Source organism: Camelus ferus, chromosome 3 (assembly GCF_009834535.1).
Source record: "Camelus ferus isolate YT-003-E chromosome 3, BCGSAC_Cfer_1.0, whole genome shotgun sequence".
Classification (NCBI taxonomy): domain Eukaryota; kingdom Metazoa; phylum Chordata; class Mammalia; order Artiodactyla; family Camelidae; genus Camelus; species Camelus ferus.
In genome coordinates this window covers 106,033,554-106,154,206 of record NC_045698.1, presented here as the reverse complement: position 1 = coordinate 106,154,206, position 120,653 = coordinate 106,033,554, and the positions used below count along the sequence as shown (strand labels likewise).

General features: G+C 52.0%; 3 protein-coding genes and 2 long non-coding RNA genes across 7 annotated transcripts; 4 read left to right on the top strand and 1 right to left on the bottom strand.

Annotated features, from left to right (window-relative positions):
* Positions 1-643: 643 nt before the first annotated feature.
* NDST1 (N-deacetylase and N-sulfotransferase 1) lies at positions 644-65,795 on the bottom strand. The gene is given in 16 exon segments (XM_032477116.1): positions 644-5,683; positions 13,284-13,386; positions 14,962-15,071; positions 15,740-15,910; positions 18,274-18,448; positions 20,392-20,480; positions 20,482-20,516; positions 21,739-21,835; positions 22,830-23,012; positions 23,821-23,949; positions 25,539-25,724; positions 26,396-26,550; positions 27,734-27,821; positions 30,714-31,208; positions 36,922-37,818; positions 65,619-65,795. Coding segments are annotated over 15 exon segments (2,649 nt in total). The 5' UTR covers positions 37,435-37,818; positions 65,619-65,795; the 3' UTR covers positions 644-5,563.
* On the top strand, positions 63,736-74,900 carry LOC106730965. The gene is made up of 3 exons (XR_001367413.2): positions 63,736-64,013; positions 72,856-73,071; positions 73,850-74,900. It is a non-coding gene; the product is annotated as an uncharacterized LOC106730965 (long non-coding RNA).
* Positions 65,990-69,045, top strand: LOC116662777. The gene is made up of 2 exons (XR_004318824.1): positions 65,990-67,441; positions 68,035-69,045. It is a non-coding gene; the product is annotated as an uncharacterized LOC116662777 (long non-coding RNA).
* An 18,545-nt stretch (positions 74,901-93,445) lies between the features above and the next one.
* On the top strand, positions 93,446-97,586 carry RPS14 (ribosomal protein S14). 2 transcript variants are annotated; one of them, XM_006174633.3, is made up of 5 exons: positions 93,446-93,602; positions 94,487-94,637; positions 95,113-95,274; positions 96,464-96,540; positions 97,465-97,586. In XM_006174633.3, exons 2-5 carry the CDS (start codon positions 94,489-94,491, stop codon positions 97,530-97,532), a joined length of 456 nt encoding a protein of 151 aa, XP_006174695.1. In that variant the 5' UTR covers positions 93,446-93,602; positions 94,487-94,488; the 3' UTR covers positions 97,533-97,586. The 2 variants fall into 2 exon arrangements, with proteins under 2 accessions (XP_006174695.1, XP_032333005.1); XM_032477114.1 differs by lacking the exon at positions 93,446-93,602 and adding an exon at positions 93,656-93,803.
* A 13,492-nt stretch (positions 97,587-111,078) lies between these two features.
* Positions 111,079-119,713, top strand: CD74 (CD74 molecule). Of its 2 annotated transcripts, XM_006174648.3 has the most exons (9): positions 111,143-111,412; positions 114,766-114,938; positions 115,151-115,224; positions 115,760-115,822; positions 116,551-116,646; positions 116,925-117,012; positions 118,046-118,237; positions 118,741-118,803; positions 119,077-119,713. In XM_006174648.3, the coding sequence occupies exons 1-9, from the start codon at positions 111,336-111,338 to the stop codon at positions 119,085-119,087; spliced, it is 837 nt and encodes a 278-aa protein (XP_006174710.1). In that variant the 5' UTR covers positions 111,143-111,335; the 3' UTR covers positions 119,088-119,713. The 2 variants fall into 2 exon arrangements, with proteins under 2 accessions (XP_014422896.1, XP_006174710.1); XM_014567410.2 differs by lacking the exon at positions 118,046-118,237 and having other exon boundaries at positions 111,079-111,412; positions 119,077-119,133.
* The last annotated feature ends 940 nt before the right edge of the window (positions 119,714-120,653 follow it).

Genomic DNA, 120,653 nt, shown 5'->3' with positions numbered 1-120,653 from the left:
GAGGGCTAGGAAGGCACTCGTTTCACCCGAAGTGTTCGTTCCTCAGACACTGGGACTCTGAATGAATTAGAAGCCATAGGAACCATCTATCTGAGCCAGGGTTTCCCAGGGTGGGGGTCTCTGTGTGCTGGAGAGGTTGTTAAAAATGCAGGTGCTTGGGCCTCACCCTGCACCTGCTGGACAGAAATCTCAGGCAGGGAGTCTGCAGTTTAAGCAAGTTCTCCAGAGTGGCCGCTGAGCCCAGCTCCTTCCACACCCCCAAGAGGTGAGGGAAACTGAGGCTCAAAAAGGAGGGACTTGTCCCCAGTCATAACACACATTCAGAGCAGGACTAGCTCTAGACTGAGTCTCCTCTCAGTGCTGTGGTCAATCCCTAGCATTTCTCAGCAAGTGGGCATGGCTGAAGGGTTGTCATTCGAGACACCTCACCTGGCTGTCCTGAAACAGGCCTGAGCTATCTGGACAAGCTTCAGTTTACTGTTCATGGGACTGGTCTTTGATTTGACAGTGACTGCGCGCACGTGCATGTGTGTGCAGTGTGTGTGTGTGTGTGTGCGCGCATGTCGATTGGCTGTGCATCCAAACATCCTTCTGTCCACCCTCCCCTGCAGGCCTTGCAAAAAGGTCAGACAGATGTGACCAATGCGTACAAACAGAACCCCACTTTATTAGCAGTTAGTTCGAGATTGTACATTAATGGAGGAAGGTTCCCACTTTTAACACAACCCAAAACGGCTGGTTTGAGAGCCCTGATGAGGTGAGTAGGGGGTGCCCTCTCTCCATTCCTCTCCCACCCCTACAAAGGAAGGAAACGTCTGCCTTCCCCCACACTGAGTGTGCCCCCCACCCTCTCCAGTCAGCCCTCTCCTCTCCCCAGGAAATGACATGAATTTCATGCACAAATTACAAAAGGAGCCCTCTTGCTGATAATAAAAGCTAGCACAGTCATAGAAAACCCTCTCCTCCCTCATTCTCAAGGGCCACAGCGAGGAAGCAGAGAGGGAGAGATGAACTGATTAGGATAAAACAGCCAGAGTATCCTCTAGGCCCTTGACATTGACCCTGCACAGGGCCCACGCCTGTCCCTTGTGGGAGCTTAAAAGAAAAAAGTCTCTGGCCAAAGAGCTGGCGAGGGCAAGCCTCTGGTTGCAGGCAGCCCAGGGTAAGCCACCTGGGAATCCAGCACTGCCTCGCAGGCAGGGGTGAGGGGACTGGGGACCCCCATCCTCACTTCAGCTAGAGCAGACCTGCTTCCTTCCCTGACACCTGAAAATCCGTGCTGTAGCCCCACCTGCTCAGTCTGTAGATGGGGAAAACTGTCACTCAGCTACCAAATGGATTCAGTTGGGACAAACTTTCACATCTCCTCCGTCCACCCCAGGGCTCTTCTCACGTCACAGCTTGGGCGAGGCAGCTCCCCCACTGGGCTCTTCCCTGGTACATCCCAGGGGCTGGCTCTGCTCCAGTGCACACAGACCATGGGCCTCCAGGAAATGGAAACCCAGAGACCACAGAACAGAGCAGTGCTGTTTGGCTTCCTGTGGTCCATCACCAGGATCAAAGAGGGCAGCACCAACCTTCTGAGCCAGAGGCGTCTCCTTCTCAATAGGCCCAACGCTGCATGGCCCGCCCTCCACTCCAAGTGTGTAGCCTCCTCTTTCCTGACTCTCCGTGGCCCTTCCTCCCAGGCCCAGCTGAGATGCTGGCTCCCCCGCCCTCTCCGGGAGCTCCGGCCCGCCCCTCTGCTGCTTTGGCACTCGGTGCAGGTGACAGCAGGGGGGCATCTTAGGCTGGCGTTCTCAAGTCAGTACAAATGGTAGAAAGTCACACAGCCTGAATTACCCTCGCCAGTACAAGGGTCAGAGGAACGTGCTTTATGACACCGTGAAGAAACAGACACATCCAGAAGGTGGGATTTCCACAGGACAGCAGCCCGCTCACCTCAGAAATAATGTCATTTTAAAAATCAAAGTGAGCAGAAGGGAAACTTTTCAGCCTCTCAAGAGATTTTAGAAAACAAAATTACAAGATGCAACGTGTGTACCTCAACTAGCTCCTGATTCCAAAAGCAGGTGTAAGTTTGGGGCGGGGGTGGAATTTAAATGTGGACTGAAGAGCAGATGTTGTGGGGAAATCACTGTTGTCTGGGGTGATAAATGGGCCAATTGTAGGAGAAAGTCCCAAATCTAAGGAGATGCACATTGAAGCATTTGGGGTGAAGTCTCATGGTACTTGCAACTTTTAAACTAGTTCAGAAAAAATGTACGGAGAGAGAAAGATGAAGGCGGCAATACGTTACGGCTAAACAGTGGGTAGTGGAAGTTCATTATAAAGTATCTGGTACAACATTTACTTGTTTTTGCCACTAACCAACCTGTGGGGACCACTTGATGTGGGGACCACCCATCTCTGTGGGTCCATGCAGCAGTTTTTCTGCTACTGGGAACAGACCCCGGGTTCCTCTGCTGGGCCCCGGGGGCACCGGCCACTCCCACTTAGGGGCTCAGAAGAGACGCAGCTTTAAGCCTCAGACTTCTCCTCCGAGGGCAGGACGCCCACGGCGTGGGCAGCTCTAGAGCCCCGAGTGACCGAGGCAGCACAGGAGACACAGCCCCCCTGGGCCTCCCCAGGGCAAAGGTGTGTGGAGGAGATGGCAGAAGGGATGGGAGAGTCATCTACGCTGTTGAAGCTCCTTCTCTCCTATAATTTTTTCTGGACCAGACAGTGACTTGGTGACCACTGACCATGCTGATGCCGCCGCCCCCACTGACCTCTGGCTTTCTCCTCCCGTGAGGGGATCTGTGTGCTCAGCAGCTGAGAGCTCCTAGAAGGACTTGTGTCTCTCTCCCTCCCCAGCACCTACAGGTCCTGGAGGTGGGTCCTCGACAGATTCGACAGCGGGCAGGGAAGAAGTAGCAGTGACAAGACAGACTTAGAATATGTGACAGGTCAAGTCCCCAGCCTCCCAGAAGGGCCTGGACAAAAATCCCCAGTGTTTCCTCTGCTCCCCAGGGGCCTCAAACCTGCATGTTCCTCCTTCAGACCAGAGGCCTAGGGAGGTGGGCCTGCCTGCCGACGTGGCATTCTGAGCCCACAGAGACTGGGGGCAGGTGTCCAGGCCCGGAGCGAAGATTTCAGAAGGTGGGAGGTGTAAGGTTCTTGCAGGTCACGGAGCCCGAGCCCCGCGGTGACAGAAGATTAAGTGAGGCCTGGGATGTGCACCGTGGGCGCTGCTGCCCACGCTGGGAGTCTGGTCCTGGTGCAGGTAAGCCTTGGTGGACGTACATGCAGGCATGGCGCCCTGTCCTCTGACACTGGCTCCTCCTCCCCTGCCGTGTCGGCAGCGCCCAGGGTTCCCGGGCTCTAAGGCCCCAATGAGAAGCACGATGGAGACACTTCTCTGGTGGGACGATGGAACCCTCCCCAGCTTGGCCCTGTGGAGCATCTGACCCACTGCTTCATCCCAGTGCAGAAGCTGGGAACTAAGACTGAGTCAGGCTCCCAGGCTGGGGAAGGACCTTGTGACGAGGGAGAGCGTGACAGGGACACAAACTCAGATCTGGAACTGAGAAGGTTCAAAGGCACCCTGGCGGGGAAGGAGTGGTTTGTCCCCATATCCTGGAATGACCGAGGGTGTGACAGAGGGAGGGACAGGAAACCTGGCACAGAGTAGGGTCCCAAGGATGGACTCTGAGGCAGTGTGGCATTGGCAGAAGAGTACTAGACTCAGAATCGGGAGACTCCAGTTCAATTCTTGGCCCTGCTCCCAATCTCAGCCCAGGACCACCTCCCCTTTCCAGACCTATGTCTATACCCGTTCGTTGAAGGACTCTCCAGCCCCAACACACTAGAGTCTTCTGAATAAGACAAGGCTCTCTAGAAACCACTTCGTGGGTGTCAGTTCCAAGCTGAACTGGAAGTGGGAGGGGTAGGAGCAAGCCTGTCCCCAGCCTCAGTCACTTGACATTGTTAAAAGATGAGGGCGAGGGGTAGGAGCAAGCCCCAACCAGAAAATAGCCTGGAGTTCCCCTTGTCTGCAGGGGGGCCTCGAGACAGTCTCTGGGTCCCAGGGGCCTCCCAGCTCCGAGGGTAGCTCCCAACCTAGCACCATGTCGGGGGGAGGGGAACAGGCTAGCTTTTGGCCCTGGGATCTCCCACTCCAGCCCGGTTATTTCCTTTGGCCAAAAGTCACCCAGGGTCACTGCGCTTCACACAGCCAGCTTTCCTAGAGAGAGTAAGTCTTCCCCTCTGCATCTCACGGGCTCTGTTCGCCTAGGGTAGCCCCGGGACGGCCATGGCACTTGGGAGAGGAACCGAGGAGATGTCTCAGGGCCCTCCCATACTGTCTCCTCGAGGTCCCACCGCATGCGGGCACGCCCTCCCCGCTTCCACCTCAAACTCCAGCACTGAGATAAGATACCCTTTGGGACTGGGGCTTGCCACCATTTTGTATGACTGAATTAAAAACAAACCTAACCAAAAAAAAAATATAATATATATATACACTATATATATGTAACACAGTGTGACCCCAGAACCCAGGGTATAAACTCTGGCACCAAGAAAAAAATATTAAACTTTAGCTTCTTATTACTGGGGAAGTTAAGGGGGTCTCTAGGAACCCTCGGCCACAGACAGCTGGGGCAGGGCAGGGAGGGCGGTCTCACCCACTCTGCCCCGTATCGGCCAGGGCCAAGGCTGGGTGGGCTGCGGGACAGCGGATGAACACTGCGACATGGACACGGCAGACTCCACGACTGCCTCCGTCTTTTACCACAGGAAACACCACACATGTCATATCCCAGGGGGAGGAATGGGGGAAAGAGTTGAGACCTGGGTCTCTGGGTCCAAATGGCATGACAGTGCCCCAGGGCCCTGAAGGAGGCCTGGAGGACTGCTGGATACTGTAGGAACCAGCGATTCTCTCCCCACGGAGGGAAGGGGAGATGCGAAGGTAGGAACCAGAATGTGGGTGGAGGTCCAGAGTTCTCTTGAGGTGACCGCCCTTACATCCAGCCTAGTGACCGACTCGGTGCCCAGCTGATGCTGCGGAAGGGCCTGGCTCAAAATAGTCAGGGAAATGTCCAGTCTCTCCCCTGGCTTGGCAAAAGGCCCTGCTGGGCTGTTTCTCTCTTATCCTCTGGACGACAGGTAAGATATGGCAGCTAATACCCAGGGGACACCCTGCTGGAGCAGGAAGTGATGGGCTGAAGGACTGGGTATGGGTGGTAGAACACAGTGAGGGGAGAAGAGTCTTGAGGGCTCCCTCCTACCAGCGAGTGGCCTTCCACCAGCAGGCAGTGGCCTCCCCATGAAACGCTGGGAGTGGAAGGGACCTCTGGTGGCTGTAGAGGTCCTACCAGCCACAGACCCAGCACTGGGTGCTCTGAGGTGCCTGTGGACTGCCCGGGCTCTCCTCCCGGCCCTTTCCGGGACACAGCAGAGTATTGCTCAGAAGTGCTTGGCCAGCCCAGGCCTGGCTCCCCACTCTGTAGATCAGTCTGGCTCAGCGTGTGGTGGGACATCCCTGCTGTCACATTCAATGTCACTGTGGGGGCTGAGGCTACCTGGTGTTCTGGAGCTCCTCCCGCAGCCAGGTGGGCAGTGTCTGGCCCATCTTGTATAGCAGCTTGGAAAGCTCGATGTTGTGGTCCCGGTAATAGTCTTTCAGGAAGGCACGGGACTGTAACAGAAAAAGGCAGATGTCAGGGGAGGAGAAGGGAGAAGGAGAGGAGAAGGGAGAAGGGAGAAGGGAACGGGAGAAGGGAGAAGGCGAGAAGGAGAGGAAGGGAGAAGGGAGGAAGGGAGAAGGGATAAGAGGAGAGGGAGAAGGGAGAGAAGGAGAAGGGAGAAGGGAGAAGGGAGAAGGGAGAAGGGGAGAAGGGAGAAGGGGAGAAGGGAGAAGGGAGAAGGGAGAAGGGAGAAGGGAGGAGCGGAGAAGGGGAGACGGAGAAGGGAGAAGGGATGAAGGAGAAGGGAGAAGGGAGAGAAGGGAGAGGAGAAGGGAAGAGGGAGAAGGGAGAAGGGAGAAGGGAGAAGGGAGAAGGGAGAAGGGAGAAGAGGAGGGAGAAGGGAGCAAGGGAGCGAGAAGCAGAGGGAGAAGGGAGAAGGGAGAAGGGAGGATGAGAGGGACGAAGGGAAAGGAGGAAGGGAGAGGGGAGAAGGAGAGAAGGGAGAAGGGAGAGAAGGGAGAAGGGGAGAAGGGAGAAGGGAGAAGGGAGAAGGAGAAGAAGGGAGAAGGGAGGAGAAGGGAGAAGGGAGAAGGGAGAGGGGAGACAGGGAGAAGGGGAGAAGGGGAGAAGGGAGAAGGGAGAAGGGAGAAGGGAGAAGGGAGAAGGGAGAAGGGAGAAGGGCAGGAGAAGGGAGAAGAAGGGAGGAAGGGAGAAGCGGAAGAAGGGAGAAGGGAGAAGGGACGAGAGAAGGGAGAAGGGAGAAGGGAGAAGGGAGAAGAAGGGAGAAGGGAGAAGGAGAGAGAAGGGAGCAGAAGGGAGAAGGGAGAGAAGGGAGAAGGGAGGAGAAGGGAGACAAGAAGGGAGAAGGGAGAGGGGAAGGAGAAGGGAGAAGGGAGAAGGGAGAAGGGAGAAGGGAGAAGGGAGAGGGGAGAAGGGAGAAGGGAGAAGGGAGAAGGGAGAGAAGGGAAAGGGAGAAGGGAGAAGGGAGAAGGGAGAAGGGAGAAGGGAGAAGGAGAAGGGAGAATGGGAGAAGGAGAAGGGAGAAGGGAGAAGGGAGGGAAGGGAGAAGGGAGAAGGGAGAAGGGAGAGAGAAGGGAGAAGGGAGAAGGGAGAAGGGAGAGAGGAGAAGGGAGAAGGAGAAGGGAGAGAAGGAGAAGGGAGAAGGGAGAAGGGAGAGAGAAGGGAGAGGGAGAAGGGAAGACGGAGAAGGGAGAATGGGAGACGGGAGAAGGGACGACGGGCGAAGGAGAAGGAGAAGGGAGAAGGAGAAGGGAGAAGGGCGAAGAAGGAGAAGGGAGAAGAAGGGAGAGGAAGGGAGAAGGGAGAAGGGCCGAGAAGGGAGAAGGGAGAAAGGGAGAAGGGCGAAGGGAGAAGGGAGAAGGGAGAAGGGAGAGGGAGAAGAAGGGAGAAGGAGAAGGGAGAAGGGAGAGGGAGAAGGGAGGAGAAGGGAGAAGGGAGAAGGGAGAAGGGCGAAGGGAGAAGGAGAGGAGAGGGAGAAGGGAGAAGGGAGAAGGGAGAAGGGAGAAGGGAGAAGGGAGAAGGGAGAAGGGAGAAGGGAGAAGGGAGAAGGGAGAAGGGAGAAGGGAGAAGGGAGAAGGGAGAAGGGAGAAGGGAGAAGGGAGAAGGGAGAAGGGAGAAGGGAGAAGGGAGAAGGGAAGGAGACGGGAGAAGGGAGAAGGAGAGAGAAGGGAGGACGGAGCAGGGAGAAGGAGAAGGGAGAAGGGAGAAGGGAGAAGGGAGAAGGAGAGAGAAGGAGACTTCCCGTGTAGCGGTCACTCGCTCACTCGCGTTGTGCACGCTGAGAGAGAGAGGAAAAAACCGAAGTCCAGTACAGTCCTCCCCACCCAGCAACCCAGCCAACCCACCCGACCGGTCACTCGCTCACTCGCGTGTGCACGCTGAGAGAGAGAGGAAAAAAAACGAAGTCCAGTACAGTCCTCCCCACCCAGCAACCCAGCCAACCCACCCGGACCGGTCACTCGCTCACTCGCGTGTGCACGCTGAGAGAGAGAGGAAAAAACCGAAGTCCAGTACAGTCCTCCCCACCCAGCAACCCAGCAAACCCACCCGACCGGTCACTCGCTCACTCGCGTGTGCACGCTGAGGAGAGAGGAAAAAACCGAAGTCCCAGTACAGTCCTCCCCACCCCAGCAACCCAGCAACCACCCGACCGGTCACTCGCTCACTCGCGTGTGCACGCTGAAGAGAGAGAGGAAAAAAACCGAAGTCCAGTACAGTCCTCCCCACCCAGCAACCCAGCAACCCACCCGACCGGTCACTCGCTCACTCGCGTGTGCACGCTGAGAGAGAGAGGAAAAAACCGAAGTCCAGTACAGTCCTCCCCACCCAGCAAACCCAGCAACCCACCCGGACCGGTCACTCGCTCACTCGCGTGTGCACGCTGAGAGAGGAGAGGAAAAAACCGAAGTCCAGTACAGTCCTCCCCCACCCAGCAACCCAGCAACCCACCCGACCGGTCACTCGCTCACTCGCGTGTGCACGCTGAGAGAGAGAGGAAAGAAAAACCGAAGTCCAGTTACAGTCCTCCCCACCCAGCAACCCAGCAAACCAACCCGACCGGTCACTCGCTCACTCGCGTGTGCACGCTGAGAGAGAGAGGAGGAAAAAACCGAAGTCCAGTACAGTCCTCCCCACCCAGCAACCCAGCAACCCACCCGACCGGTCACTCGCTCACTCGCGTGTGCACGCTGAGAGAGAGAGGAAAAAAACCGAAGTCCAGTACAGTCCTCCCCCACCCAGCAACCCAGCAACCCCACCCGACCGGTCACTCGCTCACTCGCGTGTGCACGCTGAGAGAGAGAGGAAAAACCGAAGTCCAGTACAGTCCTCCCCACCCAGCAACCCAGCAACCCACCCGACCGGTCACTCGCTCACTCGCGTGTGCACGCTGAGAGAGAGAGGAAAAAACCGAAGTCCAGTACAGTCCTCCCCACCCAGCAACCCAGCAACCCACCCGACCGGTCACTCGCTCACTCGCGTGTGCACGCTGAGAGAGAGAGGAAAAAAACCGAAGTCCAGTACAGTCCTCCCCACCCAGCAACCCAGCAACCCACCCGACCGGTCACTCGCTCACTCGCGTGTGCACGCTGAGAGAGAGAGGAAAAAACCGAAGTCCAGTACAGTCCTCCCCACCCAGCAACCCAGCAACCCACCCGACCGGTCACTCGCTCACTCGCGTGTGCACGCTGAGAGAGAGAGGAAAAAACCGAAGTCCAGTACAGTCCTCCCCACCCAGCAAACCCAGCAACCCACCCGACCGGTCACTCGCTCACTCGCGTGTGCACGCTGAGAGAGAGAGGAAAAAACCGAAGTCCAGTACAGTCCTCCCCACCAGCAACCCAGCAACCCACCCGACCGGTCACTCGCTCACTCGCGTGTGCACGCTGAGAGAGAGAGGAAAAAACCGAAGTCCAGTACAGTCCTCCCCACCCAGCAACCCAGCAACCCACCCGACCGGTCACTCGCTCACTCGCGTGTGCACGCTGAGAGAGAGAGGAAAAAACCGAAGTCCAGTACAGTCCTCCCCACCCAGCAACCCAGCAACCCACCCGACCGGTCACCTCGCTCACTCGCGTGTGCACGCTGAGAGAGAGAGGAAAAAAACCGAAGTCCAGTACAGTCCTCCCCACCCAGCAACCCAGCAACCCACCCGACCGGTCACTCGCTCACTCGCGTGTGCACGCTGAGAGAGAGAGGAAAAAACCGAAGTCCAGTACAGTCCTCCCCACCCAGCAACCCAGCAACCCACCCGACCGGTCACTCGCTCACTCGCGTGTGCACGCTGAGAGAGAGAGGAAAAAACCGAAGTCCAGTACAGTCCTCCCCACCCAGCAACCCAGCAACCCACCCGACCGGTCACTCGCTCACTCGCGTGTGCACGCTGAGAGAGAGAGGAAAAAAACCGAAGTCCAGTACAGTCCTCCCCACCCAGCAACCCAGCAACCCACCCGACCGGTCACTCGCTCACTCGCGTGTGCACGCTGAGAGAGAGAGGAAAAAAACCGAAGTCCAGTACAGTCCTCCCCACCCAGCAACCCAGCAACCCACCCGACCGGTCACTCGCTCACTCGCGTGTGCACGCTGAGAGAGAGAGGAAAAAACCGAAGTCCAGTACAGTCCTCCCCACCCAGCAACCCAGCAACCCACCCGACCGGTCACTCGCTCACTCGCGTGTGCACGCTGAGAGAGAGAGGAAAAAACCGAAGTCCAGTACAGTCCTCCCCACCCAGCAACCCAGCAACCCACCCGACCGGTCACTCGCTCACTCGCGTGTGCACGCTGAGAGAGAGAGGAAAAAACCGAAAGTCCAGTACAGTCCTCCCCACCCAGCAACCCAGCAACCCACCCGACCGGTCACTCGCTCACTCGCGTGTGCACGCTGAGAGAGAGAGGAAAAAAACCGAAGTCCAGTACAGTCCTCCCCACCCAGCAACCCAGCAACCCACCCGGACCGGTCACTCGCTCACTCGCGTGTGCACGCTGAGAGAGAGAGGAAAAAACCGAAGTCCAGTACAGTCCTCCCCACCCAGCAACCCAGCAACCCACCCGACCGGTCACTCGCTCACTCGCGTGTGCACGCTGAGAGAGAGAGGAAAAAAACCGAAGTCCAGTACAGTCCTCCCCACCCAGCAACCCAGCAACCCACCCGACCGGTCACTCGCTCACTCGCGTGTGCACGCTGAGAGAGAGAGGAAAAAACCGAAGTCCAGTACAGTCCTCCCCACCCAGCAACCCAGCAACCCACCCGACCGGTCACTCGCTCACTCGCGTGTGCACGCTGAGAGAGAGAGGAAAAAACCGAAGTCCAGTACAGTCCTCCCCACCCAGCAACCCAGCAACCCACCCGACCGGTCACTCGCTCACTCGCGTGTGCACGCTGAGAGAGAGAGGAAAAAACCGAAGTCCAGTACAGTCCTCCCCACCCAGCAACCAGCAACCCACCCGACCGGTCACTCGCTCACTCGCGTGTGCACGCTGAGAGAGAGAGGAAAAACCGAAAGTCCAGTACAGTCCTCCCCACCCAGCAACCCAGCAACCCACCCGACCGGTCACTCGCTCACTCGCGTGTGCACGCTGAGAGAGAGAGGAAAAACCGAAGTCCAGTACAGTCCTCCCCACCCAGCAACCCAGCAACCCACCCGACCGGTCACTCGCTCACTCGCGTGTGCACGCTGAGATGAGAGAGGAAAAAACCGAAGTCCAGTACAGTCCTCCCCACCCAGCAACCCAGCAACCCACCCGACCGGTCACTCGCTCACTCGCGTGTGCACGCTGAGGAGAGAGAGGAAAAAAACCGAAGTCCAGTACAGTCCTCCCCACCCAGCAACCCAGCAACCCACCCGACCGGTCACTCGCTCACTCGCGTGTGCACGCTGAGAGAGAGAGGAAAAAAACCGAAGTCCAGTACAGTCCTCCCCACCCAGCAACCCAGCAACCCACCCGACCGGTCACTCGCTCACTCGCGTGTGCACGCTGATGAGAGAGAGGAAAAAAACCGAAAGTCCAGTACAGTCCTCCCCACCCAGCAACCCAGCAACCCACCCGACCGGTCACTCGCTCACTCGCGTGTGCACGCTGAGAGAGAGAGGAAAAAACCGAAGTCCAGTACAGTCCTCCCCACCCAGCAACCCAGCAACCCACCCGACCGGTCACTCGCTCACTCGCGTGTGCACGCTGAGAGAGAGAGGAAAAAACCGAAGTCCAGTACAGTCCTCCCCACCCAGCAACCCAGCAACCCACCCGACCGGTCACTCGCTCACTCGCGTGTGCACGCTGAGAGAGAGAGGAAAAAACCGAAGTCCAGTACAGTCCTCCCCACCCAGCAACCCAGCAACCCACCCGACCGGTCACTCGCTCACTCGCGTGTGCACGCTGAGAGAGAGAGGAAAAAACCGAAGTCCAGTACAGTCCTCCCCACCCAGCAACCCAGCAACCCACCCGACCGGTCACTCGCTCACTCGCGTGTGCACGCTGAGAGAGAGAGGAAAAAAACCGAAGTCCAGTACAGTCCTCCCCCACCCAGCAACCCAGCAACCCACCCGACCGGTCACTCGCTCACTCGCGTGTGCACGCTGAGAGAGAGAGGAAAAAACCGAAGTCCAGTACAGTCCTCCCCACCAGCAACCCCAGCAACCCACCCGACCGGTCACTCGCTCACTCGCGTGTGCACGCTGAGAGAGAGAGGAAAAAACCGAAGTCCAGTACAGTCCTCCCCACCCAGCAACCCAGCAACCCACCCGACCGGTCACTCGCTCACTCGCGTGTGCACGCTGAGAGAGAGAGGAAAAAACCGAAGTCCAGTACAGTCCTCCCCACCCAGCAACCCAGCAACCCACCCGACCGGTCACTCGCTCACTCGCGTGTGCACGCTGAGAGAGAGAGGAAAAAAACCGAAGTCCAGTACAGTCCTCCCCACCCAGCAACCCCAGCAACCCACCCGACCGGTCACTCGCTCACTCGCGTGTGCACGCTGAGAGAGAGAGGAAAAAACCGAAGTCCAGTACAGTCCTCCCCACCCAGCAACCCAGCAACCCACCCGACCGGTCACTCGCTCACTCGCGTGTGCACGCTGAGAGAGAGAGGAAAAAACCGAAGTCCAGTACAGTCCTCCCCACCCAGCAACCCAGCAACCCACCCGACCGGTCACTCGCTCACTCGCGTGTGCACGCTGAGAGAGAGAGGAAAAAACCGAAGTCCAGTACAGTCCTCCCCACCCAGCAACCCAGCAACCCACCCGACCGGTCACTCGCTCGTGCACCCGGTCACTCGCTCACTCGCATGTGCACGGAATCTAAAACATACTCCCCATCAACTGCGCATTTACAAAATACAAACAGACACAGAAAACAAATTTACAGTAACCAAAGGGGTGGGTGAAAGAATAAATTACAAACATGGGATTAACAGCTACGTACTTCTATGTACAAAGTAGATAAGCAACAAGAATGGACTGTATAACACAGGGAACAATATTCAGTATCTTATAATAACCTATATTGGAAAATACAGAAACATTTACAGATATATATATATAACTGAATCACTGTGCTGTGTACACCTGAGACTAACACGATTGTAAATCAACTATAAATGAGAAAGGGGTCACGGATAAAAAGGGAAACATAAGCAGAGTCACAGCGTGTGCCCTTACCCTATATCCTTTGTAGGTGCCACTCTCTCCCAGAATGCCGTACCCTTAAGTGCCATAGGTCTTTCCTTCCAGGCCCAACTCCAGAGACCACCCCCCACAGCACTTGTGAAAACCTCTCATACCACACAAAGCACTGCCTGACTCATATTCTGCTTACGAGACCGTGGGACTCATCTCCCTCCTAGACTAGGAGCTCCTTGAAGGCAAAGAACAGGTCTGATTCATCCTCAAAGGCCCATAGCATTCAGCCTTTGTAGAAGGAAATACACTCATTTGACTCTGACCCACATACCCTAGCCCATATTTTCTCCTCTCAAGGACACCGTCCAGGAAATGCCAAGGCCGCCGGGTGCTGGGTGTCAGGTAAAGAGAAGACTCCCTCCAGGACAGGGACCCCTGTCACTGATCCCCCGGCCACAGGCAGCATGTCTGTCACTTACATCCAAGTCCATCTCTGGGTACTTCCGGCCCTTGCTTTTGCCCAGACACTTAGTTTTTCCTCCTTCGAGCAGTTGGCACCAAAATCCTTTCTTTGGATCAAACCTGTGGAAGTGGGGAAAGCCTGTGGGTGGGAGCTGGTCCAGCCCAGCCCCTTCCCACCTTAAGGCAACATTCACAGACCTCAGGAATGGCAGAGCCTAGGACACCAGACTTTTGGCCCAAGTTTTGCCTCTGGGCCCCACTAATCACACCTGCCTCCTCTTTCCCCAGCTATAGGCAGGTTCAGTTCCTGCAGCAAATCCATAACATGAACACTTCCCAGCCTTCCTTATTCTGGGAGTCCTCTTAGCAGTCTCCAACTCAGAGGTAAACAGTGGCTTTTTTCATGTTTGTTTTTGTTTTTAACGTAGGGTGGGAAAGTTTAGTGGGGGCTCTTTTGCTTTTTAATACATTCAGTCTCTATCAAGAAATGCTGTATCTGCAGTTGCATTTAAGCGTGTCCATCACTGAAAAAAATTTTTTTAATAAATTTCAGAAATGACAGACCAAGACTACCTTCAGAATTTGAAGTCACGCTGGAGCTTCACGGGTATTTTTGGGAGAGAAGATCTGATGCTATATCATGGGGTTGGGGGAGAACTACTGGCATCAGAATTCAGTTCCAGACTGGGAACCACTAGGAAATTCTTGGGCACGAGGACAGCAGGAACATAGAACTCACGTTTGGCACGAGAGGGAGACAGGGATTTCTGAAGAGGTCACAGGATAGGGGTAGGTGGTGGTGGTGGAGGAGATGAGGACGACAGCACTGTCATTGACTGAGATCAGTACACCTCAGGCACTGAGCCACGGGCTCCACATGCATGCTCTCATGCAAGTCAGTGACCCTCGGGAGGTAGGAACTATTACCTTTATCCCCAACTTACGGATGAGGAAACTGAGGCTTGCAGGACCTGAGACATGTCCAAGGTCACCCAGCTAAAGAACTAATGGATCTGGGGTCCTAACCCAGGCCTCTCTGCTGCTCCGTTCTACCTCAACGCAAAGGCCTGACTTCCTTTCTCTACCTTCAACCTCCAAAGCAGGGAGAAGGGAACATTCTGGCTGCAAATCTTTTCTAAGAAGGTAGCTGGGAAGCTGACTATTTCTCCTTCTCTTGAGAACCCCTCATCCAGCTGAGTGTGTCACCTGTCTGATGCACACTAAGAGACAGCCCCGAGCCCCTCAACACAGGCGGGCACTTACTCACCTTGGGAGGGCATTCTCAGGGCACTTGAGCTGGGTTTTGAGTGATGAGGATTATAGCCACTAACATCTGTACTGTCTTTTTCATGAAACTTGTATTTAAATCATAATTTAGTGCTAAGAAACCCTTGTTGTTCATTGTTGGTCTAACGTACTTAGACAAAACACTGAAAACACTTAAACTTAACGCTGCCTCCAGGCTGAAAAGAACATCCCAGGGGTAGGAATGACTAGAGTAGAACAAAGCCATCACCTCCCTTTTTCTTGAGACCATACCTTTATTAACAAGACTGAAGGCATATTAACTTTTCTCCTAAACTGCCATCAGGGATGCGTGTACTTTCTTACACTTGCTGACTCTAACCTGTCTCTCTCTCAAAATCAATCAAGTCTTAGGACATCCCCCTGCTCAAAGCCCAAGGGAACACTCACGCCAAGGTTTTATGGTAGTCAATGGTGTTCGTCACCCCAAGGAACTTTTGCACTGTGTCCATCACTTTGGCAGGTTCTGTTCGCAGCAGTTTACCATCCAAGACCAGAATCTGGCAAAAGAGAAAGAGGAGGTGATCTCAACCTGTTTCCACTCCACTGGCAACCAGGCCCCCAGTCTTCTCGGTCAGCAGCCATGGTTACACACTGGGGACCCTGGACTCTGTAGACCCTGCTTCCTTCTCCACCTTTGGACGGGAGGTAGCCCCAGGCCTCAGTCCCGGGCAGTCTAACTCCCTGCTCTCTGCCAGCTTCCTCTGACCAATGCCATTCTCTCCTAGAGTTTAAGCTGTCACCAACACCCTGCCTGCCCCTCATATCCCTATGACACCCCTCTCTGCCTCTCTCCAAGCTTCTGGGCCACAAGTCACTAGTCACTCTCCTGCCTAAATTCTCCAAGGGTTTCCCCTAAAATGCCTCAGTGATTTGGCCCTGCCTACATCTCCACCCAGGCTTTCCCTCCATCACACACGCACGTCTTCCCCCTCCCTTGGGGGCCTATCCCAGGGTCTTCTGGGTCCTCTGAGGAATAGTCTGTTGTGATGAGACAAGGGCTTCGGATAAACAAGACTGAAACCTTTGAAGACCCTAAAGGTCTAACTTGCCAATGACAGCATTTGTGGCTCTGGAACTGGTAAAAGAGATCTTGAGACTCTCTGCTAACTACCCCCAAGCCAGTACTGTGATTGCCCTCCCGAGGGTCGGGGGGACAGGCCACTACCTGGTTGGCGTGAAAGGCGCTGAGCCAGCGCTCCATGTGGGTGGCGTACCAGCCGGGAACCAGACAGCGGTTCTGGAGGGCACGCAGCTTCAAGGATGCATCGGGCCCAGCCGTGATCACCTCATGGAAGGTGTACTTTAGGGCTACTGGATCATCGTGGGCTCGCTGGTGCTGCAGACAAAGCGGGAGAGGGGGTCAGCACGTCATGCGGAGGGCCCAAGGAAGAGGCCTTTGTGGGACAGCAACCAGGAGGCGGCCAGAAGACCCTGGGCTGGACCCAGAAGCCCTGGCTTCAAGTTCTGCCTCTCCTTGTTTGTCCTTTGACCTCAGGGAAGTCACAGCCCCTCGGAGCCCTAGTTTGCCCATCTTTCCAAGACAGGAGCTGGATGAGATCAGAACTTCCAAATGCTGGTCATTAGCACACCACCTCTACGATTTCTGCCGTAGCCACAAACCACAGGCATGTGCCACGTCAGCATAATTTCCCTTACGTTGACTCATCTTTCTGACATACATGTATCTCAAAAGTAAACTCAACACTGCCTCCATCGATGGAAAACTAGAGCCAGCTATCACATATAAGAGGTAATCCTTTATAGATACAATACAAATGAGCCGATGTTCTCAGACACCAGGCAGCTAGGACTGTCTGCTACAGGCCCTGGTGAGATCAGGAGGGCGGGGCGCTCGTGATGGAGCTGGTACCCTTGTGAGAAGGGACACCGGAGAGTTAGCTCTCTCTGCCATGTGAGGACACAGTGAGCAGGTGGTCGTCTAAAAGCCAGGGAGAGAGCTCTCACCAGGAACCAAACTGACTGGCACCTTGATCTTGGACTTAGAATTCTAGGCTCCAGAACTATGAGAAATAAATTTCTGTGGTTTAAGCCACCCAATCCATAACAGTTATGGCTGCTCAAGCAGACTGAGCTGGAAGGACTGGGAAACGACTGGAAAGGGGAAAACACCAGGTTTGAACCACCTAAAACAACGCCACAGGCAGTCGGCAGCAGCCGAATTCCCAAGTCCAGAGATCGGGCATCTGTTCACCAGTCAGTGACCCCCACGGGTCCCCCCACCCTCACTGAGGATCACACAGCCCAGGCATGGGGTGAAGGGCATGACAATGACGCATCACAGCAGCCTCCTCTCTGAGGCAGGCCCCGGCCCCACTCCTCCAGCATCTTCCTGGATCCTCCTGGTGGGAATTCATCCCCCTTCTCCTTATCCCGCCTCGACCATGGACAAAGAAAGAAGAGGGTCTTAGACCTGGAGGAGCTGGGTTCAAAATGCCAGCACATGAACTTGAGCTGGTCTCCTGGCTTGCTGAAGCTTGGTTTCCTCACCTGTGACAAGGGGACACACAAAGCCCTCTACCCTCTCAGAACCTGCAGTGATGCGCCAGTGAGGTGGGAGTGATGCGCCAGTGAGGTGGGAGATGCGGCACAGGCCTGTTAGTGCAGACCACGGGACGGACTCCACCTAGGGCCGCATTCCCTCCATCACCCTCTCCCTCCTCCTTCCTGCCTCCTACAAAAGCAGACAACCAGTCTCTGCTCATCGCCAGGAGGTGGGGGGCACTCAGCAGAGCGGAACAGAGAAGTGGCTTTGTTCCCCCAAAGACAAAGCCCAGAAGAAAGGAGAATATCCGGGTATAGACAGAAAGACCCCGAAAAGCAGGAGGAAGAGGGGGACTGCCCACCAGATGAGGAGGGGCTCCTGGCTCAGGGAGTGAGAGGAGGGGGAACAGGAGGGTCTGCACCCTGCCTCCTGCTGGCGCTGTGGGCACGAGGCCCCGGAGAGGAGGCGGCCACTGGGAGAACGCAGGGAAGCAGGCTCAGAGCCGGGCCAGCCCTACAGGGGCCTTTCCTGGCCCTGCTCTAGACCAGGAAGCCCCCAGCCCTGGCCCTGTGGCATAATCCCAGGAAGACTGGCAGGCAGGGGAAGAAACCTCCAAAAGGCCCAAAGCCTGTAAGCACAGTGGAATGGTGCTCAGAAGGAATTAACTCAGGTCATCAAGATTAAAGAAAATTCTAGCTCTTAGCCAAGTAGGAGGTAGACGGCACACTCTCTAGCATGAACCACACCCTAGGTAACGCCTTACCTGATCAGGCGTTTACATCCTCCACTAAAATGGCAGGTCCTGTGTCTCGTCCTTCTCTGCATTCCCACCCCAACCCCACCTAGTGCCCAGCGAAGAGGCCACTGTTAGTATGATCCCAGATCACTGTTGACCAAATCCAGGCTTCGTCAAAGTGGAGACAGCCTCCACCTCTTGCTGGTGTCAGAATCAGAGGCAAGACCCCAGATGAAGCTAGGCTGGGGCAGGTAACTTGGCTGGGATTCAGCATGGACTTCTGCCAGGCTACAAGCACAGTGGGGGTGGGACCCTGTTGTTACCTACCACCGCCTCCCAGGAGCCTAGTTGAGGGCGGGCACGCAGTAGGTGCACAATATATATTTGCTGAATGAATGAGTGGCTGAGTGGTAGATAGAGCCCGTGCCCAACTCAGGGCCCCGCCGCTGCCCCAGCTCACCTGGTACCAGGAATAGGCTCGGTCTGCCGGGTTGATGAGGATGGTCAGGACCTTGGCCTTGGGTAACAGAGCAGCTGCTCGCCGGGGGGCCACTTCCGAATCAAAGTAGTTGGCGCTTTTCTCAAAGTAGAAGTCGGAGGTGGTGTTGGAAGGAATAGGGAAGAACTCCATGTACCTGCAGGAATCCCAGAGAGGGGGGCTCGTAGGCAAGACTCATGAGGAAGGCACCTGGGGGTGGAACTTCAGAAAGCAAGCAGGCACACCGTCCCAGCCAAACAAGGACCCCCTTCTGGCAGGGGTCCTAGATGGAACGGCCACTTGGCAGTCTCCCTTTTCTAAATTCGCTCCTTTCTGGGGGAGCCCTCATGGTCAGGAGGCTCTGAAGACTTGTGAGTGCGGTGTGGGCTGCAGGGCGTGGGAAGGGGGTTGTGTCTTTCCACCCTAAATGGGATGCTCCCAGAGTGAAACTGACAGGGCCCTAACTCTCGCTGCCACTAGGCGGCGAGTGGGGATCCCTCTGACGCTGGAACACCAGCCAGCACTGAGGGAAGGGACGCCCTCCGCTGCCTCCAGAGGGCAGGGTTTCTTTCCTGATCTGTGATCGCACTTTTCTAAAAGCTGTCCCTGTGGACCAGGAGACGAGTGGGGAGGGAGTTCACCTCCTGCCACCCATCCCCTCTTCCCAGCTTCATATGGGCGAAGCTGACAGCTTTCCAGATGCACTTCCCACATCCCACCCAGAGTGACTGCTCTCACTTGTCCTTTGGGACCACCTCTAGGTTGCGGGCCTCTCATAAAACTAAATCAACACTCTAGATCCTCCTAAGGGCACCTACTCATGCAAAACCAAGGTATAACTCTGGGGATTCATGGGAACCAAACCCACAAGGCTCATCCTAGTTAAAGGTGTAGGATCCCCACTCTGTCCCGTGAGACAGGGTTTCTCCAGGGTGGTCTCAGGGAGCCCTTATCAGAGTCATGTAGGGGCTTGTGAGAGTTTCAAACCCCGACCTACAAAATCAAAATCTTGGGAATGGAGCCGAGGAATTGCTGGCTCTTTCACTCTTCCAAATTCCCTTCACAGACTAGCACCTGGATGTCCACAATTCATTGTGTGACACCTGAACTGAGAAAGCAGCGTTTCCCCTTAGTTTGCAGCAAAGTCATCAGGCAGCAAAACTTGACTCATGAATCTTACCTGGCATAAATATACACATACTTTGCTACAGACATACTAATGTATCTGCTAATGGGTGATGCCCCAGACCTTGCTGAAGGTGCTGCTAAATGTACTGTGACTCACCATATTACCTCCCTAAATCCAGAAAGAGGTGACTCCCAATAATGCATCTGGCTACAGTGCGTTTGACATAAGAGACTGTGGTGATACCAGGGAGAGAAACAGACAAGTAGGTGGGCAGGTGGACAAATGATTGATAGAAGAAAGAGACTGACAGAAATACACACAGAAAAATACCTATGATGTCCCCACTCAGTAAACCAATGACATAAAAATAAACAAAAGGAATACAAGTATAAGGTTAGAATTCTAAGACAAACAGTAGAGAGAGATCCAAATTGAAAAATCAGAGTGTAAAACCACAATGCCCTGCAGCGCCCACACCCTGTGGTAATAACCTCTAGTGATAGGTTCTGGTGGGAAGCTACAGTTCCCACCACCCCAGGAGACGCCCTGAAGGCTAGCGAGCCACCTCTGAAGGGCTCACAAGACCACCTCCAGCTTCACATGCAGCCTTCAGATCAGAACACTTGGATTTTCCCCGGCTCTGTCCCCAGCTCCCAGGGCATTGGGCGTGTCCCTCTCCTTCTCTGGGACTCGGGATGTTTCTGTGCACACAAGGGAGGGGCCGGACTCCGACTTCTAGCAGTGTCTGAATCCAGGCAATAATGTAAAGGGGCCAAAGGCTTCCTCGTCAAGTGTCCCATCTGAGACAAGGCTCCAATAGCATGACTCAAGGGTCACTGAGCTTTGTCCATGTTTACAGGAACTTTAGCTGCATGTGAACAAGCGCGAGCTGCTTCCTGCTGTGGCCACAAGCAGACCTCCTCCTGGGCAGACTCCATGCCGTCCCGCTGTGGACAGAAAGGCCAACTTACCAGTCGATGCCTTTGTGATAGTTGTGGCCATTAAAAAACTGGATCTCCTCAAAGGTCTCTGAGCTGGGGTAGTTGCTACTGAGGTCAGGGGTGCATGCCCAGGAACAGGTAGAGGGCCGTGGTGCCTGCAGGGAGGGAAGACAGCTGAGACCCGGGCTCAGCCCCTAACACAGAGATGGAGTCTGAAACCTTGGGTTCTGGTGCTCACACTCCATTACTCACTAGGAGATACTGGAAAAGTCCCTTCCCTTCTCTAGGTTTAGTCTCCTCATCTCTACCGTGAAGGAATTATAACTTGGGATGGGCCAATACACGGCTTGCATTTGGGTACCCCCGACTCCTGCATCCACTGCAGACATCACTAGTCCATCACAGCATTCTTTACCGCTAAACAAGGACTTGGTTTCAGAATCCTTCTCACCACTACTCCAGCAGCCATGTCCAGCTGATTACTGTCTCCTCATAATCCCAGAACTACATGGTTTCTGCTGGTCCCTTCTGGCTCTGGCCCTCTGTCCTCTCTGGTGCTTGGGAAGAACTCAAGGAAAAGGGAGTTCCAGACTCTCCAGTCTGCTGATGTAAATTCTTGAAGAGCTAAGAAATCTGGCTCAGATGCCTCCTCTCTTGGTGCCCTTCCTTCACTCGTACTCCTTCCCCTGTTTGAAAGTACAGGACCTACCCTCTCCTTTAGAGAGTTCCTTCCTTTCCTATGTGTGAGTCTACAGTTAATATACTACAGTCATAGGTTCCAGAAGAGAAGGAGACTAGAGAGTTTGGTGATTAAGAGTGCAAGTCTTGGGGCCACAGAGACCAGGGTTCAACACCTGGACCTGCCATTTCCTAACTAAATGTGTTAGGGAAAGTCACTTAACTTCTCTGAGCCTTGAGTGTCTTGTCTGTAAAGTGGGAGCACCCATCCATGCCGTATAGTGTGCCTGACAAATACTTAGCAACCACATCACCACCTCCCGCTCCTGTCCCTCTGGCAGACATGACTAACTGATCACAGTGCTCTTTGCCCTGACCCAGTTTTGCCTGGCACTGCGCAAGCCTGCAGAGCAGCTGATCTGGGCTTCTCTGCTTTGATTCAGAGAAGCCCACGAGGACACAGGGAGAGCTCCCTGAGGCTGTGGTTCAGGACAGATAGGAGAATTCTTTGCCCAACCTCTACCCACTTCCCACCTCCACACTGATGGACAATGCATGTTCACTCCACCTTTACTCCCACTTCCTGGAAAAGAGGGGGCAGATTCCTGGGGTGTGGGACCAGGGCAAGGTGGTCCCCAGAATTCTGTGGCTGAGAGAGCCATCAGACTGGGGAGGCTGGTCAAGAGTAGAGAGACCTGCCTGTTTTCTGGGGGCCAATGATGAGGAGCTTTGGGAAGCGGTCACACGTCTTCTCCTTGGACCAGATGTCTTTATGGCGTTTGTCTTCGCAGGGATCCTAAAACAACAGTGGAAGGGATGTCAGGCGGGCCCAAGAACTCAGTGGATGGACTCTGGACTCTCACTGCACATGGACTTGTGGCTCTTACAGCCCTGAATCACAGGCCTAACTACACATGTCCTTATCACAGCCCCACCTTTGGGCACTGAGCTGCTGGTAGGCAGGGACCATTTCTGGTCAGTCTCATGCTCCCAGACAGCCTAGCAAAATGCTCGGCCAAGTGCCTGGCATGTAATAGGAGCTCATAAGCTCCTACTATTGAATTTAAAAGTTCAGCAAAGGGACAGCAAACTTTTCTATAAAGTTTAGAAAATCTTCTGAAATGTTTAGTAAATATTTTAGGCTTGAGGACCATCCAGTCTGTCACAAGCCACTCAACTCTACTGTTGCAGCTTGAAAGCACTCACAGACAGTATATACAAGAATAAGCCTGGCTGTGTTCCAATAAAACTTTATTTACAAAAACAGACCACAGGCCAGACTGGCTCACAAGTGGACCAGTGGACCCCTGGTCTGAATTATGAGAACATCAATTACAGCTTCTGCTTCTAGTTTCTGACAGCCCCAGGGGCAAACTTCCCCAAGAACTGTCCTCCAAACTCTCCAATCAGTCCCCTTTTCCCACGACTCAGAGCCTGGTGGAGTGAGAAGGGGACCTAAGAGCCTGAGTCTAACCAGGCCGGGCAGGTGCCTCCCACACTTCATTTACACCATGTTCACCTCCAGTTTTGTAATGCTGGTTTTTCAGAGGCTGCGTGTGTGTGCATGCACACAGGTCTGTGAGGGAGGTGTATACACACACGTGCATGAGAACAGGCAAGTGTGCCCACTGTGCCCACACTGGTGAGCAAGTGTGCACCTGAGTTTACACTCAAGAGAGAGCAAGAGGGCATGAGGGCCGAGACCTCGGTCCCGTGCCTGGAGCACATGCCTCTGAGTGGTGGGCCTTCCATCCCTGCAATGAGGCACCCAGGCCACCCGCCCCACCCACCTGCCAGAGCGGGTCCTTCTCCTCGGAGAAGATCTGGAAGTACTTCTGGGCCAGCTGCACCGGGGGCAGCGTCTGCAGCCGGAGGTTGGTCCAGGAGCGCAGGAAGCGCACCAGGTGCTTGAAGGTGTACAGGCCCAGACGGTCGTTCCCGTAGTTGGACAGGTGCGTCATGAAGATGCTGATCTGCTCCAGGGGAGGGGAGGGGTGAGGTGGGGCCGGCCAGCCTCTGAGCCCCCTTCATACCTTCATCCCCACTTCTGACCCTCTCTGGTCTTGCTTCAGCTTGCGGGGCTGCGCGAGAGCCGGTCCTAGGTTCGCTGGGGCGGTCAATAAAACTGCCGTGTGCCCTGGGCTAGGTGAATCCAGTGGGACTGACGCTGACTATGGCAGCCTTCTAGAGGGAAGCTGACCTGCACAGTCACGTGGGTGCTCTTTGGCCCTTTTTCTGGCAGGAAGGTGAGGGGGTGGCTCGGAAGGTAAGCAGTACTTTGGTTATTCCATAAAGCTGAATACCGCCACCACTTGAGATCTGTCTAATACCATTATAGCATGGATGATTATTCCCACTTCACAGATAAGGAAAGAGAGGCCCAGAAAGCTCAGCTGGGTAGTTTAAAATACATAATACATGTGTTATATATATATGTTATATAGTTTAATGTATTCATAGTTTACTACATATATTAATATATAATATTTACATGCACACACAAAGACTGGAAAGAGAACACAGACAAAAATGTCAACAAAACTGTACTGAAGTGCAAGATTATAGAAAGGAGAAAAAAGACCGCTCAGATTCCCCACCAAGGTCAAGCAGCAGAGCGTGGACAGAGCCAGGGCTGGAGTGAGGGTTTCCCAACTCCCGGCGGCACACCTGCTCCGGCCCCTCCTCCCAGGTCTGGGTCCCAGAAGGCTGGCCTCAGCCACAGACCGGCTGCCTGCCAGGCAGCCTCTCCCTCGCCGCAGCCAAGGGCTACGGAGCACTCACGGGATTGAGAAGCACGGTGAGGAAGAGCTCGCCCCCGTTGATGATCTTGTCCAGCTCGCTGGAGCCACCAGGGTACTCGTTGTAGAAGATGGTGTGTGTGAAGAGGCCACAGGTTTGCCTCGGGAGGACCTGGGGGTGGGCAGGAGAGAGGAGCTCTGGCTTCTTCAGGCCTGGACGGTGGCAGGAGGGCCCTTCCTCAGGAGAATAGCCAGAGTGTCTCCTCAGAAGAGCAGCCTCTCTTCCCCAAAGACCTGCAGCCTCTGACATTCTCCCAAGTGAGCCCACGGGCCCTTGCCATTTCAAATGCGGAAATACTTCACATATTTCTCTACATGCTTTACACATGTAAAAACTTCACATATTACTCTGTATAAAATGAGTAGACTCCAAAGTAACAGAGACAGGCGAGCGAGAATGTTTCTGGAAACCTGGACTGTTTGCCTAGCGAGGGGTCCCCGCCCCTCTCCAGAGCGACTCCCCCAGGCACACTCTGTAACTCCTCCCGTGGCTTCAGAACCAGCCTTGCAGCACCCTTGGTCGTGCACTGGTTTAGCTGTTCGTTATGGGCTCCAGGAAGGCAGCGCACTCACCTGTCTCATCACCACCTCCTCCCCACGGTCAGTATGGACACCTGGTATCAAGGAGGTCAGTGGACAGACGGACAGACCATGAATCTGGCCTTCCCACGGCTGCCCATCTGGACCAATGACAACTCATTTTTCCAGTGGCTCAGGGCAAACACCTGAGTCATCCTTGACTTACCTCTCTCTCCCATGCTCAGTATTCAATTCATCAGCCTCTAACTTCTAAGTCCAGAATCTGATCACATCCCAGCATTGCTCCCGGGTCCAAGCCACCATCCCTCATCTAGAAGACGGCAGCAACCTCCTAACTGGCCTTCCTGCTCCCCAATTTGTCACCTACAGGCTCTGCAACTCACAGCAGCCAGAATGATGGAAATCCTTTTAAAATATGACTCAGATCATTACAGCACTCCACTCACAACCTTCCCATCACAGAATAAAACCTAAAGTCCACCCAGTGGCCTTATGTGGCCGTACACAATCTGGTCCATCAATCACTCCTCCGTCTCAAGTCCTACCACCTCCTCCCATCTCACTCCCCTCCGTGCAGCCATACTGGCCTCTTAGCTGGTCCTCAAACGCATTCAGCACAAGCCTGCCTCAGGGCCTTTGTACCTGTTTTCTCCTCCACGAATGCTCGTCCTCATACAGCAGCATGGCTCATTCCCAGGAAGGTGCTCCAGAACCATCTTGTGTAAGCGTCTCCTCTCCCCTACACTCCCTTTCTCCATTCCCTGCTTGGTTTTTCTCCATAGCACTTATCACCATCTGACTATTACATACTTTACACATTTATGAACGCACTGTCTCCTGCCACTAGAACATCGAGTCTACAATGGCAGGGACTTTTGTTGCTTTTGTGCATTTCAGTATTCCCAGTGCCCTGAAAAGGGACAGACACATCTTCTACACCAGCAAACCAATAAATGAGACAGAGGTCTATCTCAGGGCCTCAGCAGAAGCCCCTTTAAAGCAGCTCACCTATCACAAAAGCATAGTTCGCGAAAGGGGCCAACTGGCAGCCCTCCTTCCCTGGGATTGAGAGGCTCAGATGCCAGAGCAGGCAGCAGAAACTTGCCTGAACCCCTGAACCAGCTCCCCAGAGTCATGCTTCCCACTCCGGGCCGCACTCACCATGATGCCGTTGTGGATGAAGCCGCGGCGGTAGCGGGCGGGCTTCAGGTGGGGGTACTCCTCCGTGCTGGTCACGCGGATGCTCCACACCTGCTTCCAGGCCTCGTACAGCTGCACGTGCACAGGGTACACGCCCGAGTGGTGGGGTGCCACCGCGTACCCCATGTCTGTGGGAATGCCGTGCTCCTGGGGAGAGGAGGGCCAGGGCAGGGTGAGCACGGGGCTCCCTTCCCTCTGGGCCTTATTTCCCCTTTGTACAACAGGAGAGAGAAATCAGAGGCTAGAACGGCAGGGCAGTGGGGCTAAGTCCATGTGGGGACTGATGGGGAAGCTGAGGCTCGGGCAGGAAAGGGACACGTCCAGAGAGAGGGACTGGGCCGGGCCGGGACTCCACCTCTCTCTCAGCCCTGTGCTCACTTCCTCCAGCCCAGGAGTGAGCAACAAGGGCGGCGCCATTCCTGCCTCTCTGGGCCTCTAATTGGCTGGTGGGCCCAGGTTGAGCCAGCTCCCAGGCCTCATTCCCTCCTTGCTGGGCACCTCCTCCAGCTTTCCAGGGGCCCCCACTCCAGCCTGAGGATGAGAGCTTGGGCTCAGGAAACAAACAGGCCTGGGTTTAAGTCCCAGTCGGACCTCTTAGTAGCTGGTGTGGCCTCCCTGAGCTTCAGTTTCTTTTCTAAAATGAGGCTATCGAGACACCGGCCTCTTGGGGTCTCTGTGAGGCTTCAGTGACACAGTGGCTATAAAGATGTTAATAAAAAGCTGTCAGAGGGAAGTGCTAAAGCAGCAGGAGGCCAACAGTCCTGACCCCAGCCCAACCCCGAGCCCCCCAGTTCTGCCCTGTAGGGAATCTTACTCACGACAGCGAACTTCTTGTTCAGGGCCATCTGCTCGGCCAGCACGGACTGGTTGTGGAAGAGGTGGGGCTGCATGTGGCTCCACATGTGGGGGAACCACCAGAACTCCTTCACGTACGACAGCAGCAGGTCGTCCCCTGCGTCCTCAGCGTCGGTACCTGCAGCCCGAGCACAGGCAGCTCAGCCCAGCCCACCCGCCACACGGTCTGGGGATGGCGTGCACAGCCGCAGCCCACCCAAGAGCTGCTCAGAGCGGTTCCCTGAGCTACAGTGCAGAGCAGAGCCCCAGTCCACAGCTCTGGACTCCAGTCTCGAGTGTGACCTTGACTCAGCCGGTGATTTTGGCCAAGTCCTCCCAGGCCCTGGGCCCTCGGGGCCTGTCTGTGCAATGCACGGTTCGGAGGCAAAGATCCCAAGGCTTTCTTCCAACTCTGACTTGCCTACTCTGATCCTACTCCTGTTTTTCTACTGGGTCATTTGCCTTTTACTTAGTCACTTACAGAGCTCTTTGTATAGATACAAGATGTTTAACCCTTTTCTGTGTGTTTCACTACAACTACCTCTGACATGCTAAGGGTTAAGAATATTTAAAAAACACAGAGACAACCCAGTATCACTCTTATATGGCTTTAGGGCTATGCTGCAGACTTTCCCCCCCAAAATTGCAGACTAGTAGGGTTTTGCCTAGAATTCAAGAGAGGCTATCCACCCTGTGGCCCATGCAGAAGGCAGCTGGAGGGAACGCTCACCGCAGATGATGGCTCAGGGGTTGTTCCCTCCTGCCTAGTCCCAAAGGGCAGCATGTGAGGAACTTGGGAAAGCCCGCAAGAGGAAGGAAGGCATGAACCAGGCAACCCTCAGCCTTCAACCTAAACCCTTAAGACTAGAAAATAAACTCATGACAGTGCTCATCACCGGAGCGGCTACAATTATAGGGCATTTTCACTTTCTCTGCTGTATATTTCTACAGTGTTCTTAAAAGTCAACAAATTCCTTTTTAAAGCAGAAATAGTATAAATCATATTAAAAAGGGGAGGTGAGAGGCAGACAAGAGGGAGATGTCCACACCCACGACAGCAGAGCCTGAAGGCTGGGCACAGACGAACGGGAGCCATGGCCGTGTCATCGCTGTCCCCAAAGACTCTCTGTCCCAAACGCCCTCTGCCTGGGGCTATGACTGCTCTGAGGGCTGTTTGGCTCAGGGGGACCACAAGGGTCAAATGTGGCCCTAACGGGGCCCATCAGCCCACCTGCTGATGACCCCTTGGAACAACGCTCCAAGGGTCTGCGTGTTCAGGGCTCCTGGAAGTTGCTAGTTAGGGCAGATCCAGGCCCACTTACCTGTGTGGAAGAATTTCCCTGAGTAGCCCAGGTTGAAAGTGAAGTTTGGGATGTGTGTGCGTAGTTCATTCTGCGTATCAAACAGGGCCTAGGATGAGCAGAGGGAAGAGAGAGGGGTGAAGGGAAGCCAGGAGCCCCCGACGCCTTCCACTGAGGGCCCAGAAGGGTCCTGCTACTGCAGAACCAGCTACAAAGTTCGCAGGGCCCAGCAAAAAACGAAAATGCGGCACCCTTGCTCAAAAACTGTCAAAAGTGCCAAGAAGGCAATAGCAGAGCATTAAACCTTGTACAGCCCCTTTCCACACGTGGGGCCCTGTGTGACTGTACAGGTCCCAGACCCACGAAGCCAGCCCTGTGCCGCCACCTCCACCAGGTCTCTGGCAAGACAAGACTTAGACTCTAGCCTGGTTCTGCCATGTCCTTGAGAAAGCTCTGCAATGTCTCCAGGCCTCAGTTTCCCCAGGTGTGAAATGGAGATAATAAGAGCTCCCTCATGGGGCTCTTGGGAGGATTACATGAGATACCGCATGTAAAACAGCCTGGTATCTTGGTTAAGTGATGAAAAAATGGTTTCTGTGGTCACTGCCCCTGTGAGCCTCATGCCTTCATCTGTCCGACGTGGGAGACTTCTCCTCACTGGTGACTCCAAGGCTGATGTCAAAGGACATGACTTTTCCAAAGACGTACTGTGTGCCCAGCAATGCAATGCAGTGTTCCCGTGCAGGGCACACCCAGCGCTTTGCTAGTCAATGAAGGGATGTTGACACTTGTGAAACAAATGTACAGTTGTACTCTGGAGTCAGGACTGAAAAAAAATCCCTACCCAGCATGATGCACCAGACTGCTAGGAATCCTGCAAGCAGAGCTCGCTCTCAGAACACTCTGCAAACGAAAAGTCCTGGCCCTCCTGGGACCACCAGCGGCATCTTATCAAGGCCATGCACTACCTGATAGATATCGATGCTGGAGCTGTGTGACCTTGGGCAAGGTACTTCACCTCTCTGAGCTGTAGTGCCCTCCTCTGTAAAGTGGGACTTAAAACAATACCCACCTCACAGAGCTGCTGTGAGGATCAGATGAGGCCACACACAGAGGGGCTGAACACTCGCCAAGCCCTGAATAAGCACTGCTGTTGATATTATGTAAATGGCACCGTATGGCCTGTACTGTACAAGTTCGGGAGGCGACATTCATGTCTCTGAAAGAAAGGCTCCGCTGTAGCCAGTGCCTGGGATTAAAGAAGAAAAAAACAAAGAAAAAAACCCCAACTCTGCCCTGACTCACAAGGATGCTTAAGGCAAATGGGACCTGGCTGGCAAAACACTTTGCAGTCTGCACTGAGCTGAGCGCACGGAGGAGGATGTTTCTGTTGGTATTCTCCCACAGAAATGGCTCAAAACTCCCCTCGTTCTAAAAGTGGGGGAAATGAGGACCAAGAAGGGCTAACTCTGGGTTCACAGGAGACACAGTGGACCTGGCAGCCTGATTCCCTCATGGGGTCAACCCTGGACCAGTCTCAAGGACTCACCCTGGTCAGGCAGCAAGGACCTAGGTTACAGCAGGAGAGAGTAAGATTGGGCCACCAGAAGAAAGTCCTAAGTAGAAAACAGAGGACTCTCCTTTGCTAGAAGTAGGTCATGGCATCACAGGAAGCCTCAGAGCTAGAAAGCTCAACAGGAGTCATCTCAAAACTTTTTTTCAACAGGGGAGCCCTTGAGGAAGTGAAATCTCAGGAGCAATCACACGGGGTAACGCAGGTCAGAGCAGCACTGTCCCGACTCAGAGGCAGAGCCCGGGGGCGGGGGCGCAGAGCCTGGCGTCTGCACATGCCCCTCACCCTAGCCATCCAGGCCCCTCCCATTCACCCCATCTTGTCATTTCACTGCTGAGGCTCAGACAGGGGAAGCAACTTGCCCAAGTCACCCGGTCAGTTAGGGTCAGACTGGGACTTGAGCCCAGGTCTTGACTCCCAGCACAGCGCCTGCTCCCCAACAGCATCTGCTCTGCTCCTCTCCTCTGGAGGTGTCAAGGGAAGCAGAGACTTCTCTCCTGACTGAGGCAGGAGGACAGCCCCCAGCCCCGAGACCAGGGCTTCCTTCCAGGCCCCACGGCCAATCCCAACAGCGATCTCAGGGCGGCAGAGCACACAGCACCCACAACCTGAGTCACTCGAGGGCCAAGCATTCCTCTCACAAGCCTATTTTTCAGTCCTCCTCCTAACATCAAAAAGAAGTCTTGGTTTGATGCTGATGTGTTTCTAACTCTTGCTAATCTCGTGGAAGAGAGGATAGGCGGTCAGCAGGCAGCGGTGCCCCTCTAGACTTTAATCCCCTGTTTTGTTTTCACTGGGTCTACTGTTATGGTTGCCCTCTGTTTATGGCAACTGATACCGATTTCCCCATTTACAGGAGTGATGTCGTTTCCTTTGCAAAATAACTTGGAGTAAAAGAGTGAGTAGATGAAAATCGTATTTTAAAGACTGCTTAATGGTCTTAATTTGCAGCCTTCTTTTTAATAGGGATAGATGTATAAAATTCTGTGGTTTGCAAAATGCTTTTAATACAGTTTAGTGTGGTAAACATTTTTTGAATTAAACACATGTTCCACTATCTACACAGACCTCAGTTAAACTGTGCCTTGTGTATGATTCAAGCTCCAATTCTTGTCTTACGAGTTTTGCAGGAGCTCTGGTACTGACATAGACATTTTTGAGAGTTAAAAATCCCAGCTAGATTAAAAGGCAGGTAAATGACTCTGCCCAGCTCCTATCTCTCCATAGTTATGCACTCCAGATGCAAAATTCCTCTATATTCAATATAATTTTAAGTGGCACTTGTTTCTAACAAGACAGTAAAACCAAGCAGCCAACGGAGGGGGACTAGCAGCACAGGGGAGGTGCGGACAGCAACGTCACGACAGGAACAGCGAGGTTTGAAGGCGGCGAGGCCCACCCGACTTGGCCTGGTGCCCCCGGCCATACCTTCACGTCCTCCACCTTCATGCGTGTGCCCTCCTTGCCCACAAAGATGTCATCGATGTCCACCAGGATGTAGCGGTCCAAAGGCAGCGAGAGGCGCTTGCCCGTGAGGAAGGCCACGGCGTCGACGAAGACGAGCTTGTGCAGCCAGAAGTTGAGGTTGTTGCCAAACAGCACGCGCTGGATGCCGTCGTGGAGGCCCAGGTCCTGGACCACGGTGGCGTGCAGCGCGGCGTGCAGGCCGGCGTCCGCACCCAGGTGCGGGATGGACTCGGACGTCCGCGTCTTGGCCAGCAGCACTGGCTCGTAGGTGGAATGGTTCGACTGGAACACGGTCCAGTCCTCGCCGGGCAGCACTCCCTTCTCCACCTCACTGGGCCGGGTCACGTAGAGCAGCGGGGACTTGGGGTTGATGCTGCAGTCCTTCAGGCCCAGGTTCGAGTGCAGGAACAAGGGGAAACCTTTGAGCTGCGCACTCAGCAGGCTGTTCTCATTGGCCTGCAGCCGGGTCGGGTGGGGCGGGGCAGGGAGGGGGAAGAGAGCCATGAGGTCTAGAACCCCAAGGGACCATGGGATCGTCTACAGTTCTAACATACTCACGGAGGGCTCATCACACTCCTGGCCCTGTGCTCACCCAGATCCGCCCGTCATGATGCTACACCAGCTAACACATCTGACGTGCTTACCAAAACCAGGAACCAGCTTGTGCACTTTACCTGTAGGAGTGTGGTAATCCTCACGGTGGCCCCGTGATGAAGGTGTGTGTCACTGCCATTCCCATTTTACAGATGAGGAGATTAGGCCCAGAAAGGCTAGGTAACTTGTCCAAAATCATACAGAGGAAGGTCTAGCAGTGGAGAACATGGACTCTGCCACCAGACTGCCTGGCTTTGGGCAAGTTTTGTAACTGCCCTGTGCCTCAGCTTCCCCAGCTAGAAAACGTGGCTAAGAGTGGTAAATCCCTCAAGGGGTGGTGGAGGAGGATGAGCGTTAACGGTGGCAAAGTGCTTAGCACAGGGCCAGCGGCATCAGCCTCGGGAGGCGGGTTCCTCTGTCATCCCACTTCACAGGCGAGGAAACCGAGGCTCGGAAGGCAGTGCTCCCCTCAGGCGCACAGTGGTCAGGAGGAGCCACACCTCACGGCCAGACAATCTGACCCCGGAGCCCACACACCTGACCATCAGGCTTTCCCATCTGGGGTTTCCAAGCTGCCTTTGCCACGCAGTCCTTTCCGCTGGAGAAATCTTAGGCAGATGCTCATGGAGAAGAGATCAAAGAGGAAGGGTCTACTAGGGGTGCAGGAGCAGACACTCCACCCCACAGCACTCCCAACCTCCCATATGCCCGTAGCACTCCCCACAGGAGTCCAGCTCCCCGCACATCCCTCTGCTCCCAGGGCCCTCCACTGCCAGCTCCCTGGGGATCTGCAGATAGTACCAAGAACCTCCCTTTCGCCTCTTCCCTAGACTCACAGCCCCTGCTCCTTCATGCCGTCCCTCAGCCTCCCAGCCACCTGCCTCAGAATATGGTATAATTTGGCCTTTTCCCTATGCCAGCTCCTTTCAGTCTTCCAAGCCTGACAAACGCCTGCTCATCCTTCAAAACCCAATGCATATAACCTCGTCTCTTCACTGGTCTCCCTGGGATCAAATTAAAGCCTCAGCTGCAGCACTTCCCATTTTGGCTGCTGCACTATCTGTTTAGGGTCTCCCCACCCACCAAGCTGTGCCCTCTTAAGGGCAGGGGCTACATCATTTCCACCTTGGATCCGTGGTGCCAGCACAGGCTTGACACCCAGTGGGAGCAAACACATATCTGATGAGTAACTAGATTTTTTAAAAGAAAGAGGAATAGACAGATCCCTAGTTCCTGGCAAGTGACAGTTGTTCATTGTGGGTTTTATTTGTTCATTCCACAACTACTCACTGTGCCAGGCACTGTGTTAAGTTTCCAGTGAGGAAAAGAGACATGGCTCCTGCCTTTATGAACCTTAAAGGTGAGCAGGGAAGAGAGAGAGCAATCAAAACTGCAGAAATACACAAAAAACTTCAATGCGGCACATGCTACATGGAAGAGGTTCATAGTTCTAGAAGAGTAGATAAGTGGGCACAGTCAGTTGGCTCACGAGAGGCTTCCTGGAGAAAGGGACTTTTGAACAAAGATGTGAGCAATGAGTAAGCATCAACTGTGGGAGAGGTGGGAGCCAAGCTGCAAGGTAGGAGCAAGTGCAAAGGCCCCGAGGTTGGAAAGGGCTCAGTACAGTCAAGGAATAGCAAGAGGCCAGCAGAGTGATCAAGAGGAAGAAGAGGGGATGAGACAGAAAGGTCAGCTGGGGGCAGACCTGCAGGACCCAAGAGGCTTGAAGTGGTAGTGGGAAGCCATCAAAGACTCCATCAAAAGGTTCTGAACAGAGGGATGACAGGTTCCAATCTGCATTTTAAAAAGATCCATCTGGCTGCTGTGTGGAGAATGAGCGGAGTGGGACAAAGCAAGAGCAGACAAAAGGCATGGAAAGAGGTTGGAGACTGAGGCAGGCTGGTGCACAGGGCCACCCTAGGGAGCTGGCCAGGTGAGCGCTGAACAAGGACACTCCACTGAGGGCTGAGCTCTGTGCCCCAAGTGGAGATGCATCTGCTCAAAGGGTGCCTTTTACTAGTAACCTCCACCCAGAAGTGCTTTTTTCTAATTCCCACGAAGGCCCTGCAGGGCCCTGGCCTTGTAAACCGAGATAAGGGGCCTACATTTGACTCTCCACACACCAGGAATAACTGCCAACTCCCCACCCTCTCCTGAGTCAGCCTCTGGCATTGAGAGCCCCATCCTGAGAGGCCTCCTCCCCCAGCTCCAGGCTCCCCATGACCCCTAAGCCAGCCCTGGGGACAAAGGCAGTGAGGGCCAGTGACATTTCAGGCCCTGTCCGTCACCTGCTGTGGCCTGGGAGGCCACACTGGACCACAGGCACCGGGGGATCCCATTTCAAAGCCCCGATCCTGAGCTGACTGCCAGGCACTGGCAGCTCTGCCAGCTGCCCAGCTGGGAGATGTCAAGGAGGGGAGAAAGCCAAGTTGCTGACTGTCCACCCCAGTCTGCAGTGAAAGGAACCAGCTGGGGAAGAGAATGGAGAGGAAGCCCGAGCATCGCAGAGACTGACCTCTGCTGCAGGCCTCGCCCCACGGGAGGGGAATCTCTTAGCACTGGGGACCCACTGAGGAGACACCGAATCTTCCAGTGGGGTCATCAGGCAGAGGAAGGAGGGGTCCTGGCCTGGGAATGGGGAGCCTAGTACAGATTTAGGTAGTAACTAGCTGGACGATCTTGAAAACCTTGGGGCTCCCAAGGTGTTTCGTCTCTGGACCTCAGGTCCCCCATCCATCACTTTGCTCTGACATGCTCACTTGCGGTTGGGTTCGAAGGGATGACCGTGGTTGCTGAATCTTGGCTCTGACTGTGTCAAGTCTACACAGTCATGTACTTTTTGAGCATCAATTCCTTACCTGAAATTAAAATGCTCACTTCACAGAGGAGCTAGCTGTGAGAATTACATACGATAGAGTCTGCAAAGCAATGAGTTCAGGGTCTGGAATGTAGTGAGTGTTGCCCTCTCCCAGGGTGTGCTCAGCCCCAGGGTACCTGGAGCTGCAAGGCTGAGCCAGGAAACAGGGCTGCCAATGAAGACCCGATCCCACCCTCAAGGACCTCAGGGGCACGTGCTGGCCAGAGCCACAAGACAGATAAAGTGCTACCATCAGCTGAGTTTGCTAAAGCAAGATGACAAGGCATGCCGGCTGCCGATTATTGGGTGGCTCTGGGTACCGGGCACTGTACTAGTGCTTCCCACCCACTGTTCTGTTTTATCTTCAACACAGCCTGGTAGGGCAGCTGCAGTGACTGGACCCACTTTACAGATGGGCTGAACAACCCTGCCCAAGGCCACTCTGTCTATAACTGACAGAAAGAGTTGAACCAGGTTCTGGACTTTTCAGTCCCTGCTCTTGCACTGACCTGGGAATCCAGTGCCAATGGGCACTGGAAAGTAAATCTCCAGATCCCTGGAGTCCCAGGCCCGAGGCACAGCAATGAAGCAGGCTGTGCAGAAGAGCTGAAAGATGCAGCTTGACCACCAGAGGGCTCCCGTTAGAGAAGAAAGTCAGAGGCCCCAGATGGAACCAAGGAGGGGTCTTGTCTTACACACTAGGGCAGGAAAAGCATGAAGACCTGGAGTTGCCACGGACCCCACAGTGAGACTCTGAGCACATCCCTGCCCCCAGGGTTAGGAATAAAGCCTCTGGAGCCAAACTGCCTGGGTTCAAATCCTAGATCTGTGCTCATCAGAGGTGTGAGTGTGGGCACATTTCTTCACCCCTCTTTGCCTCAGTTTCCTTCTCTCTTAAATCAGGACGACATGTACCTGGCTTGGAGGATGGTTTGTGAGTGTTAAATGTGTTAATTCACATAAAGTATGTAGGAGTGCACGGCGCTGGGTGACCACTCAGTGAGTGTCAGCCATTGTGATGTTCTTCAGGCCTGGGACTCTGGATCACACCTAATGAAGTTCACGGCAGGAAAGGGAACAGAGTCCAGAAGCAAAGGCAAAACAGACAATGAAGCTGTCTGACACTGTCACTGCTCAGCCATAAACCAGGCCAGCGCTTCCCAGACGGTGAGCCGTGAAATAAAGGGTTGTGTCATCAAGCCAGCTGGGGAACAAATCTCACCAGGTTGCTCTACTGCAGGACTTCTAAGGGCCTTCAATTTCTTGGCCCACAAAACCTTTATTAATGGCAGAGCATCCTGCTCCATTAGTGTATGAAAGAACACGCTGTGAGAAACCCTCCACTAGACCAGGCTCCTCCCAGCACAGAGCACAGTGCCAGGGAGCAGCAGTGCCAACAATGCCTGGGGCTGAACGGGCAGCTGTCAGTGGACATGGGCCACTTCTGATCCATCTCCTGCTCCTCTCCACTCAGGCCAAGCAAGAGCCAGCCTCAGGACCTGTGCATTTACTGTCCCCTCTGCCTGGAAGGCCCTTCACACAGAGCCACAGGCTACTCTAACTTCCTTCCGGTCACTTTATCAAAGATGACTTTCCAGGCCATTTTATCAAAACCAGCACCAGCTGCCCATACCTATCACCCATGTGCCCTTCCCAGCTTTTTTTTTTGTACTAATCACCACCTGCCACATGGTATGTTTATTTGTTCACTGTCTAGTCCCCCACCCCACCCACTGCGTTGAAAGGTCAGCTGCGTGACAGCAGGGACTTGGCACACTTTGATCACCACTGTGTCCCCAGTGCCTAGCAGAGGACCTGGAACACAGTAAGCGCTCGGTAAATATTTGCTGAATGAAGAAACAAACACCCCTGAGCATCCAACTAGAGTCCCAACCACCCACCTTGCAGGTCAGAGTTCTCTAGCCAGACCCTCGGGATCCCCCATCCAGCTGTTCCCAACCTCCTCCCCAAGGACAGCTTCTCCATGACACTTTCAGCAAGGACTATGTGCCCGCAGTCGCTCTGGGTGCCCCACGGAGCCCAGAGCAGCTCACCTGCCCACTGGGATTTCTTTCTCCTCTTTCTTCCACTGCAAAATGGCTCTGGTTTGAGAGGTGCATAAACTCCACACACCCCTCCACAGCCAAGAGGAAAGAGCGTAGGAGACAGAGCCCCAGATGCCTAAGTCTGGGCTCAGATCCTGGCTCTCCTGCTTAACAGGCTGCACAGCCTCAGATACATCACTTCATCTTCCTGAGCCTTGGTTTACCCATCTGCAAAATGGGGACACATCCCATCCCTTGGGAGGACTGCCATGACAGGCTTCGAGGCACCCAGCAGAGCACAGGCTCTCCTCCTTTGCACCCATCCCAGGGGCCTCTCTTAGGCACGTGCCTGCTGTGTGCCAGGTCCGATGCACAGCAAGCAATGCCTGTCTTGTGCTCCTCATAAAAGCTAATACTTAAAAAGCACCTACTACTTGAAACAAAAATTTAATTTAAAAAATAAAATTAAAAGCACCTACTAGGCACTGTGTGCTCCAAGTGCCTTCTCTCTACTCACACCTGCACTCCCTCACCCTTCAGACACCCTAGGAGGAGGTGCCACTATTGTACCCATTTTACAGGGGAGAGAAGTCAAGCACTCAGCTAGCCACTGTGAGCATGGGATTCAGACTCAGCTGGGGCTCTCAGCTGCTGGGAGACCCCTCCCCGTTACCTTGAAGAAGCCGATGATGCCCACGCCGTAGGCCACGCAGTACTTGTCCAGCAGCTCCCGGTTCCAGGCGTCCAGGTTGACGTACTTGAGGACGTTCTCATAGATGATGAGGGCGAAGCGGCCGCGGCCTTTGTCAGTGAGCGTCGGCATGTCGCCCTTGCCGGGTGCGATCTCTGTGCGGTACTTGAAGCGGCTGGACTCTAGGATGGCCACCACATCCTGGCCCAGCTGGGAGTACAGGCTCTCCACGAACACCAGCACCAATGGGTCCGTGCGTGAGGGGGTGGCCGCCTGTATGGGCTTGAGCGGCAGCAGGCGGCTGGGGGCCACAGGCGGCGGGTCCCCGCAGTCAGGCTCGGGGGCATCTGCCGAGGGCTCCAGGCCCCGCTTCCAGCCATATAGGTAGTAGGCCGAGACAAAAACGCTGAACAGGCAGAAGATGAACAGCAGGAAAAGGACAGCCTGCGGGGACACGTGCCGACACAGCCTGCGGAGGCGTGCCAGGGCGGGCATCCTGGCCCCGGAGACCTCGGCCACCAGAGGCCCTGCCTGCCCTGGCCACCCCAGGGCCCCACGCAGGAGGAGACACCCGAGTCGTCCACTGACCAACAAATTCACAGAGACTCAGCAAGCAAGGTCCGCAGTGGGCAGCGGGAGAGGAGGATCCGGGCCCGGCCCTTCCTTCCAGCCAGGGGCGCAGTCCGCGGCTGGTTGCGCTCCTTCCTTCCTCCGCGCCCCTTTATGTCACCATGGCAAACCCCCACGTGGTCCTGTGCACAGCAGAAGTGCCCCAGGGCGTCAGGGCCTCCTGGGGGGGCTGGGTAGTGGGCCGAAGGACACTGGGCAGGCCCGGGGGTGCCGCATGCCGCTCGCTCGGTGGGGCCCCTGGGGCCCAGGCTGCAGAGAGAAGAGGAAAGTCAGAAGGAAGTCAGTGTGGGCTCCGGGGGTCGGGTGACTGTGGACACACAGGGCCTGGCTGAGGTGGGCCCAAGTTCAACTACTGCTGCCCAACCTGGGTACACGATCGGGGGCAAGCTCCTTAATCTCTCTGAGCCCCAGTCTCCCCATTTGTTGACAACAGTACCCACCTCACAGGAGGCCAGAGGATTAAGTCCAGTGATGTGTGTAAATCACGCAGGGCAGTACCTAGCATGGGGTGCCAACAGCGGTAGTTGCTCTTAATTATCAGTCTCAGACGAAACCAAGAAAACTCCAGAAACAGGAAAGACAAAGTGAGACAAGAAACGCTTGCAAGGCTTGGGAGCTAGAAGCAGAATTCTAAATCATGACTGAACACCACGTCCTCACCGTCTTCCCCTCACTTACTGCAGTGCTTCCTCACCCGTCTCTCTCTCTGAACGGGCCCAGCAGCCCCATCTGACTGATGAAAAGAGAGAGGCCCTGCGAGTATTCGACTCTGGGCTGGGAGGCATCAGCGGCGTGGCTGTGCTGGAAGGCCCCTCTCAAGCATCAGGGATCTCACCTGTGAAATCACCACCCCCGCAGCACAGGGCGAGAGATACCTGAGTAAACCTGTCCCAGGAGCTTGGTACAAGCAACACTTAAGAAATGGCAGCTGTCTCTAATTGCCCCGAATGCAACACGCATCTCTCAGCCTCAGCACATGCCCACAGCTGCACACGCCAGCCCGGACAGCAGGTGACTGAACCCCCTGCCTTGAGGATCCCGAACTTGCCGAGGGACCTGAGGTGAGGGGAAGCACCACCCTGAGTGAGCCTCTGCCCACCCAGGCAACCAAAACTCGGCATTCCCGCCTCCCCTTGGGCGGATTCCCCAGCCCAGGGCACTCCACCTGTACCGGTCTCACTTAAACACGAGTGGAAGCAGCTGCTGAAAGCTGGCAGGCGCACTCCCCGTGGAGGATGGGTGTTGGGGACAAGGTCAGAAGGTGTGAGGGCCCGGGCTGGCACAGCCAGGGATGGACTGTGAGCCTCAGACCCAGGTTGGGGGTAAAGATCTTCAAAATCCCTCCCAGACCCAACACTGTACAGTGTGCTCAGCATGGGCACAGTATAGAGACCCAACAACCATACTTCTAGGAACTTATCCTAGAGGTAATAATTGCAGAAGTGTGTAAAGATTTCCCCACAAGAATACGAATCCCAGTGCTGTTTATAGTAGCAAAGGATGTTGTTTATAATAGCAAATGCCCAACAATAGGGGACTGTCTTTAGCAATTATAATGCAAGCATGTGATGGAATCCCAGGCAGCCATTTACAATATGCTGAAGGAGGACATTGACTGACATAGAAGTATAATTACCACATATATTGTTAAAGTGGAAAACATTTATAAAACAGTACGCATGGTCCTATTTTTGTTAAAAATGTTCTGCATAAGGCAGAAACCGGTACTAAATCCAAAAAACAAACAAACAAACAAAAAAAGTTAACAATTATCTCTGAGTGATTTTTATTTTCCTCTTTTTGTCTCCTAAGTTTTCTACAATAATCATTATTTTTGTGAATATAAGAAAACAAATGTTTTTTAAAGAAGTGCTCAGAAACAAAAGGCATGGGTGTGAACTGAGGACACATCTTAGACATCAGGTCTGCTCCCACTTTTGCCATGACATGCCATGTGACCCGGGATATGCCTGCTGCTTTCTGGGCTTCCTGCCTGTGAGAGAGGGGCCTCATGATGATGTCTGGTGGCTGTACAACCTCTGACATGCTGTAACATTCCACAAAAGTCCCTACTATGTGCCAGCACCACGGGAAACCCGAGGCAGCCAAGAAAACTGGCATCTACAATGCAGTGTGACAGTGGGGGAAGGGAGGGTATTTGAGAGAAGTGGGGCACTTAACCCCCTTGGAAGAAGAAGGGGGAGGACCAAGGAAGGCTTCCTGGAGGAAGTGGAACCTGAACTTACCAGAAGGCGAAGTAAGGGTTGAGTAGGGGTAGGAAGAGAAAGGGGCACATACCACAGCTTGGAGATAAGGGACAGGGCAGAGCTTTCCAGGGAGTCCCTGTAATTCCAGCTGAGAGCAGGGCAAGAAGAGGCAAGCTTCCTGGGCGGAGCCAGGAGAGCTGGGGTGACTGGTTCTGTTTATTCCCAGGGTGCACCCAGTGTCCCCTTTCCCACTGATAAGGACAGCCCTCTGCCCTGCAGGCACAGTGAGCCCCACCCCTTGGCCCGGGAGCCAGGACAGGAGCACAGTGGGCGGGAAGGCAGAGCTGCCCTGAAGGTGCCCTGCCTGCTGTCAATGCATGGGGTGGCACCTGCCCACTCGGGCCACCCAATCCCACTTCCTCTGCAGGCCTGGGCTCTGTGGTCACTGGCCTTCAGTCTATTGCATTAATGGCCTTTCAGCTTGTGTGCTAATGATGCAACCAGCAGAGTCTCAGGCACCTACGGGTCACAGACGCCTGTGGGAATCTGACAACATTTTCCCGTTAAAAATATGCACATATGCTGCAAAATGCTGTGCCCTCAACCCCATCTGTGGCCCTAAAGCCCTAGGCTAATACAGCCTAACAGTTACCTGTGCAGACTAGAGCCAGGCAGCTTCATTCAAACCCAAGCTCCACCACTCAGTAACTGGGTAATCTTGAGCAAGTTATCTAACTTCTCAGGGCCCCGAGTTTCCTAATCTGCAAAACAGGAAAATCTGACATACTTCCCATAAATGAGTGGATACTTCGGAAGTACTCAGAAGCACGCTGGGCATGCAGTGCTGAGTAAGGATCAACCGCTGCTGTCATCCATTCCAGTTGCTTATTTAATGTACTTACAATGTGGGTAACAACTGAGCCCACAAAGCACAGCCAAGCTCTGTGCGCTCTCTCTCAAGTCTCTAACAGCCGTTGGAATCCAAATCCCCATTTTCAGAAGCCATGTCTTGCCTGGGAGCTGGATGGATGGGCAGGGTCCAGACAGAGGCCAGGAGACTAGAAGAGGCCATGCAGAGCCCAGGTCCAAGAGAGGGTGAAGTAGGAGAGAGGGCCGCAGTCCCCAGAGAAGGCCGAATACCTGGCAAAATGCTGGCCACCGGCGGGCTGGCAACAGGGGCCTCCAGCACTGCCCTACTGCAACCCCTCAAAGGCCTGGCACTAGCCATTCAAGACCCTCGACGCCCTTCCTGCACCTCTGTGTTTCAAGGGATGGCAAACTGGGGGGCTTCTAACCCCCTTGGAGCCCCACCCAGGCCTCAAGGACAGCTGGGGGCTGAGGCCTCAATACCTCTCTACCGCCCTGGGCCTTACCAACATCACCAGATGTTTTCGTAAACCCCAGCCTCGCCCAACGAGTCACCAATCTTGGTCATGCATCTAGGCCTTTGCTAATGAAGTTCCCATTGCTTGGAATGCCTCCCCCTACCCCATGGGACACTTACTCATCCTTCAAGACCCCAGTTCCAATGTCATCACCTCTCTGAAGTCATCTCCACCCACCACCCTCTACACTGCTTGCATGTCCCATTCTTCAGGCTCCCGCCTCATCCCCACTCCACAGCATGGAAGCTGAAAACCAGGACCCTCAAGCCAAAATAGGACACAGATGTGGGTTCTTTGACAGCATTCTAAAAAATCTGAAATCAATTGCAACATTTTAAAATCAGGAGATATCAAAACTGAAAGTCAGAACTTCCAACTTCCTTAAAAAGAGCACATTCTAGTAACACTAGGCACGCATCCCGACTGGCCACCACCAGCTGAGGCACTTACGGCACCAGCCTCTGACAGGCTAATACGGCGTCACAGCCAACCTCCCTTTCCCATTTGGCATCCTGCCCAGCAGCCCCTGGACACACCCGAGTAATCCATGCAGCGCAGACTTGGAGTTTCTCCACACAGCTCCGTACTCTGGAGCCTGCAGATTGCAGGGCAGGACTTACTGACCTGTGCATACGCAGGATCTGCCTGGTACATGACACCTGGCACACACAGGCCCTCTACATGTACAATTTCCTTTCTTCCCCTTCCCCACATGCCTGGGTGCCCCAAAGGGCAGGGACAAGTCTAAGTCATCATGGAAGCTCCCACAACTTTCCCCAGCATAGGGCCTTACTGAGAACTCAGGATATGAATGAATGAGCTGTTATTATTCCCAATTCACAGATAAGGAGACTGAGGCTGCAAAGTGAAGTGACTTTCATTCCTCCATGAGTTTCTATAATAAAAATAACAATACTATTATAATTATTATCATTGTTATTTTTACTGCACTTACCACGAACCTGGCACCGTGTTAAGCACTTTTTCATACTTTATCTCAATTAATTCTTACAACTAATACTGTTTTATTCACATTTACAGTTGAGGAAAATGAGGGGAGGTGGTGTAGAACTCAGTGGGTTCAATCCCCAGTGCCTCCACTAAGGAGGAAAAAAAAACAGAATATAGTTGAGAAAAATGAGGCTCAGAAAGGTTAAGTCACTTGCCTAAAATCACACAGCTAGTCAATGGCAGAGCTGAAATTTGAACCCAGACCCCATGAGATGGCAATGGCTCTAGAGCCTACAGGGGAATCTTGACAGGGATGGAGGAGAGCACCAGGGAGCCTCAGCTATCATGGCCTCCATCCCTCAGCCAGGTTCCCACTATGCTCTCCCAGCCCTAGGCCTAGCTTTCCCTGCCACGGTGCTGGGGATAATGAATGAGATGCTCTGGTCGTCATGGAGATACCATGGCAACGCTGCACTTCCGGGAAATACCACGGTAACTGTGGCCACTGTTCTGGAGGTGAAAGTCACTCCCTACCCCACCCCCCACTCCAAAATGCTCTGGTGCCCCCACAATCCTCTCTTCAGAGAGGAAGGAGGCAGCGGTATAAGGGACTTCTCAGGGACCAAACTGTCTAGAAAGCAGGACTGGAGAGGGGTCCAGCTCTGCCGTGGGTGGACAGGTGGGCTCCAGGAGTGACACCAAGAGCTCCCTGTGCCTTTCGTGATGAAGAGCACCTAACCACCTGACTCCCAGGTACTTGCTGCCTACAAAGTGCAGCAGGCCTCCTGCGAAGGGCTGTGCGCATCGTGCCGCTTCACTCCAACCACCTGAGGGGCAGCAAAGCAGTGGCTGCTAGCACCTCTGTTAAAGGCTCAAACTGGAGCCAGCCTGCCTGGGCTTAAATCTTGCCTCCATTATTTACGAGCCTTGTGACCTTTGTGCCAATCTCTCAATCCCTCTGAGCCTCAGTTTCCCCAAGTGTAAAACAGGGCGAAACTAATCTATTTCGCAGGGCTGCTGCCAAGATTGAGAGATGCTGTGTGTAAAACTGCTCAGTGCCCGGGACACAGTGATCTAGGCTAACAAAATGATTATTCGTTTAATGAATCTGGAAACTGAGGCTCAGGAAGGTACTGGCCCAAGGCTACATATCAAATTAACAGTGGGTCCAGAAAGAGGAAGAGAGGTCAGATCTGGGAGCACACTGGAGGTCAGAAACAAACAGATGATCCACTCCCTGTACTTACTGAACACCGCTAGGTACCAAGCATAGCACTGGGCACTGAAGATGCAGGCCTCTGGGCTCCAAGGTTTGATGTGTCTGCTGTGATGATGCCTCGGGGTGAATGACGGCAGGGCCCCGCATGCTCACCCAGCCCAGATTTCATTTCCTGCCTGGGTTGCTCGGGACCATGCCCCCTACTTCCTCCATACTCACATGCACACGAAAGCACAGGTAAACTCACATGGTGCTGATATGTTCAAATGCTGGCATCACAGGCATCTGGGCCACAGGCACACGTAAGGAGCAGGGAGCTGAGAGGAGGTGCAGGAAGAGCCCTGCAAGCAGGCTCAACAGTATGTGAATGAGCACCCGGCTTGGGGGAGGAAAAGTGGCTGCAGGCCCAGGCCCCACATGCACTCCCACAGCCACTCCCCACAGCTGACCCAGCCCCTCCCAGCCTGTCACACCCCCAGCACAGTCACGCCACCACCCATTACCCAGCCCCACCCTACAGCCACCCTGCCCCAGCCTGCCCCACCCACCATGTACAGCAAAGAAAATCCTCCACATTTGCTTCCCAGCTGTGCGGGAGTTTCTCCTGCGCAATCACACCCTTGGGAGGCCGAGACCAGAAGCAGATCCCTTCCTCTGCTGGAATTTGCTGCACACCCTCTCCCCCACAGCCCCGCAGTGCCGCCTGGCTGGGGGCCAAGATGCTGCCTATCAGTCACCCCGGAGTCCAGGGCCACCACCAAGGGACTGTCGGCAGTCTGGCTCAGAGTCTCAGGGTTGGCAGTGTGCAGTCCAGCTGGTAGTAAGCACACAGGGACACTGAAGCCCAGAGAGAAAAGGATGTCCTGGGATTGTACCACCAGGCCTGCCCCACCCCCACCTGCCTCGGCCCATTTTCTTATCCACTAACACCCTGCACATCCTCCTCTAAGGCCAGCCTCCGCCAGAAGTTGGAGTCTACCAGCTGTGGATTTCAGAAGTCCCAGATGAGCTCTCCGGCTCTGCCCCCCACCACACAGTGCTGGATTTACACTGCCAGATGTCAGCTGTTCTTGCAGCTAAACACTGGTCCCCAACTTCACAGAAAGCTTTCCAAGGCAGAAGCCGTCTCACATCCAGGGAAGGTACTCAACAGTGATGTGCCCTTGCCAACCACCTTCCCCTTTTTGAATCTCCTATGAGGAATCGCCAAGCTAACTGTATTAAAACATGAACTTCCATTCATTAGACACGGCATGCCTGCACTACACGCTATTGTCCAACCCTTACAACAGCACCACGACTGGCATGCCCCTCATTTTACAGATGAGGAAACTGAGGCCCAGGGTGGGCCTGTGACTTGCCCAGCCACAGAGCTAATGAGCCCTTCAGCAACACACGCCCTCCGTGGTCACCTAGGACAGCAAATAAGGGCCAGAAGACTGCACATCCCATTCTCTGCTCCCTTTGAATACCTCTTTCTGTTTTTATTTTCATGCATTTTATGTGTGTTTTAACATCAAAAGCAGCCTCTCCAACGATCTTCTTGGAAGCAGACCCACAAACCATGCATCAATCAACAAGCAAACAAAGCATAAAGCACTCGTTCTCAACCTGGGATCTGTTGTGGGTTCCCAGCGGGGAATGCCCAACCAAAACCTTAGGAACTTAGACCCCTACTTGTTGAGAATTTGTCTTTCTTCCAACAGGGCCTGAGATGAGAATTTACCTTTGCACCAGCTCTGAAGAAAAAGGGTTTACCAAGCAAACAAATAAGGCAGTTTGTGGGATGGGGGTGCAGAGTAGGGAACAAAACAGGTCAAGACCAGCCGCCCTCTGGTCCCACTGAAGCTCCCGATGCAGAGACCAAGGTGGGCAGGTTCCTCACAGGGCAAGCTCTTTGTTAGCCCATGGAGCTCCCCAAAATAGAGCCCTCTCCACCCAACCCCCAAATCCATCTACACAGAGTCAAATCCATTCCTAGCTATTTTTCTTAAGCTCAGATCCCAGGCACTTGAAAAAAAACTAAAAAACGGAAAGACATTTCTTTACAAATACCATAACCTCCCTCACTGACAGCAGACAGCACAGACTGAGCTCCTGGTAACTTGCCAGCCCCTCATCAGTTTTCCCCGATTTATCACGCCCAATCCTCACACCTGAGGGGTGGTGTCACTGATATGTGCACTTTGCAGACAAGGAAACCGAGGCTCAGACAGGGTATGAAGCAGCCTACTCAAGGTCATGCAGCTGGGTAGGCGTGGAGCTAGGACAGCCCCAGGCCGGCCTACCTTGGACCCCCATACAGCTCGTAACCTCTGTACAGCTGCCCAGCATTCCTCACTTTTCTTGCCAGAACAGTCCCAGAGACAAGCCTCCTGCAGATGACCACCGCAGCTGCCTAAAGGCAGGCTGACTGGCTTTTCTGACAACAAGAAAGCCTTCCTTCATGGACAGATGGGGCACCACAGGTCCCCAGAAAGGCAGGACCTCAGCCGGAGAGTCATCACCTTCCCCTGCCCCGAGGGGCCTCTGTCTTCCCAGACAAGCAGAGACCCCACATGGGAAAGGGAGGCTGCCTCTCTGCCCCAGGGAGAGGACTCATGCTAAGGAAAGGGAGAGAGAGGTAGAGTGAGGGTCAGAAGCAGGAGATCTCAGCTCACAGGGCCAACATGAAGGACAATGTGACTGGCACGCCTCACAGGTCTGCTGCACGCCGGGTGCTATAGCAAGCACCTCCCAATCATGACCTCAGTTATCTGTCATTTTCTCCCAACAAAGTAGAAACAGGTTTATCATGCCCTGATCTCCTCCCTGTCTGCCACCCCCTAGAGAAAGCCAGGAAATGCTGGGCAGCCCCTGCCCCTGCCCTGCCCTTTGCCCACCCCAGGTTGCCAGATGACCCCTGAGAGATTCCTAGAGGCGGGAATACTCGAGGGGCCTCCACCTCCCAGATATAGAAGCAAAAGTCCATGTGGGCCTGGAGTCCACATCAGCATCCCCGTGTCTCCACTGGCTCCTTGTGTACCTCTGGGCAAGACCCTTCCCTTCTCTGAGCCTATTTCCTTGACTGGACAACGACCAGTGTGGATCAAATCAGAAGCTGGTGACCTCCTGAGGTTACAGAATCCTTTGAGAATTTCATGAAGGCTGGTAGTGGACTCTCCCCAGACAGATGCCACATTCCATACAAATTCACCCCAAAAGCCAACTTAAGAATATGGAAACTCTGTAGGGGCCTCTCTGGCTTTGACAAGCTGTAGCCTTACCATCTAGACAGGACCGAAGTCACGAGTGTAACATGTGAGCACCCCGGGACCTCATCCCTCCAGCTCCCCCCATGGCCCTGTGGTAAATCTTTATCTCCCAGACCTGCTGGCTTCAGGTGGATTTATGGACTTGCTGAGCTGTCAGGAGAAGCTGAAAGAGAAGCTGAGCCCTTCCTTCCCACCCCTCCGCCACAGTCCCCTTCTCCTCCATCAGGAATCTGCCAGGTCAGCCCTATGCCATCTCCCTGGGGCAATCCTGGGAGCTGGGGCGCTTGAGGAACCTGCTTCTGGTCCTGAACGCAGACACGACCCAGTGCCAGGCTTGGGGGCCAGCTTGCACCACCGCCTGCACCCCCAGGCCCCTCCTGCATGGGTATGAACACGCACACACTGTGGGTACACACACAGTAGACAGACCTGCGAGGACTGGACAGGAGGGAGGAGACACAGGGCTGTGGTCAGAGGGTACAGGTAGGCGGGGGAGAGAACAACAGGACCCACCAGAGCTCCAGACAGCAGCCGCTCAGCTCAGCTCCACTTCCCTTCGCCGTGCCCTCTTAATGGCTCCGCACTCCTCACTTAACACAGCCGCACCTAATCCCAGAGCCAGGACAAATGGCATTACTGTCGGCCCAGTCCCCTCCCTGGGAGGGAGGGGGGCCCTAGGGCACCCTGAGCCACCAAGCACGTTCCGGGAAGCCTCCAGGCCTCCTTCTTACCAGTGTCCCTTGCCAGAAGCCACCAGACCCTACCTTCTGACCCTCTGGAAGAGGATGTCTTTCCCTGCTCTGCCCCAGGTCCAGGGACCCCACAGCAGGCAGGGGACCCCCCTCAGAGGTGCCTTCCACAGAAGAGGAGAAAGCACATCCCTGACCTTGATGCCAATGGGCCCTCGGATTCCTCTCAGGAAAGGCGGCAGCCCGGAGTGGAGGAGCCCTCGCTGGCAGCAAGGATAACTGGGCTCTGACTGCAGCTCTGACTGACTTTCTATGTGATCAATGCAAGGCCCTTCCTCACTCCAGACCTCAGTTTCCCCACCTGTCCCAAGAAGAAGAGGAAGAAGGACCAACGTCCCCACATTAGGCCAGCTGGTGGTCAAAGCGTCTGTGATGTTGGCTTTTGGCCCCTGCCCCAACCCCAAGCTCCGCTGCCAGGCCTCTCCCGGTGCCCTATCCTGCAGAGGGGCGACAAGGGTAACTGCCAGAGTGTGGAAGTACAAGAGCTGAAAAAGGCCTTACAACGCCCAGAGAGGAGAAGCAACTCGGCCATGGTCACACAGGCAACTGGACGAGGGCTAGGCTAGCCTGCATTTGCTCTTCAGCAGAAAACATGTTAACAGCGTCCACCTGCAAATGTATTTGCCTTTTTAGAGGACGCCAGGCAGAGCACAAGGCAACTTGCAAATGACGGAGTTTCAGGCTCCAAGAGCAGCAGTGGGAAAAAAAAGTGGCATGTTCGTATATGTATGACCTGGGGATGGAGCCGTCTGTCCAAGGCTTCTCATGTCATACCACAAGGGTGGCCGAGGCTCCTGCCAGCTTGGAGAGACCCCAGGAATCCCACAGGATTAACAGCTTTGGCCACTCCTTAACAAGTCAGCTGAGGCCCAGCCCATAGGGCCCACAGGTGATGATGAGGAGACTGGCCCAGATGGACACCCTAAGACCAAGCTTCCCAGAAGGCACAAAAGCCTTGGGGAAACTGAAAACGCTCCGGGCCCTGTGGCCAGGGTGGAGGGAAGCCAGGTGCGCTGGGGGCAACAAAGAGGAAGGGAAAGCCTTGAGGCGCTGGGAGCTGCAGAAGCTCCCTAATCTCCTGGAGGCCTGATGGGCACAACCTGGGCCTGCTGAGACCAGGGAGGCTTCATCAGGGCCCACATGAAAGCAGCTTCATCTCTCCATACTCGCTGCAGCTTGTTACCACGACAGGAGCCCGCTACCAACACAGCTCCCCTAGGGGTGAGGGTCTCAAATGCTTACACGGAGGCACAGCTGGCAGGGGAAGGGGCAGCAGGTGAGTGGAGGGGCATGATCACAGACAGCGAGGGGGCACAGAAACACAGACAAGCATGGGGAAGGCGACCCACTTATCGCAGGCCTCTTTTAAAGGGGCCAGGGGGCCTCGATGTGACTCTGGAAGGTGCCTCACAGGTGTCCCCATACCCCCAAGGCTTGAGTCAGGAGTTCCTGGAGTCAAGAGACTGGAGTTCTAGTCCTAGACTGGGCTAGGGTGAGGCGTCAAGGCGCCAGGCACAAACATGAAGGAGGCGCCCACTCTCGGGGGGCTGGAGTGCACCCGTGCAACGATGCGGAGTCTCGCCGCGGCACCTCCCCACGGTCTAAGTGCCTCCCTCGCCTCACCCTAGGCCCAGCCTTGCACTCACCAGCCAGTGACCCCAGCCCAGCACCAGCTCCTTTCGGGCTTTCTTTGTTCACCAGTAGAGTGGAACGGCGCCAGATGACTCCAAGGGCCCTCCTAACTCCTAGGTGGGCGATTCTGCAGGGAGCATAAACTGGCCTCCACAGCTCACCCCCAGAAATGGGCACAATGGCCCCCACTCCCCACCAGCCATAAAATCATCACACACCATGCTCCAAGCAGGAGACACATGATACAACCTCCCTGTATAACCACATGCTACGCCTTTGCTAAAATGCTTGGCTTCTGCTTCATCAAGGCCTCATCTTACAAATGTGGGAAGTGAGGCTCGTGGAAGTTAAGCAACTGGCTCAAGCTACCAGTCGGGAAGTGCTGAGCTGAGATTCGAACCAGTGTCTGGCGTTAATCCTACATTCCACAGCATCCGCCACAGATAACCCCAAACCCACTGGGGCCTGGAAGATGCCATCGGGTCTTTGCACCTCCCACATCTTCGAGTGTGCAATGCTGAGGCTAATGTGAAAGGCGGGCTGGTGGAGGCGGGCTAGGCAGGCAGGGACGGGAAGCCCATGTGGGCGCTGAGCATTTGCAGACTGACCAACCTCCAGCCGAGCCAGCTGTCCGCCACTGTGGCTACAACATCCCTGTCACCATCTGCACACCACAGCCACCAAGCTGCCATTTTAAAATCATTACACAGATGCAAAGCTTTTTCACAGACACTGCTTGCTCTGGCATCACATGACAACCTTCTAAGACCATAGCAGGGATTTCTTCCTTCTTCCTCAAATGAGGAAATTGGGATTCTCAGAAGAGTGATTTCCCAAAAAGTACACAGCAAGTCAGCATTTGGCCGTGAACTTGGAGCCTGCATCTTCTGCCTCCCAGTCCAGAGCTTCGCCTACTCCTCTGTGCCCTTGACTTTTCAGTTCAAACAGCATGGATGGGCCTTTACAACAATGACCATTTTTGAGAGCTCACTCTAGTGCAGGTATCCTACCCAGAACTTCACACAGTAACTCATTTAACCACCATGACATCCTTGTAAATTAAGCACTGCTACTGTTTTCATTTCACAGATAGAGACACTGAGGCTCAGAAATGTGGAGTATCTTACTTCACTGTGTTAGGAAGGGGCAGAGCTGGGATTCAAACTTAAGTCTGGCTCTGAGGCCTGCGCTCAGAACCTCTGCACTGAACGGCTCTGTCTGGGACTAGAGGGGAAAGGAGACCAGACACTCAGATGGCGTGTGTGCCTGGCAGGTTATAGCAAGATGATGATAATAGGAAGACAAACAAAGCTCTTGGAGAGCCCACAAGAAGAAGGCTGTTACAAACGTCGGGGCAGGAGGCCAGGAGTCTGAGCAAGGGACATGGGAACAGAGGGAGGTGACAGATAGGAGAGAGGCGGCCTTGTGAGACCTTGGTCAAGTGCCTTGCTCTCTCTGGATCTCAATTTACCCAGCTGTTAAGAAAAGTTCCTGGAATATCTCCAGAGCCCTCTCCATCCCGAAAAACCCTTGGACCCTGGGAAAACAAGCAATGCCTGGTGACAGCCTGGCTGCCAGCCTTGGGGGAATCTGAAATGTCCTTGGCCGTCCTGGCACGATTCAAATGCTGGGAAACAGGCTTGCAAAAGCACAGAGTTCGGCCGGCATGCCTGGGCACCACTGAAGTGTGGGTCCTAAGGGGGCCACATACTGCCTGTTGTCAACCTCTTCATGGCTCCACTGGAGCAAGCACCGCCCAGCCTGGACCCAGACCAGAAGCCGAGGTCACATCCAAGTGCCCAGTGGAATGCCACTCCAGGCCTGCCCTGCCCCCGCCGATCCTGTCCAGAGCCCTGCATGCAAATAATTCAAGGACCCTTAATGTCACCCACCCCTCAAAGCCCCACACTCACGTTCCCTATGGTCAGCCACTGGGATGTAGACACAAGGGGTCCCGTAGGAGATCTTAGGGAAAATGACAACCCCCTCCCCAAGGGGTCTGTGCAAGGCAGAGGCTGCCCACACCAAGTCAGTGGAGACCCTCAGCTGAGGAAAGGCAGGATAGTCCCTCAAGGTCAGCCCTCACTGCTCACTCCGGCCGGTGGAAGGGGCTCAGCCCAAGTCTCCACTCTCACAGCTGTCTCCTCAAACCACATGTGCACCATGCTCCTATTCAGCAGCCTTCCATGGCTCCCACCACCTACCCGGGAAAACCCCTTAACCTGACTGCATGGTCACTGTTACTATCAGCGCCTGTTAATCCGGTGTGTATACGCTCTGGCCTTTGCTAAGTGCTTTTTTCATTTAACCATCATGGTAACTCTGATGCAGATACTATGGTTGGCCCATCTTCACAGATGAGAAAATTGAGGCTCAGAGAGCCTTAGGTCACTGGCCCAGAGTCTCAAAGTCAAGTGGCAGAGCAAGGATTCACACCCACACCTGGACTTCAAGCCAGGTTCTTAACCATTGTGCACGTGGCCTCCTCAAGTGCTCCCTGTCACCTGCAGAACCCTGGGGCCAGCTCAACACTTCTATGCGCAGGAGGGGAAACCAAGGAACAGAGAGAAAGCTCTCTCTGTAGGCAACTGAGCCAGGGAAGGGCCTGAGGCCTCTGGCCGCCCTTTTCAGGGCTCCCCACCCCAGCCCCTCACCCCAGGAGGAACTCCTACCCAAGAGGCACACCAGGCAGAAAGGCCAGGACCACCACCAAGACAATGAGTCCTCAGAATCTGCCTCTCCCTCTGTCCAGAAGGAAGGGAGAAGCAGGAGGTTTGCAAAGAGAGAAAGGTACAGGAAGGGCCCAGGAAATATTTGTTCTTGTGGAACAGCTTCTCAGGGCATGCCTCACGCCCCTAGTAGGAATCACCCCTTCAACAACAGGAACACGCGCAGGCGCAGGACCAACCTCTACCCATGTGCCCCCCTCCCCGGGTATACTCCAACCTAACACGTCTGACCTGAAATCCCCATTTCTCTCCCCAAACCTGCTGTCCTGCAGCCTTCTCTGTCTCAGTAAATGCCTTCCCAGTCCCTCAGCCCAGAAACCCTGCCGTTGACACCATTCCTCTCACACCCTACATCTGATCCATCAGCATATCCTGCAAAACCAATCCAGAGTCCGACCCCACATCCCACGCTGGGCCTTCCTCTGGCGTCTGCATGACTGAGGCACCTCACCTCCTCCAGTCTCCTCTCCATGCCGCAGCCCGCAGGATCCCTCTCAAATGTGTGTCGAAACAAGGCAGCCCCAGCCCCTCGGGCTTTACTTAGACTAAAGAGCAAAGCTGTCTCGAAGGGCCAGGAGGCCCTAGGCGATCAGTCCCTCTGCACTCCCTGGGGCTCCATCTCCTCCCGGGACGCTCTTGTTCTCCTGCCCCCGCCACACCAGCCTCCTTGTTGCTCCTCAAGCACGCGCCGTGCCCTCCTGCTTCAAAGCCTCGCACTGCTGCTCCCTCAGCCTGGAATGTTCTTCCCCAAATACCCTGCAGCTCCCCAGGTCCCTCCTGGAGTCTGCTGCCCCCTTACCAGAGACTTGCCATGACCCCTCAACATAGCAGAGCCACTCCCTCCAACCACATTGTCTACCCCAACTCAGCCTAATTCTTGCAGGCACTTCTGGCCACCTGACAAACAGCTAGTACTTGTTGGTCTGCTGACTCTCTTCCACCATTAGAATGTCATCTGAGTCCAAAGTGGGCACCAGGTCTATTTTTTTCACTGCTGTGTCCCAGTGCCCAGAAAAGTGCCTGGAACAAAGTAGATGCTTAATAAAAATATACTGGCTGAGGGACTATGGATTCCCTCATCTGAGCACCTTTCGGTTTCTGCAGCCCCTAGGAGACCAGGGTGGCCTGGAGGCTGAAATGATACTCCACATGTGCCAGCTGGAACCCTGAGGGTTGTCACATGAACAAGCCTGGGACGAGTAACCGCTTGAACCAGAGCAGGACTTACACCAGTCCCTGTCCAACACCTCTGCCACCCTTTTGGCCACAGCTGGGCCCACGGGGCAGCTCCAGTCCCAGCGGGAACATGGACTGGACTGCAGCTGGGTTCCCTCCCAGCCTGCCAGCGCTGCTGGGGTCCTGCATCTGACAAAGGCTGCCCCTTGCTCCCAGCTAGAGGAGGAGGGAGGCCCAGTGCCACGCCTGCTCTTTTCCTGTTGTCAGCAGGAGGACCATCAGAAGGAAGCTTTGTTCCCAGAATAAAGAGCATGAAGCCCAGTGCCAGGCGGAAACGGGCACAGAGGCAGCTGGTCCATTAGAGACAGTTTAAGGAAAAAGAAAAAACTGGGATGGAGGATGTTTGAGGGGGTAATTTGCACACCCAACCGGTTTCATGCCTCGAGGGTGGCTGTGAGATGGTGCCTTCACTTTTCCAGGCCCAAGCCTCGAGGTTGTCACAGACAATCAGACGATTATCCCAGCTGGGTGATCTGGCTCTGACCCTGCAGAGGCAGGTAAAGACAGAGGACTGTGCCCTTGAATGGAAGCTGAAGACCTGGAGCCCACATCCAGCTTTCCACACACTTGTGTGTGACACTGGGAGAGTCCCTCCCTCCGTGTGCCTCAGTTTACCCATCTGTAAATGGCTTCCATAGGCCTGCACTTGAAGCCTCAGCCTGCCTGCCACAGGACCACACAGAGGGGCGCCCCTCAGCATGTGGCCAGGTCACTGGGCCACCCAAGCCAGTTCTCCAACTTCCTTGGGCACAGGCACTGCCTCTGCCCATTCTGACCCAGCTTCCAGCCTGCCTCCTCCCCCAACATCAGGGCACTCCTCTCCTGAGCTGTTACCTGAAGAATGTGAAACCTCTCTGTGTCTGGCCAAGGTAGGCCCAGGACTGAGGGCCCTGACCCCACCCAGACACTGGCACCTGCCCCGATATGCCCATCACTCTCTCCAAGGAGGGCTCACCAGACACTTGGGGCCACAACCACCAGGAAGAGCCCAGCATGTTGGTGCACAGAGGGTGAAAAAGAAGCCCAGAGTGGGAAAGGAACACGATGATGTCACACAGCACAACTGCCACCCAGGGGTCCTCCCTACCAGTCTTGGGCTCCCTGAGCTAAGACAGGGTCCTCAAAATGTGTCTACAGACCCTCGTGTCTGAACCTCCTAGGGACGGGGATGCTGTACCCCAGACTGAAGGAATCAAAGATGGGGGACAGAAATCTGCACGCTTTTTTAAAAAAAATAAGCTTCCCAGGTTCTTCTTATACCCAGAACAACTGTGACCTCTCAGCTAAGACCTCTTCCAGGAGGAGACACCTTAGCTGGCCTCAAGGGAAGTTTAGGTTTTCAATTAAAAGAGTGAAATAAGCCTTGGACAGACAGGCACTGGACAAAAGAGCTGATGACTGAAGCGCATACCCTAAGAGAAGAATTAGGCAGAGAAAGGCCTGAAGGAGGGGAAGCCCAGTCCAGTAAACTCCTGAACTGATCCTCCCCCGGCACCTCTATCCCCCAGCCCCCCAGGATGCAGAGGTCTGTACTCGGTGCCCTCTGAAGGCTGCTGATGCCAGCCTCCCTCTGGCCCCAAGCTCCTCCAAGCCCCCTAGAAGAGTGAAACGTGGTGACAGCTGCAGGGGAAATGTCCCTCTCCTCGGCTATACTGTGGGGACAACACTTTGAGTGTTTATCCGCAGCTTAAGAAGCTGCCTGGGTCAGTGGCTAAGCAGCCACAGCTTATCCGGGAGGAGGATTCTCGGGCCACGGGGCAGGCTGATCCAGAGGCTTCTATTAAATGGAATCTTCACAGCTGGCGAGGAGCACTGCTGCCCCGCCTTCATTCATAAAGGAAGCACTTATTATGCTCCTGCTGTGTACACAGTCCTGAACCTGAGCACAATGCTTTGAGGGACACAGAGATGAGTCAGCCCCCCATCCTCAAAGGGCCCACAAAGCAGACAGGCGGGGCACCACACAACGCAGGAGAGAAGGCAGGCCGTGCCTTCTTCAGGACAGGGAAGAAAACTCAGATGCCTAGACTATAAAGTGCGTAAGTGTGTGAAGTGGCTGGGCGGGGATGGGGCAAAGTGGAGTGAATGTGCCTCTTCTCCAGGAGTAGCCACTGGAGAATGTAGACTCAACGTTTTCTGATCTTCTCATTTTTGAAGGAAAGCCAGAAGTTGGGATTCTTACATAAAAATCTCCTGTTGGCAACTAGCTCAGTATTTGGCATGGACCAAGTGAAATCTGCCCATGGGGTGGATATGGCCTGCCAGTTTGTGGCCTCTGTTTTCTTAAAGAGAACAGAATGCAGAGCTCAGCAGAGGAGACCTCTCTGCAGCCAAGGTACCAGGAAAGGCTTCCTGGGAGAGGAAGTTTGGTGCTGGGCTGCAAGGATGGGGAGGCCACTCCTGCAGAGGGACTCATGCAGAGGGGGTGGGCGTGTCCGCTGGAACCATGGGGCCATTGGTCAAGGGCCTCCCCAGCCTATAGCCTGCCTCTCCCGCTAAAAAGGAGTCCCCGTCTCCATCCCCGAAGCAGGCACAGAAGCAACAACTCTGTCCGCAGGTGACCGGGGTCAGGGGTTGGAGGGCCGCTTGCCCAGCAAACCTCCAAACTAAATCAATTCGTCCCTGGAGCTTGAGGAACAGGTCAGCTAATGCAACAGCTCCACTGGGGGAAGGGAGAGGAAGAGACAATGGAGGACACAATGAGGTTGAGAATAACGTCCTGCCTGGCTGGGCCCCACTGGTTACATAATCCTGCCTCAGGACAAAGCCATGTTCAAGGCACTAGTGAGGAGGGAGTCCCAGGATGCAGACGATCCTCCCTCCCTTCCTTGCCCACCCCCGCTCTCCAGCCTTGCCCTGCAGCTCCTGGAAAGCCCTACACAGAGTGCAGAGCTGGAGGTGGAGACTAAGACCCCAAGATAAGGCACTTAACAGGATCACACAGCAAATTAGCAGCAAAGCTGAAACTGATAATAACAGCAAACTTTAACCAAGTGATTACTTTGTACCAGGCACCAGGAGAAGTCCTTTATACATACACATGATCTTATTAAAAGTCTGTAACACCATGAGATAACTATTCTTATTCTTCCCATTTTACAGATGGGGAGACTGAAGCACAGAAACAGTAACTTACACAAGGTCACGCAGGAGCTGGCTTAGAGGAGGAGTCAGCTTAGAAAAACCTACAGTGGCCTCGGAGACCACACTGTGAACCACAATACTACACTGCCACCAGGCTACTTTCGACTAGAACCACACTGCCTCTCCAGCAACCTTCTCTCATACGCCTCCCCCTGCCCTCCCGCCAGTACTGGGGGATAGAGTCCTCTGACAACCTGATGAAATCTACAGATTCTCTCTGCAGAGAAAGAATCCACAGAAATCACCTACAAAATGCTGCACTGGCGAGAATAGATGGATCCAGATCATGCAATACTCCAGAGATAGGAGACAGCAGAGGACGGGGACTCTCCCAGGCTCTCTGGGCCCCGCATAAGCTGAACTCAGAGCCCAAACGGCCGCTTTAGTCCACAGGCGTGGGCACGAATCAGAGCTCAGGGCCTAGTCATTCCTTCAGGGCTGGGAGAACAGAATGAATCACGATACACAATAGCCCTCGCCCCTGCACCCACTGGGTGTGACTCACAGCTCCCAGCTGCTGGGCAGATGGTGTACAGCTGGGCCCCAGCATCTGGAAGTGGGTGGCATCACCAAGCACACACCATGTCTCTTCCCCACCATCCAAAGGGCCCACCTTGCTGCAGACTAGACTGGCCTTGTCCCGACTCTAGCAGCTCTGAGTGGCTCCAAGTGGGGACCCTGCACAGTCCCTGCCAGCCTCCAGGCCAGCTGGGGCCCTGGAAATAGTAAATCAAGACAACCAGCCCTTCGACGCACCGCAAGACACAGGCTCCCTCCCCCGCCTCACTATGCGACCTCAGGCAACCACTTGCCACCTCTCAGAGTCTCAGTTTCACCAACTATGAAGGGGAGAGACCATCCTATCAAGTCCTTCCCAGCTCCACAGCCCTGAGTCTATAAACAACAGCACCTGACAAACTTCACGGAACCCTGGGATCCTGCGTTCAGGAAGTTACATAAACATCCTTCAGAGAAACAAAAGTCAAACCTAAAGACGCAACTCTTTTTTTTTTAAGGATATCAAGAAGCCCTTGTTATAGTCCGACTTCCCCCATACCACTTCCATTGTTCCAAATATCCTCTCAGGACCTAGAAAATACATTTGGTTTCCGTCTGGGGTCTGGGCTTCTTGGTGTTCTTCCTCTTGGATGCTGCCCCACCCTCCTTGGCAGCTTTCTCCCCCAGACACACCCATCCCCACCCGGAGCATTGGTCTGGGCCACCCTGAGGGCTACCGCTACCCAGCCTGCCAAAGAAGAGGAGCGGGTGCAGGGACAGTTTTCAGCGAACAAACCCTTCCCTGGTCAGAACAGAGAGAGCCTCTGCATCTGGTCCTAAGCGTGACACAGTATGTGGCCTGTGTGGGTCCCTGCTCCTCTCTGGGCCGCCAGTCCCCATTGAGAGATGAAGGGGTTCCTACACTGTGTCAGGAAAGCCCCTGGGCTCCTGGATAGTACCCTGGGGGCACTGAGACAGCAAAGAACAGCAGGTGGACAGCGGGCTCTGATCTTGACTCCTCACCCTTTCTGATGGAACCAAAGAAGACCCACTTTTCTCTCTGATTTTATCCTTTGCCCTCTCTCTAGGACCCTGAATTCAGCACTGTGCCCTCTTTGTGCCTCAAATGGCCCTCCATAAGACTGGGAGAATGACACTGTCTACAGTGGAAGCCCCAGCTGGGAGGCTTGAGCGCTATCCAACCTAATACAACCCCATCACCGCCCTCTCAGCAGAGCCTGATTTACTCATTCGACAGGATATGTATTTCTGCAGCTTTATAAAGAAAGCCTGCCACACAAATACAACAAGACAATCCCCCACGGCCCTTCTTCCAATGAGATCATGCATCCAAGCACCCCTACAGAATTCCCAGATCTACCACCTTATTACGGCTGTGAGCCCTCAGTATTTTCATCTATAAAATGGGGCCCCAGGATTACTCTGGTGATTACTCCAAATAAGATTACATGGAAGTGAAAAAAAAATTACACGGAAGTGCCCAGCAAGAACTGATGAACTCCCCACAAACGTGAGCAGCAATTATATGATCATCATCACCAAAATTATTGAGATGCTTAAAACCACTGGACTGGCGACAGCTGAGGCCCCTTAGCCCACTTGATCACGAGGCATGATCACACGTGCATGCATGGACCCCCAGCCCCAGTGCACACCCTTCTCTGAAGGACCCATTCTCTGACCCCAGCACCAAAACACAGCCAGCTTGTCCCTGGCACCCATCCTTGTCACCTACAAGGCCTCCCACCTTCAAGTCCTCCAACCCCACCTTCTTCAAGGGGCCCCAGCACTGTCTGCTGTAATCATGTTGAACCCCATCAATGTGGCACAAGATTGTTTCCTGGGGAGGGGAAGTTGTTACAAGATGGTGTTTCCTGAAGACAAGGGAAAGAGAAACTGGGCTTTCCTCTGGGTCCCCCACATTTGCTGGGTGTCTGAATACATTAAGAGCCCAAAGAAAGAAGTGTCAATTTATTTTTATTACCTAACCAAGTGTTTCTGGAACTGTAGTATGCATTAGAATCACCTGAAGAACTTAAAACAGATTGCTGGATCCCCCTCACCCCGCAGTTTCTGATTCAGGAGGTCTCGGGTGGGGCTGGACAATTAGCATTTCTAGTAAGTTCCCAGGTAATGTTGATGCTGCAGGTCCAGAGACCAACTTTCCTCTCCTCCCCTCTCCTCTCCTCAGAACCACTGACTTAACCTGCAGGTGAATCAAAGAGAGCTTTTGTGAATAGGTGATGCTAACACTCCTGTCAATGTCCAAGCAGGAACTGCCCTGGAGTAAGGAGAGCAGGGGATCCAGGCAGAGGGTGCAGCCTGAGTGAAGGCCCTGCCATGACAACATTCATTTCTCCTCACCTGGCCTCTGCCTGGGCAGGTAGCATAAATCAGTGATGGCTGCGTAATAACTCCAGCAAACCTCCACCAACCGCCACCCTAGACCTGCCCAGACAGGCCGATCCTTGGCCGGCCCAGGGGTGAGGTGAATCCACGCCCCGCCTCACGGAGCCAGACCTTAGGTCTGAATGGGGCCGAGTCCCCACCACTTCGCAAGCACACAGGAACCTGCAGACATAACCACTTCCACCTTGGCCAACTCTGATGGTCTCCTCGTTTCCAGTGCCTCACAGAACAATTCAGCTTCGTCTGACTAGAGTGGCCCCTCAGACACCACCACACCCTGATGGTAACCCCTCCAAGTCTGAACCGCTCCAGGCCAAGCTGTCCACCTCGCTAGATTTTAAAAGGGGGTGACAACAGTGCGCATCTCCCACTGCTATTGGGAGGATTAAAACAAGCTCCTGAGTCGTTAACTACGTGATCAACTACAGCGCCAACCATAACTAACATGGACTGAGCTTGTGGTTAAGCACCTTCCCTTTCTAAATGCCGTGAGATGCAGATAATTATTATCCCCTTCACAAAGAGGAAGAAACTAAAACACAAGCGAGGGGTGGTCCAGCAGAGATTTGAACCCAGACCATCCTGCTCCAGAGCCTAGCTCCCAGCCTCTCCTCTATCTGTGTCCTAGTCACCTGCCCCAAGACCTAGCCCAGGTCACCTCTCTCTGCCCCCATCCTCTCCCCCTTCCCGGAGCATGGGGAGGCTGGGCGGGAGGCCCCTGGAGGCTGCAGCCCACGGTGCACACAGTCTGGGGTACAGGTCCCTGGGCGTGAGGGCAGCCACAGCACTTGCCGGCCTGGTCAACTTATCTGCCATAAATTTTAGATACTCCTCAACGTGGCCACCAGGGAGGACGCTGCAACTACAGAACTTGAGCACCTTAACCCTGAATGAAAGAAGAGAAGATGAAAAACAGGTGTAACCGAGAGAGGAAACTCTGCCAGGCTTCCTGGCTAAGGTGGGCAGTTCCCACACCCCACACAAACTGCCCTCTCTCTCCTGGTCTCAGTTTCCTTATCATACGAGCCTCCTCAAGTCATTAGAGAGAAAGTATAAAAACTCAAGCTCCGGAGATTCTTCCTTCCATCTCTCAAAAGACAGACCATCTCCTAGGCATAAACAGTAATTATGATAACCTATTGTTCTCCTCGCACAGCTCCTACTTGCGGGGCTCTCATGAGGGGTCAGGCACTGATGTGCTCAACCTCCCTAGCGAAACAGAATTACTATCACCCTCGTTTTCCAGTGGAGGAAAACAATGCCCAGAGAAGCTTAGGTGATTTGATCTAGATCCCACAGCTAGTGGTGGCAGAGTTGGAATGTGAACCCAGGACCTCGGACTCCTACTCTGCAATGCTGCCCACCCGCCGTGGGGCAGAAATGGCCCACTTGCAGACACTGCCTCCAGAGAACGGAGCCTAGAGGAGATGAGACTCGTCCTGAAGGAGTCAGAAATCAAAGCCAGGTGTGTGAAGGGCCCCGCAGAGACCCAGATAACAGGCCCTGCACATGGAGAGCAGGGATCAGGCAGTGCCAGCTCTGCGGAATTAGGAAGAGGTCACAGTGGAGCTGGGCACTGGCAGGGGAGGATTTGGGGGTGGGTGTGGGGAAGTGACTGGGGCGCAGCATCCTCACTGCCAGCAGAAATGTGGAAGCCAGAAGCGATAGGGCACACACAGGGAGGGAAAAGAGGCAGGTTCTGTTTGAGGGTGGAGGGGGATTAGGAGGTGGGGCACTGAGGTCACATCGCAGGTCATCTCCCACATCTTGCCCTCAAACAAATAAATGTTCATTTGCAATCCAATCTGTATCAAAAAGTAAAACAGACAAGAATAAAAAGCTCCAGGAGACAACTTGACACAAACGCATCTTCATCTAGATAAGAGCTTCAGAGCCCTCTGTGACTCCTTTGGTGACAGACTGGCTTTAGCCATGAGGCCACACAGTCCAAGACATCCACATTCACCCCTTCCACCAAGCTCCAAACCTCCAAGCTGAAGCTGATGGGCAGAGCTTTGTGACAATGCCACCAGCAGGAGCCCCCTAAGGCCAGGAGACCTTGCTTTTAACCTCTAATGAGGGGAAGGAGGGGGCTACCCCTCACCCCTCCACGACCTGATGCACCCCAACCCTCCCACTCCTCACTTTCAAACACACCAGCCCTTTCCTCCAACTCCTGATGATTGAGCCTGATTCATGATTCAGCCTTACTTCCTCAGGTTTGAGGAAAGAGAGACTGAATCCGTTTCACAGAAAGGAAAGCGGGAAGGTTCCAGTCCTCTGTGAAACCCGATTCAGACATTCTGAGAGTCTCTCAAAGGTCAGTGGGGCTGAGTGTTTTCCATGGAGCAAGGGTTCTCCCAGGCAGAGCACTGTAGGCAGGGCACGTATGGGGAACTTCTGGAGATGCACAGGAGGGGGCAGCTCTGAAAAGCTTTGAGAGAAACAGAATAGAAGTGGGCCAAGCACTACCCCAAAAGCTGAGATTCTCAGGCAAAAAGGGAACTGAAAGAGGTCACCCAGGCCTGGCCCTCCAGTACCTGCCTTTGGCACCCTCTCCAACCCTCCCGCCTCTTTGCATACGTTCGGCAACGGGGACCTTGCTGCCTCCCTGGGCAGCTTATTCTCCTGTTAGCTTCTCTGTCACCCTTGGTGCTACCTCTGCCCTTCAGAGCCACACAGGACAAGACTATGGCCTCTGCCCAAAGAGAGCCCTGCAGGGAACTGAAAGTAGTGAAACTGCCACTTAAGGGTCCGTCCCCAAGCCTTAGATTATCTGTGATGACCCCATCCCCAAGGCACCTACAAAGTCTGGTAGCCTCTCTCTTCTTCCCTCTCAGTCCCATGCCCTGAGTCAGACTTTGGTCAAATTTCTGCTGGACCACAATTAGCATCGTCTCTGAGCTGGTCTCAACCCTATCAGTCTTACCACCATCTCAGGCCAAATGACCCAAGAGGAGCAGCACAATAGGGCAGAAACACTTCGAGCCTGGGTTCGAACCCAGTTCTGCAAGTGACTCACCCCTCTGAGCTTCCACTTCCCCATGTGACAGTGTGGTGGGGCAGGGGGTGACCAGCAACAGCAGCTAGTTTACAGAAGTATTGTGAGATTTCAATGGAGCGTCTGTAAGGAGCCTGGCACAAGACAGAGTAACAAGCATCGACTCAATCAGCTGCTGACAACCCTCTGTCCTCTCCACCAGCCACAGAATAAAATCCAAACTCCTGAGCAGGATACTGCAAGCTCCCCACCACCCGATCTCGCCTCCCACTGCCCCCCTTCCCACTGCCTGCACCCTCACAAACACTTCCTCCCTCAGGAAGCCCTGCCGACATTAACAACCAGAGGAGCTTTTCCCCTCCACTGACCTTCCAAAGCCCATCTATCACTGATCACATCCTGCCTCTTCGCCATCACTTGATCCTCGCCTTCCCTCCCCCATCAGATTAGCAGCCTCTCCAGTCAGAAACCAGCAGCACTTCACCCCATTTCATTTCCCCTTCACCCTCATCCACAGAGATTTTCCATACATATTTAACAAATTACCCTAACGTTCCATTTCAAGTAAAGAATGTCCAAGTCCTGTAAACAGTCCAGATATTTCAAGCCATACCCAAAACCAAATTCCAAGCCAGCAGAAGTCTGCCCAGTCTCTAGGGACTTGCAGGCCTGGCTTTGACCCCAAAGTATGAAAGACAGGTCAAGCAGGTCCAAAGCTCAGGGCAGAGGGAGCTCTGGGCTGCTGAGACCAGAGTCCATTTCTAAGTTTTTCACATGCAGAGTTTCTCAGTTGGCCCCTAGGTCAACCCCCAGTCTATGATTTCATACTCTTAACCACATCCTCAACTTGTGACTGTAATACTGCTCTTTGCATACCCCCTTGTGATAGGAGACTCACTCTCCATCTTTTCATACTTGCTGGCTCCCCCTCCCTTCACCTGTTGATTCTCTTGCTCTGATCATAAAGACCAGGAGAATACGACCACATGCCAAGGGTCATCCCATCCCTTAGGACTCCTTTCAGCCCCTCCACTCAATGCCCCACATTTCTGAGTCCCCTCAAAGTCCAGCTAAGTAGTGGAATTTCCACTCTTGTTTCTAAAAGCTGACAGTAAACTGTCAGCCCAGGAGGGCCCCCTATTCTCAGGGCCCAGGAAAAGCCTACAGACACTGCAAATCCCAGATGCAGTGCTGGAGTAGTCCTCGGAGCAGTCAGAATAGTAATAATGCACAAACTTTCCTCTCCTGAAAATGTCTTTCATTATCTGTTCCCATTCCATTGTTTTAAGATGTCATTTGCTAACTAGAAATTTGCTCTCCATTTTTTAAGAAATTACTCAGGATCCCCACTCAGAGCCTGATTCACAATCATGAGATAATACCCCCACCAAAAGACTGGGCCAGTACAGGGCACTAAGGCAAATGAAAGTCTGGGCCACCACTCATTCACTCCTGGACTACTTACTGAGGGCCTACAGTGTGCCCTAGGCACAGAAACCCATATACCCATACATTTTCCATGAGGATTCTGCAATCAGGACAGCGGCTCACAGTCCACCCTTCATTACTGTCCTCAAGGACCCTTGGTGCTGCAGCACCTAGGTCAGCCCATTACTTTAGCAATGAGGACCCTGCAGATGAGTCAGATAAGAGGACATCAGGAATATGAATCCCTTGGCCTTATGTCTCCCATCGCCCCAAGGGCTCCACTTCTGGTCCTACCTCTGTCCCTTGCTGATCTGAAAGTGACCTGGTCTGAATGGAGTTGAAAGGCTCTGCGGTCCCCTGGGTGCTGGAGAGAAGCCTGTTGACAAAGTCACCAGCTGTCCCCAGCAGGAGCCAGGGAGAGCTCCTCCCTGCACCACTCGCACTGGGAGAGCACTCCTGTCGCAGACCTAGACAGCAACAGAACTTGGACCATCAGGGAGCTCCAGGCCCAGCAGTAACAAGAGCCAGGGCACAAGACCTCAGTCCGCACCAGTACCAGGCAGAAGAAGCATCACTTGGGGGTAAGAGTCAAGGGAAGAGGGGCTGGTGACCTCATAATTTCTATGGAAAATGATGCCATGAACTCAGTCGCAGCAAGACCTTATAGAGCCCTGTAGTTGAGACTCAGGCTGGGGGAGGGGAGTCAAACCCAAGTTCTACTTCTTCACACCTGTGTGACCTTTAGGATTCTGTGCCTCAGTATCCCTCTCTGTAAAATGTTGCTAATAGTAATGTAGGAGAATTAAATGAGATAATGTATGTAAAGCAATTAGCCCAGGGCCTGGCACACAGTAAACATTCAACAAATACTTGTTGAATATAAACTTGCCACAATTAACTAAGGTACCACGGGTTCTCGTTTCATCCATATTCTGGCAGATACTATAAATTGCCCATTTTACAGGCAAGGAAACTGAGGCTAGGGGAAGGTAAGGGCCGATCCCAAAGTTACAGAGCTGACAGACACCCAGGTCAGTCTGAACCTCAGATCAGGGACAATAATGCCCCAGGCTACTCCGAATGCTTTGGGGGCAAGAGTACAGCACAAGGGCGTGATGGTGGGGCTCTGTAACTCCTGGGTCTAGCATGGCTCCTAGCTGACCCGGGTGCCTGAATCTGGGAAAGAACCAGGAGGTCAGTCCCCAGTTTCTCAGTCTCTCCTAGGGCCCACGCGTCCACATACGCCCCCTCCTTACCCCTTCCCAAAGTGTTAAAGATCAGCGTTCAAAGCCGGGGATCGTTGCTCCGAGAACCTGAGGGAGGAGGGGAGTTAGAGACCGGGCCGATCACAGCCCAGAGAAAACCGGTCCGGCTGCCTTACTCTTCCCGAAGCGGGGACACGGCCTCTAACCCCCTCCCTCGCCAGACAAAAGTTTCCCCTGTTCGGGAGTAGGGGAGGGGGAGGGGGCATTCCTCGTGAGTGACATTATCCGTGACCTACAGCTGCCGCGCTGCCCTCGCCGGCACCCCGGCCTGCCCCCGGCCCCCGCGCGGTCCCCCACCCCTTTGTCCTCCCACCCCCGTGCGCGGGGCCGGGCAGATTCTCCCGGCCCGCCCGGCGCCCGCCCGCACCAAACTTGCGCCGGCGGCCGATTGGGCCCCGTGCGGCCTGCACGCCCGGCTCGGGCCCCGCCGGCTCGGCAACAGGGGACTGGCCGGCCTCGGCCCTCCCAGCCTCTTACCTGCCACGGCTGGAGCGCCACCCGGGGAGGGGGCGCTCCCGGCGAGCCGCCGGACGCCTGGGTCCCCCCGGGCGTGCGTGCGCCGCTGGGCACTGGCCGGGGCCGAGGTTAACCCCTTCGCGGCCGCCTCCTGCCTCTCCCACCCCCGCTCCAAGCCGCAGCCGCCGCTGCCGCCGCCCGCCCCGCCTCCCGCTCGCTCGCTCTCCTCCTCCCTCCCCCTCCCTCCCGGTGCCCAGCCCCCAGTCCCGGCCCCCGGCACTGCTCTGGGGCAGCGCGCAGCCACCCCCCCCCATCCCGCGGCAGGCGGCGGGGGTCTCCCCGAAGGCTGGAAGTTGGGGCGCTCCGCCTCGCCCACCGCGGGCCCGCGGAGCACAGAGGGGCGAACCCGCGCGCCGAGGGGCCCCCAGCCCATCTCTCCTTACCCCCTCCTGCTCCGGCGCCTACCTCCCCGAATCGCTGCGGTGGAAGCGGGGTTCGATCTCGTGATGGAGCGTGGGTGCCGGCCGTAGATCTGCTCGGGAGGCCCAGGCGGCCGGCGGGCGTTCGGCGAGCACCCCGGGGCGGGGGCCGGGGCGGGACCGGGCGCTGCTATCGGGGCTGGATTTCTCGGCTTCCACCCGGATTCTCCCTCGGCTCTCCCGGCCGATTCGGTGCTGCTCGGCGACCACGTGACGCGGGCTGCCTTTGACCCCAGTCTCGGAGCGGGTAGGGGGCGGGGGCCGGAGGGGGGGTGTCAGATGTAGGACCCACGAGGGCCCGGGGCGGCTGCCTGGAGTCCCGGAGGTGGTGACCCCGGGGAAACAAAGCCCCGGGGAAGCCAACAAGTTCTTCGGGGTCAAAGAGGGAACAGCGCTGGGGGTCTAAGAGGCTTCAGAGGGAACCAGGGAGACAAAGACTCGCGCCGCCGCGCCACTGAGGTCTCTGGGAGCACCCTGGCCGGCCTGAGGGGGCCTCCTGGCTCTACCGCCACTGGGCTTATGACAACCGTCCAGGCCTCTTCAGCGGGCTCCTCAACAGCCAAGTCTGCTGCCGTGACTCCTCCTGGGCAGGCCTTCCTGGCACCCCTCACCCCTTTGCCCTGACTCTCGAAAACCCCTTTATTTCCTTTACCATGATTATCTGGTTCATTTACTGGTTTCATTGTTTACTAGAATGCCATCTCCCCCAACAAGTTGTTCCCAGCTGAATCCCCAGTGCCTAGCACATAACAGGCAGATGAAGAGGTGCAAATCTCTCCTCCCGCTGAGCCTCAGTTTCCCACCCCCAGTGTTATTTCAACCATCTCAAGGACCCCGCAAATTAGGCAAGAGTACAGTGGTCATCCTCATTAAACAGATGAGGAAAACGAGGCCCAGGGAGAAGAAATGATTTCTGGGAGTCTCTTAAGTGGCTGAGAGCCCCAGCCTGCACGCAGATCTGACTGTTCCAGGTGGAGCGTTTTGCCATCCATGAGCCAGCCTGTAAAATGAGGCACTGGGTCATTAGTTGATTGATTGATTAGTGAGCCATAAGGAGCTTGCTAATGATGTAGATCACCAGGCCCCACCCCTAGAGATCCTGACTCTGGGCCTGGGGTGAGGCTGGAGCAAATTTGGAAAACAGTGGATTGTTAGTTTCCTAAGGACTTGCCTGCTCAGAAGGCCCAGGCGGCCAGCGGGGCGTGCAGCAAGCACCCCGGGGCAGAAGCTCAAGATTATCTAACTGTAGGAGCAAAGTTTAAAAAACAAACAAACAAAGAGTAACCAGAGCAGAGCCAAGGGGGATAGAGAAGCCAAACTTGACACATGAGGGTAGGACAGACTCATTCCAAGTCCTTGAATATTGTCTGGGTCTTAGGCAGGTTAAACAAGTCCCTAGACTCTTACTCATGCTAATTGCTGCTTGGGAGACCATTTCCATTCACATGAGATCCTGTGAGCATCTTCTCTGTGCTAGGCCTTGTGCTCTTGGTAACAGAGGTACAGGGTTGAAAGAGGTACAGGAGGACTCAGAGAGCAGTGAGGAGTCAGACAATGAGAAGGCAGCCTCGACTGCCGCACAGGTGAGGCCTGGGAGGAGCCAACCCATGCCAGTGCCTGGGACAGGCTGGAGATGGGCTCACACAGGCTGCTCTTTCCCAGGGTGTGCAGAAGCGTCCAGGGCAGCCTCTGCTCAGCCTCATTCCACACTTTCCATTCTGTCTCCTCTGCCCATCAGAGCTCCAGGGTCTCCTTCATGCCCTTTTGACCTCCCACAGACCTAGGTCTGCACTCTCAAGAAGTGTCTGGGTATGTTTGGAGATGATCTGCATGTCCCTCCCTGTGTCTGGAGGCTGAATTGTGGGCCTGTTGGGGACACCCAGGGCAAGTGCTCTGGCCCACAATAAGAGGGGAGCAGAACAAGGGAACTTCGGGAGGAGGAGGCAGGATCTCAAGGGACAGGGCAGGATGGGGGGGCGGTGAGGGGAATGGACATTCCCAGTACAAGGAACAACCTGTTACAGCCGCATGGAAAGCATTCAGGAAAAGCTGAGTGTTGCATGGGGGACTGGGGGTGGGGCGGGAAGGGGTGGAGGAAGCAGGAAGGAAAGAATGAGCAAGAAAACTGGAGAGGTGGGTTAGGAGCGGATTATGGGTGACCTTCTATGAGGGGCCCAATGGAAGGGACATCCGAGGGCCAGGTGGAGTGAGAAGGCTGTAAGCAGGTGAGGTAGTAAAAGCCCTGCTGTGGGAGGGTCGAGGGGAACAGAGGCCAGTCCTCCTCCCCAAGCTGAGTGAGAGCCAGCATCTCACCAATCGAGATGCAGATCCAAAGCCTTTAAGGGGCAGCTGTGAGCTGGGGTAACTCCCCGTCACTGACAGCTCTTTCTGCTTTTTTCAAGTCTTCAGAGTTGCTGTTCACCATGTTGGGTCCAAGGCCCTCCAGCTCACTATCATCCAGAAAGCCTGTAAAATGCGAGGCCCAGGCCCTACGCAGGGAACCGGCCTCCATGGGTCTAGGTGAAGCTGAGGACCTGCATTTCTAACCATACCCTGGGAGGTTCTGAGGAAGGCTGTCAAGATGCCCTGCTCCTCCATCCCCTCAGGACCCACCCACATCTCCCAGAGCTTTGGGGACCTTCTCTGTGCTGGCAAACCCCCTGCCCACACCTCCCCCTCAGCTTGTGTCCCCCACCACTGCCCACTTGGCATGCTGCTTGGGTGCCCCAAGGTTCGCTTTATCCAATTCTGTAAGTCAAAGGCTGAACTCATTGTCTTCCACCCAAACCTGCTTCTCCCCCTCCTCCTGTGTGTTCAATTCATATGCCTAGCCTAGAAATCTGACACCAGCTCCTTGTCCCCGCATTGCATTCATGGGCCAGTTCTATTGGTTCTGCCTCCAGTTTTTTCTTCTCTAACCCAATCCCATTCCTTCCTCTTCATCACTACCACCCTAGTCCAAGCCACCATCTTGTCTTTGCCTTGGCCCATGTTAACAGCCCCTTAACTGCTCTCCCTCCCTCCCACTCTGTCTCCTCTCATACAACCTCAAAAAGCTCATTTCTTACTTAAACCCACCAATGGCTTCCCATTGCTCTCAGGATAAATTCTCCACCTTTTTGTCCAGCCTATCTCTTGTCTTGAAATGGTTTGCACCACTTTCCCCTTTACCTAATTCCCCATTAAAATTGTGGATTGCCTGGGTCTGAATGCCAGTTCTGCTGCTGACAAGTTGTGTGACCGTGGGCCAGTTTTTCAACCTCTGTGTTCATCTCTAAACTAGGATAATAATAGCCTGTACTTCATAGGGGCATTGTGAGAATTAAATGAGTTAAATGAATTAAATGAGTTAAACACCACCTCAGAGTGGTGTCTATCATATGATAAGCATTATTAAAGTGTTAGCAAAATGATTATTTGTGATCCTTTGGGCATCAGGTTGAATTTCATTTCTCCTCGAGCTTCCCCTGTGCCCCTGACCCAGACCACTTCCTGGTCTACATGTCACAATCTCTCTTCATCACGCTTATAGTTATTTGTCAGCTGCCTCTCTAGACTGTATGCTGTGTGTGGACAGGACTGTATTGGTCACAGACACAGCTGAGTCCCGGAGCCCCACACAGTGCCAGGCACAGGGCAGGCAACCAGTACATATTTGCTAACTAAACATATAAAATGAAAGTCAATGGATTCATCACAAAACACAGAACACTGTCTCCCTACAAAATGCCCATCCATGGCACTTCATTCCTTTATTCATTTGACATTGATTAGTACCTCTCCTATAGTCTTCCTCACACCATCCTGGTGGGGGAGAGGGAGTAGACAGACACAGAGATGGTCAGGACAGATGTGGCCCCTGTCCTCCAGGAATGTGTAGCCTACTGCAGAGACAGACAAGTAAATGCATCAGAAGATATGATGCAATGTAACCATGCTGTGATACTGGCCTGTAACAATTCTGTTTCCCAGGAAGTCTTTGGAACATGAAAGTGAAAAGTAACTAAAAACAGACACTGTTGCCTACTTTAGCCAGCGTCCCCAGTTCCCAGCAGGGTCGTCTATAGAGTAGGAAGGGTAGGTCCTGTTCCAAACGCACTAAGGCCACCCGCTCTTTCCCTGCCTGAAGACCTCCTATTCAGCCTTCAAGGCCCCAGGTAAGCAGCACCTCACCCGGGAAGCCTTCCTGCTCCTGCCAGGGCTCTGTATGGGACTTGGTCATGGCTTGAGTGATTTTCTGGGACTACGGCGGGATGTGTCACAAAGAATCCAAATTCCATGTCATTTGCTTCTTTAAAAAAGTAAAAGGTGATTCGATGAATGTGTAACTACATGTGATTTCATGTTTGGACTTCAGTGGAGGCAGAAAATAGCCTCTGTCAGACCATGTGATCTGATTTGTGGTTTGGAGAACATGGTCACCGTAATTATAGCATTGACCACATGGTGTAACAGTTTCCTCTCCTTTCTCACGCACACACACATACACACAGAGTTCTTCAAGGACAGAGACTATCTGCTCCCTGGCAGAGCTTGATATATGTTCAACAAATGAAGGGGGAAAGTCTGAAATGGGCAGGCAACCCATGCTTCAGACGGACAATGGATACAGATTGTTCTGGAAAGCTACCAAAGACTGAGGCGGGGGATAAGAGCAATTAAAAGCAATTAATCTCTTACTCTGGTCATGCTACCTGCTTTCCATTTACTCTGCAGCCGAGACAGCTGCACCTCAGAGAGGTGAAGCAACTTCCCCAAGGTCACCCAGACAGGAGTGGCAGAGGAGGTTTCAAATCCAGGTCCACCCAACTCAAAGGCTAAATTCTTGCCACGGTTTACCCCACCTCCCAGTGCCCAGGGGCAACGAGTCCCCAGACTATGTAAGACCGCCTGAGTTCCACGCCCCGTTCCCTCACACCCACAGGGCTCCCTCCCCACCCTTCCCCGCCATACCCCCACCTTCATCTACACTGCTGCTCTTTGAAGAGCACTCGCAGCTGTGTTCCAAAGCAGTCCCAACTCTGGGGCCAGGTTTCCTGTTTCAGGCAGATCCCAAGGATGTGTGTCACGCCTTCCCCAGCCCATCCCTCACTCCCCGGAGCCGTCTGGGCCAAGGACTCAGCTGCACAATCCCTTTCGCACACAGCACTCTTCCTGTGTTTTATAAAGCATTTTCCCACTCTGTAAACCAATTCCTGGGGACTCCCCAGCAGTCCTGACAGGTTTTCACAGCGGAGACTTTTCACCCCCATGTAAGATGAGAAAATGGAGGTTTGGCCAACCTGTGGGAGATCCCCCCAGCCGGCCCAAGGGCAGGGCTGCAGCTAAACAAAATTTCAGACCACCCGCCCGCCTTCTTCCAAGTCCCCGGAGGGTTCAACTTGACGAAGAGAACACGGATGGAGGGTGAAAGATCTTCAGAATCCTCACACAGAGAAGATAATGGCTTCTGCAAACAAATGTAAATCGGTTAATTTCCCTTTTTACTGGGTTCATTGTGATGCACCAGTTACAACCTGGCAAAAGAAAAACACTCACAAGCACATGTGGTCTCTAAATGACATTACAGCAATAGGCTCAAAGTCCTCTGAGGGCAAGACAGGGTCCAGAATCCAGTCCCAGCCCGCTAATCTGGGGCAGAAGCCAAGGGCAGAGGCACAAAGGTTCTTTCCCAAACCTCCCTAGAGGGGCTCTGCGCTGCCTGTGCCTTCACCCCCAGGCCATCTCTCATCCACTCCCCCACTATCTGGCCTCCTCATTCTTCAGTTCTCTAAATTTGATCACCAGAAGCTAATTTTTTTAAACTGAAGTATAGTTGATTTACAATATTGTGTTAGTTTCAGGTGTACAGCAAAGTGATTCAGTCCCCAGTTTTATTTTCAGATTATATATTTTATATATAATATAATATATTTTATATATTATATATTTTCAGATTATATTCCACTATAAGTTATTACAAGATATTGAATATAATTCCCTGTGCTATACAGTGAACCTGTTGTTTATATATTTTATGTATAGTAGTTTGTATCTGTTATTCCCATATTATGAATGTGTCCCTCCCTCCAGCCCTCTCTCCTTTGGTAACCATGAGTTTGTTTTCTATGCCTGTGAGTCTGTTTCTGTTTTGTATATAGATTCATCTGTATTACTTTTTTTAGATTCCACATATAACTGGTATCATATAGTATTTGTCTTTCTTTGTCTGACTTAATGTCACTAAGTGTAATATTTTCTAGGTCCATCCATGTTGCTGCAAATGGCAATATTTCATTCTTTTTTATGGCTGAGTAATATTCCATTGTACACATAAACCACATCTTTATCCATTCATCTGCTGAAGGACACTTAAATTGCTTCCACGGCTTGGCTATTGTAAATAGTGATGCTATGAACATTGGAGTGTATATTATCTTTTTGAATTACAGTTTTCATTTTTTCCAGATACATACCAGGAGTGAGTTTGCTGGATCATATGGTAGCTCTATTTTTAGTTTTTTAAGGAACCTCTATACTGTTTTCTATAGTGACTGCACCAACTTACATTCCCACCAACAGTGTACAAAGGTTCCCTTTTCTGTACACCCTCTCTAGCATTTATAATATTTGCAGATTTTTTGATGATGTCCATTCTGACTGGAGTGAGGTGATACCTCATCGTGGTTTTGATTTGCATTTCTCTAATAACTGGCGATGTTGAGCATCTTTTCATGTGTCTGTTGGCCACCCGTATGTCTTCGCTGGAGAAATGTCTATTTAGGTCTTCTGCTCATTTTTTAATTGGGTTGTTTGTTTTTTCCATATTGAGTTGTATGAACTTCGAGCTAAATACTTTTAACATCACTTGGAACAAAAGATTACATTCATCAAAGAGGGGAGGGGACTTCTCAAGATTTCCATCAATTATTCCAGTTTATTCTCACCACTCCCATGGGGTATTGGGTGGGTGTCACAACTCCCACTTCCTAGTTAAAGAAACTGAGGCTCAGAATCCCAGTGCCCCCACCAAGTGAAGCAGGGAGGATGGGCTTGGTCACCCGGTCTGGAAGTTGCTGTCCAGTCTTCCTGGGTCCCCACACTCCTTACAAACACACACACACACACACACACACACACACACACACAAACCGGGCCCACCTTCATTGTTTGCATGCTCCTCCAGGGCTACCTTGTTGTCTTAGTTTATGATTCCTGAACTAATCCAATCTGCCTCCTTGCAGAAATGGAGAAACTGAGGCCCAGAGAGGATCAGGGGCCTGCCCCATCACCAGTGACATAGCAAACCTGCAAAGGCCCCTGCCCGTGGACCCTTCCCCATTGCCCAGCTGTGTGCGCATCAGAAGCTGAGAAGGAAGTGGCACCATCAAGGCAAGAACTCCCAAGGTCAAGTCTAGACACCATTCCTGGGCCCTTGGAGACAGGCCAGCATGTAGGGGGTAAGAGGGGAGTGTTGACCCCAGTGGAAAGTTGGCTCTGAAACTGGCATGGTGGTCAGACTCTTGTCTAGGGTTATTTGCTCCAACAGGCATGGAAATTCTTTTCATTCCAAGGCCCACTCTTCACACAGAGCCGTCTGGGCTGAGTCTGTCCTGAGATGAAGCTGGGGTTGGGGGAGGGAAGCAGGAGGGAAATTGCAGGAATAACCCCCACCCCGCATTCACACACAACATGGTCGCACTCATTCACTCATACGCTGCACACACCACTCACCCCACCCACCTCCCTTTCCCCAATACGCCCTCCATCCGTGCTTAAGAGCTTTGCAGTTGGACTATCCTGTGTTGAAATCCAAGGTCAGCCCTCACTTACTGTCACTTAATTTGGCTTCAACTGTTTACTTGTAGAATGGGGATAATAGTAGTTACATCATAGGGTTATTGAGGAGATTAAATGAAATATTAAGAAGCCACTTAGCACCGTGCCTGGCATAGCTATAGTTGTTACTGCTACTTTACCCAACACTCCCCTACAGCTCATTGGGGTTCCCCTCTATTGTACATACACTTCCCTCCCTGGAGGCTAACTCCCAGGCTGCCCTTAGCCAGCTGACCCGCCCTCCAGGCCCTACCACCCTCTGATCCCTCTACTCTAGGAAGCCTGGGACCCTCCAGGCCTGGGTACAGGCCATGTGTGCACAGCATCCCTTCTGCCCAGAATATCCTCACCTCCACCTCTTTGTGACTCTAACCAGCACTCCCTTTCCTTCAATTCCAGCTCTAGTCTGACCTCCTCCAGGACGCCTTCTCCGAGTGACCTCTGATCTTCCTCTTCTGAATTGCTAGGGCTCCCTGAGTGAGTCATTGCCATTTAGGACTCACTGCCTTGGGACTCTTGACTCTGTCAGTGGGAAAGCCTCTTCCTTCTTCCTCCCCACAGTCTCTTAAAACTGAAAGAAGCATTTTCCAGGCAGATTTGAGGCACCCTAAATCAACCTCCTGATTCCTGTGTCACCCCACATCCTAGCACCTGTAGTCACCCATCACATATCTTCCCGGAGCTGAGAGCAGGGCAGGGCCTAGAGCCCATAAGGTACAGGCCAGTTACCCAGATAGGCAAACAGAACACAAATTTGGAGAGGCTGGGGGACCCTCACTCCATCACTGGGGTCCCAGCAATAGTTCTGCTGAGGGACGGGAAAGCAGAGAAGTTCATCTGGAGCTGAGGGTCCCTGCTGGGAGGGTTCCTGAAGCCCCCCTGTAGGAACAGGTATCAAGGTAGGCCCTGCAACCAGGAGGGGAGGGCAGGACAGGATCCAGACTACACATCTGTCATGGGGAGAAGTATGCAGACCTGTCCTGGGAAGCCCCGGAAGGTGCCCATGAGGGTGGAAGTAGCTGCAGGAAGAAGATTTCCCCCCTGACCCTGACACCCAGGGACTCTAATCATCCCCAAAGCCCAGCAGCCTCGGTGGCAGTGCGTTCTGCACGGGGGGGGGGGGGGGGGGGCGCGGAGGCTGGTCAGTGCTGGTCAGGAAGGGCTAGAGGATCCCTGCGTTGCGGGGAGAAGGACTAGGATTCTTAGATTCTTCTCAGCTCTGAGAGTTAGTGTCTAAGACTCAGAGTCAACTAAAGATATAAAGATCTGGAAATCTCGCTCTAACATTCTGTCTCTTTAAAATTCTGAAACAATGCACACGAAATTTCAAATTTTCTAGTAGCCACATTTAAAAAGTAAAAAGAAACAACAATGTATTTTAGCAATACATTGTATTTAACCCAGTATACCCAAAATGTTATCATTTTGACATGTATTTAATGTAAATAAATTATTAATGAGATGTTTAAAATTCTTTCTTCTGTACAAAGTCTTCGAAATCCGCTGTGTATTTTATACACACAGCTCCTCTCAATTCAGACTCGTCACATTTCAAGGGCTCAATAACCACACGTGGCCAGTGGCTAGCTACAGTGTTGGACAGCACAGTTCAGAAACCTAAAATCTATGACTCACTTTTCTAAAATTCTGGGATGCTGTGCGTCTGAGATTCTAGAATTCTGCAGTGTACTAAGGTTCTGTAATGCTCCAACTGTGATTCCACCAGATTAGAATGTTGCCCCAGCTCTGCCTGTGGATAAGGCTTCTCCCCCACAGGTCTTTTGTGTGGAAAGAGATCCAGGCCCCTGCAGAGCCCCTGGGTGGGGTGGGGGGAGGGGGGAGCCAGGAGCCCTCCCCTCAGCTGCCCCCACCATCTAGCCCAGCAGGTGGAAGAGGGGGTCGGTACACCCGTTGAGCCCAGGGTGCTGCCTCTCCATGTGGAGCTGCCTCACCCACCATCCCTCCAGCTCATCGCTCCATCCAAGCGCACAAGCCTGGAAGTGAGACTCCAGCCTTTGAGTCCTCCTGGGGAGGGGGCGTGCCCTTGCCTCCCACCCTTGGTTTCTGTCCACTTCAGAGAGAATCTGGGGGCTGCTGCAGCAGATGGAGCCGGGGAGTGTGGTTCAGACCCCAGATGGAAGCCCCTGAGGGTGGAACTGGTCTCCGTCTGCTCTAAGCTAGGGCCTGGAGGTCTGAGGAGGGCAGAAGTCAGAAACCCAACACTGAACCTCAGAAGGCTCTCTCATGTCCTGTAATGTATGCCTTGAACAATGCAGATGGGGAAACTGAGGCCCAGGAGCAGAAGGGATTTCCCAACCCAGGCATAAGGCGAGTGTTGTGATCTGCCAGAAGGATGTCTCTTGGTTAGCCACAGGTCTCCTCTTCCTATTTTCAAACTCACTGTCCCATCTCTGCCTGTGGGGAAAGTCAAGGCACAAATTTGGCATGGCAGGGTGTCTGGGAGGCTGCTGGATACAAGGGGTTGTATCCAAGTGGGTGACTTCTTGGCTTTGAGATGCCTATGCCAAGCCCAGAGTCATCCTGGTTCTAACCAGACTCTTACCCAGGCTCCTCCTGCCCCAGGCCCACGGGCCCTTCAGAGGGTCTGGAGGATGGGAACTTGGGGCACAGGCAGGAGTTTGGGGGAGGCAGAAGCTGGAGCTGGGTGGAGAGGGTCTCAGTCGACAGTGATCAGCTTCTGCATCCAGTCATTCATTTTTGTTCTCCATTTCAATGTCCTTGAGGGAAGTGGGTATAGCTCAGTGGTAGAGTACAAGCTTAGCATGCGCAGTGTCCTGGGTTCATTCTCCAGTACCTCCATTAAAAAAAAAAAAAAACTTAAAAAAAAGTCCTTTTGTAGCCACAGTCCCACTTATCCTCACAAGAGCCCAAGAGGAAAGGTGGGAGGGAGAACTTGCCATCAGTACATAAACTTCCAACACAAAGGCCACACAGAAGCCCTGGTCCTGGACCTCTGTTACCCTTCCACTTTTCACCGGGGAAACTGAGGCCCAAAGTGGGGCTATGATCTGTCTTAGGCTACAGAGCCAGAGGGAGGCTGGTCTAGTCCTCTGGGGAATCACTGGCTCAGCACCCATCCAGGGAGCTCCCCCACCTTGCTGCACTTCCAGGCACCCAGACGCTCTGCAGCTAAGGAGACAAACACCAGCAGTCACCCGCAGCCACGTGTCCCGGGCTGGGCTGCTTCCAGGCTGGGTTTCCCCTCTGGGGAAAGCCCCAAGGTTGTTCTGCATGGTCAGGAGAACCAGGGAGGAAATGAGAAAAATCCTGCTACAGAGGGTCACCGAAAACAGCCAGACCTGCGGCCTCTAGAGACCTGGCTCTGCCAGAGTGGAGGTGCGGAGGCGGGGGTTGGGGGTGCCACATGGTGGTGGGCCTGGAATCTAGATTTGGAAAGGCATCAGCTTTGGAGTGAGGGGGGCCCGGGTTGAGTTCCAGGACTGCTACTTTAGGAGCTGTGTGATCCTGCGTCCGTGACTTCACCTGCGCTCCCTCCCCTGTTAACTGGCTAACAGTCATCTCCAGGATAGTAGGGATCTGAGTGCACACAAACTAAGCCCACAGTTAGTTCTCCCCTGAATGCCCTTCCAAGAACCGATGAGTTCTGGGGGCCCCTCATCTGCCACACTTTGCTGCCATAAAAATGCTCCCTAAATATTTTTTGAATAAACAAGTGAATGAGTGATTGTTGCCAGCCAAGAATACAGGAACATATCAGGGAATGCTTTGAACCAGTCCATCAGGAGATCTGACAGACTCCGTCACAGCTCACTGGGTAGCCTCACTTTTAAGTCTGTAATAACTAAGCTTTCTAAAGCACTCACTATGTATCAGGCCTTGCTAAGAACCTTATGCTCTTAGTTCTCCCAGCAACACTCTGAGAACGTGTGACTATTATCCCCATCTTCCAGATGAGGAAACTGAGGCACACAGAGGCTAGGTAGCCCTGAGGTCACATTGCTATTCAGCCACAGCACCTAGATGTGGACCCAGCCTTCCTGCCCGCAGAGCCCATGGTCTGCACTTGCGCATGGCCGAGGACCCTTGAGCTCTCCCCTTTCCGGGCTCCTCTGGCCAGGACTCCTGTTGGTAAGGGGGCTCCCCTTCCCAGGCTGGTCCCGCTCAGGGCTTCCCATGAATTTTGGAGGATCCTGCAAATCAGCCTTTGGGGATGTACATGGGAGATGAAGTCGAGGCTCTACCAACTCCAAAACTGCCACCCGGGCCCTTTGTCAGAGACTAATTCTCACAGCTTTCCGGCTGCTTCCTGCCCAGAGGGAGGCAGGAAGCAAGGCCATTGGGGACTCAGGCTCCAGCTCCTTTGTTTTCCCTCAGCTCATCCTCCCCTCCCTGCCCCAGCCTGTGGACCTTCCTCTTCCTTGCCCAGCCTCAGACCTTGACCTTAAGGTTCACTCCCAGGCAGACTTCCCAGTGGGAGGGCAACAACTCAGGGCTGGGAAGGCAGGGGCTGGTTCTATGTGCTGCTAAGAACTAAAGGGTGGTTTTCTCTCTGGGGGTGCGAGTAGGGGTGCAGAACTGGAGAAAACCTGCCCCATGATGGGGGAGGTGAGGGTCAGGAAGGTGCTTACAACTCATCTAGGCACATCAGTTTTCAAGGAAGCTCCACAGCAATCGCGCGGATCATCCTGACCACCTGGTTAGAGGTGTTACCCTGCTATCACCCCAATTTAACACAAGAGGAAACTGAGGCCCAGGAGGATTAAGAGACATGGTCATGACTATGCAGACATTTAGGGACAGAAGCAAATGTTTACCCAAGTCTCCAGAGAGTGACTTATGTGATTATAATAACTATTATTATTATTATTGCAAATATTTCCCTAGTTCTGACTCTGCCAAGAGCTTTCCTCTGTGTACCTCATTTAATCCTCTCAGAAGTTCTAAGAAGTAGTGATCCCCATTTTACAGATGAGCAAACAGGCTCAGAAAAGCAAATCAGCTGCCCCGAGTCCAGCTATTTGCATCTACTAGTCAGAGTGTGGAGGCAATTTGAACTTAAGTCTGTCTGGCCCCAGGTCTCAGGTCTTACAGTCAGGACAGGGCTGCCTCCACCTGGGGTAGAAGAGTCACCTTACTTCCCAAAATAGGGCCTGCGCCGGGACTGGCCTCCCCATCCCCTGTTTATGGTGCTGCTTCTGGCCTGGTGCACACAGCCCCCGGGAGCCTCTCCAGCACTGGGCCCTGGGAAACATCACAGGCACTGCGGGATTCTGGGGCGTGCTGGGGCCACAGCTGTGTGTGGACAGCGCACCCGGTCTAGGCCTACGTGGCCCTGTGACAGCCTCACAGATGAGTGCGCACATGCACACAGATTCCTTTTTCCCTTCATTCATTTACAAAACACCAGCCTACCGGCCTTTGTATTTATATGCACAGACATTTGCTCCTTTTGCTGACCTCCCCAAGCAGGGACAGCTACATAACTGATGGGGCCCAGTGCAAAACGGAAATGCAGAACCCTCCTTATTCAAAAATTAAGAATCCCAAGACAGTGACAGCAGAGCATCCAACCAGCTGCAGGGCCCGGGTGGAGCACACAGGGGGCCTGCCCCTGTGCCCTCCTGCCCTGGCTCACCTTGGCCTCTCCCCCTCTGTCTCCCCTCCTGCCACCTTATCCTCCTTTCACACCCTCACATGGTCCACAATCTTCTCCACCTCAGGGCTTTTACAAAGGCTGTTCTCCCCACTATGAGCCCTTCTTTCAGTCATTCTCTCGGAACTCCTCGTTATTCAGCTCTCAGCCCAGATGCCACCTCCTTGGGGAAGCCTCCCTCACCCCCAGTCTCAAGTGGCCACCCACTTAGCTCTTCATCATATCTGCCAGTTGTCCCTTCCTAGTGCGCATCAATCTGTGACCTCGTGTGTACTTGGCAGTTTACTGTTTATTATCCATCTTCCCCAGTAGAATGCTGCCCCCCAGGGCAGGGTCATGTCTGTCCTGAACAGCACTGTTCTGTTCACCCCAGTACAGAGGCCCAATCCAGAGCTTTGCACACAATAGATGTTCAATAACTATTGGTAAAACAGTGAATGAATGAATGAATGAATGGACACAGACACCCACTTACCCCCCTCTCCCTGCTACACTGCCTCCCACCCTCCCTCTGCACCCCAGACAAGCACAGAGATGCTCTCTGAATGTCCTTGTGCCCCAGACATCCCAACACAGAGAGCTAATGAGACCCAGAGGGGCAGGCGGATCCTGAGGCCTTGAAACAAGGACAGATGGAAGAGGTAAGGCCTGGAGAGAAAGAGAAAAAGATGGAGGGAGGGAGGAGAGGGGGCGAAGAAGGAAAAGAGGAAAGAGAAAGGAAACAGAGCCAGAAGAAGGAGAGAAAAGGTAGACAAAGAGGGAAGAACAAGCCAGGCTTGCTGATCATCCCGTTTCTCCTCTTTATTAGCGAAACTAATAATTACTATTAATACCTGGCCCCTCCCCGGCCCTTTCATCCAGGCTGGTGGGGAAGTTCTGAAGATGAAAGTCTGGGGGCCTCTCAGATGCAGGTTCCAGGGCTTCACAACCACTAATTAAACTTGGCAGTCCCTTCCAATTACCCCCTCCCCCTCCTCCCCCGGGAGGCTGGGCCACCTGACTCAATGTCTTTCCAGGTGGGAACGCCATCATGTAGCTAGCTGCAACCTGGGCCTGGCCCTCCTTCGAGGGAGGCTCGGTAGCAGCAGTTGAGGGGGGTGGGGCTGTCAGCAGAGAGACTAATGGGGGAGGGGCCAGAAAGGAACCTCACACCAGGTGGCACTGAAACCCAGGACCCCTGCCCCCAGCTGAAATTACAGCCCCATCCCAGAGGCTGCCTCCTCCAACCCCTCCCCAGGGTCTGTATCTCTGAGCCCTGCCAGATGGCAGTGGGGGAAGTGCCACTGGGAAGGAAGATCTCGGCAGACAAAGAGGCAGAGTCAGCTTGACCAGCTCCTTCAGGGCCACCAGAGTCCTGGTCTCTCATATCCTCAGGGGCCATTTTGTTCCACTTCCTTCAAAGGGGCCTCCCCTCTCCAGCAGTCATGACTAACGTCAGCCAGGATTCCCGCACACCTGCAGTGATGGGACCCTCACTACCTCGTTATTGAGCTGCCTGGATGGTGAGCTGTGTGAGCTTATCCAATCCCTTGACATAAGTACTATTGAAAGGCTCCTGAAATTACCTCAGCAGCCCTGACCTTTCCAAAGTGCCTCAACTGCCTGTCCCATCTCTCTACTAGGATGTCACGTGAGTGGCTTCAAAAATAACAGGGCTTGACCAATAGGCACATGAAAAGACGCTCGAGATCGCTAATTATCAGAGAAATGCAAATCAAAACCACAATGAGGTATTACCTCACACCAGGCAGAATGGCCATCGTTGAGAAGTCCACAAACAATAAATACTGGAGAGGCTGTGGAGAAAAGGGAACCCTCCTACACTGCTGGTGGGAAGGTAGTTTGGTGCAGCCGTTATGGAAAACAGTATGGAGATTCCTCAAAAAACTAAAAATAGGCTTACCATATGATCCAGCAATCCCACTCCTGAGCATATATCCAGAAGGAACTCTAATTCAAAAAGACACATGCACCACAATGCTCATAGAAGCACTATTTACAATAGTCAAGTCATGGAAGCAACCTAAATGTCCATCAACAGATGACTGGATAAGGAAGTTGTGGTATATTTATACAATGGAATACTATTCAGCCATAACAAAGAATAAAATAATGCCATTTGCAGCAACATAGAGGGACCTGGAGTTTGTCATACAAAGTGAAGTAAGCCAGAAAGAGAAAGAAAAATACCATATGATACCACTCATATGTAGACTCTAACAAAAAGACAGCTGAACTTGTTTACAGGGCAGAAACAGACTCACAGACATGGAGGGCAAACTTATGGTTACCAAGGTGGAAAGGGGTAGAAAGGGATAAACTGAGAGTTTGGGATCTGCAGATACTAACTACTATATATAAAATAGATAAACAAACAAGTTTATACTGTATAGCATGGGGAACTATATTCATATCTTATAGTAAACTATAATGGAAAAGAATATGAAAATGAATATATGTATGTATATGTATGACTAAACTATTATGCTGCACACCAGAAATTGACACAACATTGTAAACTGACTATACTTCAATTAAAAAATAAAATAAAATAAAATAAATGCTGGAGACGGTGTGGGGAAAAAGGAATCCACCTACACTGTTAGTGGGAATATAAGTTGGTGCAGCCACTGTGAGAAACAGTATAGAAATTCCTTAAAAAACTAAAAATAGATTTACCGTATGGTCCAGCAATCCCACTCTGGGCATATATCCAGAGAAAACTCCAATTCAGAAAGGTACATGCACTCCCAATGTTCATAGCAGCACTACTTACAACAGCCAAGACAAGGAGGCAACCTAAATGTCCATCGACAGATGACTGGATAAAGAAGATGTAGTAAATATACACAATGGAATACTACTCAGCCAGAAAAGAATGAAATACTGCCACTTGCAGCAACATAGATGGACCTAGAGATTATCATATAAAGTGAAGTAAGTCAGACCAAAAAAGACAAATAACATATGATGTCACTTATATGTGGAATCTAAAAAAAAGGGACACAGATGAACTTATTTACAAAACAGAAACAGACTCACAGACACAGAAAACCACTATGGTTACCAAAGGGGAAACGCTGGGGGAAGGATAAATTAGGATGAGCAGATACAAACCACTATATACAGAATAGGTAAACAGGAAGGTCCTACTGTAGAGCACAGGGAACTAGAGTCAAATCTTGTAATAATCTATAATGAAAAAGAATATATGTGTGTATATGTAAATGCATAACTAAATCAGAAGCTAACACATCGTAAATCAATTGTACTTCAATTTTTAAAAATTAAAAGTAACAGGGCCTGAGCTTGGTTCCCATCTTCTACCCCAGTCATGACCTTCCCAGGCTCTCCCATCTTAGGAAATGGCCCCACTGCCCACTCATTGCTCAAGCCTGGAACCTGGAATCATCCTCACCCCTGCAACCAATCCATCTGAAAAGCCTATCGATTCTACTTCCAAAGTATCTCTCAAATCTGGCTGTTGTCCTCCACCTTCACAGCTGCCACCATGCTCCAAGCCACCATCATCTCTCACCTGTACAACAATCTTCACCTGATTCTCCAAAAAAGATCAGAGTGGACTTTTAAATACACAAATCACAGCATGGTGCACCCTGCTTAAAGCTCTTCAGCCTTCTCTCAGTATGTAGACTGTAAAACACACTCCTTGCCAGGGCACCCCAGGCCCCTGGCCTCCTGCGTGATCTCACCCCTTTCCCTTCTTGCCCGTCCCCACCTCCGTGCAGTCCCTCAGCTCTTCTCCCCCTTGGCAGCTTTTCCACTAGCTGTCCCCTCTGCCCCAGTGCCATGCCTCCTGCCCTCCTCATGGCTGCACCTCCTCACCCTCTGGTCTCTTCCTCACAGTCCTGTCCCTGTTCCCTCTGAGAGCAAGCCCACTCTGCGATCTTCTCCAACCTGCCTGTTTCCTTCTCAGCACCGATAACAATCTGTAACGATACAGTCGTTGGCCAGTTTATGGGTACAATGTCTGGCTGTCTCCCCAACTGGACTGTGCCTTCACGTCTACGCTACTACTGCTTTATTGCTCACCAGTGCCTAGGACAGTGCCAGGCACACAGTGGGCGCTCAACAAACGTGCTAAACGGATAAACGCCCGGGACCTGTATCCTGGTACCACCAACCCATTGGGTGCTATTCTTCCCTCCGGGGTGACTCAGAGCAGGTCAGTCCTTCACAAGCAGATGCTGCCATGTGGCAAAGTGCTCAGGGGCCCGAATCTGCTCTAGAAGGCTTGGTGGCGATCTCTGTCCACTTACTCCACTCTGAATCAGCAGAATGACCTTGGGGATGTCCCTAACCTTCTCCCGCCCCAGTTTCCCAGTCTGGAAAATGAGGATAGTAATCTGAGCTCCTGGGGGTGTGATGAGATAGTAAGGGAGAATGTACACCAAGGCCACTTCTCAACCACGTCCAAGGTCGATGGCCTGACTGAAGTGCAGATTTACACACACACACCTTCACACTTACACTCCTCAACCCACTTCTGGGCTCAGAAACTACAGAGCCTCTTACTAACTCTGCGGCCCTCAGCACCCCAGTGTACCAGCCCCAGCCAAGGCCTGGCCTTTCCTGCGGAGCGTGGAGATCAGACGCCATCTAGCGGACACTCGGGTGAGATCCGGCATTCCAGCCCTCCTTTCCTCTCAGGGTGGGTGAGGCAGCTCCCTGGGGCCCTGCCCTGACCGTCCTCACTCGGACTGTCCCCACTCCGCACAGCTGGGCCTGGGAGCAAACAGAAGGGCTGCCCATCAAGGCCCTCAGCCTCTCCCCAAAGGCATAAAGTCCTAACCCTGAGCCCCCAGGGGCCCACCCCCAGTCTTTGAGCTGCCCTCCCTCCCTTCCCTCCCCTCCAGTCACACAGAAGATCCCCACAAGAGATCCTGAGTAATCTAAGTTTTCCTTTGGCTCAAGACCTTCCCACAAGCTGTTATCTCTGCCTGAGAATCCTCCCCACCCTCTTCCCCCGACCTGACTGACCCCTACTCCCACTCTGCATCTCTAACTAAATGGCACCTGCCCAGAGGACCCTGACCAAGCTAGAGCTGCCCTCCGTTGCCCCACAGGCTCCTTAACCCCCTGTTGCTAAGCCCGCTTCACACACTCCATATTTCTGGCTCCTACTCCCCATTAGACAAAAGCATTGACAGCAGTCCCTGTAATGCATGCTAAGTGCTGAGAGGGTCCAGGGGCCATACGCTCAGACTGCAGGTGATTCTGTAACAAATCAGAAGCAGGTAGGTCCCAGCCTGTGGAGGATGAAACTGAGGGTTTCCAGAAAGGATGCAGGGTGAGACTTTTGGCTGGGCCCCATCGCCAAGCCCCAGCACCCACTAGGCTGCAGTTTCCTGGTTGTGTTTCTCTGGTGAACTGACTCACCCTCTCTGGACCACAACTTCTTCTCCCCACCCTCCCCTTGTTCTCTTTTGTAAAACTTCCCTCCAAAGGGAGGAGGGCATAAAGCCCATGGGAAAATTGAAGTATGAATTGTTGCTAAGAATGGGAAGTACAGGGCCTTCCAGGCTGGGCTTGAGGGTCCAGGAGAAGGGTTGGGGTTCTCAAGGTCAATTCCCTGTTTTTCTTTCATCCATTCAACAGATATTTAGAAAATGCCTGGATTCGAGATTAAAAGTATTGGGACTCTGGAGTCACTGTCTGGGCTCAGATCGTGGCACCATCCCTGATGGCTGTTGACTACTTGTTTCCTTAGTTGTAAAATATAGGGGATAAAAATTTCTGCCTCCTAGGGTTACGGGGAGGATTCAGTGAGATGATATATGTAACTCGCTTGGGACAGGGTCTGGCATGTCGGGTAAGCATTCAGAGTAAGGGCTGTGTTGCTACCATTATTCACAGAGCAACGACAGTGTTGTCACTGATGTCACGCTGCCTCTCCCCTGCCACCCCACACCCAGGGCCTCCCTTCTCCAGCACTCTGGTCTCTGTGGGTCCTGGCAGCCCCTCCTCAGTCCTCTGTCAGACTCCTGCTCAACACCTCAAGGACTTCCGCTGCTGCCCTCGGGAATTCCAGAACACCTGGAGCGGAATCTCCTCTATCCCAGTCTTTTCTCTCAATGCGCCCCTCTTGTCTGGGGAAACCTGCTCTCGCCTGAGGAGACTGCATTCCCCTGCAGGCATCCCAGGGTCTTCTCCTTCCTCTTCCACAGCCCCTGGACATGAGAATAAAAGAGGGAGGGAGAGGGAGAAATCCCAGGCATGTTGTCCTCCCTGCTCATTTGTCTCAGGCCAATTTCATTCCCTCCCTGCTAAAGGATGCTCATTTTGAATTTTGTCTCCACACTGCAGCACCCATGACCCCACCTTGGTGCAGACTTCTACCAGCCCCCAGGTCACACCCTCTCATCTTTGAGGGCTTGACCCTGGACTCAATGTCACTCTCAATTGCAGTTCTTGGTTATTTCAATATTCACATAGACAATGCCGCCGTCACCCTGGCCTCTGGTCCCCTGACCTGTTCGTAATGATCTTGTCCCCCAGGTCATCTCAGCTAGTCACTCCCATGGTCTGAAACGCCTCCCCACACCACTCTTAGTCTAACACCCCCAAATCCCTGACCACCAGCTCAAAGTATCAGCATACACCTTGACTTCAACCATGCCTTGCTCCACTGGGACCTCGAACCCGTTGCTTCGCCACCTTTATGCTGACCGTCACCCGCTTGATGCTTTCACTACCCCGCTTATCCCAGCTTCACTGCCATGCTCAGTGGTCATAATCATTCCTATGCTTTCACCCTCAAATCCCCTGCACCCCTCTCAAGTTGTCTTCTCTGGGCAAAACCATAACCCTGGTTAAATCCAACGCTCCACCTACTCCATTCCTGCATCCATGCATCTGAACATGGCTGGAGAAAACCTCGAGGGGATGATGCCCAGGAATCACCCTCTATTCCCCTAGACTTTAGTGACTATTTCAAACCTTTTCCTGCCTCCAATCCTCAATATCCCTTCACCCCAGCCACACAGCTGCTTGCTTCTACCTCCCTGCTGAGAACATTCTCAAGCTCCCACTCCCACGGGCGCTTACCCTCCAATGTCTTCCTTCTCGCCTTCTGCACCAATGTACGAACCACACTCCTCCCTAAAGCTGGTCCCTCCATCTGTGTACTTGAGGTGGTCACCTCTTTCTACTCAAGGTCACGGCTCCATTATCAAGTTTTCCCTCTCTACTAGACCACTCCCATTGGTGTACAAATATCTGTTCTGATGCAAGCTTAAAACAGAAGAAAGAAAAGAACTACTTGATCCTATGTCCTTATTCTTTGCCCTTTTGCACACTTTCACAGCAAAACTCAAACGAGGTCTATAGCTCTCTTTCTTTCTTCCTTAAATCTATCCCATTCAAGCCTTTGCACATCCCATCCACTCCCATCACACACACACAATGGAACTGCCCTTGTCAAGGTCCCCAGCTGCCTCCAAGTTGCTCCATCAGTGATCATTCTCAGCCCTCACCTTACGCAACCTCTCAGCGCGTGGACACAGCTGCCTGCTCCCTTCTCCTTGATTCCCTTTCCTCCCTGGCTTCCTGGATGCCCTCTCTCTTGGTTTTCCTCCTGTCTTACTGTTCCCTGCTTCTTTTTCCTCGGCTCTCTCCTGCCCTTATCCCCATGCTTTGAAGCTCAGTCCTCGGATCTCTGCTCCAGCGACACTCAGCCCCTCAGTGGTCACAAGCAGCCTCGTTATTTTAAATACCATCTAGGTGCTGAAGACTCCCAAATTGACGCCTCCAGCCCAGATCCTCTCCTCAATTCCAGACTCACCTATCTCCCCCAAGATGTCACATCTCCACTTAGATATAGAAGAAACATCTCAAACTCAGGCCTGAGACTAACACTTAATTTTCCCCCAAAATCTGTTGCACCATTAGCCTCCCCATCCCCCCGCAGACGGCAGCTCTGTCCTTCCAGGTGCTCCAGCCTGAAATGCTAGGATCATCTTTGGCAGCCCTTTCTCTCATGTCTCATGTCTAATCTTCCAGGAAATCCTGTTGGATCTACTTTCAAAATGTGACCAAATTTTGAACACTTCTTTCTATCCCCATCTAATGCCACCTTGGTCTCAGCTACCAATATCTTTTGCCTCTTAACGGTGACCCATGTTTCCACCTTCACCTCTCACACCCACCCCCACTGAGAGACTATTCTCCACAGACCATCTACAGTGATCTTATTAAACCGTAAGTCAGAGTCTTTCACTCCTCTGCCCAAAATCCTCCAGTGGCTCCACTTGGAGTAAAAGCCGAAGTCCTGACACTGACCTAAAAGCCTATATAATCTGCCCCCAGCACCCATGAGTTCTCATCATTACATCTTGTCGCCCACCAGTCTCCCCTCACTCATTCCACTCCAGCCACACTGGCCTCCTTGCCCTTCCTAGAATATGGCCATGGTGCTTCCACCTTTGGGCCTTCGCACATGCTGTTCCCACTGCCAGTAATAATCTTCCCTTAGATATTGGCATGGCTTGCTCAATCTCCTCCTTCACACCTGCTCAAATCTCTCCTCAACAAGGCTCTCTTATCCTCTCTAATTCTGCACCTGCCCCACCCCTTCCTTCAGACCCTTGATATCCTTTATCTTGCTGGACTTGTTTATCTTTCATAGTACTGATCACCTTCTAACATAATAGAAAATTTTCTTAGGTATTGTTCCTGCCCTTCTTGCCAGAAGGTAAACTCCAAGATACTAGGGGTCTTTATCTGGTTCGGTCATTGATGTATCCCAAGTATCTAGAAAAGTGCCAGATACATACTAGACGATCAGTAAGTACTTACTGAATGATTGAATCAACTGTGAGAGGTGATGGTAGACATATTCCCTGTGTTCACAGTATTGACAATGCGTGGGGTGGGGTGGGATGGGAAAAACAGACGAGGCAGCAGGGAGTTAAGAGCAGAAAGCAACTCCCACCATTTCTCCAGCCTGATCTCCCTTCTCTCTTCCCTCACACACAACACCCCAGCTGTATTGGCCATGTGTTTTTAATTCCTTGAACTCTCCAAGTACCTTCCCACGCCAGGACCTTTGCATGTACGTACTCCCTGCCCAGACCACTATACCTGCCTTGGTATAGCTAATTCCTACTCTGTTTTCAAGTCTTAGCTTAAATGACATCATTATTGTAAGAGCTTGGCACTAAGTGCCCAATACAGATATGTTTCAATATACGATTCTTTAAAATATTGTTATTATCCCATTTAACAGATAGAAAACTAAAGCCCACAGAGCTTACAATTTTTGCCCAAGGACCCACAACTAATAACTCTTTGTCGAAATAATAAACATGTTGATTTAAAAAAAAATCACAGTGGAATTTGAAAGCAGTGACTTGTATGGTTTTGGGGATGAAGACTAGATGGTTTCTGGGACTTCCCTATGGAAAATGTCTCCTGAGGTGATTGTCTGGACTGCCTTCAGGCATAAGATCAAGCAGTGCTCCCTTCACCAAGCACTCCCTCACTGAGGCTTAGAGGTCTGTTTAATACAGCTCTTATCCAAAGCAGGAAAAAAAAAATCCATAAAGAGTCGTCTGACCTTACTAATTATGGGAAAAATACAATACAGCAAGGAAATATATTTATTTACTCAGTTCAGCAGAAGTAGAAATTACCACCTTCCTGGGAGGCAGTTTAGCAACAAATATCAAAACTTAAAATACATATTCCTTTTGATATCTGGCAATTAACCCTGGAGGAAAGAACAGTATAAGTGTGTATTTGATAGGTCCGACTGCCGCCGCCACCTTCCAAGGAATCTGCCCTCTCCTGCCATTGCACTGGCTTGGTCGTCCAGAGACAAAGCCCCATTGCCGCCACTGCCACTGATCTGGTCCCCGACTGCCCCCCACCGGCTGGGCACCTCCTGTCCTGCGGCCGCCCGTCACCCTAGGCCGCGCCTCTAGGTATTTGAGCACCAACTACATGCTAGGCACTGGAATTCAGACAGAGAACCCTTGCCCTGCTAGAGCAGGCAAAAATGACCCAGCTGTGGAAACAGGGGCCCAGAGACGCTTAAAGCTTGCTCGGGGTCACACAGCCTGGACACTACAGAGCTGACACTCGAACCCAGAGAAGAGCAGCCAAAAGCGGAGCTGGGCAGAGGGCGGGGAGGTGAGCAGCGGCCTGAGAGGTCCCCGGCCCCCGCAGGCCCCAGAGCGGCGTCCTTCAGCCAGGAAGCTGAAGGAGCGCAGCCCGGCCTTCCACGCCGCCCGCCCGCGACGGCCCAGCCGACCACGCGGGCCTCCCGGGCAAGACGCGCGGCGGGCTCGCGGCCTACCGTCGCTGCTGGTCCGTGCTGCGGTGACATGCTCTCCTGCCTGGAGGACGCGGCCGGCCGCTAGCCCGTGGGCGTCACCATCCTGGAGGGCTGCGCCGTGCACACGGTGGGGGCGGCCGAGGAGTTCGCCTTCGCCGTGCGGTTCGCCGGGGCCCGGGCCCGCACCTACGTGCCGGCAGCCGAGAGCCAGGCAGCCATGGAGGGCTGGGCTGAAGGCGCTGTCGCGGGCCAGCTTCGACGGCCTGGACTGCGGCCCGCGGTGCGCGACCTGGAGCAGCAGCTGGCGGCTGTGCGCGCGGCGCTCGGCCCCGCCACGCCGCCCCCGCGGGCGCCACCCCCCGGCCCTGGCCTGGGCCGCGGCCGCCCCGCCGCCGTGCCTCTGCACCCAACGGGCTTCAGAACTTCGCCCAGCGGCACGAGTGGTACGGACAGGAGGTCAGGGCGCTGTGGAGCCAGTCGCTCAGGAGGCAGGCCCCTCCTGAGGGAAATCGGTCAAGGCCAGACCTGAAGTCACCAGGGGTCCTGGATCTCGCGTCACCTCAGCCCCAGACCCTGCTGACAAGCGCACCCCTGGAACATTAGGGGACCTGGTCGTGAGGGAAATCTTGCTTAGGGTCAGCCTTGAGGCCCCTGCTGGGCCTGCTTTCAGGGACTCAAGCTCTTTTAGGACCTCTGTAACTCGGAGAAACCCCAGGCTTGAGGGGGCCATCGTGCCTGATTCTCAAGAGAATCCAGGCTCTGGATGAGCCTTAAGCAGCCAGAGGGCTGGTTTCCAGGGAAGCGTAGCCACAAACCCAGCCCTGGGCATGCCTTAGTCGCTTGGTCCCTATCGACCAGCATAAGCCTGTTACTGGCAATAGACCTCAACTGGGGCGACTCAAGACTGGTCCTCATGTGGACAGAGGAGTCTGGGCTCCGCCACAACACAGCTGGGCTTGATCTCGTTATGCTTGGCCCTCCAGGGGACCTGTCTTGCTTGGGCCCCTGCCTGCCTCCAGAGGCTGCAGGTGCAGGAGGTGGCCCAGGCGTGGGTCTTCATGCGTGACCAGTACGGTGAGATTGCCTGGTCCCCAGGGCTTCTGGAGTGGGGCTGACGCAGGACTTTACCCTGGGGCCTCAGCCAGGCCTTGAGGTGTGCTCCTGGGACAGTGGTGGCCCTCTGGCCTTGGGCCACTTCTGTGTTCTCTTGGCAGCTCTCACGCTCTCCCAACACTCCTTAACCACACATCCTTCTGTCTTCTCCTGGAGCCAACTTTTCGACCCCTAGCCTGGGGCAGGGCCTCTCAGGAGCTCACTTGACCTTGTCCAGTCCTGGGCTGGGCAGCTGTGGCCTGAGCTGACTTTCCAGCAGGTTCCCCCAGGGAGGAGAGGCCATAAGCTGACTCACAGCCCAGAAAGGGCCCAGGTGCCAATCTGATAAGGGCAAAAAAAGCAGCTGCGAAGCCATGTTTGGTTTCCAGAACCCTCTTTCTTCCTATCACAGCCCTTCTCTGAGCTCACAAACTCAGTCCTCCTCTTACCCACAATGTTCCCACAGGGAGACCAGGTCTCACTTTGCTTCTAGACAACTGCTACTTCACTGTTTTCACTCATCGCAGTGGCCATTCTTCATCCAGGGAGAATCTCAGGGGGCTGGGGCACTCCTGGCCCTCAAGTTGGTCATGTTTACAGTCCTCAGCGCCCCTAAATGGGGACCCCCTGAGGACACCTCCACCCCAATCTTTATTTCCCCAGAGGTTTCCTCTTGGTAACAGACTGGGCCCTTGGCCCCTTCCTGCTGTCTTTGGAGACCCCCAGACTTGGGAAAAAATGGGGGGCTGTCTGTGTGTCTGCAATCATCAGCTCACTACTGGCTCAGTTGACTGGGGCTTCAGTTTTAATTTAATTTTAATACTTAGGGTTTTTTTTTCCCTAGCAGTAAGTCTTGGTGTTTTCACTGCTTTTGTTTCTTGTTGGCTAGTGGGAATGGATAGGGTGCCCTGGTTCCAGGCTTGGCCAGTGGGGGAGGGGGATAGTTGGCACTACCCACAATGAGAGGACATAGAGCCTTGGATGGAGACAAAGTCACTTCAAGAATCTCACCTGGCTCTTTGCCTTCTCCCTGGCAAGCCCTGCTCTCCTGCAGGTGCCTCTGGGGGTCTTGGTACACTTCCCATCCCTCTCTTCACCAAGTCCTGAGTGGTGGGGGGTGAGAATGGCAGCTCTTGTCCATAGGCTCTGGGTCTCAGGGGTGTTAGGGTTAGTGCCCAGTGCCATATCCTGGCCAGACCCAGCTGGTGGTGTGAAGTGTTGGCCCCAGTTCTGATGTAGGTTTAAAAGCCCTAAAGGTACAATTCTACCCCACTTCCCCAGCCAAAGCACAACATGGGGTCAGGCTGCCTCTGGAGTTGGGCAGGGGAGAGAGAATAGGCAGCCTGGGAGAGGGATATAAACGCTAAAATAAAAAGTTTATCAAGGAAAAAAAAAGTATGCTCTTGATAATTTGAAAAGTGTCCTCTTTATATTTGAAAATTCCAGAAATACCCTACATGTTCAACAACAGAGAACTGGTTAAATAAACAATGATACCAATATACAGAGAAATATCATGTAGTAACAAAAAAATAGTGCAATATAGGCATTCCAAGTTGCTTGCAAGGAAGAGGATTGCGTTGCTGGGGACAGAGGTGAGAGGAGTAGGGTGTTTTGTTTTTACCTACTTTTTGATAACTAATTTTTTATTTGTGTGAATGCTTTAATATTCAAAATAATAAATGAAATTTTAGATATCTGTTTTAAAATGTTGTAGAGTTCTATTAGTTGTTACGGGAGGATGTCCACAACATTGAGTGGAAAAATAAAGTTACCAAATAGCATATAGAATACAATTTCATTTACATAAGATTGAATATTATATACTAAAAATATAGGTACAGATATAAGTATAGAAAGTCATTTCTGGAATAATGCTCCAATTTGATAATAGTGGTATCTACAGAAGAAAGAATTTAGAGATGATTTTTACTTTTTGCTTACATACCCTTCCGTATTGTGAGGATTGTTCATAATAAGCTTGGATTTTTTTAAACCATCAAGGAAAAATATTGTAAGGTTATTTTCTTTTAAAAATTAAAAAAAAAAAGTAAGTGGCTCTTCTAAATGTATATGATGTTTGGAAAGAACATACACCAAGGAATTAATAGTGGTGAGTAAGACTGTCATTTCTTTTTTATTTTTTGTTCTCCTTTCTGCCTGTTTCTCTTTTATGGGTTTTCTGTAATTACTTTTTGTAAAGGGGAAAGGGAGCACTACATTTAAAAAAAATCCTGCCTAAATCGAGCTGCAGTTGTTCAGTGGCATCAATCACAGTGCACAAAGGGTTATAGGCTATTTTGCATAATTGCTCATTTTATTAAAAAATTATATATATATGTAACTATATAGTTCATTATGTGGGCTTTATATGTATAGGTGTATATGTATATATGCACACACACACACACACACACATATACACAATACATAGTCTATTTCTTGGCTCTATCTATACAGTCTTCCAGTCCGTCAAGGTCCTTAAATATTGTTATTAGAGGGATATACGGAATTAGCTATTAAACATAGGCTTTGAAGTCAGAATTGCAAATTGTGCACAGATGTGCAATCTCAGTAAAATCCCTTTCTTTAAAAAGTCAAAACAGCATCTATATGATAATTTGGTGAGGGTTAAATGAGGCAATGCATATAAATCGCTTAGTCCAGGCTAGCATATAATGGTAAGTATTAAATAACTTATTCTTATTTTGCCGAATACACAATAGGTGAAAGTCTACAGCACCGCAGTTTTGTTGTTGTTGTTCACCTCCGCGCCACGAGATGCGCTGTCGCTTCCAGGCTGAGCAGGCCCTGGGTCAGGGGGGCGGAAGTTCTTCTAGCCGCGGCCGCCGCCATCTTAGAACACAGGCTTGCCACTGGCTGTGGCTCCTTAGTGCCTTCTTAGAGGCAGACCCGCTGGCCGCAACACCAAGCCCCTTAGGCGCTCCTTTAAGTAAATCGTCTTCTCCAGGGTATCTAATCTCCTTCCAAACACTAAAGGCGGTGTCTTCCGGGAGCCGGCCTCACCCCGTGACCTCACACGTACACTTCCGGGGGCAGGACGTGACCCGTGACCCGCCCTCTTCCACTCTCTCTTTCCGGTGGTGGAGTCTGGAGAAGACCATCAGGTAGGAGGTCTGGGCGAGGACAATCGAGTGGCATCCTGCGGCACGGGGGCTTAGCGGGGCAGTGGTCGCGGAGCTGGGGTCTTTCTGCGGAAGCCAAGTCAGGTACCAGGCGAGAGGAGCACGGCCGGCCGACCGAGACTCTAGTTCGCGCCCTGTCTGGGGAGCCGGCGGTCTTGCTTCAGGGAGGCATATAAAGTTGGGGTGAGTTCGGGTCTAACCTCAAAGGCATAGGCCTCGCTACGACCACAGCCGAATTTAAGCGGCAGCACAGCGTGGTTGGGAAAGAGCGGGGGTCTTAGTCTGATGTGGGCTCCCACCTCTACTCCGCCAGCTCCTTCCGGTGCGGTTGCAGGCTGGGCTCCTGATTTCTATAGTTTGTTCTCGAGTCTGGGAAATAGGAATAACTGTCGCATGGGTCCCACAGGGATGTAATGTGGATTCAGAAAGGAAATGCAACGAAAACTGCCGTTTGTTGGATGCTTCTTAAATCTGAGTGCTAAGTCAGGCACGTTGCAAATTCTGGGCGCTCAAGGAAGGCCTCTGGAAGCCAGAAATTAGGGTAGGGGCTGCACGTCAGTGTTGAGTACCTGCTGTGAGCCTATTCCCCCTGAAGGCAGCGATGGGGGGCACTCAGAAGTCTTGCCAGGGTGGGTTGGGAGGTGCTGAGGAGGCTTAACTTCCACTAAGAGACACCTAGGAATCCTGGTTGCTGAAGTGTACATGGCTTTGGGAGGCTTGGGGCAGGAGAGCGAATGCTCAGGTGTGTCCCGCGCACCTTTCCCAGAGTAAGTTCTCCTAGAGAAGAAAAGCTTGGGGTTTTCTTGTAATACTTGGAAAAAGGGGTTCTTGTCCTTAACATTGGGATTCTTTTTCCTTTCCTTAAGAAATGGCACCTCGCAAGGGGAAAGAAAAGAAGGAAGAACAGGTCATCAGCCTCGGCCCTCAGGTGGCTGAAGGAGAAAATGTATTTGGTGTGTGCCACATCTTTGCATCCTTCAATGACACTTTTGTCCATGTTACCGATCTTTCTGGCAAGTGAGTACCTGGGTGGGCAGAAACCAACTAGCAAAAGCTCGGGTTAGAAACGATCCTGAAACTGAGTGTCAATTTAAGGGGATCTCTTGAAAGAATTTAAAAGAATATTCAGTTGAGGAAATGTGCTTGGTGGTTTAGTCCACAGATGCTGTTAAGTTTCTAGACACTGAAGTTACAAGAGGAAAGGAAATACATTTGGTGCCCAAGTTTTGGTTTCCTCATATGTAAAATGAGGATTAGTAGTGCCTGTTCCCTGGAGTAATGGGAAGAATTAAATGAAGGGTTGGTACAGAGTTTAATTCTTTGAACTCCCGTCAGGGCAGAGCTCATGGTAGTCTTGTCAGACCAAGATGCATGTTCAAATTGTCCTTCATCCTCTACCATACCTGAGCTGTGGTGCTCCTTACCCATTAGGATGTGGTACATACTCTGAATCCTCATTGGGTAAGAAAGGACCCTGTGCTTTTGTCCTCAGGGAAACCATCTGCCGTGTAACTGGTGGGATGAAGGTGAAGGCTGACCGAGATGAGTCCTCTCCATATGCTGCCATGTTGGCCGCCCAGGATGTAGCCCAGAGGTGCAAAGAGCTGGGCATCACTGCCCTCCACATCAAACTCCGGGCCACAGGAGGCAATAGGTAAGGCTGGGACTGGGTGGTGAGATCACTGGGCTTGGGCACCAGAGTACCTGAATTTGAGGCTTGGCAGATATCTCAGTAAAGTGGGTTACATGAATTTTTTTGGTTTCTCAGTGCATATAAATGTTATGTTTTACACTGTACTGTAGCCTTTTGAGTGTGCAATAGCTTTATGTCTTAAAAAAGGAAAGCTATATGTACATACCTTAGTTTAGAAATACTTCATTGCTTTAAAAAGTTCTGTCATCTGACAATGGAGTGTTGCCAGAAACCTTAATTTTGTTACAGAAAATACAGTTTGTGAAGCTCAATAAAATGACGTCTGCCTGTAATTGGTTCCTGCACCCTTCCTTGCTCCCTCCCCCGCCTCAACTTACCGTGTTACTTGAGCACTCACTAGGCACTGTGCTCCAGGTACTAGAAGAGAGTGATGGGTGAAGGAAGATATAGTTTCCATCCTCCTGTGTGGCTCTTAGGCTGGTGGAGAGTCAGACTAAACAATATAGAACAGGGGAGCGTGTGGTTTCTGTTTGTGGCAAGTGTTGGGAAGCAAAAGTGAGGTGACAGACAGGTTGGTGATAAAGTTTAAACTGAGGCCTCAATGTTGTGTCAGGAGTTGGTCCTGAGAAGAAAGGACAAGGGAGAGTATTCCAGGCAGAGACAACTGGAAGGAAAAGGTCTTGGGGTGGGAATGAGCTTGGCACATTTGTGGGAAAGAATGGCTTGAAGTGTGGTCAGAGAGAGATGCGGGTGAGGGCTTGCTGGGTCTTGAAGAACCTGGTAAGGATTTGGTCTTTGGTGGGTGGTGAAGGGCATAAAAACTTTTTAATAGTAATGACCTGATGAGATTAGGGTTTAAGATGACTGCTGTGTTGGAAACAGACCACATAGGAAGTTGTTAAAGTGGTCCAGTGGAGAGATGATAGCGTCTTGGTCTTGGGAGGATGAAAATGGGCAGTTCATCAAAGAATCACAGCAGGTGACTAGAAGAGGCAAACAGGCTGTCAGCAACAGGGTACAGGCTCTGACCCATGAGGGAAAACTGTAAGTGACGCACTAAGCCTGGAATATTTACTGCCTGGCCCTTTGCAGAAAATTTGCAGACCTCTGAACTAGAGGGTTGTGGAATCTTAGAATACCCAAAGACTTGGCCAAAGGATTTTAATAATTTAGATAATTTGTTTCCTAGGACCAAGACCCCTGGACCAGGGGCGCAGTCAGCCCTTAGAGCCCTCGCCCGCTCAGGAATGAAGATTGGGCGTATTGGTGAGTTCCCCTCTTTGGCTCATGCTTGGATTTGTTTTGAAGCACTCACTGGTCAGACCAGAAAGCATGTGGTCTCCGCAGAGGTTACAAGGCCTGGTCTGGTGACTGTTGGCAGTTAGGTTTGTTAGTGGGGGCTGCAAGAGGTGCTGTGTGACAAACTTCCTGAACACCCCTGTCACCTTGATGTGAATGTCTTCCTGCATTGGGACAACACCTTCTCATTTCTGAACCTCTGCCCAGTGGTTGCTGGTGGAACTAACAGGAGATGAGTTGTCCTTTTCTGGTGTTCTCAAGGGGGGATACTGTTGGCATTTTGTGGGGGCTGTCTCCTGTGTGGTCCTTGACTACTAAGTATCAGTAGGGAGGCCAGTCACTGTGACAGACAAAAATCTGTGGAGGGGGCAGCAGCCCCCGTGGTTGAGAATCACAGCAATTCCCTATGTTTGTGTAGCATCTGAACCCTCTTGTCTGAGATCTGGCTGCTTACAGCCCTTGCTTTTGTTTTGGTGACATTGTATGCTGATTCCTCAGTCCAGTGCTCCAGTCCTCTCAACAGTTTTTCATTTCAGAACATTTTTAACCTTTACCTATTAAAAAGGAGAGATTCTTCAGTTACGCTGGGAGAATTTTTTTCCACCAAAATTAGTGGCCTAGATGTCAGAAACCTGGATTTGTCACCTGCCTCTGACATCCTATTCAAGTTGCCTACCCGCTCAGCCTCAGTTTCCCCTTCAGGAAAGTGAGTTCAAACCATATCAGAAATTTTGAGGAAGCAGCAGATGGCGCAGCTCCACATCCATCTGTTATATCCTGAGGATTCCTTGCAAAGCAGCAGGATCCACTGCTGATCTGATAGACCTTGGGAAGCCTGGACCCCTTTTGCATCCAGCTTCAAGCAATGATGTTTTCTCTTCCTCCCCACAGAGGACGTCACCCCCATTCCCTCCGACAGCACCCGCAGGAAGGGGGGTCGCCGCGGTCGCCGTCTGTGAACAGGACTTCTCAAATTATGGTTTTCTGTTAATAAATTGCCTTCATGTAAGCTCTTTTGACTCCAGTCTTCTCTCTTTTGTGTAGGGGCCATCCCTTGGGGGCATTTGATTCCTTCCTCCTGTCTACATTTAGCCAGGGTGTGGGACTGACTTGAGGTCATGAGTGCATTGATAAACCAGCAGTCATTTAATAGATTACGTTGCTTCAGAGAATGTATGTAACCTGTCAAAACAGGAACACAAGAGGTACTCCTCATTCAGTGCTGTATGTTCTGTGAACTGGTCTCCTAGGAGGAGCCTAAGGAGGGGTGAGAAACTGATGCTGCAGTTGGATCTTTCCTACACTGCTAGTGGTGGTAGCATTAAGTTACCTCAGTCATCTAAAGCAGACCAAGGCCTTGGAGACCTTGCTTTGAAAGAATAGGTGTTCCAAAAATGGACCAATTCTTAAAGAGCCAGAGTGGAGTGGAAACTGTTGAGCCAAGTGTAGCCTGAGCAGAAGAGCCTTCCAGACATGAGCCATATATAAACACATGTGGGTGTATACTCACCCCCCATACCTTCTGTGCAAAATTGGGAGCGCGCTCTATTGCATCTTGCTTTTTCTCACTTGGCAGATCTTGGAGGTTGTTCCACATGAGTACATAAAGTACATAAAGATTCAGTCACCCCACAAACACACCGAGCCCTATTTTCATCTGTGATGGAAAAGAAAAGTTTTTGCTTTCCGGAAGCTTGCATCCAGCTCCGAGGACCCAGTGGCACCAGATGGTACTGAGTGTTCTGCTAAGAATTAGCTAAGGCCCTGTGGTGGTGACTGCTGTGCTGAGAGGCAAGCATAATGCTTCATGGTCTTCACATAGCATGTTTCAACACCTCATTCCTTTTTATTACTGAATGACATTCCACTTCCTGGATACACAGACCATGTACTTCACAACTCTTCCCACTTGGAAGAGTCCTGAAGAGGTGGGTCTAACCATGGCTCCTGCCAACTACCCTGTGATGATAGACAGGTCCTTTTTTATCAATCTCTTGCTTCATCTTAAAAATGTGATTACCACCTGACGTATAAAATGAATCTGTGCTGATCTAAGTGATTTTAATAAATGAACAAGACACAAATCATCCTTATAAAAGGTTCTAAATAGTGTAAGTAGACTCTCCCCCTTCCAAAAAGTGGAACTTAATTTTCCCTCCCCTTGAGTAAGGGCTAACCTTACTCAGTTTTCCCAAGAATGAAATAGAATGTGAAAAGAATATGGAAGAGGGAAAATGCTAACTTGGCTCTGGAGAGAACTGTCACATGCTACCTTAGCCATAAGGTTCCTGTCGCTTGTGATAGGTCATGTTGACAGTTCTCTGACATAAGGTGAGAAGAACCTCTGATATTTCTGAAAACCCATCCAATTAGAGGATATTCTACAGCATATCAGCATTTGAATTTAGGAGATATGAAAAGCAAGGACCTAAGACCAGAGGAGCTGAAGGAGGGATGTGATAACAGTGCAATGCATCCTGGACCAGAAAGGGCATTAGTGCAAAAACGTAACATCTGAATCTGGAATCCAATAGTAATGTACATGTGTTCCTTAGTTTTGACAAATGTAAGATATTAACATTAGAGGAAATGGGATGGGTGGTATACAGAAATGCCCTCCCTTTGTAACTTTTTGGTAAATCTCAAAGTATTCCAAAATAAACTTATTGGGGTGAAAATGAGGGTGCTTTCCTTCTGTCTATTTTTTAAGGATGTGGTACCTAACTAGAGTTTGGACTCTAACCTTAGGCAAGTTAACCTCAGCCATTTGGTGAAAATTGCTGTAATAATGGCAGCCTCATAGGATATCACAAGAATTAAATAAGATTAAAGTGTTGAGCATAGTTAGTGCCTGGCACTGAAGAAGCTGCTGCTATTATTATGCCTGTTCAGTTCTGCCAAGCAGCATGAATGACAACTGGCTGGAATCCTGGTAGAAAAATCCTGGCGCTTGCTAGAGCATTCTTTTTATTTCCTGTGATGGGACTTTGCAACTTGTCCTGCTGTTTCCTGGTAACCAGGTTTGCAATCAGCCAGGTCTTTGAAAGCAGTTCAAGGTTTTGTTTGCAAGTTGCAAGGAGAGCTAATTTGTGCAGTTTAGGTTGGAGTGTAGCAACCTATTGGCCACTGAGGTGGACAGGGCAGAACTAGATGAACTGTTGCCCGCCTGAGACCGCAGACCATGGAAGCCCAACCTAGGCAGGCGAGCCAAGCTGTAAGTGCATCCTCAACCAGTGCCCTAGAGATGGTCCCTGCCTCTCCTGGCTCCTTTCTCTGACCTGAGTTCCTGAAGCAGCCTCTCTCCTAACAAGTCTCCCTATTTTTCTGGCCCCTGTTTATCCCTAAGCCACACTGCAGCTGTGTGATCTAAAATTAATTGGATTATGTCACTCCCATGCTCATTTACCCCCACCCCTCTAAAGTCTAAAATCTAATCTTGATTCTCCAGTGTTTTATCTGACTCTTCCATAACCTTCACCCTCTCACTGCCCAAGCCAAACCTAGTTCCTTTCACTTTTCCAGTTCTTGGTGACTTCAGTCTTTTGCCCATGCTTCCCCATCCCAGCTTGGCTCCTTCAGTATCTCCTCTCCCCTATTCCCTCACCACTTTCCACTCACCTGTTGGAATCTGTTTTTCAGCACTCTCTCAAAGTTACCTTCCTGGATGCCCCTCAAGGTGCTTCTCCACCCAATTCCCACAGCACCCCGATTCTCCCCGTGGTACCACTGGTCTCCCTGTATTCTAACAGCCTGTTTCCCCACTAATCTTTGGGAGAGACAGAATGTCTCGTTCAGTGTCTGCCAGCCCAGCACCCAGCCCAGTCTGCACAAGGAGGGGCTCAGTAAAGATGTGTTTGATGAATCATGAAGAGAACAGATGAATGGGCTTCTACCTTCTGTAGTTTAGTCAATTAAATAGTTGAAGGGCTTTTCTAGCTCCTGGATACATTAAAACAAACATGTATTCCTGGGATCCAAGGAAGTAAAGGAAATCCGCAGGGGTCAGTTAAAGAAATGAGAAAAAGGAAATCAAGATGAAATGGAACTAGGGAGCAGAGAGTTACAGGCAGAGAAAGCTGGAGTGGCCCTCAGGGCAAATACAGAATCAGTGCCAGGAGGTTAAGCTAAGGCTTCTCAGCCCCAAGGTTAGGGAACTAAACTTGACCTTCATATTGTTCAGATATCAGGCTTAACGTCCCAGGTAGGAATGTTCCCTAGTCTCTTAGTGGAAACAAAAGCAAGTCTTGGGAGAAAACCATCTACATTTGAGATCTTGCCTGTTGTTTCTGCTTCCAGTTAGCTTCATTGACCTAGGTGATGGTGTCATGGCTCTCCGCCCAGGAGAATACTTTCATGGGCATCCTCAGCCTCTTAATACAGGATCTGGAAAACCTTTCCCAAAACGTGGCCTCAGGGGAGCGTTGTTGACCTTAGATTGTCTAAAGAGAAGATGTATAAGGGACTTCAAGTAGGTAAAGTTCTATCTTGAAAGAGGGAGCAGGCAGTCTTGTTGCACGTAGTCCTAAGGTGCCAGTGGGTAGGAGTTGTAGAGAGAGAGATCTAAGCCTCAGGTAAAGAAGAGTTTTCTAAGAGGGCTGCTAAGGGAATAAAACTGCTTCTGAGAGAGTGATCTCCCCATGATCGGGGGCATACAAGTGTAAGCCAGACCCCCAAAGACTAGTTACATTAGAAGCTTAGTGTGACAGAGACAGTTGTTCCCCAACATGCTTCATCTTCTGTTGTAAATAGCAGTCTCAATTTTTAGCTGGATGTTTGGTTGATTAGAATAAAGATTACAGTTCCTAAGTATAGACACCATGCTGTATACTATAGCCCTAGGACTTATTTTATACAGTAAATATCTTAAGGGGACATTCCCTTTTCTCTAGATGCTTGCTTTCAGATCTTTGCTGGAAGGTCTGTCTTACCTTATCAGATAGTCCTTCCTTGATCATCACAGATCAATTAATGTTTCTGCCCCCTGCCCCACCTCTGGCCATCATTCTCAGGCTATTTACCTGCCACATTCATAGCAGTTAACCCCACCTGATGTATAGGTCTGTGTCTCCAAGTCCAACAGTTGTCAGCCTTCAGCGTGCGTCAGATTCAGGAGATGTGGGATGGAGGCCTGCCTGAAGATTTGTATTTCTAACCAGTTCCCAGGTAGTGCTGGTGCTGGTAGCCTGGAGACCACACTTGGAGAACCACTGGACTTGTCTGTTTAGGTCACTTCTGTATCCTGACACCAGGAACAGTGCGTTAAGTCGTGGTGCTGTAAATGTTGACTTAAATTGCAGGTATTACCTTGTTCCGTTGCTTTAAAATAAGTACTGTTATTATCCACATTTTACATATGGGGAAACTGAGGGCCAGAGAAGTTAAGTGACTTGTCCAGGGGCACATAGCTAGAAAGGGGCAGAGCAGAGATTCAAACCTGCACTTGTCTGTAACCAGCCACACTTTGTGCCCTCCTCAGTCACTATGCTGCCTTCCCCCTGGCAGGCTGGAGCTCATCGCAATTGGGTTGAGTAGAAAGAGGAAGACCCTCCCTGTCTGCGTCTCTGCAGAGGCTTAGGAAGTAGATGGCAGCAGAGTGCTGCTCCTGAAGGGAGTCCCCTGGCTCTGGAGCTCGTAGCAGTCATACAAAGGTGGCCATCAGGTGGCAATATACTGACAGGAAGCCACAAGCTGGCGGGGGGGGGGGGGTCTGGGTTCTGCCACCATTAACTTCTGTGACCCTAGATATATCCCATTTCTTACGGGCCTCAGTTACCCCATCTTCACAGATAGGAGACTGGATTTCTGTAATGTCTCAGGAGCCCTGACAGCTCAAGTACATTCTAGGAGACGGGTGCGGCGACTGAAAAATCACATGCCCCCAAACCAAATACACCATTTCTCTTTCCCTCACTGGGGGGAAAATTTTTCTTTTTGTACTAAGTTTTTGAAATCTAACGTGTATTTTACAGTTACAGCACATCTCAAATCAGCCTAGCCACATTTTAAGGTTTCATGTGCCACATGTGGCCAGTGGCTGCCTTGTTAGACAGCACGGCACTAGAATATTAATGGCAAACATTTATTGAGGTAGGCACTATACCAAATGTTTTATACACATCATCTTAGTCAGTCCTGGTAGCACCTTATGAAATAGGCAAGATTATTATTAGTCTAATTTTGCAGATAAAGAAACTGAGATGCAGGGAAGCTTCTTGGCCCAGATCACATAGCAAGTAAGCAGAAGAGTCTGGGTTTCAACTTGGCTCTGTCTGGCTCTAGAGTCTGGGCTCTTCATCTTGACATAATCCTTCCTGGATGGTAGATGCTTAGGATATGCATTCAGTGAGGCCCACTGACAGAGAATCCAAATCCAGGAAATGCGAAAGCCTGGGAACAAACAAGCGGGCCTGTGAGGGCAGGAGGCGAGAGGCATCGAAGCTACCATTGTCCCACCCCCGAGCTACATGTTTGGCAACACTGAGGTGCCTGGCAAACAACCAGGGGGAAGTCATGATCTTAGGAAAATCATGTTAGTGTGATGAACAAACTGAGCTTGCAAAAAAAAAAGAAATCTGGCATCAGGTAAAAATGCAAATTGAGAAATGCAGGACAAAAGGAATGACCTGCAAGGAGTGCAGAAGAGGGTGGAATTCCCTGGGGCAGGGCTAGGCCCAAAGGGTGGAGGTTATAGGGAGCAAGTTGTAGCTCTACCTCCAGAAAAATTACAATGATGATAGTGTCAGTAGCTAAATCTTAAGCACTTACCAAGCAACTTAAGGCAGCATCTTATTTAGTCCTGATAATGATACTAGGAAGTAGATACTACTATTAATACCATTTTACAGCTGAGGAAACTGAGGCATAGGATGCTAGTAGGAAGCAGAGTTGAGATTCAACCAACTGAAGTCCACACTCTGGATTGCCACACTATTCTACTGCCTAGAACAGTTGCTCATGGAGGTAGTGAGCTCTGTCTCTGGAGGCATCTAAGCAGATGCCCAGGGATGTGAGGAAATGCTCAAAAAGGATCATTCCTGAGTAGGACAGAACTAGTGAACTGATACTAAGCTGGTCTGGAGAGTAATGGAGGTAGAAATTGCCCACATGAAGCAAAGATTGGGAAGGAATTCATCTCCTTGGAAATAGGGGCTACAGGAGGCATGGCCTTCACTAAGACTGGTCACAGTGAGTGAGGGGTCTGTTGGGGGCAGTAAGGCATGGTAATTAAGAGAATGGCCTCTGCAGATAGCTAGGACCTGGGTTCAAATCCTGGGTTTGCCACTTGTTGGCACTTAGCTAGTATTTGTACATCTCTTTTAATCTCCCTGAGACTCACGGGGCCATTGTGACAGTACAATGAGAAAATACTTGAAATAATTTACACTCAATCGAAGAGCTGAGACAGAGCTCCACCAAGTCGAAAAAGTCAGGAGCCAAGGCCTTGAAAAAGTCTTACTTTTTCCTCAAATACTTTGGACAGACAGGGCTGTTGGTGGCAGCATTTGGGAAATAAGCTGCCAGGCTGAGTAGGAAGGTTGGAGAGCTGGGGAGCAGGAAAAGAAGTGGCAGGGAGCAGGTTTGGCTGCCTTAGAGGAGAGGCAGTCTAGGACCACTCCTGCCTGGGGAGGAGGCTGGGCAGCAGAGCCCCTCAGCTACAGAGGAGCAGCCCTGTGGAAGCACCAGGGACTCGCTGTGCAGAACCCCTCCTCCTCAGCGTTATCAGTCCCTTCCTCCTGAGTATTTCCCACCTGGACAAACATACTGGAACACCGTGACCTGCATCCTCCAGGGGCTGCCCCCACCTCTCTGCTCTCCCTTCCATGCTGGCTTCACTTCTTCCCTCCTGGTCACCTCACAACCCAATTCTCAGACCTGCTCTTGTCAAGATCTCTCATGACCTCCATGTGGCCAGGTCCAGCGGGCATTTCTCAGCGGTTGTCTTCCTTGTCCTCTCATTAGTATTTGACACAGCTGACACTCCTTCACTCTGTTATTGGGATCTGTGATCACACCCTCTCCCCATTTTCCTTCTGCTCCCTGACTACTCTGTACTGCTCAGCGTTGCTCCGCATCGGATCTCCATAGATTGAGGGTCCCCAGAGCTGAGTTCTGGTTCCATGGTTTAAAATATTGTCTGCAGGTTAACAACTTACAAATGTATATGTTCACTCTTTTTTTAAGTTTCAGTCTGGTATCTTCAACCATCTACTTGATGTCTACATGTAGGTGTAGGTGTCACACAGAATACAGCCGGGACCAAAACTCTGGGGTCTACCTGTCCTGGAATGTGTTCTCCCAAATTCCCCATCTCAGTGAATGCCGCCATCCATTGTATAGCTCTAAACCTGGCACCATCTCTCACCTCACTCCCACAGCAAGTCCTGACATTTCTACCTTCAAAACAGCTGTTGAACCCATCCACTTCTCCCTGTCTTCACCACCACCTGAAGTCACCACCGTCTCTCACCTAAACTACTTTGCTTCTAACTGATCTCCAGGCTCCCACTCCTGCCCCCTGTAAATCTCTATGCCACACATCATTTTAAAACATAAACCAGCCCCAGCCCCAGCCCCTCCCTGCCTGACACCTTCCGCCAGCTTCCCACTGTCCTTGGAATAATACCTAAGCTGCATCAAGCCTGCACCATCCTGTTCTGGCCTGTCCCTGCAGCAGCATCCGAAACCACTCTCCCCCTCACTCACTAGGCTCAGACGCACTGTACTTCTTTCCGTTCCTCAAATGTGCCAAGGACTTCTTGTTTCTGTGAATGACATCATCTTCTCCGTCATCCAAGCAGGAGAACTTAGCAGCATCCTGGTCTCACCCCTCTGTCCATATCTAGTCAGGCCTGAGTCCTGGCCTCTGTGACAAGTGAGACCTCCTACTCTATTAGAAGAGAAGGAGGGAGCTGTCTTCCAACCCATCCTTCTAGCTGGAATTATCTTCAGCCTCCTGTGGGTGAGGACCGGATGACCTTTTAGGTCATCTTCAGCTTTGGCCTAAAGCTTCTTCACAAGGAAAAGGCTTTAGACTGCCATTTTGTTATCACAGTCAGCTTAGAATCAACTGACTTTGATGCATGTGTTTTCATTTAAATGTAATTTTAATTTGTATCAAAGTTATAAATTCACGTATCTAGAGAACCAAATCCTTCTAAAAGGCTGGCTGTGAAAACCAACAGTTCCTCACCTTCCTTTTCTTGCCACTTTATATAACACTTTTCGCTGATGCTTTTGGTATTTACCTCCGTATCTCTGAATGACTTCTGGTATTGTTACTGTTTGATTCTTCAGTTTTAAACCTCTGGCTGGCTTTTCACTGTGGAAGACAAAGATTTAGCCCTCTTTCTTCCTCTGTCTCCCTAGGTGACTCTTCCTGTCCTCGCATCCTCTCCAATGCCTCTATTTTTAGTTAGATCGGTATTCACAGTTTACCATATTAAGACAATGTAAATGCCATTCATAGCTGAGCTGCATAGTATATAGTATGATGACTAGTCATCTCCTTTGTTTTCCCAAGAGTTAATAGTTGTCTTGATTTCTCATTTGCTTAATTTTCTATGAATTTATCAGAATTCAACCTCATACTGTCTAAAAATGACCTAAATTGCCTCTCAGTGTGTTCAGACATGTCAGGTATCTATCAGTTTTGTCTTGTTGAGGAAATGTCTTTAGGAGCCTTTGGGCCTGATCCAGTGTGGATCTGCTACTTAACTCCCAGGACTTCACCGTACTGTCATCCCAGGGATCCCCGTTCTCTCTCGTGAGTTAAAGTTTAGTTTCCCATGACCCAGGTCTTTCTTTATTTTTAGTGAACACTTTTGTTTTGGTGTTCCTTGAAGCTTTCTGAGGAAGGAAAAATTTTTGAGATACTGAATGTCTGAAAATATCTTAATGATGCCCTCATACCTATTTGATAATTTGGCTCAGTAAACATTTTAGGGTATAAATCATTTTCCCATAGAAATTTGAAGGCATTGACCCAATATCTTCTGGTTTCAAAGGTTGCTGCTAAGAAGTCCAAAGTCATTCTGGTTCCTGGTACTTTCTATCTGTCCTGTTTTTTCCTTTCTGTGGAATCTTCTCTGTCTTTATTTTTCTGAAACTTCATTTGATATGCCTTGGCATGAAATTATTCTCGTACCTTGTCCTTGGTATTCACTGGGCCTTTTCAGTTTGGAAATTTATGTCTTCAATTTCTGGAAATAGTACTGGATTATTTCACTGACATCTTCCCCTGTATTTTCTCTCTTCCCTATTTCTAGAACTCTGATATTTGGCTTTTGGACCTCCTGGACTGGTCTTTAATTCTCTTACTTTTTCTATTTTTTTCTTTTTATCTTTTGGTTTACCTTCTAGGAGATTAAAAATAATTTATCTTTTATCTACTTATTGTTTAATATCTGCCTTTGTAGTTTTAATCTTTAAGAGATGTGGGGTTTTTGTTCTAATAGTACTTCTATCTTTATAGCTTTCTATTCTTGTTTCATGGGTACAATATCATCCTTTATCTCCCTAAGGCTGTTTATTAATGACTGTTTGTTTCCCCCATGGTGCTTTTTTGGAGTTTGGTTATTTGTTTTGTTTACTCTCTTTTATATTAGAGGTTTTCTTCAGATGTCCCATGAGCCTTGATTGTCTAAAAAATCATGTGGAACCTGTGACCAATAAGTAGGGCTTATTCACTGAGGGCTTCCCTGTAGGGTTATCTGGCTGTGTTGTTTCATTGATGAGAAGATTTACGTCATTCCTTGTGGGATGGTCATGCTCTCTGGAGAAGGATCCTTTAATTTATTGCCTGGAGAGAGAAGGCCTGGCTTCTAGCATTCTGGGAAGTGGGTGGGGGAGAGGGCTGGGACTCATAGCTTCCAAACTGGGCCCATCCCCTGCCCTGGGCCTAGGGATAGACTTCAAGTCTTAGGAAGGGAGAGGACATGGATATCCAACTGCTTCATAAACAGACTTCCAACCAATCCTCTTTTTAGCCCCACCTGTACTACCACCCAGGGGCCTCCTACCCCAGTGCCTGAGCCTGTTCAATATAAGTAGGTGGCTCCTCAGCTTTTCTAGCTGCAGGTTTAGGATTAAGCTTTCTGGGGTCTGTTAAGGACTACCTCTAATCCACTTGCCTTCCAGCTTCCAAAATCCTGCTGCTGTTGTATCCTGTTTTCTTTGTAAATTTTATATTTACACTTTAAAAAAAAGAAAAAGGCAACTTTGTCATTTTAGTGACAGAAGCCAAGTGAAAGAGGAAGCAAAGGTATATGAGTTCTAGCCATCATTAACAAGTAATCTTTTTTTAAGTTGGGCTATAAATTCACATACTATAATATTCAAGCTTTTAAAATCATACAGTTCAGTAGTTTTCCATGTATCCGCAGAGTTGTGCAATCATCATCACTATCTAATTCCAGAATATTTTCATCATCCTGAAAGGAAACCCCACACCCGTTACAATCATTCCCTGTCCCCTTTCCCCCCAGCCCCTGGCAACTGCTAATCTACATTCTGTTTCTATGGTTTGCCTAGCCTCGACATTTCACATAAATGGAATTTATGTGAATATGCAGCCTTTTGTGTCCGGCTTATTTCACTTAGCATAATGTTTTCAAAGTTCATCCATTTTGTGGCATGAACCAGTACTTGATTCCTTTTTCAAAAAATTAGTTTTATTATAATATTAATCCTTTTTTGAATTAAATAAATAATACTTATTTAATAATAATATTCCATTGTATGGATATACCATATTTTGTTTACTCACTCATTATTTGATGTGTATTTGAGTTGCTTTCACTTTGGGGCTATGATGGATGATGGTGCTGTGCGCATTTGTGTACAAGTTCTTGTATGGATATATGTTCTCATTTCTCTTGAGTCGATATCCAGGAGTGGAGTTATTAGGTCATATGTAACTCTGTATTTAACTTTTTGAGAAATTACCAAATTGTTTTCCAAAGTAACTGTACCATTTTACTTCCCACTAGCAATATGTAAGAGTTCCAATTACTCCACATCCTTATCACCACTTGTTATTATCTTTTTGATTATAGCCATCATAGTGGGTGTGAAATGATACCTCATTGTGGCCTGGATTTGCATTTCCCTAATGACTAATAATGTGGAGCATCTTTTCATGTGCTTATTGACCATCTGTATATCTTCTTTGAAAAAGGTCTACTCAAATCCTTTTCCCATTTGAGACTGGGTTGTCTTTTTGGGGGGGAGGGAGGAATTAGTTGTATTTATTTATTTATTTATTTATTTATTTATTTGTTTGTTTGTTTGTTTATTCACTTAATGGAGGTACTGGGGATTGAACCCAGGACCTCATGCATACTAAACACGCACTCTACCACTGAGCTATATCCTACCCCCGAGACTGGGTTGTCTTTTTATTGTTGAGTTATAATAGCTCTTTATGTATTCTGGAATTAGACCCTTATCAGATATGTAATTTGTAAATATTTTCTCCTATTTTGTGGGCTGACTTTTCACTCTCTTGATAGTGTCCTTTGAAGCATAACTTACCTATTTTTCTTTGTTGCTTATGTTTTAAGAAATCTTTTTTAAAAGTCCCATTTTTAAAACAGTCCTATTGAGGTATAACTGACATATAATAAACTTTACGTATTTAAATTGTACAATTTTGTAAGCTTTGACACACACATCTGTCATGAAAACAGCCCCACATCAAGATAACGAGCATAACTATAACATCCAAAGTTTCTTTGTGCCCCTCTGTCATCCCTTTCTCTTGTTCCATCTTGTACCACACTCCCTCAATCCTCAGGCAGCTCTCACTTGCCTTCTGTCACTGCAAGTTAGTTTGCATTTCCCAGAATTTTATCTAAATGAAATTGTACAGTATATACTCTTTTGTTCTGGCTTCTTCTTTGTGTGTGTGTGTGTAGGGGGAAGGTAATTAGGTTTACTTATCTATTTATAATTCTTTAATGGAGGTTCTAGGGATTGAACCCAGGATTTTGTGCATGCTAAGCATACACTACCACTGAACTATACCCTCCCCCTGAATTCTGGCTTCTTTTATACAGCATAATTATTTGAGATTCATCCAGGTTGTGTGGGTATCAATAGTTCACTCCTTCTGTTGCTGAGTAGTATTCCATTGTATGGGTGAAGCATAATTTGTTTATCCACTCACCTGTTGATGGACATTTAAATTGTTTCAAGTTTTCAGCTATTACAGACAACAGTGCTATGAACATTTCAGCCCAAGTTTGTGCGGCTGTATGACTTCATTTGTCTTGATTATTCAGAAAATATCTTACTAGTAAATATTTGAATAATAACAGTTTCATTTCTTGAGCATCTCCTGTGGTACCAGGATCTGTGCCGTATGCTTATTTAACATAACAACTATGCAAGTTTAGTACAATTGTCCTTACTTTACAAAGGGAAAAACCAGTTTAGAAATGCTGAGAAACAGGCTCAGGTCTTAGACCTGGGATGTTTCTGACCTGGGATTTGGAATTCAGGTCTAGCTGCGTGAAAGCTCTTCTCCTTCCCCACAGAACACACATACTATCTCCCTTGACTTCTGAAATCTAAGACTCATTGATCTTAGAGCCACAGAGTCTTTAAATTAAAACACAATTATCAATGACAATTTTAAAACACACAAAAGACATAAAGACTAATAAAAACAAGTATGGTCTATGAGCCACAGATAGTGAGAAGTAAAACATGCCAACAGTTAAATCGCCCCTGGGTACCCTTTCCCAGTCCCTCCTCCTTCCCTCCCCATAGAGACGCCCACTCTCATGAATGTGAGCGACACAATTTGAGCATCAGGAGGCAGAAAGGTAGAGTGGTTAACATCAAGAGCCCAATTCCTGCAACATGTGATCCTGGGCAAGCACGCAACCTCTCAAAGCCTCAGTGTCCCTGTCTGTAAATGGAGATAATAAAACAGTCCTCAAAGGGTCACTGTAAAGATGAAATGAAACAAAGCATGTAAAATGATTAGTACAATGCCTGGTACAAGGGAGGGCTTGGTAAGTGGTGGCAAATAATAGTACCAGAGCCTTAGAAGCATGGACTTAGGTTCAAAAAAATGCTTGAGTTAGAAGAGAGGAGAGGGAACACTGAATCCAACTTTCCTCCCCCATTTTTGAGATGACATAACTGAGGCCAGAGAGGAGAGGAATTTGTCTAAGTTCACAAAGAAGTGATATGTATGTTCTATATAACTGAAGAATTGTGCTGTACACCAGCAATTGACACAACATTGTAAACCGACTATACTTCAATAAAAATAATAATAAAAAAAGGAGCAGCCCCTTTCTGTGCCCACTCATCTATGGGTGAGAGGAGAGACAAACAAAGCATTTTCAGCATTTTTTGCTTCAAAGTGATTTCCTGTCTAGGGATTGAACGTTTGCCTGTTTCTTGGAACATCCAAAGAGCCTTATGAACCCAAAGGTCTGCCCAGAAACAAGTGATGAGGGCCCTGGGCAGCCAATGGAAGCATGCTGGCCTTTCCACCTGCCTGGGGAGTTCCCCCTCCCTATCCTGCCCCATAAAGGCAGCTTTGCCCGAGTGGGGGGTATTTCCAGCTTTGTGGCTTTCACTTCCACTTATACCAGGTGGGCGGAGTGGCCTCCTGTGGACAAATCAGAATCCTCCTCAGCCTCAACTTCAAGAAGTGAGCCAGTGACTCAGGGTCCCAGACACACAGGCAGCAGCAGCAGCAGCAGCAGCAGCAGCAGGAGGCGTGGGGAAGACCAGAAGCCAGAACCATGGAAGACCAGCGCGACCTCATCTCTAACCACGAGCAGCTGCCCATACTGGGCCAGCGCCCTGCAGCCCCGGAGAGGTACGTGTGAACAGGAGAGGTGCTGTGGAAGGAGGTGCAGATTCGGACTCTGACTCCAACACTAACTGGGCAATTCTGAGCAAGTCTCTGGCCTACCCTGGGCTTCGGTTCTACCTCTTGTAAAATGAGGGGGCTCCTCTAGGGCAGGGATTTTAACTTTCTTTGCATCGTGCGCTTCCCTTCTGAAAATCAGGAGAGCGCTCTGGACTCCTTCCTTAGAGTTTCACACAACATCCAGGTGTTCACAGGGCCCCTGAGGCTGGGCCATGAACCCTAGGTTAGAAATTTTGGACAAGATTTTGAAAATATTATGGATTCTAGGTGGAGCAGCAGAGTTTCTAAAAGAGAATGGTAGAAGCAGCTCATCACAGGAGTTTCCTCCTAACTACCATGGATGGGTATACGTGTTTGTATCAAGGGGATTATAATTGCAGGTGCCTTGTAAAGTAGATGGAAATGTCTGTCATCACCGGAGCGATTGAGAAATGTTGGAGTCGGGGTCGAGAAAGGGCAAGGGGGGCTCTGGCTACATTTGTGCCCCTCTTCCTTGAAGCAAAGGGCCAGCAAGCCATCCTGAGGACCTTTCCCCAGTCCCAATATGGCCTCATCCATGCGGTTCCCTGGGGAAAAGGGGGGGCTGGTTAGACTGTAGCTACCCCAATGTCCCCGAACCCCCCAATCTCCAAAATAATCTGCAAAGTACAGGGACTTAACAGGTATGATGTCAGATGTTGCCAGGCAGAAAGGGGTTTGGGAGAGGCACTCAGAGATGTTATGAGGAACCGCATTCTGGAGGACAGGTCACTAGGTAGAGACAATTAGAGCCTGGTCTGTGAAAATCCTGGGAATCCCATGGCTAGGAGGGCTCTCTTGTGAGGTCTGGATTCTCATCTAGGTTTTGCTACTGTCACATGTGACTTGTATAAATCACTGTTTCTCTCTGGGTCTCAGTAATAATAAAAAAACAACGATGATAGTAGTTATAATAGTTCTTATTTGCTTTATACCCGTCACCAGTCCTTAGTCACTGTTAGTAATTACTGTGGTTAGTTATGTGCCAGACACATAACTAAATGCTAAACTCAATCCTAATACTCACAGTAACCCTAAGAGTCAGGCCCTTTAATATCCCCATTTTTATATAAGAGAAAATTGAGACTCATATAGTTAGTGATTTACCTAAGTTATCACAACTAGTGAATACTGGAGCCAGAATTTGAACCCAGGACCAGCCTGATTTCAAAGTTTGAGTTCAGTCTGCCACCCGAGCCTCTTCTAGAGGCACTGTTTGCAGGGAGGAGAGGTGGTCCCCTCTGAGCTCAGCCCACCCAGTGAGTTGCAGACCCAGCATGGGCTCAGTGAACAGAAAGGGTGCCCCCTAGTCAAATCCTTGTCTAGTTTTTCTCTTAGTTCAATTACTGCTTCTAAAACTGGCGGGGCCTGTTTTTGGACCCTTTCATGAACACTTCTGCCTGGCAACATTTGTGTCATGATTCCTGCTAGTTCTGGTTGGCTCCTGACTTTGGCCAATTGTTACGCAAGTAGGAGGCAGCTGAAAGGAGGAAGTGAAGAGAGGGGTTACAAAGAGTTGGCACTCATCCAGAACCAGGGACTGGCAATCAAGATGCATAAAGAGGAAGGAAACCAGATGCTAAAGTTAACTATTAACTCTCTTGAGACTAGAGCTCAGGGTTACTTATAGTTCTAACTGTGTGCTAGGTATGGAGCCAAGAGTTTTACCTTGTGATCTTATTTTACATAACAACCTTTTGAGTAGACGTTCTTACCTCAAGTTTCTCACTCAGAGAGGTTAAGTGACTTGCTTCTGGTCCCCAGGCTAAGGGAGTGGCAGAATCAGGATTCCAGTGGTTTCATCTTTACTATGACTCTAGATCCTCAGGCCTTATGAGAAACGGGTTCAGAGAAGGGATGGTGGGAGGCAGAGCTGGGACTGGAGTGGGTGTGAGGTTGCAGAAGGGGAGAGAATGTAGAGCTTGAGTCCAGGCAAGACCCAGGCCTGGGTGGACATCTCACAACCTTTAGAGGCCAGGCCACCCCTGTTCCTTGGGACGGCCAAGAAATAGGATGTTTTTCCCTCCTGTCTGGTCTCCTCTTTTTCCCCACACGGGGTTTCTGCTTTCTTCTTTCAGAATAATTATCCCGTGGTCTGAGCCTTGACCCATAAATCACAGAGGGCTGGCAAGAGAGGAGCCAATGAGAATGAGCCATGTCTGTTACTGTCATGAGTTACTAGGCAGAAAGTTCTCCCCAGTGTTCCCTAAACTGTCTTTGCTGGTTGCTGGAGTAAGCAGGGTACAGTCTCTTCCTCAATTTCCAGTGGGGTCTCAATAGTCCTACCCCTGGGGTAGGTGGGAAGAACAGGTCAGGAACTCTCAGGGCCCTGGGACAGGATCCTTACATCCCCCATACTGTAACATGTACCTGTGCCCTCAAAGCCGTATTGGAGGCCAACAGCTGCAAGGCTCCCTGAGGTCGGGCCACCCCTCCCTGTGCAGCCAGCCAGTCTAGAGAGCAAGAGAAATTCTCCAGGTCATACAGGCTCAGACACCCCGCTCCTGGTGGATATCCCTCCTGGGTGGATATCCCTCGTGAGTGGACGTTACCATTCAGAACACTTCTGTGGTCACAGTCAGATCTTACTGCAAAGACCACCAAATTCTATTATTGCTGAGGTGAGAGGTACCCATGTAACAGGTCCAGAGAATGGCACGAGGCTTGATCAGAGGCACAGGGAGAGTTTGGGACAGAGGATGTTCTCCCAGAGAGGATGGTGCCTGGCCCTGCTCCAGCCTGGCATTGTCAGAGGCCCCGAGCCCACTCCTAAAATGGCTAGGCCTCACTTCTCTTTTTCAGGTGTTCTGCAGGCTCCGCCGTCCAGGTCCTAGTTGCTTTCTTTTCCTGATTTCACTGCAGGGGTTGGGTGGGCAGCATGGGTGAAAACCCCCTTCCCCTAGAGAGCAGCCCTGATCCTCAGGAGACCCCCTGGCAGAGGGAAACTGGGGAGACCTTCCATCTCAACCCCTCAATGCACAGGAGGGACTGAGGCCCCAAACGGACAGGGCACTTGTCCCTGGCTCTTCTCTAGGCAGCCTAGGCCCAGGGGCGGCTCCAGGATTTCTACCTGGGAGAGCTGTAGGAGCAGGAATGGTGGGAGGTACGGGGCTGGGAGAATGTCTCCAAGCTGCATGTTCATAGGCACTTGTGTGTTTGTTAGGAGTAGATGAGGGCAGGGGCTGGAAATGGGGGCATGCATTCCCCGACTCCCACCTAGCCCTTCAGGCAGCCACACCCCTGGACTCTCCTCTGACCTATCTCCTCCCATCCCCTAAAAGCAAGTGCAGCCGCGGAGCCCTGTACACAGGCTTTTCTGTCCTGATGGCTCTTCTCCTGGCCGGGCAGGCCACCACTGCCTACTTCCTGTACCAGCAGCAGGGCCGGCTGGACAAGTTGACTATCACCTCACAGAACCTGCAGCTGGAGAACCTGCGCATGAAGCTTCCCAAACGTGCGTGTCCCCTGTCTGTCCTGACATCCCTCACCCCCACCATCCCTTACCTCAGAGACCCCCATTCCTGCACCCACCTGGGCCCACTGTCCTCTCCTTCTGGTCTGGAATTCCAGGCCCTCATTTGGGTCTGAGATCTTGGTCCCCAGATCTGAGTACCCTCTTCCCCGGGCACTGGGGCCACACTCATGCTGTATCTCCTGCCCCTATAGCTGCCAAGCCTTTGAGCCAGATGCGGATGGCCACCCCCATGCTTATGCAGGCTCTGCCCATGCAAGGCCCACAGGTAAGGACAACCAAAGGGCGGCAGAGGGGGAAGAGTTATCCAGCTTGGATGGCAGGCAGATACCAAGGAACAGGGGAGGACTGCCGGCCCAGGGAAAGCCCAGCTGGGGAGGGGCTCTGACTGCTGGGGGAGGACTGGGCCTACCTTAGGAAGAGGAATTCCAGGGGCAGGGGAAGAAAGAGCCTCTTGGGGCCATCCCTGGGAGGGCCCAGCCCGCCACAATTTACAAAGTGCTTCTTCTTTCCCAGAGCATCTCACAGTCCCTCCTATTCTCAAAGCCCTTGATAAAATATATGGATAATGTTTCTGTCCACAAAGCCATGGGCAGGAAAGCTTATGCAGATTTGACCAATAGGACATTGAGGCAGGAAGGTAGTGACTTGCTCGAGCTCTCACACTTGGAAGTGTCAGAGATGGGCCTGTTGAACATCTGGAACTTGAGACTCTCACCCAGACCCGAGCTGCCAGCTCCAGGACCCCTCTCTCCATGGGCCAGTGCTGGTAACCTCACACTCTCCATTTTTTCCCTCCACAGCTCATGCAGAATGCCACCAAGTATGGCAACATGACACAGGACCACGTGATGCACCTGCTCCTGGTGAGTGAGGCGATGCACCCCCAAGCCCCAGGCCCCCGTTGAGGCTGCGCTCCAAGGTCTACACCATGCCTGGCTCACAGCAGACATTTAATACGGGCTCACCAGATTAGCAAAGGAATGCCAAGTGTGGCCCTTAAACATTACATGAAGTTCAGCCCCGCTACTACCCGCGTTTTTGAGTGTTTGAGGTGGAGAAATCAAGGTGCAAAGCTCATTTTTTCCTTCCCAAATTTTTACTGCCTATCTACCCTGTGCCAGACACCATGCAAGGCTCAGGGACTACAATAGGGAGCAGTCAGATCCAGCTCCCAATCCTGTGGAGATCCTAGGCTAGCACGGGAGACAGACAAGTGACCAAGTGATGAGGGATGTGCAGGGGGCTTTGTGAAGACAGGCCGAGGACCTGAGCTAGCCAGGGGGTTGGAAGGAAGTCCTCCTGGAAGAGATGAGACCTGAAAGATCTCATCTACGTGCCTGAAGACTAGGGAGCTTAGGCGCAGACGACCAGGGGTTATTGGTAGAATTGGGCCTGGAACTGGTTCTCACGACTCCCAACGCTGGGGTCTTGGAGCCGTGCAGCCGGATTACCTGTACCACTACCCGCCACCCCCACCAGCTCCAATATGCTGAGGTGTAGGCTGCAAGCTTAGCACAGCTTGGGTCCACCTCTCAGAATGGAAGACCAGGAAATTCTTTTTAACCTTCCTTCTTGCCTTGCTACCCTGCAGAAGGCTGACCCCCTGAAGGTGTACCCACAGCTGAAGGGGAGCCTCCCAGAGAACCTGAAACACCTTAAGAACACCATGGACGGCATGAACTGGAAGGTCAGCAGGCTTCCGTGTACTGGTCCCTTCTTTTTCCTGATGTCTAGAGCAGGCCTGGGAAGAGGCGGGGTGACCAGGGAAGCCATTCCACAAGTTGGAGACAGCTTACCAGCACCTCGAAAGCCACAAACATGAAAGTGTGCTTGGAGTTTAGAAACCACCTCAGCCAAGCCATGTGGGTCATTAAGCTGGCCCTCCATGTTTCTGTCCTCAGGGGCAAGGTCAGGTGGGGTTGGAAAGGGCAGTTGAGCCTGACCCTCTGCCTCTATCCCCATTAGCTCTTTGAGAACTGGATGCATTATTGGCTCTTGTTTGAAATGAGCAAGAACTCACAGGAGGAGCAGCCCTTTGAGGTTCCAACAAAAGGTACATGGAATGGGGGCTTTGGGGAGGCAGGGTTTCTGGGCGCTCCCTCAAGCTCCCCTGGAGCTGCAAAGGGTAGGGCTTTGAGCACTCCCCAATCCAAGCACAGGACTCTCCCAGCCTCTCTCTGTGCTCACTCGTCTCTCCTGCCTGTTTTTCTGGGCATGGCTTGCCCCCAGCCCCCATCCTCCATCCTGTCTGTACAGAGTCCTCCCTTCAGAAGGTAACCTCCCTTGGGGAGGATGGTACTGTGCAAGGGGATCTGAAGCAAAACCCACCCAAAACATCCCAAGAGTCATGGCAATGACCTTCCCCATCCAGCATTGCACCCCTGTGGGTTCCCGGGAGGGGGCTGGGCTCATGATTCCCACCTTTTAGAGGGGTCCTCTCTGAGGTCATACAGCCAGCAGGTACCAGATCAGAGAGCCTTGGGGTTTTTCCATATCATGGGCAACACCAGGATTTTCAGCCCTAAAGCCTTAAAGGGGCTGTGTTCTTATCCTGGTGCTACTTTGCTGTGCAACTTTGAGCAAGTCTCTTCTCTCTGGGCTGTTTCAGAAGTGGAAGATCAATGGCCCACTCCACTCTGGGCCTCAGTGTCTCCATCGTAGATTCAGAGAGGGCACCGTAGATGCTCTCTTGACCAACTCCCAGCTAATGTCTGAATCCCCTCTACAACACCCCCCTCACATGGTAACCCCCACTTCTACTTAGATATGCCCCCAGTAATGGAAACTCAGACTTACCAAGGTGTCCACTGCTTTTCTCTAGAAATCAGACTCTTAGGTGCAATTCTGAACCCCAACAGGCATTGAATGTCAGAAGAAATCACGTTCTGGGATGAATTAGCCACACAGCCTCTTTGATCCAGGACCTTACTGGTCCAGGCCCGTTTCCCCATCCGTGCAATGGGTAGAAGTACAGCCACTTGGGCAGGAGGCATTAGACTGACAGCAGTGCCATGTGGATCTCTGGTTCTGCTGAGACTCTGGCCCAGAGCCCACTGACACTATGTTCATCGTGCCTGTCCCTTCAGCACTGACCAAGTGCCAGGAAGAGGTCAGCCGCATCCCCGCCATCCACCCGGGCACGTTCAGGCCCAAGTGCGACGAGAACGGCAACTATATGCCGCTCCAGTGCTATGGGAGCATCGGCTACTGCTGGTGCGTCTTCCCCAACGGCACCGAGGTCCCCCACACCAGGAGCCGCGGGCACCATAACTGCAGTGGTAAGCAGTGGCCACTGCGCCAGGAGCAGGAAGGACCAGGAAGGCTGAGGGGCAGGAGGTCCCTCCTGGCACGCACGGGGCCAGGATACTCAAGGCGGCAACTCCTGGGTAACAGCCACTCAGCCATGCATCCACCCACCTGTGCATTTCTCATCTGTTTGTGCATCTATTATTTTTCTCCTTATGTCCACACTTACCTACTTATTCATTGATCCTTCAGTCCTTCCTTTTGTGACTTTTACCCATCCACGCATGCATCCAGGAGTCCTCCAGATCCACCCATCTGATTCCATCACCCCCTCCTTGGCCTGGCTTACTTGATTGCCCAGCCATACTTCATTGGCACTTGCTGTTATCCAACAAGCATCCTTCCATCCGCAATGGCTCTACCAGATGGCAGGCCTGTGGTGAGGCTGGGAAGAATTAGCCCCTCCCAGGCCCCTCACCAATGGGTGCTGTGGGCTGGACTCTAGCTAACAAGTAGACTTTCTGCTCCTTTGCAGACCCACTGGAAATGGAGGATCTGTCCTCTGGGCTGGGCGTGACCAAGCCAGATCTGGGCCAAGGTAAGGGCCCCTGTAGGGAATCCGGTCCCCAGCAGGTTATCCCCAGAGGGGCCACCTCTCTCATGGTGGATGACTCCAGGCCATTCTCCAACGTCCATTTTGCAGATGAGGCCCAGGGTTGGGGGTTTTAGGGGCTATGGTGGTCAGTACTTGTACCGAAGCAGGGGGCAGTGGAGGGTGAAGAGTCCTCGACTGCTCTGTGGCCACAGGATGCAGGAAGGGACAGGGACCTCAGGTGACTCCGACCCTAACCTGCTGCTTCTTTCTCTGTAGTCATCCTGTGAGAACAGAAGACGCAGACGCCAGCACCCAGCCAGCCCTGCATGGCCACGGCTTCCCTGCTCCCCTGCTCCACAACCCTAGCCCCTCTCTCCTTCCCTTACACACCCCTCCCCACACTGTCTCCCACTCTGCGCCTCATTCCAGGGGACTCTGGCACCTGGCTCTCCATCATCCTTGGACACAACAAATCATATCAGAACAGCCTAGACTGATGATGCAGCAGGGCCCTGCTGCCCAAAGCCCCCCACACAAGCAGGGACAGAAGGCCTAGGGAGGTGGAGCATGAACTAGGCTGACACCCATTTCTGACATCACAGTAGCCTCTAACATGAAGCTCCAGGATCCAGGCCTGTGGACGAGGTGGTCAGGTGCAGGGAGAAGAGACAACAGTATCCCAAGCCCCAGAACGGACACTCCTGCTGTCCCCTCCCCCCCCCGGCCTCGGCTTTCCAGCCTGTTTAAGAGGAGGATGAGCCACCCTTCCCCTCTCCCCACCCCCACCAGGAAGAACCACCTCCCCACCCACAGCCCCTCCTCACTTTCTGCCAACCCCTAGTTCCTGCTGCGCAGCCAAGCTTGTCATCAGCCCTCAGGGCCACAGCTGTGAAAATAAAGGTAGTAAGTAGAACGCTTGCAGCTCTTGGCTGTTCTGTTAGGTCTGGTTCGGTTACCCCAAGGGGGTTAACTGGAGACCGTGAACCCTGTGGTCTAGGTGGGAGGATGCAGCCCAGGGAGCCCAAACACATGCCCGTGGGACCAGGCCGGGCTGGGGTGCTCCAGTCATTGGACACAGACACACTTGGCTTCCACGTGTAACACACAGGAACATTCTTTACTTCCAAAAAGAAACAGGCTCCTGCCCGTAGCTCTTTAAGCACAAGCCTCTGTGGGTCCAGCTTCCATTTTCTCACGTCCCCATTTTCATTTCTATACTAAGAATGGTACAAGTGTGATGACAGATGGCAACAACACGGGGCCCCCATGTCGGGACCACCAGGGAGTGGGGGCTGTGGAACTGGGGGCCTCTGTCCTACTTAAGGGGTGGCTGCACAGCCCCAGCCGGTTGTTGCCAGGAGGAGCAGAGGCCCCTGTCGTCAGAGTTCTGGACTTTTCAAGAGGCGCTCCAAATCAGGAAGTTTGGTGAAACCCCTCCATCTCTAAGTTTAAAGACATTGCTCTGCTGCCTCTGCTCTAGACCAACACATTTGTGGGGAGAGAGGCTACCCGGGGACGGGCTTTGCCCAAGGGCCCCAAGGGTGCAGCCAGATGCCACCCTGGCTCTCCAGACATCCACAGCCCAGTGCTGTTTCTGCACAACCTCCCACTATCTCTAGGGGGAGGCCAAAAGTCTCGGAGAGATGTCTCCACGACCTCAGGCGCTCCGCACTGCTTTGGACCCAGGGAAGTGGGCCTCCGCACCGCCCACCATCACTAAGCCCTGTGGACAACACCCTGACACATCTTTTGAGTTCCTCCACTTCTTGCCTTCATCGCTGCAGAACCTTTGTTGCCTACACATGAGGACAACTCATTTCTAACTGACCTTTCTGCTCCTACTGTGCCTGCCA

What these genes read in the sequence shown, in the direction of transcription:
- CD74 (XM_006174648.3), top strand. Translation starts at nt 111,336, where the DNA reads ATGGAAGACCAGCGCGACCTCATCTCTAACCACGAGCAGCTGCCCATA. An exon ending in CGCCCTGCAGCCCCGGAGAG is followed by an intron (nt 111,413 to 114,765) that starts GTACGTGTGAAC and finishes ATCCCCTAAAAG; the next exon opens with CAAGTGCAGCCGCGGAGCCC. An exon ending in GCGCATGAAGCTTCCCAAAC is followed by an intron (nt 114,939 to 115,150) that starts GTGCGTGTCCCC and finishes CTGCCCCTATAG; the next exon opens with CTGCCAAGCCTTTGAGCCAG.
- RPS14 (XM_006174633.3), top strand. Translation starts at nt 94,489, where the DNA reads ATGGCACCTCGCAAGGGGAAAGAAAAGAAGGAAGAACAGGTCATCAGC. An exon ending in GTTACCGATCTTTCTGGCAA is followed by an intron (nt 94,638 to 95,112) that starts GTGAGTACCTGG and finishes TTTTGTCCTCAG; the next exon opens with GGAAACCATCTGCCGTGTAA. An exon ending in CGGGCCACAGGAGGCAATAG is followed by an intron (nt 95,275 to 96,463) that starts GTAAGGCTGGGA and finishes TTTGTTTCCTAG; the next exon opens with GACCAAGACCCCTGGACCAG.